We start from the raw sequence: 129,953 nt of genomic DNA on the forward strand, positions 1-129,953 counted from the left end.
TTTTTTTTTTTTTTGCCTGTTTGTTTGTCTAATTGGCATAATAGCCATATTTCCTCTGCATTATTTCTTCCAAACTCTTCTGCCTCAAGCAACATACAGGCATAGATGACAAACTTCTCTGCATTTCCCAAGGCTTCTTAGCAAAGTTTAATAATGCGATTAATAATTACAACTACAACCATTTAATCTCAGATACATAAGAATGAACTCAGTATCAATGTAATTCTGTAAATTCACTTTCTTGAAGTGGGTGCACTGGCACTTCTATTTCGATGCCAAAATTTTCGGGTACGTCAAGGCAAACTGAACACTCAAAAATGAGATGATACAGGACCTCTTAAATGTGCACTCACAGAGCTGAGCACATCTGAGCCCTACTGGCAGAAGTCTGTGTTAACCAGAGGATCTTGTAAGCAGAAGTACACTAAGCTTAGCTAAATTGCCCGAGAAAGAAAATCGACAACATAAAGATTGATCCAAGAAGAGTCTGCCAATTATTTCTAACCATCAGCTGAATGTTCTGGCCGTTCTAGATAAAAGATCATTTGGAAGGGCATATATGTTTGCACGTTTCCTGGATATTGGACATTATGCTTATAAATCTGCTATGTAAGATTGTTCTGATTATCTGGGGAGAAATAGTCAGCTCCTTCATTTGTTTATTTCTCTATAGACCTAAGTGGAAATTGCTAGCATATCCCTTTATAGAGGGGCTTCCTAGGTGATCCAAGCGGCTTGTACAGAAGGATGGTACTGGATCCCATTCCATTGGTGCTTGGCAGAACAAATAGTAAAATATGCTTTGCTTGACATGAAGTGGTTATTTCAAACAGAAGCAGCACACACTAAAACAGCAGCAATCTCTAATCAAATCGTATCCCTTTGCTGTGTATGGGACATTCCCTCTAAGCAGGGCAGGAGAGGTAACCTCATCTCAAAATTTTGGTGTGGTGCAATGGAGCTGAAGTATGAGATGCTGCAAGCTTGAATATTCACTTCGTTAGACCAAAAGCATCACTTCCATAGGACATAATGACCACTACTTTTGCAGCTTACAATACTAGGCTGTTATATGCAGAATTAGCAAATGCAGCCCAATATATTGCTGCTGAGTCAAAAAGAAAAAGTCAAACAACTCATTGTGTTTAGATTAGAAAAGGAACATTTGGTAGAGTACATAAATACCTTCATGAGGAGAAAATACCAGGTAATAAAGGGCTGCTTAATATGTCAGAGAAAGGTAGAACCAGAACTGATGGCTTGAAACTGAATTCAGGCTGACTGCAATTAGAAATAACATACAGGGATGTACGTGGAGGGGAGAGCACCGCTGCATCTGGCAGCTGAGAGAAAGGATGGAGGCTTAACTTCCCCATATCTTTGCACTGATGGGAAGCGTAAGAAAAGGTGTTAGGGGGAGTGACAGGCAAAGCTGAAGGACATAAGGTGAATCTTTGAAGTGATTGAGAAATGATCTATAAAAACAGGGAGATTTGCATGCATAATAGAGCTGTTGGCTCTATATGGGCTGCTTAGTCTCAGGTTTAATACAATGGCAGACTCAATAATGCCAAGCACTGAGCAGGGGACTAAATGGTGTCTTTTGTCCTGAAGCCATTGTGATGGTCTATCTCAGCAGTTCCAAAAATCTGTTTTTATAGTTAAGCCAAGGTACATATCTATTGTGTGCTCACTAATTACTGTGTGACTTTCCAATTCTCCAGTCTCTAACATAATAGAATAGAATTGGAAAAGATACAGAAAAAAAAAAAGGTGATGGGGATTATCACAGAAGTGGAACAATCTCCTTGCAAAGAGTCAGTAAATAAAATAGGTTTCCTTATCCCAGAAAATGTGGATGTTGTGAGCTGACAGAGGTCTGTAAAGTCTCAAGAGGTCTCAGAAAGTGAGCAAGTGTTTATTCATAATCAATTCTAAAACAAAATATTGGACATAAAAGAGTCCTGAAATGGAAATTGCAAACGGCAGGAAAAAAAAAAAAGAGCAAAAGGAAAGACTTGGCACAGCCCAAACTTAAGCTACAGGACTAGCATAGGATGCAATATCTGTTAAATACCTACGTATCTTCAGAAATTGATTGGATACATTTATGGAAAAGATTAGATCAACTGATGACTGTTAAGACTCCTTAGCAGCGTCCACTGTAGTATGACAAGGGAAAATGGTTTCAAACTAAAATGGATTGGATAATATAGATTGGATATAAGAAAAAGGTTTTTTTATGATACAGGTAGTGAAGCAATGGCACAGGTTGCACAGAGAGGTGGTGGATGTCCCATCCTTGAAGACACTTTAAGTCAGACTGGTGGGGCTCTGGGCACCCTGATCTGGCTGTAGATGTCCCTGTTTATTGCAGGGGAATTGGACTAGATGGCCTTTAAGGATTCCCTCCAACTCCAGTGATTCTGTAATTCTATAGTTCTATGAACTGCAATAACACCAGCTCCACCTCCAGCTGCAGAGGTCTCTGTTTGCTGAAGATGTTGCTGTTTGCCTCTTGCTGTCCTTATGTTCTCCTCTTGGCATCTCTATTGAACACTGTTTTCAATACATGCTAAAAAATATTTGACAATTTGCAAAGTGAAGTCAATTCATTTATTGAATCAAAGGGAAAATCTGTGCCAGAAATTGAAGATGTAAAATGGCTCACAAATTTAGTATATATTGTGGCGTTGACTGCTCATTTAAATGAGTTAAACATGTGCCTTCCAGGTGAAAATCAAGTTATCTCTCCTATTTTTCAATCTATAATGGCTTTCAAAATGAAACATAAATTATGGCAAGCTCGAGTTATGACAAATAATTTTATGCATTTTTATATACTGTCTAAATGAAATACTGTGAAAACCAAAAAATAGGTAGCCTTTCCATTTTGATAAAGAAATTTGAGATAGCTTCAAGATTTCTGAGAAAGTCTTAAAAGTCTTTTTTTTTTTTTTGCTTTGTTTCCAATTCCTTTTTCCATCAAAGTACATTACCTCTGAATTTTCAAATGGAATGTATAGAGTTGCAATCAGACATTCAAATCAAAGAAAAAATTGATCGTGTCTCTTTACTAGGCTTCTCTAACATCTATATTACTAGAGAAATATATCTCTCACTTCAGAATCACACCTTATTTGTGTTATTGCTTTTTGTGTCAGTATGTGCATTTGTGAAAAACTGTTTCCAAGGATGAAGCATGAGAAGAGTGAACTTAGATCAAATATCTCTGATGAGCATCTTGAGAACTAAGAAGTTCAACCACTTCCATCAAACCGGATATTGATGCACTAGTTACAAAACAAAACAAACAAACAAGATCAAATATCCTACTAGTTTTATGTTTTTGTTGCCCTCTTTTTTTTAAATATAATTTTTTAATAAAAGTACATTAAAAATAAGTTTAGATATACTAACTATGTTTTCTATGTGGCCCAAGGCAATTCCCATTCACTCAGGGTGGCCCAGGAAAGCCAAAAGGTTGGACAACTAGGCCTTAGGCAATGATAAATTGCACCAACTGTGCTACACGGCTATTGACAGCACTGTGGGCATTCTTGAAGTCACCACAGGGCTTCAGATACCAGCTTAGAGGGCCTTCTGGTTTTATTTAACAAGATTCCTTTAATGTTCATACTTACTGCCAAAAAATCAAATGCTTAGATTGTTCAGCACAGGAAACCTACAGGTTTAGTTGGTTCTTGTCCAAGAAAATGGTGTCATTTTGTATTAATATGAATACAAGTCATTGCAACAATAGTACAATCCAGGTTTCCTAATGTAATTCTATCTAGAAATAGCTGTACATGATGCATGGCATCCATGGTGATGCTTAGCACAGTAATTCAGTGAATTGATAAGTGGCCAGAAAATGGAGAGAGAATCACTTGAGCTGTTTTATGCATAAACAATATGACATTATAAAGCATTTATCTCTCCATATATCAGGGCAAAAAAAAAAAAAAAAGATAAAACACAAAGCAGCCTACTTTTAAAATCTCCATAAGTAAATGAAAGACACAAAGAAGTGAAAATGAGGATAACAAGTAAGGATCCATTTATAAAATAGAAGCATATTCTCATAAACAGAAGTGAATCAAAATATAAAACCTTTTCAACAAAAAGCTTCAAATTCAGAAGGCATCACCCGCCTCCAATTATAATCACATCCCTTTGTCTTGTCAAGAAAAAGTTATGACCTTCCTACTAAGCTCATGGGCTGTAGGCTGCCTCACACTGCAAAAGGATGGCAGGCTGTAACACCATTTTGAAAAAGAGTGTAGAAATTAGAATTCTTTTTTATTTAACAAATAAAACAAGACTGTGTATTGTAACATAGTAATTCTGGTATTTTCTTTCTTCTTCTTCTTCTTTTTTTTAATTAAACATAACTGCAGATGACAGCCCTTAGAAACTACTGTATTTATAAGGGTGCACTCCAAAGACCTGCAACATACACTACTACCCTCAAATACTTTTAAATCACAGCAGTTTCCTCCCCACTAATGCATTTTGCTTCTCATTATCAATGACTTATTAAAGAGATGCTTGTGTCAATTCTTTTCTCACAGAGTGTATTATAGATGATTTATTAAACACTTACGTAAGTCATCAACGTCAGGTTATGCTTATGCATTATTTTCCTTGCTCATTTCATTAGAATTAAGCAGCTTCTCATAAGGAAGCTATTTATAGTGAAAAGTGTATCCTCGAGTCTGAAAGATCTTCCCTAGCGAATGCAAAGTCAGTCTATCATGTTATATGGGTAATGCTGGCCTAAAATCAAGAAGAACCTTTGTAACAATGTAGGATGACTCCTCCTCTGCAATCTGCAATGCTCAGCCAAGCTGCAGTTAGAATCATAGAATCATTAAGGTTTGAAAAGACCTCTCTAAGATCATCTAGTCCAACCATCAACCCATCCCTACCATGTCCACTAAATCATGTCCCATGTTGTTTGTGTTATCATGATAGGAGAAGTGGAAAACATGTTCAGATCTCTAGCTGTGTCTGGCCATTTTTTTCCCCAAGGTATTTAGTTAGCCCTTGAAAATATGAAACATCTACTGGAAATGTTTTGGTGCATTGTGGTGTGGGAAGAATCCAGCCTGTTTCTGTATCTAAAGACTAACGGAAGATTAAAACAACTGGATTAAGAATATGATTTAGTGGGCAAGGTGGTGGTGAGTTGATGGTTGGACTAGGTGATCTTAGTGATCTTTTCTAACATGATGGTTCTACGATTCTATTCTATGAATGACTATTTATTTTATCATTGTAAAATGCCTTCAGGAGTTGGATCCAAACTTAAGTTCTTATCCCTGTCAGCATCAGTCCAACATGCTGACAGATCCAGGTCTCTGGTGATTATCACTATATTAGGACTCTTCTGAAGAATTGCTTTCCTCAGAAAAAAAACTAAAATCTTTTATCTCAACTTCTTACCAGAACTGGATTGTCTGCTATAGTTTCTGATTTCATGCAGCAAATAAGCAAACCCCATGGCTACCTCTGGATGTCCTGTGTCAGAGTCATTGTCGAGGTGCTGGTGGTCATGAAAAATATTCTTTCTGCAATTTCACCATGTGACACCAGCTTTTGCTCCTCCCATTTGCAAGACATGCAGAGGAAAGCCATGAGCCACACTGCAGAATCACACAATTGTAGGTGTTGGAACAGACCACCATAGATCATCGAGTCCAACTCCCTTGCTAAAGCAGGTTCCCTACAGTAAATATATGGGCAATAATAAATTATGTCACTGGTAAAGAATATATTTTCTTTTTTTCCCCATAACCTGTTTGAGAACCATAGAATCATAGAAACACTATGTTGGAAAAGACCACAAAAACCACAAATCCCCACCATTCCCACTTAACCATGTCTCTCAGTGCAACATCTCCACATTTACTGAATACCTCCAGGGGCGGTAACTCCACCACCTCCCTGGGCAGCCTATGCCAATTACCACTCTTTCTGAAAAGTAGTTTTTCCTAATATCCAACCAGAACCTCCCTTGGCACAACTTAAGGCCATTACCTCTTGTCCTGTGAGAGGTAATGTCAATTATCATCTTGTCAATTATCATTTAGTTTATTGCTTGAAAATTGTAGAGTTATTTCCTTTTCTAAATGGTGAGTCTTAATTAACCTCACTTACTTGCAGCACTGTATTAATCCTGAGGGCTCTTACACCCTGCTGTAATACATATTTAAACTACTAGGAAGAAAACTATTGTGAATTGTAGCAATGCAGCTAAATAACTCTGTTAGAGCACATCTAGATACAAATGCAAAATGCTCTGGATTCCAACTGGGGATTTTGTCAGTGGAACTGAGACCCTGGAATGCTGTCTCCCTTTCCAACTGCCCAGCAATAGATTTCCAACTGCCCAGCAGTAGATTTCTGCAGACTCTTTAAGGCCAGGCTTTTTTCCAAGAGAAGAAGCTGTGGTGAGAACTTTCTTCCATAATGAGATCTGCAGGGAGAGGGGATTTTTGCTTTTTTTTCTTTTCCTGCTGTTGAAAACTGGATTGCCCATAACCACTAACCACCAAATTAAGTGGCATCTGTGTTGAAGTCAGCAGAAAACAAACAAACAGAAACCCCACAGTTTAATGCCCTCTGTCCACTGCTTTTATGTTTCACTTCTACAGGGATTAGCAAAGTTCCCTCCTGTCACCAGGGCAGAAGAGAAAAAAAAATCCATAAATTAACTGTTCACACTCTCACTTTGGTTTGCCAGGTACAGAGCAAATGTATTGAAACAGGAATGCTGAAGCATGTGGACACCTGGAGGGCTGACTCTGCATTTTGCAAACTCTTGCAATGAAATGTGTTTCTCTGCTAGGCTGTTGCTATTCTTGCCATTCTGAAGCACAACTTGAGAGCATCACATTGTAAGGAACCACTTGAATCATCACTTCCAAGCTCCTAGGGCATCCAACACCACATCTCACAAGCCCATTTTTCTAAACTGATTATGTCTTGCCTTTCAAATATTTTTTCTCAGCGGTGATGCATTGGAAAAGGCTGCCCAGGGAGCTGTGGAGTCACCATCCCTAGAGGCATTCAAAAGCTGTGGACATGTGGCACTTGGGGACATGGTTTTTTGGTCACAGTGGGGATGGATTGATGATTGGGCTTAGTGGTAATGATCTTAGCCATCTTTTTGAAATGTTATGACTCCATGATAAGATTATTTTTCTGCTTAGAGGCTGTTCCAGCATTTCTCTCCTCTGATAGCCTTTAATTTTGGGCTAAAACTTATTTCTGAGCTGGGCAGCCCTATTATTTCTTCTACCAGTACTGATTTTTCAATTAAGTAGTTCTTCTCCGCCTTTCATGTTCTTGGTGAGCATTAACCAGAGACCTCATTTTAGTGACTAAAGCAAATGCAGCTCTTTTTCTCTTCTCCGAAAATTGATCTCTCCATGTCCTAGAAGTTCTGAATCTCATTTTGCATTTCCTCAAGATTATATTAGTTGTTCTTAGGTTTGGGTTATCAAGAGTTGGATTTGATGATCCTTATGGATTCCTTCCCACTCAGATTAATACATGATTCTATGATATGAACACAGAGAACTTCTTGTATATATTAACCACGACGATATATCACAGTTCTGGAAATTTTTTCCACTGAATAAATCCTTCTCAATACGCCCTCAGTCCTCCCTGGGCCAATGTGTTTGGGATCCTGGGTGCAATTTGCAATTTGTCACTGTACGGCTTGGCTACAAAAACCCAATTGGTAGAACTAGACTATGTTCATCTTAGCAACAATAATTAAGAATAAACACATCAACATTGGGAAAGTGGCTTGTCTCTAGTTTTTAATCAACTAATCAAAGACAAAAATCTGCATAGCTAATATTCATAAAAGCCTGGCCATAGCTGGAGAAGGGACCAGAAGCACAAAGCACAGAAACACAAAGCTAAATATCTATAGAAATCAATGGGAGCTTGCCATCTGAATACTGTTGTGACTCTGTATATAGGTAATTATGAGTTTCACTCGAAGAGATTATTAGAAAAATATATTTCCTCACATTTTGGAAAGGTCCTTCAAAAGTATGCCAGCATGGCCACAGTTTCAAAAAACATAGTTCAGATCATTAGCCCTTATTTGGAAATGTTAGTCCTTCTTGGGATGGCCGTGATACTACTGTTCACTGAGTATCTTAGTTGTGAGAGATTAAGATATTTCATTGAAGTTAGAGTAGAAGTTTAAATGAGTTTGAATTGGTATTTGAAAGTGAGTATTATTTTGATATATAAAAAAAAATAAAAATAACAGCTGTGTGCAAAGTCCATGAATTCCACAAAGAGCTCAATAATTTTGAGACTCCGTGGAATTTGGAGTTAGGATAAAAAAAACACATTAGAACTACTGCATTACAGTGCAGGATATTTGATGGCACTGGCTCAGTCTTTCACAGTTAATGAGCAATAATCAATGCCACCATTTTCAGTGGTGAGTTGATCCCTGCTTCCTCCCTACTCAACATCCGCAGTTAGACTATTTCCTCCACGCTTTATTGTTTTATATATTTACCCAAAAATTAGGCTCCATCCTGTGAGGCTGCAAAAGGCAAACAATACCCCCCAGATTGAGAGCAATAATAGGTTGTTCTCCATGCAAATTGGACAAAGCAAATGTTGGGTAATTGGCTAAAAATGAGAGTCTGATGATCTCTGTTCCAAACTGTCATTTAAGACAAACAAGTGTATTTGCATGTGTACAATACTGCCAGTGTACAGCTGGAGGAATCTTAATAGTTGGGCTATCGTGTATTGATTGGGGCTAGAATCCACCAGGCAGATATGAGGTGGCTGGCATGCTGGCAATCAAATTAGATTTGTTCCATTCTTGTAGGGTAATTAGGGAATAACAGGTTGATATGATCCCCAGAGAACCTGAAAGCTTTTGTTCTTATAAGTATTTTCTGTAGACATGATGGTTGCCTTGAGCCAGACTAAAGGTGCATCTAGCAATATAACCTATGTCTGATGACTGTCAGAGCAAATATTGGGCAATGTTATAGAGTGGAATTTCCCTACATATTTCCTCTTAGAGTCTGTGTTAGGGGCTTGTTTCACTTTTGAAGGACACATCACCACCAATCAGACTTAATAAAGTCATGTGCTGAAATCAAGTTAGTAAGCCCACTGATCAATAGAGTTCACATTTTTTGTCTTTCTTAATGTGTTCACATTTTCTTAGGTCGTGGTTACAGATCTCAGGCAAGGTGACATAGTATCTGTCCTTATTGTAGCTACACTCTGAGAGTAACATATCCTCTTTCCAGTTCCCTCCCTACTGTTTTATCAGAGATGCATGAAGTGTTCATTGCAAAGTATTTTGTACAGGCGGAGGTGTTGCTGCACAGAAACACAAAGGGAGAGCCACAGATGGAGCCCTTAGAGGTCCGACTTCAACAGAAATCATCTGAGGAAACATTAGGTGAGAAATCAGCAGAGTTAAAAGTTCCTGTCTACTGAAGCATCTATCTTCCATTGCATCCCAGATCTTCCCAGTGTCTTCCAATGAAGGCAGACATGAAAAGCCAGACATAAGAGGGCAAAGCCTAATGACAGGCAAATGGATACTACATGAAAACAAAGTCCACTCAGAAATATATATCCTGACAGGTTCTTTTTTTAGGAGATGGTGCTATAAGCATGGCAGGACATTCATCATGCCGCGGGCAGGCAGAATGACCCCAATCTTAATTGGATCTAGTCTGACTAACCCTCTGGCAGCTCAGTCGAAACAATAGTATAATAACTTGGGAACACACTCTGAATGTGCTGCTTCCTTATCAGCAGGCAGCTGCTCAGCTGTGGTTCACAAATCCTCATCAGATGAAGGGGAGCTGCAGCAGGGATCAGTTTGGTCGGTTCAGTTATAAGCCTGCTCAAGGCCAGGGGCTGGGTGAGTTGCCGTCTCAGAATGCCAGCACTGTAGATAGGATGAGTTAGATGTAAAACGAAAGCTGTGTTTCAAAGGTGCATACTTTTGTTGTGTTGTTGTTTTTTGTTTTTTTCATAGAATGATAGAATCATAGAATCATAGAATGGCCTGGGTTGAAAAGGACCACAATGCTCATCTTGTTTCAACCCCCTGCTATGTGCAGGGTCATCAACCACCAGACCAGGCTGCCCAGAGCCACATCCAGCCTGGCCTTGAATGCCTCCAGGGATGGGGCACCAACAACCTCCTTGGGCAACCTGTTTCAGTGCTTCACCACCCTGAGTGAAAAGATTATTTAATTGAAAGATTATTATTATAATTATTATAATTTAAACAGTAATAATTTAAAATTTGATTGTTTAAACAGAATTAAAGACTTCAGTTATTGTATCCTTGCATTCTTTTGCTGTTAGTGACTCAAATATTAAAAGTCTGTACAGTTTAATCCAAAGAAATAAAATACTTTGGTTTTATTTGGCATGACCAGAGCTAAAATATCCAGGGACACTACATGTCCAGAGAATCATAAGAGTTTATTCTTGGTTCCTGTGTTGTGAACTGAGTGTTTCAAACTAAGAGTGAAGTTTAAAGCAGCAGTAAAGAGACAGTTCAGTGTCTATTTTTCAAAGCGACATAGTGTAAAAGATATCAGCACATAGCACATGAAGATCATAGTGTCTTAGAACCACTAAAGTTAGAAGAAAACACTAATATCAAGTCCAGCCCCAACCCATGACCATCATGCCCAATAACTCATGTCCCCAGGTGCCACATCTCCACATCCAAACACCTTCATGGATAATGACTCCACCACCTCCCTGAGCAGTCTGTGCCAATGCCTCACCACTCTTTCTCAGAAGAAATTTTTCCTAATATCCTACCAAAAAGCTGCATTGTACAGATGGATGTAGACAGTGTATATATGCCAACACTAACAAAATTTGCCTGGCAGAATTTTTGGTTCTCTGTTCTGCTAGTAGGTAGCTTCTTTACTCATGTTCTTCCCATATGTGTCTGCAAGCTTACCCTTCTCCACCCTTTTTCTCAGTGTGGTTTACTGACAGCACTGATCTTTGTAGCAACCTAAGCACACAGGGGTGGTCCTTGCAGCATGCTGTCAGAAGCAGAGCTCCTGGTGAACATAGAAAGATATTCTTGAAATGCAGCCATGTTGATTTTGTATAATGCATGCAGTAAAAAGATAGTAATAATTTGGAGAACTAAACAAGTGATTAAGCAGATAAATAAAATGAAGCATGTCTGTGCATGTGAATAAATGAGTATACATACATAGAATTATAAAATATCCCAAGTTGGAAGGGATCCATAAGGATCACTGGGTCCATTCAGGAAATAAATAGCAAACATTCTCTGAAACAAGCATGTAATACAGTGAAGAAATAAAGGTAAGAAGCAATGTAGCAGATCTTTAGCTTTTCCTGCTGACTCTAGAGATATTTTCTAGTCTGTTTGGTAAGTTTAGTTAAGTGATTTCCTCATGGAAAATAGACTTAAAGAGTGTGAATTGCACCTCAAGTGATAGGTGCTAAGCTATGTCAGATAATGAAAGTATGGAGAATTTATCAGGTAAAACATGTCACATTAAGAAATTCCCCGGACCAGCTCCAGAATGTTGAACGTGGGCAGGAGACACAGGGATAAAGACAGAAAATTCCTGGTCTTTCAAGTTCAGAAATCATATTGTCAATTTCTGTTTCTGTGTGGTCCCCCAGATTCTAATATTCTATTCCAAAATAAGCTGTACAATTCATGTTATAGCAATATCTGAACTGTTATACATTGGTTTAAGGCACAAAAAAAGAGAATGAAACCAGTGACTAAATTAAGCATTTTCTCATCATACTTGATACAACTGATCAAATAAATGGACTATTCATATTGACTTCATTACATATCCTCAGCATCTGTGAATCCTAGAACATTTATTTTCTTTAAAAATAGTGGCAATAAAGAAAAACAGATAATATCCTGTCTCAAAATCTTGGTTAGTGCAAGGTCTTCAGGTTAATGGGTGTATCTATCAGCTTTTCGAGTATGTAGAGAATGACATTTTGGTTATAATTGATGTGTGTCAGCACCACAAGGTACAAAGAAGTGGGAAACAATAGCTATATGCATCTTGAGAGAGATGGAATAAGGGAAGTCTTGAAGACAGATGAACAAGACACTGATATCAACGTTTTGTAGTCCTGAATGGAGAACTGGGAGTCTGGAGAAAAGGTGCATATTTAAGCTTTGCCTGAGTCTACTCTCAAATGATAGAATAACAGAACCATAGTATGGCTTGGGGCTCACCAAGCTGTAGTTCACTGGGTTTTCCTTTCTTCCTTTCTTAAAAATAGGAGTGATGTTTCCCTTTTTCCAGTTACGGGGAGCTTCACTTGACAGCTAAGTCTTTTCAGATATGATGAAGAGTGGCTTGGCCACCACATCAGCCGGTTCCCTCAGAACCCTGGGATGCATGTCATCATGCCCCATAGTCTTGTATACATTCAGTCTCATGAATTAAGGCATGCCTACCATCCATACCATAATAATCTAAAGAAGTTTCTATGAGATGGAGAACTTGAATCTTTAAATTGGAGCTGCTGGACATACTGAATATGAACCCTTTCAAAACTCAAGGTCTTCTTCGTGCACCATGTACCTCTGCAGTTGATTTTATATATTAGAGCACAATTCATCAGCAGTCACTGCAGGTTTAGCTTTATGGTCATGGCACGCAGACCTAAGCTAGTTTTCAAATTCAGTCCTCAGTGTGAATAAATAATTTGTCATTTCCTATTAGTAGTGGTAAGAGAAAGAGCTAATATATCCTGGAAATGTCCCTCTTCCCCACTGAAAGCTGTTGAGTACAGCTAGCCTGGAAATTGAAATAATCTTCCTGAAGGTTTCAGACATTTCCCTGACCCAGGATTCTGCCTGCATCATCTCATTTTGCCACCAGAAAATAAGCCAGGCTTGGAGAATCGTAGAGATATCAGACAAACTCTTCTGGCTGTAGTATGCTGCCTTCTGGATATTTCCTTCTGTTGGAAATATCTGTGGGGGAGTGTGGCCATGGAGAAAAATTTGTCTTGCAGGCAATCAGATTACAGGGAAAACATCAGTATAAAGTTATTGGTCATGCCTGATTAAAATGTGAAATAAGGAACAGTGGGGCACATCATCAAAGAAGAGGCCAAAGAATAGCAGAAAAACAGTGTCACTTCTCATGCTGAGAAAGCAAGCTGAACCCAACCTCTTGGTGTGTTTAAATCACAGTGTTTTTATGCAGAGGCAAGGATTAACTATTCCCTTGGAAATGTTTAGTACATTAACCACACCATCCCTCCACCTCCTCATATTAAAGATATTTTCCACAGCTGAGGGTCAAAAGTTTAGTGAAATTAACTAGTCAGAACATTGGTATTTTATTTATGGGAGTAGCTGTAGTTCTCCAGATGTATCTACAGGAGCACATTCACATCTAATGGGGCTATAGCCTTCTTCTTCTTTGTTGTCCTGTTTACAAGGGTAGAAAGGAAATTCAGACAGGGTAAGCAGAGCCCCTGTCCTGGATCTTACAGTGTTATGGCCATAAATCAAACTTGTTCTCAAGGCTGGAATTATCTATCATCCATGTTATAAATTCTGAAGCCTATGGTATGAGAACAAAACCTGCTGAGATCATGAAGTCCTTTTTAGCAGCTCAGATTCATGCAGAACTGAGCAGATTCAGAAGCAGGAGAAATATTCCAATGATTCCAAAGACTCTATGAAATTAGTTCAATATCTGCAGAACTGAGCACTTTTAGGTACTGTGATGACCAAATCTGGCCCATCATTGATTAACATCTGTCCTGCATATGGAGCTGGAGAAGGATTTCTCAAGGAGAAAGTTATCCAGAAAGCATCTTTATATCCCAAAAATATCATAGCAGTGTCGCTTGGTTTCTTTTACCTGGTCTTCCAGTAGATCCTACACTTTCTGAGGCATCGGAAATTCTGGAGCAAGAGGAAGCATTACTATTTTTAACTCTACTTTCATGACAAATAAGTTGCAGAGTTGGGGTGCACTTTTGCAGTGTTTCTTTCATCTAACTTGCTAGTTTCTTCATGTAAACTACCACACACAAAGAAGGAACCACTTTTAAAGCTAATGAACAAAGTGCACAAGGTCTGTCTGGCTCAGGGTCAGAGAAAGAAAATGAATCATTGAAGATGCTCTAGTTATCATGAGATTTTCCAGATGCTGACAAATATATCTGCAGATACAGAGTATCTTTCATCAAGAATGATAATTAGTAGACTAACTGTATGAATATCAACTTATTGAACCAGGCTTTCTGCAAGGAGTATCTGTGAGATGTGATCTTGAGACCTATAGCAAACACATCTCAAAAAAACCAGTGTTGTAGACTATGTAGCTGTGGGGATAGCATGAGCTGTCCTTCTCTATGTGATGGATTTTAACACATTAAGAATCAGATGTGTAAAACTGCTTGTATAAAGTAAGAGGATACCTAAGACTATAGGATATTTTGTGGTACAGCTGATGGATAATCCTTCCAGAGATGAGCAATCTCCATAAAGTACATGGGAAATGCTTTGAAAAAATTATAGACCTTTTATTCAAACAGAAGTAATTGTGGAGATTTTTGTTTTCCTTCTTGAGGAATTTTCACTGCTTTCTGCTGATGGTCAGATTCTTTGTTTGTTACACCTGTATGATGCCTCTTAGGCAGGGTCATTCTGCCCTCAGCTTTCATATGTTTCAGCTTGCACTCCCTGAAGTGTGTATTCTACTCAGCACTGTCAAGGCCATACCAGGAGTCCTATGTCCGATTCTGAGCTCTCCAATAGTAGAGAAACATGAATATACTGGGAAGAGGCCAATGGAGGGCCACAGAAATGACCAAGGGATTGGAGCACATGGAGGAAAGTAAGATAAAAGAAGAAAAAAGAGACCCCACAGGTGTATACTCCAGTGGACTCTTCCTTTATTCAAATAAAGAAAGCAGAAGACTCTTCTGGGGGGAAATATGACCAACCAAGCCTATTGACGCAGAAGTTTTCCCAACAAAAGGATAAAAGAGCTTGAGCTGTTCAGCCTGAAGAAGAAGAATCTCAGAGGGATCTTATCCGTGTCCATAAATACCAGAAGGAAGAATACAAAGAGGACAGAATAGGCTTTTCTTCAGTGGTGTGACACTGGGACAAGAAGTAATGAGCACAAACAGGAACACAGAAGGTTTCATCTGAATGTCAAGGATCACTTCTGTGTCATGTGGGTGACAGAGCACTGTCACAGGTTGTCTAGAGAGACTGTGGAGTCTGCTCTTCAGAGATTTTCAATAGCTACTTGAACATGGGCTTGGGCACCCTGCTATAAGTTGTCTACTTTGATCAGGGATTGGACCAGATGGCCTCCAAAGGACCCTTCCAACCTTAACCAGTTTATAATTCTGTGATAATTTCAATGGTGAACAGGATATCGGATAAAATGCCCTCTGAATGTCCATCAGTCTTTCCAGGTGTTGTGCTTTTTACTCAGAAATGCTGTATCTTTGAGGACCACCAAATAAGAGGCCACTTGAATCCCTCAAATTCCCCTTGTTTTAACAACTACTCATTCAAATACTACAGTCCTGGTAAAAAGACAGTTGAAGTCTTTCTCTTTACACCTTTCTTTCTGCAGCCAGCCATATAAGGGAGGGATAAGAAACAGAAATCCATAAATACTAGGAGTTGAAGCCAAGTATTGTCTCATGAAAGGCCATTGCTTTCAATTCACCATTTCCCAGAGGATTATTCTGACCCCTCCTTACATGACCAAACTTCTCACTGTGCAAATGACTCAGCCCAAGAGGCCATTTCCAATGACTTTATTCACATTTTTATATCCCTTTGGTGATTTCTCTTTACACAGTGCCCCCACATTTTTCTTTTAATTTCTATCCCAATTTTCAGTGTGCTACATCATTATGGTGAGGGGCGGAGATAAGGAATATATTCAGGACCAATGTTTTGAGTGGGGGGGAGGAGAAAACAAAATAACAGAAAATAATTAGCTGTTATTACTATTCTTAACTGGATTTGTTAAAGTCTGTTCAATGCTCATCAGTGAAGAATCTTGTATTTTAATGCAGAATTCTTTATAGTAAAAATGATTTACCAGGTAACATTCATCCCTTATTTGTTTCTGATGAAATAACATTTTGCTGCACTGTATTTTCATGATAGTGAAATACCACTGTATTCCTAGCACACAGACACTTTGCCTTATTTATTGTGCATTTCACAACTCCTTTTTGCATTTCCACAGGTACAGACAACAGTGTTCAGAGACAGCTGCTGCATGTGGTAAGAGTGTGGATAATGAAATGTTGAGAGTTATCTATGAGTAAATCTCCAGTATAACTGAAAGCAAACACCATTTTTGCGATCTATGAAACAAATTATAAGATATTTTTCTATTTTCCTGTCCTTTCCAGAAGGAACTAATGTTTTTCAGTGCTCTTAAGAGAGAAAAGAGCTCCTGTTATTTGTCTGCAAAGCAGAGAACTCACTGGAGAGCTGGGAGAAGCAGCTTGAAGTCTTTGCATGCCACAGAGGAGGGATTTAATCCTAGGCAGTCTTCCCTGTGTCATTCTGAAGGACCAGGTTTCTTTCTTTCTTTACTTAATTAACATTAATTTGATACCTACAAGGTATACTTGGCCATACAAAGATGTCTCCTACATCTTCCTGCTGAAAATTTCTTAATAGTCCTGTAGGGCCGTTGCTGTGGTACCGTGACTCATACTTACAAATGTGAGTTTAACATTTGCTGTAAGTCAGCTAAGTACATGTCCTACTCTCACTCATGATTGGGGCTGTTTAACACATTCCTTATCATAGAATCATCAAATGGCTTGGGTTGGAAAGGATACCAAGGATCATCAAGTTCCAACTGCCCTGCCACATCCAGCGCCATCAACCTCCACATTTAATACTAGACCAGGGTGCCCAGTGCCACATCCAATCTGGCCTTGAACATCTCCAGACGTGGGGCATCCAAACTCTCTGGGCAGCCTGTGCCAGTACCTCACTGCTCTCTCTGTGAAGAACTTCCCCCTGACATCCAATCTAAACCTTCCTTCTTTGAGCTTAAAACTATTCCCCTTTGTCCTATCACTGTGTACTTGAGAAAAAGTTGATTCCCCTCCTGTTTATTCCTTTTAAATACTGGAAGGCTGCAATGAGGTTTCAATGCAATCTTCTCCAGGCTGAACAAGCCCAGCTCCCTTAGCCTGTCTTTGTATAGGAGGTGCTCCAGCCCTCTGACCATCTTCATGGCCCTTCTCTGCACCCTCTCCAACAGCTCCACATCTTTCCTGCATTGCATTTGTTAACAACAAATCCATGGGAAAATAGTCACTGAAGTATCTCACTCATCCAGTAGAACAGGAGATTTTATTAATACAATACAATAATATTAATACAATTTTATTAATACAATATTCCACTTCTTATGGGTAGATAGCTGAATTAATTGTTTCTTCTGCAAACATTCTCATTTTCAGAAATGCTGTATGCTTGCGTATGGTATGTAAAGACTAGAGATTTTTAATGATAATTTAGAAATCTGAATGCTGTTTGATTGAATTCGGTTTGATTTGTTCTTCCCGGTTCCAAAGAAAGGGGTAAAGAAACAGCAGGAGATTGATTTACTGAAAATAAATTTGCCATGACACCCCAGACCACCCTGGGAGGGTTTTCCAGAGCCAAGAGCAGAAATGGGAAAGTCCTAGGTCCTTGATATCAATGGTGATTGTAGTAAGGATTTTTACATAACCAAGTATGCACAGAATAATTCAGGTGGTAACCAAAACACTGTTCATCCCATTCAAATTAGTCTCCTGTCTTTGCACAAAGCTTTTCTCATCTGTGTGTCTTCACTTCCTGTGAAGATCAGAGCAGGACTGGCACAGACGCTACAGAAGTTTGTATTTGATGTCTTGGATTTGCAGTTAATAACCACTCATGTCTGAGTAATTCTCTTTTCTCACAGAGTGGGGCACATACCTGTGCTTGAAACTTCTGTGATCTGAGTAAGGGACTGATAAATTCAATTCTTCCTTAATGCATCCATGGACATTTAAATATGTAAGATATTTCAAGTTCAGCATGTTTGACATCTTATCCTAAGAAATAATTCACTCCCTGAGCCATAAATAGTGTTTGAAGATGCCTGAATGGTGAAAGAGGAATTTCTTTCACATTGAGATATACTATTTGTTGCTTGCAATGAAACAAAAATAATCATTAAATCCAAAGGTAAAGTACCAAGTCAATCAGTGCTTTGAACAGTGTGAGTATTTAACTAAGCTTTTTTTGTAAAATGAAGAAAATTTAGAAATGGGAGTCTCTTTCAAACCCTGAACAACTTTCTCTTTCACAGGAAAAATTAGAAAATTATTACCTTGCCTTCCCATTTCTCCCTGTTTCTTTCTTTCCATTGACACTTTCAACACCTTTGGGCCCTTTCTGGATCATTGGTGGTAGAGCCATCATCCCTGAAGGTGTTCAAGAAGTGTGGAGATGTGGCACTGAGGGACATGGTTTAGTAGGCATGGTGGTGATGGTTTGATATATGGGCTTAGTGATCATAGTGGTCTTTTCCAAACTTAATGGTTCATTGATTAATGATTCTATAAACTGTAGAAAACTGTCACTTGTTGAAGAATCAAGGAAATGTAATAGGAGCATTCATGTGCTTGATAGCAAAATGCCTCAGAATCATGCAAGAGACCATTTTCACCTACTAATATCGTCAGGGGATCAGCAGTCCAATACTGGACAGGTCGCTCTAATCTAGAAACTATGCAGGTTGACATGACTTGGAAACACACATCTCCTCACAATCAGTGCTCTCAGCTGCAGAATACTACTGCTGTTTTGACATTTCAACCTCTTAGGGAAGCTCTGATAAGACATTGCAATAATAGTACTTTGAAAACGGTAAGTGGCACATTAAACTGTGCTTTGATTCCTTGGCTCCCAGTGATAACAAGCATTCACCAACAAACACTGGTTATAAAGATGCAGCACAACATGCACCAGGAAATTATAGACAGAAAAATCAATCATCTCAGATTACATGAAAGCAAAGCTAACCTGTGATGTAAAAGCCAGGACTTCTGTTTTTATGTCTGAACTGTCCTGGCAGATGATAAAGATACTATCAGTTACTAAAATAAAAAAAATGCATCCTTTTAAGAAAATATATCTGAACCCACAGAAGAAATGCCAGCATTCTTTTTTTGGATGAGGGTATTCAGTATTCCCTCTTCTGCATATGAAAACATATGTAAGATATAGTTATTTTGTGTTTAAAAGTACATGCAGTAATTGATTATTTTCTGACGGATAAAATCAGAATACCCTGTTGGCAATGTCTGTAAGGCTCATAAGTAATGCAAGATGCATACAAGTATATTTTCAAACCTTTCTCGACTCTGCTGACTGGCTCAGAAATCTCAGTGTGAGTTTATAATTTGCTGTTGCTTTTCAACATGCCATACACAAGAGAGAGGAAGGAAGAGATACTCAGAGGGATAGTTAGCTGGTGAAATGGGTAAGAGGAAGAAGATTGAAGAATCTCATTCTACTGAAGTTTTACTGACATTTCTTCCGATGGATGGCAGCCTGCCACCTCAACATTCCTTCTTCTATTTTTGAAGTGTCTTATCTTCTCAGCTGTGTGTTCATATGCTTTGTTAATGAGCGTGATATATAATACATTTCACACAGAGCATTGCAAGCCTGATTTACAAAGGATGCGGTGAAAACCTGCCTCTGCAATGAGATGTGAATCCTAATGTAACAGGATTTTCTGGAAAAGTTATATAGCTGTAAATAATGGAAGAAGGATAAGAATAGACAAGTCAAGCCCATACCTGAGATGCATCTTAATTACTCCTCTTAGTACAAGTATGTAGCAGTACATGTTGCTTCTGGTCAGTTCAAACGGGCACAATTTTTCACAACCGGGTTGGTTGGAAAGGATCCCAAGGATCATGAATCTCCAAACCTCCTGTCACATGCAGGGCCACCAACCTCCCCATTTAGTACCAGACCAGGCTGCCCAGGGCCCCATCCAATCTGGCCTTGAACACCTCCAGGGACGGGGCATCCACAACCTCTCTGGGCAGCCTGTTCCAGCATCTCACCACTCTCTCTGTGAAGAATTTCCCCCTGACGTCCAACCTTAATCTTCCCTCCCTCAATTTAAAACCATTTCCCCTTCTCCTGCTGTTTTCTACCCTTTCAAAGAGTTGATTCCCCTGCTGTTTGTAGGCTACCTTTAGGTACTGAAAGGCTGCAATGAGGTCACCCCGCAGCCTTCTTTTCTCCAGGTTGAACAAGCCCAGCTCCCTCAGCCTGTCTTTGTAGGGGATGTTTTGATGTTTTGGGCTCAATTTGTGTGAGATAGACTGGCTATGGTTTATTGTCTGTTTTCATCAGTCAATCTGCCTCTTGGAATAACTGAATCATAGTATCACTAAGATCTTCTATTCCAACCATCAACTCATCACCACCACGCTCTTAAACAATGCCCCCAAGTGTCACATCTGCACATTTGAACACCTCCAGGGACAGTGACTCCACCAACTCCCTGGGCAGCCTGTTCCAATACCTTACTACTCTTTCTGAGAATAAATTTTTCCTGATACCCAACCTGAATCTCTCCTAGCAGACCTTAAGGCCATTAGAAAGTTCTGTCTTCTCTCCCTGGAATCTGTTTAGATACCTCTGAAACCTCTTCCAGATCTTCTGATCTGATTGTGCTATGAAGCCTATTGAAAACTAGGCATCCCTGAGACGATCAAAGCAGTTCTATTCTGCTGAATTCAGACCTAGTGTAGGTCTATAGATCCTGATAGAATGAACAGGCTTCCTTAATCCTGTTTCTCCATTTCACTTATGCCTTTGTTATTATTTTAGTTTAGAAGACTATTTCTAAAGCCTATTGAAATCACTGTTGGATTCACTATTTCAAATATAGGAAAATATTCACAACTAAGAACCCTAGAGGATGTGTTTCATTCTTGATTTTTAGTTGTATCTGTTTTTTTGAGAGCTCAAAATGAAATTTTATCAAGTCAGGGCAACTTGAGTCGTAGAACTACTTTTTCCTATTTGATTGCAATACATTTTGTCTACCAATGCAAACAATGTTCTTCTTTTCACTAAGAAAATGAGATATTGACTCCTGACATGAACAGATACTTTCAGCTGTTGATTTATTGATAACAATACGTGCACATTTTTAACTACAAATCAATAATTCAATTCCATTGAGTTGCAACAGCACAAAAGCTTGACAAATGTCTTCTGGGGTGACTCTGAGGGGAAAGGGCAAGAGGGGTTTCAACACCTTTTTATCTTTCTGCACCACTCATCCTGGTGTCATTTTCTTCAATTTCAAGCTTTCAGTTTTGTTAAGATTTACCTAGAAAGAGCAGAAAAATGAAAAGATAGTTATTGAAAGCTGAAATGCTCAGGCTTGCTATGATTCAGTCAAGTTTTTTTGACCAACTACTGTCTAGTACCTGGTCTACAAATAAGACTTCATTTTTCTGAAAGTTGTCTGCAGAGGCATACAAATCAACTTCTCCATCAACATAAGCCTAAGCTCTTCAAGTAAGACTCACATCTTTTGCAGGGTGGTATGACACTTCTTTTGAGGTCTTTGCAATACAAGTCCCCTATATATAGACCATGAATAGCTTCTCCTTGACAGTAATGTTTGCTAATATTCAGTGTCTCTCACTGCTAGTTTCTCCAGGAAGCAACAAAAACAAAGTCACAGTTCCATGTCAGAATCAAAAAGGGAAGTGGGTGTGATTCTGCTGGTTTGGTACAAAATCAGAAGTTCCATTGGTTATTTTAGGATTTTACTTTCACACGTTTTCATCACTTGCTATTGAATGTCTTGCTTCAGTTTAAGTTTGTTAAAAGTCTTTCAGCCTTTTTTTCAGCTGCAGGGCAGCCGAAGTCATAAGGCTCTTAAAAAGTCTGAACAGAAAAACAGATGATAAAATCAGTTTCTCCAACTTAAGACAGTCAATAGAGCTTGCTGTATTGTACTGCTTGCTGTATTCCACCCTATTCCATATGATGTTTTTAATGGAACCATTTTTTATTTACGCGTACCTTTAACTTTTCTTAGTGTTTTATGGTATCAAATGGTGTTTATTTTAATACTCTTCCTTGCCACTTCTTCTGGAGAGCTCTTCGCTGGTAAGTACTTTTTAGAGCAGTTTTCTCCCAAGTGTAACTCAGCAATAAATTGGTAGAGAATGAGATGGTAAATCTTAATGCTTTCTAAAAGCAGTGGTGCCCTTGAAGGATGAAGTGGAATTACAACAAAAACAAGAAAAGTTTTTGTCAGATTTAATTTTTAATAATAATATCTATAATGGAATTATGAATATTTGGATTTTTTCTCTGAATCTTGATGTGCTCCCATAATTTTTCTTGGGTGGTGATGGGCAGTAGGGAAAGGCAACATGGGAGACAGTGCTAAACTACAGGGATTCCATAGAAGCATTTTGCTAAAAGGCAATTGATAAGGAACAATATGATTTGATGTCTTCCCACCATTTCTGTTGACATCTGAACCTAGATCTTTCTTTCTCTGGATTAAGTCTACATGGAGCTACACAGCTACCTGGAACTACAAGTCTATACAATGTACAAGTCAATATGAAGCACAACTGAGAAAGAAATTGTATCCTTGTGGTCTGAATTGACTGAAGTGGAACATACACACACAATGAATTAATAACTTTTTCAATTTGCTTAATCTAACATTAACCCCCAGTGCTAAAATCATGTTTTTCTATACATTGGACTATTCAGGCTGGAACGAGGCTCTGTGCAACCTGAACTAGCTGTAGGTGTCCTCCTTCACTGCAGGGGAGTTGGACAAGATGGCCTTTAGTGGTCCCTTTCAACTCAAATGATCCTTTGCTTCCATGATTTCTGGACACACCATTTTGAAGTACCTACTAACTAAAAATGCAGAACATAAGACCAGTCTATGTAAACTGCAATGAGAGGTCTGTTTCTTTCCTTCTTCTGTTTTGAAGAATCCAACCTGGTGACACTGCGCTATACCTGAAGCCTTGACTGCAATCATTACTACAGTGGATTATCTTGTAAATTTTTATTAATAGGAGCTCAAATATTGACTCACTGAAGAAAAAGTCTTTGATAATTTTGAATCGGACTGTTTTTTCAAGGTCAGTTGAACATTCCAAGGCCAAATTCTATTTATTTTATTATTTTTTTTATAGCAGCTTGCCTCTTCTTCAACCTTTTGTGTTTTTCTAAACCCATACAATCAGTAAGTACATAGTTATGAAAAGAGCAAATCAAACTGATCTTGAGGCAACTAGAGAGCAGATTTGGATCAACTTCATCTGTATTTAAGGACCTGCAAGTAGTCTCCCTGCAGCCTGACATCTTTTATAGCTTACAATGAGAAGGCAATGTGTTTGCCATGTGATTCACATGGCATAATTTAAATGCCTACACTAGAATGAGACAAAACACACTCTAGACTGTTTATGATTCTGAATAGCTCTCTGTGGACTACAAGAGTTTTCAGGAGACAGGTTAGGAGTCAGTATCTGCAATGAGCCCCATTAAAAGCGATCTGTCCAAAATATTGGGGCTAACATTACTGAAACATCACAAAAGGGAAAGTTGTGCAAAATTTCTGCTCCCAGGACACCTGTGATGGCCTAGAATCCCAACCCCTTGCCTTGGCTGCACTCTTTAAATCCAAGCAAGGGGCTTTCCATTACATTGGTAAATGCCAACTGATTGTATTTGTATTTACAACTCACTTGCCTTCAAATGCTCGGAGGAAATGTTTCTGCTAGTATTTCTTTCCCATAAATATTTATTACTCTGCTGATTGGAGCTGAGGTGGTTTATTTTTGTGTGAGTAATTTTTGCAGGGACTTTGTACATGAAAAATTAATGAAAGGAGAAACATTCATTTATTTAATCTTCACATTGAAGCATAAAAATTTTTCACCTGCTATGATAAGGAAAAACTTTCTGTTTAAAGCTTGTTTTCATGACATGGGGGCAACGCCTTATTGAACAGCTGTTGTAACTCAGCATTGTACATGCAGTTTTGTTTCTTGCTTCTCTGTAGCACCTTCCATTCAACCTTCTTCTCTAATGGATCCACTAATGCCCGTCTCACATACTGAATCACTGAATCATAGAATCATAGAACGATAAAATCACAGAATCATAGAATGGCCTGGATTGAAAAGGACCACAATGATCATCTAGTTTCAACCCCCCTGCTATGGTGCAGGGTCACCAACCACCAGACCAGGCTGCCCAGAGCCATATCCAGCCTGGTCTCGAATGCCTCCAGGGATGGGGCATCCACAACCTCCTTGGGCAACCTGTTCCAGTGCTTCACCACCCTCTGAGTGAAATACTTCCTCCTAATATCTAACCTGAACTCCCCTGTCTCAATATAAAACCATTCCTCCTTGTCCTATTGCTATCCACCCTCATAATCAGACATCCCCCCTCCTGTTTATACACTCCCTTCAAGTACTGGAAGGCCACAATGAGGTCTCCCGGGAACCTTCTCTTTTCCAAGCTAAACAAGCCGAGTTCCCTCAACCTTTCTTCATAGTAGAGGTGCTCCAGCCCTCTGATCATTGTTCTCTATTGTAGGTACTTTCACAACGCATCAAAGAAAAAACACATGGGGAGATGGCAGAGAGCTTTCTTACCCCCAGTATTACTGAGCCCAGAAGCACTGATAATTTCTCTGACTCCAGCAACCAGACTGAAGTGCATTTTTTTAATAAGAAGTTATTTAATATAATTTTTTTTAATTGGTTTTCTCTGAGTTTCTCATGGACCAAATTAAACCCATAATGTGCTCTGATAAATGTACTGATATCCCAGTGCTGATATGTCACACAGTGAGATGCTCTTTATTAAACCAATTTTTCTTTTTAAATCACCTTCCTCAGAAGGGAGCTAGGAGAGAAGGAAGATACTCTCATGGCCCATGCCCCTGCCTGGGGTGATGCTCCCTGCTCTAAGCTACTGACAGAAGTGGCTAAATAGGTACATAAGTGCAAGAGGAGCTGCTTGTTTCTTCATCTGAGTTCATCCTTGATCATTGTGTATAAAAATAAAATTCTAGGAGCAAGAAACATCTTCTAAGGCAGTGTATGGAGCAAAACAGTCAAACTCCATTTGCAAAACCCAAGCATGGCTGAGGGCTTAAATGCATTAGCTGTTATACCCATGTTTTTCAAGGGACAGTCTAAATTACATCATTGTATTTGAGCATATTTTAGCCAGAACAGCAAAGTGAACAAGCCCTGGGACAGTCTAAATTACATCATTTTGTTTGAGTGTATTTTAGCCAGAACAGCAAAGTGAACAAGCCCTGGGACATTTGCATGGTCTGCACCCTAAAGCGAGCTGGAAAACTAATTGCTCTTGTAGCTTTTCAGAACTACTGCGTTATCCCTGTTAGGCTGGTTCCTGGAAAAGGTTCTGAATCATTTGCTCATAAAATCCAGAAATGTACCACTTGGGTTTGATGTCTTTCATTCAGAAAACAGGACTAGAATGGGAGGTGCGACCCATTTGACAAAGCAATTAAAAGCATCTTTGCCAATAATTTTGTCAACCTGAAAGGAAGACTTGAAATACTTCAACGGGTTGTGATAGCAGCTGTCCATTAATAGAAGTAATTGGAGATCAGACTATTAAGCACCTGGGTGATGACAGAGACTGGTCCCTAAAAGTACAAAGGCAGTTCAGAAAAGGTAACATTCCATGGCAGTGCACAAATATCTGCAAAACCAAGGAGAGCAGCCAGAGGTCTGCTGCGAGATCCCAACATTATCAGCGTCCCTACAATATCAGAACAGCTTGTTGGACTGGCTGCTGTGATGGATAACACAGACTTCCCTGGAAAGGCAGGCATGTTAGAGATCCCCAGTTGTCCCGTCCAACCTGCACGTTTACAAAGATGTTTGGTGCTGGACAGATGTGGAGTATCCTACCAGAGAGTGAGTGATAGAGAAAGGGAGACAGAAAGGGAAAAAAAGAGGGAGAAATTGAAGCAGCACCAAGTGAAAAATAATCAAAGATAAATAAAGTCGACACAAAAAATGACTTTCATTTTTTCTTGCCGGTACTCTAAAGTGAGCAGGATGAGCAGAGCTTTAATTTGCCTCCTCGCAGACTCAGCGCTGCTGATTCATTCAACTAGGCAAGGCTACTCTGTTCACTAACATATAGTACCAATTTATATGCTAATCGCCTTCGTTTGTAAATCAAGCAGTCTTCTCCACTGCCTCCCCCCACCCTAAATTCACTGGTGAGATATGCAGTCCATCTCTGTACACGGGGCTGGGAATTGCCAACTCTGAGACACACAAGATATCAAATCCTAAATAATTGGATCATTGATGGAGTTCATCCCTGTGGATTAAGTTGCTGTTTCATCTCAGCCTCTCACCTGCTCAGCAGGAGCCTTTCTAAAGAGTTCTATAATTAGCCAAGCCTGAGAAAAGTTGTAAAAAGGAGATCTCTCCTTTTTTTTTTCTATCCTCCAGATTTATTTGATTTTCTTCTTCATAAGTCAGAGATCTCTCATGGAAGGATAAGTTTGGACAAGGAAGTGACACCATTTGTTTCTAGAACTCTTTTCTACTTTTGACCAGTCTGCAAGCACCTGAATAGGACAAGTGTGGCAGCTGCCAGTCAATATTCAGGGAACAGCTGGAAATCAAATGGGACCATTTCAGGCACCTCTCTATCCGAGATGAAGGATGGGAGATATAAGTTATTTACAATCCGTGGGGGAAGGACTCCCCATGGACCAGAAATAGGCAACTTGATCTCCCAAAGGAAAGTCCAAGCTAAGTTCATAGCGACTTTAACCAAAAAAAGAGATGAAAGTTACAGAGCAATCACACACTTCCAGAGGTAAACATATCTCTTCAGAGAAGCATTTCCTTCAAGGTATTTGTTAACATTAACATGCTTTCTTGCAGGCAGTTTTCGGTTTCTTCACACCCCAAATGATCCCCAGTATGTGCTATTCATGCATGGACAGGAAAAACCTACTGCTGATGACTTTTGGTGAATTCTGACTGTTTACTTTTGAATACAGTGACTGTATGAAATTCTGCAATAAAGGGAGGTGCTTTATAAGTAACAGAAAGCTGAGTTGTGACAACTGTATTAGTGAAGCAATGGAACAAGTTGCCCAGAGATGTGATAGAGGTCCCATCCGTGGAGACATTCAAGATCAGGCTGGACAGGGCTTTAAGTAACGTGATCCAGCTGTAGCTATCCTTGTTCATTGCAGGGGAGTTTGCCTAGCTGTCCTTTAAAAGTCCCTTCCAACTCAAATGATTCTATGATTCCTTATCTCACAGGCTGAAGGTCATGGCCTGTTCTGAGAGAATCAAGTTGGTTGTGTTTATTTCTGCAGCTACAGTCCTGATCTTCTGGGAAAGAGAAACAAGGAGAATCCTCTGTTTTCTACCCTACTGGCTTCCTCTAACATCTTTCTCTCTTCCAAAACAACTTCATCTTATCACTCCCTGTTTTGCCCTTATGGCCAAGAAGATCAATGGTATCCTTGGACGCATGAGAAAGTATGTGGCCAGCAGATTGAGGGAAGTGATCCTCCCCTTCTACTCTGCTCTGGTGAGGCCATATTTAGACTACTGTGTCCAGATCTGGGCTCCACAGTTCAAAAAAGACAGGAATCTTCTAGAAGGAATCCAGTGGAGGGCCACAGAGATGATGAAGAGCCTGGAGTATCTCCCATAAGTGGAAATACTGAGTAACTTATGTCTGTTCAGTCCAGAGAAAGAAGACTGAGAGGGAATCTGATAAATGTTTATGAGTATCTAAAGGCAAGTGGGAGGCAAATGGATGAGACCAGATTCTTGTCAGTGGTGCATAGCAATAGAATAAGGAGTAATGGCCTAAAACTTGAACAAAGGAAGTTCCATACAAACATGCTGAATAACTTCTTTATGGTAAGAGTGAGAGAGCACTGGAATAGGTTGCCTGGAGAGGTTATGGAGTCTCCTGTGGAGATATTAATGACCTGTCTGAGTGCCTACCTGTGTGACTTATTGTGGTGTACCTGCTTTAGTAGCGGGTTGGAGCCGATGATCTCTTCCCAAGCCCTGCAATTCTATGAAAAACTGAGCTGTCTCTTAGCTTGACTATGTGGTCTTGGATCCTCCAAGCTTTTGAATGGTCTTTCTCAGTCTGAATCCCTATTCCTTGATCTCACCACTAGAATCATGACTTTTGCCAGCCCTAGGACCCCTCCATGACTGATCACACAAAATCTTCCAGAGGAATCTCACCAGGTTCTTGCAAAATGTTATCTCCACTTCTTTATTGTACTAGAAAGGTCTTTCCTGTTAGCCCCCAAGTATGACATTTTTGTCTAATTCATTATTAAAATACATCCAAGCCTCTTTCTTTTGTTGCTCCCATCTGCTGAACCTCCTGGGCTGCCGATTGAGCCTGCACTTAGCTTGACAGTGTGCTTTATGCTATGAAATGTTATCCAGTCCCTCTCCCTGTTCTCACCAGGCATCTAGTTCTCCTTAGATGATGTTTCAATCCTTCTCTATATTGACAGCATCCCTGAAATGTTTACCTCCAAATGTTTTCTTGGCAAACACCTATGGGTTTTTCAAAGGTGTGAAGCAAACATTCTAAGTAAGAAAAATACTGCAACTTAACAGAGGAATCTAACTATTGACTTCTATCTTGCTCTCATCATAGCCTTTTCTCTCCCTGCAGCTTCCTTAAAATCATGGAATCATAGAATCATTAAGGTTAGAAAGGACCTCTAAGATTATCTAGTCCAATCATCAACCCATCACCACTATGCTGCTTTTCTGAGCTGCTGGAAATTATACGTGTAATGAAAGAAAGCAATAAAATCTTTATTGTGAAAAAGAATGGCAGTATTTTGATCATTATTATTAAGACACCATCACTGGGAGGAAAAATCTTCTTGTGTAACTGAGCCACGTAATATCTTTATCAAGTACGACCAAGTTCTGCCAAACAATGAAGCTGATTTGTCACAATCAAACACCTAGTTATACTCCACCTATCTGGAGGCCAAGAAATGTTCTTGGTCTGCATGTGCAGTGGCTTCTAGGGAGGAATCATATGGTTGGTGCTTGGCCATTTCCTCTGCTGCTGGATTTTCTGTGCTTAAGTCAACTCTGCCTGTCCCTGTGTCCCTGCATTTCAAACAGGTTGCCGTTCCTTTGAAGACTGAAGCTGCTTATTTCCTATGTAAATTCAAAAAGCCCACAAGTAATCGAAGTCTGTGTTGACTGAGGCCTCAAAGTCCAAATTACAATATTTATAACAGGTCCAAACATGAGCTAATGCCAAGAAACTACCATTTTTTTCAGACAACAATTGATCAAAGCTGAGAAACTCCTGATACACATTAAGCAACCCTTTGATTTTCCATTCCTTGAAAATCCTCTGCCCACATAGCTCAGGAGATGATAGTTTGCTCTTTCAATCAATTATTTCCATTGAACAGAAATTCCCCTGCACTTCTCTTTCTTCCCATAGAATCTACTTGCTCCTTTCTCTCCTGCTTTCAAATCACTTCCAATATTTTCACAACTTTCTTTGGTCATTCTTCCACCTGTAGAGAGGTCACTTGACAAAGTGTTGCCACAAAATGTCATATTTTAATTTTGAATTTCCACGGCCATGATGTTGGCATCTTCTATTAGCTATGTGTCAGCTGTAACAGCAGGCCACTTCACGTGGGCTACAAAACCTGCTGGACATATGGGAAATAAGGCCATGTTAGGTGCCATCACCAGTGCTTAGCACACTGAGGAAGGTGAACTGTAGAAAAACGAGTGCATTTATACAAAATGATGTGAGAAAACTTGTGACAACACTGGAAGTGAAGCATCTGTCTCAGAGATTTCCTTTTAGTGTCTGCTCTGCAGCAAAACTCATGCTTTATCCTGAGGTGCTGCCCCAAATACGTATGTAAACTTGGTTTTTACCTCTGTAAGCTGAGCTCTTTTCTTTTCACGCTGGTCACAGTCTCTGCAGGAGGGCAGCAAATTGCAGGGTTTATAATTAAACGGCTCATTCACAGTCGCAGTCACCTGCAGGAGGCAAAAATGAGCCAGCCCTGTAGGATCAGGTAAAAAAATCACTCATGCTTTTGCTGAAGCTGAACTTGATTGAACTTGATCTTGTTGGTTGAAAAAATCAGTTTCCTCATCATAAACAGAAGAGAGGAAAAACAGATTACATCAATTAACAAAATAAATGAATAAATAAATGAATCATCATCAACAACAATAAAAAGCATTGCAAATAGACATATAAAAAATGCTCCCCTAGCTAATTGTTGTTTCCTGCTTAATTCCTGTTCTCCATCCAGAGTTCTGTCAGCACATTTTTCAAGTATGTCTTAGATGCTGAACATCTTTCTAATGTCAGTTTGGCTGCATAAATTCACTGTATTTAACCTGCCTCAATGTATTGCAACAGATGTGCATATTTACATGTATGTTTGATTATGTGTATGAAATAGAGGGACATGCATTTGTGGGTATGTATGAAATGTATGTGCAAAAATGTATCTATGGAAATTAATATATGGAAATGCATATGAACACATCTGCATGCATATGGTGTGCATTTGTAAGAGGTTTAGGGTTAGACTGTCACTTTGTACCACTTATGACATATTTCTCCTTGACCACTGTGTGGTTCATGGCAGTGACTCTCATTGCAGAGATATACTTACACACTCGGGCAGGTGCAAAGTGTTAAAGCATTCCTGGTACCAACCAGAAAAATGCCTGTCACTGCTGTCTCTGCTCAGGACACACTGAAAAAGGAATTCAGCCCCTCTTCTGCATTGACTTCGATGTTCAGGCCTGCACCTTAATTTTTTCAGAGATCTTGATTAATTAACCAAATACCTTGATGATGTCCTGCAATAAACAAGTGTTTAACACTGCCCAACTGCTGCTGCCAGTAGTTACATATTTACATAGTAGAAAACTTGTGCTTGCCATGTTATTTACTTCAAATTTCTACAAATTTGGCCTTTTACTTTAAGGGCTTTTAGAATCAGTGGGAAGTGGTGGTAGTGAGGATTCAGCCCTAATAAAGGAGATTGTACATACTCAGCAGGAGCCAAGAGATGCTGATTTTCAAATAAGAAGTGAGGGAAGGGAGCTCAGTTTGCATGGTTGACTTCTCTTGAGAGGATTAGTAAAGAGGCTGATGAGTGACTTAAGGCTGACTACTTCATTCCCCTGGGTCTCTTTCTTGGTATTACAGATGTAATAGGTACTCATCTTGCTAACGAGCCAGAGTAATGAGTGATGTTCATTACTAAAACATTACATGCATACTGTCAGCAGTGAGTTGATGCTATTTCACTGTGTCCTAAAGGAAGACCAGAAAGAATTATTTTGTCCATCCAACATGAAGTTCTTCATGGCCTCAGCTTAGGAACTGTATTTTTCTTCCATGTCATCACAGAGTCATACAATCATAGAACATCCCAAGCTGGAAGAGGCCCATAGGGATTACCAAATCCGACTCATAAGTTATCTCCAGAACTTGGTAGGAAATTGGTCTACATATGGGGCTTGCAAGCAAGATGGATTTTTGAGACTCAGATACGTAGAAGGCTTTTTGGATAACCATGAATGAAAGTAGTTCTGAGCAAGAAAGCAAACACCAGGAGAAGTCATCCATATGGATCCTATGAAGACTCCTTAGTGTGTCTTTGGTTAGTATTTCCCTAATCTGCCTGCTAACTTTATACATTGATGGTATGGGAAATGTGGGGCTAGGAACACTCCTGGCAGGAAGGATGGAGAAGACTTAGGATATGCTATCACATGCTGCTGATGAAGATGAGCTGGATCATGGCTCAGGAGATGGGGGATTAGGATAATTCCCTCAAGGCAGACCTACATCTCAGCAACATTTCAGACATTTCAGGATATCTCACAGTGGGCCTCTAAGGCTCCAATTGGAGACTTACGGTCTCCAGAGGATGAGCTCCTCCACTTGGAGAGTTAGCATGACAGATTTCCCTATAGCAGTAACAGCATCATAGAATCACAGAAATGTTTCATTTGGAAGGGACCTTTAAAGGTCATGTAGTTAAACTCCCCTACAATGAACAGGGACAGTAATAATAACAGGTTTCCCTCATGGGCTGGTATAAACTAAAAGGTTTTAGCCTATCTAGCCACAGACTCCTCTTATTTTGACTGAACACACCAATTGTTGAGATGGGTTATGCCAAGCACCATATGCTGTCATCTGCTCCTACCTGCAGGTGTCACAGCAGGGATGCATCACAGAGAATTGGTCTGAGGTCCAATTAGTTCCAGTGAGATCAAGAGTAGTCATTACTTCTGGGGACATGCTGAGCTGTGATGGCTCTGGACCAAAGTCCTGGAGAGCAGCAATGTTGGATCAAATTTGGCTGACCCCCAAGCCTCCTGCAGACCTATCCATAAAACTAAAAGGACTATTCCTATAGCCTATACCTGTAAACCTCTGGGTGAAGGAGCAGAGTCTAGCAAATATGTTTCTACTGGAGGATTTCAGCCATTCAAGGGTAAATGCTAAGGAATTTAATATCTCTAGCTCAACTCATTAATTGTTATCTTTCAGAAGTGATTTGCTCAACTACTTCATGCACTGAACCATGCTCCTGGAAGTGATGGAGGTGGAAGGGACATCGGGGTGAGACTGGGGTTTGGCTCTGCATCATGTGGGCAGGGGAGCATCAGCATCCCCCTGGCCCCAATGGAAACTGAAAGCCAGCATTGCTGCCTTCTGCCATTCATAGCCTCATAGAATTGTTTAAGTTCCAAAGGACCCTTAAAGGTCACCTAGTCCAACTCCCCTGCAATGAACAGGGACAATTACAGCTAGATCAGGTTGCTCAGAAAATAATCCTGCCTAATGTAATACATTTCAGCCCCTTTAGACATACACTGGGAAGAGGGCAGCAAGGCTTTTTTTAGAGATACTCATGGAAAATCAGACTGGGGTGCACAGAAAAGTCTTCATGCCTTGGAAATATGCATAATGATGGAAGGTGGTTTTAGAGTACCAAGAAGCTACAAGCTAAAGGCAAATAATGGATCTGAGAGGGAGAAGTTTGGTCCTAGATTATAGCTCTTCCAGTGCAGCAGCTTGCAGGTCCAGGAGAGGTGTTTCCTTGCACCTGAGTGTGATGCAAACCACATGTGGGGCACTTTTAAGAAGCAGACATTGCTAGAGTTTACACCTCTTTTATTAGAAATAAGACACAATCATTTTGTGCTCTGAAAACTGTACAGAAAAAAAAAACCTGACAAGCATAGGAGGGAAGGGAAGGCATGGAATGGGGCAGGGCAGGGCGAGGGAAAACAGAATTAACTGGAGGAATTGAGCAGAGAAAGTCGAATATCAACAGTTATTAAACAAACATTTATCTCTGTAATTACATAACACCGTTAATGTCCTGCAAATCGGCTGGAGTGAATGGGTGAGTGGGAAAGGTCTGGGGACAAAAGGGGAGGTTTGGTTGGGCATGGGAGGATAGGAAAAAAAAAAAAAAGAAAAAAAAAGGTTTAAAACACAGTATAAAGATATCTGTATGCTAAAATTCATTATGTGTAACTATAATAATTACAATATCATACAACTTGGCATCTGAGGGAGGCCTTTGTGCTTTCCTGTTTCATAGAATAATCTAAAATTGGATGATAATATCACAGTCTTTATAAGTAATAATTTTCCTTATTTTTAAAATGTTTGGATTTGTGTTTTTTTTTTTTTAGTTTTTCTTTCCATTCATCCAGTATGTTACACACTTAATGGCAAGGTAGATGCCACTGCCCTTTAAGACCAAAAACCCACATGGCCCAATGGAAAGAGGAAGCAGAGACATATGGATGTCAAGCAATGTCTCTCAATGAGAGAAGCAAGGCTGGGGTCAGTGATTGGTTCACCTCTTGTATTCATTCATTTTCCCTAAAAATGTTAAATAATAAAAAAAGGAGAAACTCAAACACACTGTAACAACACAGACCCTGATCAAGTTTTACTGCTGTCTGGAACAATACGGCTGCTCACAAGCAGAAGTTTGCCACAGCACGTCTCCAAAGCCGGGATAGTTGTTCCAAATGTCATAGAATCATAGAATATCCCAAGTTGGAAGGGAGCCATAAGGATCACACTGTTGGAAATGGTAGGAAAAAATAAAAGAAATAAAAATCCTCTTGAAATGTCAGTGGTTTGTTTTTTAAGGTTAAAAATATTGCACAACACTTCTGGGTGTGAAATGTAGAGAGCTTTTATCTCCTTTTGTAAATAACTCTGAGAAATGCCTAATGAAAAAGAAAATTGCTATTCTTTAAACATTGAAATAAAAAACATTTTATGATGAAAAATGTCCCACTCTACTGACCAGCTCCACCTTTTTGTTCTGGTAGCAGTATAAACCTGCCCGTTTGCTCTGGGCACTGGGGAAGGAGAAGAGCCAATGAAGGGAAAATAATCACAACTGAAAGTGAATAAAGCAAAGCGAAGTATTGCAAGTAAGCAGCAATGGGGCTGCGTGTTCCCACCATCCCAAACTTATCATTCAGCAACTTGCCTTCCACCTTCAGTAGGTGGCATCCTCACCCCATGCCTGTGTATTCGTACGGCACAGAAAGGCATTCAAAAGGACAAGAGCCAAAGAAAGGAAAGTTCTCGGGTTTCAAGTTCTCTTTTTATTGAAGAAAAGAAAAGAAGAAGGAAAAAAATAGATTATTTTTTTTGTTTGTTTGTTTGTTTCCAAGTGGACGTTATTCGTGTTGTCAGTTTGTCTCAATGTCCTAAGGCAACATCTCTGTATACCAAATATCTCCTGGTACATTGGTGGATCTGTCTTTCCCTCTTTCTCTCTCTGCCTTCCAGGGAGGAGCAGCTTGGAACAAATCTGAGTCCAAAAGGAAGGAAAAGTAACAGGAAAAAAAAAAAAAAAAGGATGAGGCCAAGCAGACCTTTGCAAGGCCCGTGCTGAGTTTATCTATGTAACAGTCAGTGAAATGACCTACATTCTTCTTGTTGGTCTGTTTTTCTAACACCTTCAACCTTTTCCCTGGAGACTGGGCGAGCAGATTTTGGAGGTGGTTCCTTTCTCCAGTGCTTGTCCCATCCCTTAGGGTGCACAGGAGCTCCACCATGAAGGGCTGAGAGGAGAAAGCCCCACCTTACCTCTCCCTCTAAGCCATAGGTGATGTGACTCTCGCCACCACTTCCCCCCGACCCCCTTAGGGATATGCTGCAGAGATGCCAGGACACCAGATCATGTGATAGCATGAAGAAGTGGGGACGTTTCCTCAGCCACCGCTTGACAGATCCCAGCTCCTTCCTTCTCAGATGAGATGATGAGGGAGAGGTGGGAAATGAGGACCGGCAAGGGATGCCATAGGTTGTGTCTCTTCCAGGACCTACAGCCACAACGCATCTCGGTGAGGCTCCCGCCGACATCACCTCCTGTGCTCCCCAGACAACCTCTATCTTCTTGGCTCATGGTGGTGGTTTCTGGGTGTCCTTCTGCAGCTCTCCGTGGCACAGCAGGAAGGGTCCTGGCGTATGGCAGTGGCCCCAAAGCATCTCGACAGGGCTCTTCCCCAACAGCTCCTCCCCACCCTCTGCCTCCTCCTCGCTCTCTTCCAGGCTCACTTCTTCTCCAGTCCTACCTGGCAAAGCTTGTGTTGTCCTGAACCTACATCTACTATACTCTATAAAGCAATATTTCCCCACTCTGCTGAGAACAATACAAAAGTTACTCCGTCTTACCAAAGGTTTCAAAAGAAACCAAACACTTCTCTCACTCGGTTCCGATTTAATTTAATCATTTCTTTAAAACGTGGTTTTGTTTGTTTGTTTCATTTGTTTTCTGGAAAAAAAGTCCCTTTCTTCCCCTTCCGCTCAGACCTCCGTCTGAAGGTCAATAATGTCTTGTCCCACCAGAGGGATGGTGGCCCCTGTTTTCTCCCACTCTACAGTTTTTAGTTCTAGGGGAGATTGTGCCACAGGTTCGATGTCCTTTTTAACCCATGACGGTGGGGACTGGACTTTCCTGATTCCTTCCCAGGGTCTCTTGTTTGGTGTCTGCTGTTTTTCTTGCTGCGAGAGGAGGAAAGTGTAAAAGAAAGAAAAAAAAATAAGAGAGAGATAAAGGTTAGATAAATGTTAGATGCAACAAATGCTATTTTTTCACCTTCCTTACTCTTACACCAAAGTAAATCTTTCTCATCCAAGATAATGTGGGATTTCAGTGAAAATTTCACTTGGTGTCTATTTTCAGGAAGAAAAAAGCTTTTTTCTTTTGCTGTCTCTAGCACAGTACCTAGATACTTCAGCTTTCATCCAAAGATTTTGCTATTCACAAATCCACTGGAAAACTGAAAACAATTTCAAGAATTTAACATCATTTTCTATTTCTACAGGAAATCCCTGTGTGAAAATGCAGATTATGTTTAGGTCTCTTTGAATGTACACTGACTGCCTTTTACGTACATTACGTAGCACAGCTATTTATGGGCAATGGAACTGCAGTATGCTGGCTACTTTGCCAGTGAACTCATGCTGTTAGATGGGCTGTAATGTCAGCTCTGAGGCTGAAAGCATTGCCGTCAGCTCTACACAAAGCCTTCAAGGGTTTATTGACTGTTATTAGTCCCCTCCTATGCTAGTGTCCCACCATGGATATCAGTCCTGGGAATGCCTTTCAATGTTTCTGCTGGTTTGCAACTACGTAAGACCCTGTAAAATGGGTGAACTCTTGAAGGGGAGTCCATGCAACGATTTTAAATGAGCCGTTACACTAAACTGGCACCCTCCACCAAGAGTGACGGTTTTCACTATTAATTATCCCCTCAAAACACTCCAATACTGGGTGAGAAAACGCTTCCACTACCCGTGGCAGGAGAACAGAGCTCTTTTGAGCCATCTGCCAACAAGAAAGTGGAGACTGGCAGAAGAGGTGGGAGGAAAGGCAGATGCATGGGAGTGACAAGGAGGGAAGAAGTCTGGGAACAAGATGAGGAGACATGCATGGAGATCACATGCAGTCCAGGATGATAATGTTACCAGAATATGATGAGAGGAGATAAAGCCACACATAGACTATGATTACACTGTAGGATGCTACAAAGTGATGTGAGTGATGCCCCATTTGAAACCTAAATGCCCATTTGATACACACTAATCCACCTGATTTGGATTTTGAATTTGTTCCTTCCTAAGAGCTTTTAGGTGGCCTGTGATTTGCAATGACAATGAGAAAGACACTGCATCTTCATCACAACAGGGTTGTGTTTTCGTCACCTCACTCAAGCCACAATTTCTCCTTTTCTAAACTTTCACCCATTATATAAGGTGTGTTTGGATTTGCCCCTGCATCCTGGCAGGGATCTTCTCTGAAAGTGTGGTAATGCATTGCAACAGGCTGCCCTGGGAGGTGGTGGCATCACCATTCCTGGTGAAGAAATGTGGAGATGGGGCACGTGGGGACACGGTTTAGTGGGCATGGTGGGGAGGGGTCGATGGTTGGGCTTGATGGTCTTAGTACTTTTTCCAGCCTTAAAGATTCTGTGATTCTATAAGTGATAGGCTCTGGGAGAAGTCCTTTCTCCAATGGGATGTGAAAACATTCTGAAATGATCATTGTTTTAATGCAAGGGGAGAAAATATAACTTTTTATAAGACCTTTGAAAGAGAGGGCTTCTTTTTAATCAAATTTTGGAAAATTACTGTTCAGAAGAATGCAAAACACCAGTTTTTAAATTCTGCAGCTGTGGTTTGCACTAACCCTTGTGACACACAGGTTCTCTGTGTGCCCTGTGTTATTCTTGCTTTATTCCATGACATAGTACAATTCTGATTACTAGCAATATGACAGAAAGGTGATACAACTGTAGACTAATTCCATTATTTATTTTGGAACTCATGTAAGAACTACAGTTAGTAAAACCTGAAACCTTTTCATCTCTGTGAGTGTTATAATGAGACATGTTCAAGCCTTCCTGAGGTGAAATTTTTACCTGTGGTGTTTCTGCAGACCATTAGTCTGCCATGAAAAGATGCAGTGAGGTGGTGCACGTAAAGACAAAAGCACAAATGGAGCAAAAACCGAAATGAAACTGTAAGTTTTCCAAAAGATGAGGAATAAAAACCTTCACCACAGTTGCTCTTCTCAATGAAAAAGATTTTTTCTCCCATAATGGTTTCAGTGCCTTACTGACGTCCACTGCTGTGTTATTTAAAAGAGAGCAGCACAAATGATCATATGCTAAAGTTCATAAATAATTCCATTTTTTCTTTCAAATGAAAGCCTTTCTTTGATGGCACTTTTACATCCACCTTCAGCATCAGGTCCTTCTATTCCCAACCAGACTCTGTTTTAACAGTCCCTATGCCTGCCATGCTCCTGACCTTTAGCCTCTCCTTCACAGTGTGAATCTTCACACTGCATCCAGATCTCATCATATACACTGAATGCAATTAGCAAACCACAGAGCCTTTCTAATGAATGAGCTACGGAGTCAGAGCAGCTGTAAATCCATATATGGAACTGAAATAGGAAAACAATGAATAACTCATGAGTTCAGATTGACAACGTTGACTTCTGATCGGATACGTCACTGAGGAATAAGACATATGGGTTGCAATAATGACTCAGAAGTGATTAAAAAAAAAGGCATTAAACATTGGTAATTATTAAGAAAAGATTAATGATAGAAATCATAAGGAAAGGAAAAGAGACTGAAAGAGAAAACATCATTGTGACAGTAAACAACTTCACTCAGCACTTTGATTATATCATATGCACTCCATGAACTTCCCCACAGACCTTCTTCCCCACCAAAAAAAAAGGTAAAGTGCAATCAAAGAGGGTGAAACATGAACAAAGTTGTGGAGCATGTTCTGTAGGAAGAAGAGTCATAGATACTTCAGGCTTTTCAGCCTTTAAAGATGGACCTGCTAGAGGTATGACACTTCGTGGCATTATTGATGGTAGGAGCAGACTACTGATGGTAGTGATCATCTCTTCCAACACAAGAGCTGTTGGACTTGATCTTAGAGGTCTTTCCAACCTGAATGATTTAATGAAGTGACAGCATTCTGCTTCTTGTGGTCTTTCAGCACTAATCACTGGAGGATGAGGTTGATTTCTTGAGGCTGCATTATATGACTGCCCTGTTCTTTAATTTTCCCAAGTCACTTTGACCCTGAAGGGGAGAGGAGACAGGGCCAGACTGTCCTTGGGTCTGTTGTTCCTATCTGGTTTATCAGTGTAATGGACTGATGATAAGTTTATTGATTTCAAAGCCAACTGAAGGCAAGAAAATGAAGTGGAATCTCAAGCGATCACCAAATAGAGAGGGGAGGCTTGCCTTTAGTTCTCACTTCTCATAAATGAATGAGAATTTTCTCATAATGCCATGAGTGAAGGTGGGATGCATCAGCTATCCACTACCATAGAATCATAGAATATCGCACGTTGGAAGGGATCCATAAGGATCATCAAGTCCTACCATGCACCAGAATCCCCTAGAGCAGTGTACATGACCATGTCCCTGCAGTAGTACAGAAAGGCTGCATTTGTAAGAAGTAAGATGAGTCAGGATAAGAGGAAATGGCCTCGAGATGTGCCAGGGGAGGTTCAGTTTGGATATTAGGGAAAACATCTTATCTGAAAAGATTCAGGTCAGGCACTGGAACAGGCTACCCAGTGAAGTGCTGGAGTCACTGTTCCTGGAAGAACTCAAGAAACGTGGAGATGTGCCACTGAGGGACATGGTTTAGTGGGCAATACTGGTTGGACCTGATGATCTTAGAGGTCTCTTCCAACATTAATGATTGCATGATTCTATGAACTAAGCAGGTTAAGTGCCATCAGCCAGGCTGAGCTCTGGCAAGTATGCTGGCAGACTAATGAAAGTCTTCCCCTCTTGGCATGAGAATCATTACCAGGCTCCTGGGAAAAGCTTCTTTTCTTTCTTTCCCTCCATATATAAGTGTTTTTAATTGCATCTCAGTCATATACAGAAATGCCTCTGGGATCATGCTTCAGGTGGCACTGTCCCCCAGCCACGCTGAGGGGTCTTAGCAGCCCTAGCAGACAGGGGAAAGCTGAGCTACTCACAGAAAAGAATAAAAATGAAAGAGGTTGGGTAATCTGCCTGAAAAAGGCCCTGGTGCTGGGCCAGGGCTTGGTGCCTTGGTGACAGCCAGAAATGGGCCAAGATAGGAGCTGAAAGCAGCAGAGCATGCTCTGCCAGTAACTCAGTGAGACAGAACCATTACTCTGGCTTGACATAGCCCAGGAGCTTCTGGGCACTGGGGAAGGGAAAAATGTTTATCAGTTCCTGGCTGGTGCCAGGATGGCAGAGCACAGTGCTTTGAACGAGGGGTTGGGAAGGGAGGGATGCCCAAGATAGGGTAAAATCTGACATATGGGACAAATGAGTCTTTATCACAATGAAATGTGCAAGCTTCTAAGCTGCATCTCCTTTTTTTTTTTTTTTTTTTCTTCTTTCTTTGTTTCCTTTTTCTTCGCCTGTTTATTTATTTATTTTTAATACCCAAATTTTATGGCTACCCTGAATGACCCGAGAAGGAACTCAGTGCTTTCTACAGAGCACTCTGAGATAACTCCCCTGGAACCAGCTATTTCCACGCTGTGTTCATTGCCTCTAGTGTCAACTTGAAGGATATTTCGTGACCCAAATGGTCTCTCCCCATGACACTGATGACTCCAGGACTAGAATGAAGTTATTCAGAGCATATAGCAGGGAATCTGAAAGACTAATGTGGCTCATGCTGTCTAATCCATCTCTGGATGAATGTCGATGAAAAGTGATTAGAAAATGGGAAAGCTGTCTTGTTTTTCTTACAGAATGATAAATTTTCCTTTCTTTGTTTGAAATAAGTTGTAACTGCAATTACTTCTTCTTATAATACAAACCTCCAAAGATGATAGTTTATGTTGTGGCTGATTTAACAGAAAAGCAAAATAAGAGGAACTGGCTCACTTTATTTAGAATTTCATTTGGGAAAGAAGAAGCAATAACACATGCTTTTAAGTTGAATTCATGGAAATCAATTAAAAAACTTGAAATATGTACTCACTGGGATATCAAAGTATGGATTCTGCTTCTGTATCATCTAAAGTTCAGATGGTCTAACCTACAGGGGTTGTGTTGAGCCAGTCTAGCAAGAACATGAACGGAGGCTTAAGAGCTCTATTGCAGAACCTAGAGAGCTCCTTCCATAGACTCATAAAGAAAGAACTCCCTGTTTGAAGGCTGTAGAGAAAGCCAGTAATCCCACCAAGATGGATGGGCTATTCTCCAGGCTATTCTCTCTCACTGCTAATCTACCTAGTTAACAGATCATCCTGTTTCTGCACTGAGGAAGCCATTGGTGAACATGGGCAACTGGGTGTTCCCCCAAAACACTGAAATCATTAAAAGGCTCTTTCACACCTCACAGGGGCACACAGGGATGCCATAAGGGTACCAATAGCACCTAAAGCATGATTCCTTAGAGATTCTTTTTCTTAACCAGTCCCAATAACCAGGAGCTGCAACCTGCTGGTGAGCACTGAATAGTTTTGGAGTAGCCAATACCTGGTTTGCAACGAAAGGCAAGGCAGAAATTGACTGTCAACACAAAGATACTTGGAATAAGAAATGTTGGTGCCAGATATTGGGACATCGTTTTTGGATGGAGGAGCTGAACTGCTGAATGCTGGTACATGGGACACGAGGTAGCTGACAGATGGTTTATGGCTGAATGAAAGAAAATCTGACATAACTTTCATAACAAAATTTATTGTAGTAATTATTATACTATACGTAGCATTCCTCCCTATAACTGCTAGTGTAATTCGTCTTCTAATAGTTGTCAGTTATACAAGCTTTTAAAAATGCAGGGTATTAACCACATGTCACAGGGAAGACACGCTATTCATAATCAGGGCTTCTTTTTCAGAAGGACACAGGCACTCAATTTTCAGATTCCTCAGTGAGGAACAAGCCTGTGTTTGACACAACCACCACCATCTGAACTTCAACCCATGCAAAGAGGTTCCTATAGAGAGAAGCTCTATTTTCCCATCCAGGAGCAGAGCTGCCAGCTTTTGAGCCAGCACAAAAAGAAGTGCAGGTAGCCATCAAGCAAGGGAATTAATTGTGTTAAGCAGCAGAGCATGCCAGAGAGACACACAGCTCTGAATAGCAATGAGTTACAGTGCTGATCAATAGTCCTTTTTTTCTCACTACTCTGTTAGATGCCAAAGCAAGTGCTGGTGGGATGGGCACATCCTGCAGGTGTCTGAAGGGGCAAGCTAAGAATGTGAAGAGGAAAATAAAGTAGAAATAGTAATAGAGCAGAAAATAGGGAAATGCCACAGAATGGCATAAAAAGAGTGCATATATTTTTCCACTTGGTTTTGGAGCAGTATTGGTCCAGGACCAACAGAGAGTTGAGACTGGATTTCAGAACTGAACTGAGAGCTGCATTACTGAATGAGTCCAGAGCCTTTATATGAAGTCCAGGACAGGGTTACAGACAAAGCAAAAGTCTTTTTAGCTGCCGAGAGCAGCTAATAGGAAAGAACAGGCAGGGTAGTGAAATTTGCCAAGCATTGTTCAGCATGGCTTTTGCTGACTCTGCACAAATAAAGATCTACTGTTTGAAACAAAGGCAAAGCCAGATGCTGGGAAGGAGAGAGGAATATGTATGTGATTCAAACTTCTCTAATGGAACTGGATCAAAGGGCTCCTGCCAAGGGGGAAGGCAGGAGTGACACTTCTATCATTTTCAAAGCTGGCATTAAGCACAGAAGAAACAAAGCCCTGGCTTACCGTAGAGGCTACAAAGCCTCTGCTTTCATGCCATGCAGTTGTAGAGCATGGGGACCCCTCCTGATGTCCATCCCAAGTGCTGGAATCTCTTTAGCAATTAACTCACAGGGAGAAGACACTTAACCCTGACAATACAAATCTGTGCAGGAACATCTTTCCTATTCAGTACAAAGCAGTCCGAAAGTAGCTACTGTCTTACTTTAATGTGGATGGTTCTCAGCTGAATTAATACAGACCATAGGAAACACATGCATGTATGGGAAAGAAGGAAAAAAACTGCCTGGAGGTTGCCAGGTAAAGGGTAGATTTTTAAAGTGAGAAACAAACTTGCAGCAAGATTGCCAGCAAGGGGATTTGCATTTTTAGCAATCAGGTGACTAAATCACAACTCAAAGTGATGGGAGCAAGCAGGAAGTACCAAACTAGCCCTTCAACATGCACCTATTTGGGCAGCAAAATGTGCCTTAAAGATGCTACAGAGGGATATCTATTATCCTCATGGCTTGGATGAACTCAGGATGGTTGTGTTTCAATCCTACAGGATGTGCCCATCCCAACAGCACTAATGGTAAACTCTAGTAAACAGCACTGCTGTTCAGAGCTAATTTTAAGACTCATTTCAGTGTTAAAAGTGAAGGCTTAGGGAATCCAAGATGCTGAGAGCACTTATAATTATTTAAATCACTCAGGAATATGTGTGGCATAGGAGGCTGTTTTGCTGTGATGCCAATCTTGCTTTGATTGCCTCCAAACTTTTGATCCCTCCATGCTTCCTGGCTGCAGATAAGTTGTCTAAAGGATAAATATTCAGGCCTCTTGGATGCTTCAGCAGAAATGGCTCATTGATGGTCTGCTTGGGGTCTACACAGTACTCAGCTTGGTCCAGGGTAAATTGGAAGAGCAACAGTATGCAACAGTATGTACATTAGATGGCTGCAAGTCAGCTGAGAGGAGGATGAGCAAGTAAATCCAGATGCTCCTGAGTCAAAGTCCCTTATGGGGACAGAGGTGATCTATCCCAAAGTACAGCTTAACAGAAGTAAAGGAGTCTTGTCAGCAATCCTGTAATTTCCATTTGAATAAGGGCAGATTTTAAAAAAAATGAAATCATCCTCATCTTCCTTGCCTCATCTAAACTTGAAGACTTCAGGAGAGTTGAAACTGAATACAGCCCATGATAAGGTCATATAGAGGTCTGTTAAAGAATGAAACATCTGACTTTTCAACTCGTAGTCATCAGATTTTGCTGTATGTCTGTCTGGTAATATTTTGATATTAACATTCCCTTTCACTGAAAAGTTAGCTGTGGGTAATAACATCAACATCCTTAATTAGTTAATAATGACACGAATGCATAAGATCTATTTATTCTACTGCAGCAGTATGGTGGTCTAGGCTTGAATGGGTTGATGGTTGGACTAGGTTTTCTTAGTGGTCTTTTCCAAGCATGATGATTCCATGATTCTACAAATGTAGGTAGATGAACAGTCTTGAATGCTTTGAACAGACATCCTGCTGGAAAATGTCATTTTAATTATGAATAGCTGAGCTTACTTCCAGTGGGAGCATTTTTAAAGCTGAGATTCACATATAAGAAAGTCCATGCCATATGGAAAAGATTTCATGGACTAAAATGATAATAATAAAACCCGCAGAAAACCAAGCACTTTGTCCAGAGAAGAATATTATTCTGTGTTAGTGAGGCTCAGAGTTTGTTTAACATTAGCAGCAAACTTTGGTTTGTGGAAAAACAAACTGTTACAAACACTGATGCCACAAAATTTCCTGCGAAATGCATTAAAGGTGGTCATGCAGTATTCCCATTCTCCTAATAGACTATCTCTTTCATAAGGACAAGACTTCAAATCATACCAGGAGAGATTCAGGTTGGATATTAGAAAAAAACATTACTCTCAGAAAGAGTGGTAATGCATTGGAACAGACTTTCCAGGGAGGTGTTGGAATCACTGTCCTTGGAGGTGTTCAAGAAACATGGGGCTGTGGCACTGAGGGACAGGGTTAGTGGGCATGCTGGTGATCAATATTGGTGGTGGTGGGTCAATACTTGGACTAGAAGATCTTAGTGGTCTTTTCCAACCATACTGATTCTATGACTATGATTCTAAGGAGAGCTTGTTTAGGCTTGGATTTCTTGGGATGCTCTGATGGTGTAAGGCTGTTTCTCTTTCAGCTGTACATGACACTGAGACTGTTGTCTCCCCATCCTCACCTAAAGGAGCAGAGCCTTCTGCATCCCTTTTTGCCTCCTCACTATAGAAAAGAGATCTTCCACCCCAGTGTAAGGGAGCAGAGAAGTCTGAGCAAACGCTCCTAGGCTTCTGGATGAAGGGAAAGCAGAATTCTTCCCCACACCTGCCTCCATGTCTGTAGGAAGAGAAACAAACCCAGAGACACTTGTCAAGGCTGTCTCTAATTGGGCTTGGGCCATTCTCAACGTAGTAATATCTCTCAGAAATTGATGTTGTAAAGCTGAAAAGCTGAACAGCTCAAATGCATAGGAGGCTCTGATAATGTTCTCAGGTCTGCCAGTAACTATTTTGGGAAAAGGGCAGCCTTCTTAATCTTTGAACTGTACACTGCCATGTCACTTATCCAAAGTTTAAACATGTCATTGTACTCGGAGAGGCAGAATATATGTGTTGGTACAAACCTTCAGATCTCTGCTAAAAATCTGCTAAAAATCATGTTTTACAACTGAAGTTGGAGAAACTCTTGACAATAAACACATGTGATGGTTGAATTCTCTATCTCCCTTCCTAAAGAGACAGAAGTTTTGTTGTTCTTCTTACTCCCATTCTTCTGCTGGTGCTTTCTTCCACTGTAATAATTAAACTGAAATGTGTCTAATACAATGGAACAGTCAGTTTTAGCCTATGTGCTGAAGTACTATGATTTACATCAAAAATAAAAATCAAACCAAACCCTAAATAGAGGTCAGCACCATAGGAGTTCCCAAAGGCAATTTCTCCTATGTAGACATTTAGTCCAAGTCTCAGCAACAGCTTTCTGACCTTGGAGCTGAAAGAGGAGAGATGAATTGCAAGAAGATAGGGAAAAGCTTCGTATCTTGGAAAGGACGTAGGACAGTGGGATATGCTGTCAGAAAGGCTAGAAAATTGCCAGGCTGGAGTGAGATGTGGTAGCTTGACTTTGTGGTTACTTATTCAAAAGTGAAATCAAAGATACAGCAATGCAGGCAGATAGCCTGCAAATAGTAAAGGTCCCTTCTGCTCTATGCTACTATGTGAGAAAAGATTTAAGGGTGTTCTAGGATCCTTATGACCTTGTTCATGCCAAAGGCAAGGAGTTTGCTGCTGGTGCATGTGTTTGGAGCCATGCATTATGGAAAGGCCTGGGACTAGTCCACAGTGCTTTCCAATGCAAAACAAAAGCCAGACTTATGCTAACATTACTTTCATCATTTCCACCAAAAGAAATTCTCCATCATTTTATAACCTAGACATGCATAAAACATTTCTTCTGTTGCTGGTTTAATCCTTAATATCATCAGTTTGGTTTCCTAGGGCAAGCTGAAGATGGCACATGATTTCTATTGGAGTCCCTAGCAGCAAACAGAAGAAAAAAGAGTGAAGAAAGATATTTATTTTCCTATGTATGCCTTGACTGTTACTAAACCAATAGCCACTACTGACTTACAAATACTGATCTTTGCAAGCTTCCCCTCCAAGGAATAACACCCAAGGAATAAGGCTCAGTCAATATACAAAGGTCACCTTCCCAGCTTTCTATCAGTTCAAAGCTCTTTGTTGCTGACTCTGGCAACTTAAATTCTAGATAGATTCAGTTGCATCTCTGAAATACCCAAAACATCTCAATCTATAAAACCCTCCCGCAAACATAACACGGATTAGCTTTGACATGGTATTTAGGCATTTGAGGTTTTTACAAATGAGGCATACCTAAATAGAAAAAAAGCACAGATAAAAAATTCAGTGAGATACTTAGGGATTTTAGGGCAACATATGCTTCTTTGATCTGAATCTCTCTGCTAGATTTACTATTTCTATTCTATAACACTGGACAGCCCATAATGACACCTTGCCAAGCACAGTAAAATTAGGATTTGCTGGGAACTCATCTCCAGAGCTCAGCACAACTTTGCTGTGAGATCTCAATGCAACCCAAAGGCTCTGAAATTATTTACTATCACAGACTAAATCTCTTACTCCATCATTCTGCACTCCAGTCCCATGACAGAAACCTCACCAAAATAAACCTCACCTTCCTGGCCATGCTGAAGGTCTGTGCCTCCTGTAACTGACTTTGCTTGCAAATGACCAATAATATTCTAACAACTCATCTTGCCCCTCTCTTTGAGAAAGGGCAGAACACAAATTTCATTTCTTACTGCCAGCCTGACTCTGATCCCTGTTTTCTTCCTTTTGCTGTAGCAAATATACTTCCCTGCAACTTCTGACTCCTGCCTAGCAGACCTAATGTTCTGAGACATCGGGGAGGTGACATCAGACTGTCCTTCCTTATCTTTGTTATCCACATCACTAACTTCTCAGGCTGCAGATATCTGTTCTAGTACCAATCCCTCTGAAAAGCTGCAAAATCTTTCCCTCAGCCTGCATTCTTCAAAGACTCTTCCTTCCCTGCTTCGGTTGAGGAAAGCCTCGTATAACATGATCAGCTGCCCCAGTGGCAGCTTAAATCCCATCACTAAGGCTTTTCTCAATAGCTGTGCCCACCTTGGACTCTATCTCAGACTCTGCAGGTGGAAAAGAAGATTCCTTCTATCCCTACAAAGCTCTCAGACACATGATTTGATATTTTCAGGTAGCCCTATGCGGAGCCAGGAATTGGACACAATGAACTTCTGGTCCCTTGCATATCAAGATTCCATTTGATTCTATGATTCTCATTTCTTCCTTCTCTTTGCACTCAGATTTTCCCAAGACTGTTATGGTTTCCAGTTCCTAGTTATGGATGCAGCACTCTGAGATGACCTGAACAGGAATCAAAGAATCATAGAATCACCAAGGTTAGAAAAGGCCTACAAGATCATCCAGTCAATCATTTGAATTGAAAGGGATCCTTAAAGGTCATCCAGTCCAACTCCCTTCAATGAACAGGGACAACAACAGCTAAATCAGGTTGTTCACAGCCTGGAATGACAAGGATAGAGCATCCACCACCTCTCTGGGCAACCTGTTTCAGTGCCTCACCATCTGTATTATAAACAACTTCTTTTTTATATCCAGTCTAAATCTCCCCCCCTTAAGTTTGAAACCATTTCCCCTTGTTCTTTCACAGCAGGATGAATCCTCCTCTGGATGCACTCCAAGAGGTCCACATCCTCTTGTACCAAAGACTCCATATCCAGATACAGAACTCGAGGTGAGTTCTCATTAGTGAGGAGTAGAGGAGCAGGGGCATTGCTCCCTTAGTTCCCACCTTCTGAACTTGAGGGCTGAGTGTAAAGCAGGCGCTAGTAAAGACTGAGGCAAAAAGTTGTTGAGTACCTCAGCCTTCTCCTTGTCTGTAGTTACCAGCCCGCCTGCATTTATCACTAGGGGGAGATACATTCACCTGAAATTTCCATTTCCAGCTTATGTACCTACGGAAGCCTTTCTTATCCTTCTTTGAGTCCCTTCCCAAGTTCAGTTCCAGCTGGGCCTTGGCCTTCCTTACTCCATCCCTACAAAGCCTGGCAGCAAAGAACTGACACAAACATGGGAAATAGACAAGAAAACAGATTCCATGCATAACGAACAGACATGAGGAAAGATTTTTTCCATCTGGGATGATAATCACTCTGTAGATAAACTAGTGGTACCTTTGTGACTCTCCATGTCCGATGTGGTGCATGTGTTTGTTGCAATGTATGCAAAACTCAAGGTAAGGCATTCAGGAATGGCTCCTAAATGCTCCTGCTGGCACTAGTGTGTCTCCAGGAGGTGATGGTTCATGAGGTGTATGACTAACCTTGCTGTCCGTTGTTGGAGACTCCTTCTCCTTCTCTGCATGCTGAAGTTTTCTATTCAGATCTTGGAACATGTCTTGGTGACGTTTTCTTGTGTGCATGATTTTCTGAAGAAAATGCAAGGGCCACAGATCAGCAAAGCCTATTCAGTCATACAAAACCAACATTTCCTCCTCTCAAAGCTACATACATTATTAAAACGTAGATCTATCTCACTGCAGACTAAATCCAGCTTCCCTAGAGCAGCTCCAAAATTCTCTGAGGACCCACATGCAACACTGTAATTTCAGAATAAGATGGTGGGAGAAAGTGAAGAAGTTTAGTTTTTGAACTTATGATTGTCCTGAAATTGCAAATGCCAGCTGTCTATGTTGCAAAATTTGTACACTGGTCTACCAGCTTGACTCAGGAAGCTCTGTTACCTTTCTTAACTGCTTGCTGACCCTATGCCTGCTCTGTTGCCTCCTTGGCAAACATTTTCAGAGCTTATCTGAATACATAGGATTTAGGCTAAATAAATTCTATCAGCAGTCACGTCACAGTTTCATTTTCTTTGTAATTTGGTCAGTCTGTATTTTACTTTTACTTTCTACTGACCAGGAGATGAAGGAAATATTTCTATAAAGGCTTCCCTCTGTGCGTGAGAGCATGGTGAAAATCGCTTGCTTGTGCTGTGCCAAGTGGTCAATAATTGGAGAAAGTAGCTGATATAATTTAGGATCAGCACAGAAATGAATCAGCTCACATGCACACTCTGTAACTCAATTTCAGAACAAGCTCCCAGTCTTGAGCTCTGAAGTGACTCTAGCATTAAATACAACTCCTCTTGGGCCCTCAGTCTGACTTCGTTTTGGAATAAGGCACCAGCTTTTAAGGGAAGACATGGCTCTGCCATCAAGGATGCCATGATTTGACTAAGTTCTGCACCAGCTCCCAGTAGCCCCATAGACACTCTTTCAAAGCTTTCCACTCCATCCTTTCAGTGTGAATACAGGCATTTCCCTTAGTGTAGATAGGATGTGAGGAAAACATTTTTTACAATAAGGGTAGTGAAATGCTGGAACACGTTCACCAGAGAGATGGTAGATCTCTGGAGACTGTCAAGGTCAGGCTGGACTGGCTGGACCTGCAACCTCATCTGGTTGCAGGTGTTCCTGTTCATTGGAAGAGATTTGAACTAGATGGCTTTTAAGGATCCCTTCCAACTGAACTGATTTTATGATTCTTTGATTCTTCCGGGCAAATTCTGTGAGGCTCATTAATAGGTGTGAAAACCCAGGTTTGATCATGGTTTGTGACAATGTAGACATATTACCTGCCTTTCTGTCATGCAACAGAGCTTTGGCACAAAAGTCAAGGCATTTTAGATCACTAAGCAAAGGATGTACTTGTGTTTCCTAAATAGGAATGCATCGCAGCCACCTGTAGCCCTTTTGCACTAGCTTATTTGCAAAAGAGATGCTATAAGTCTTGTGCACTCTGACATGGGATCTTCATTTACAAGAGTTTATGCAAAGGCAACGGCTTCATAAATTAAGCATGAGCCAATATAATCTACCCATTTGTTCAGCTGCACAGGGTAAGCCTTATTAAGCACAGTGCAACTCTTTCTGCCCACCATTTTCCAACTTCTTTGGCAAAGGCTGCATTCCAACAAAGGTGGTGGCAAAAAAATGAAGCTGCATTTCCCTTTCTCTCCCTACCCTTCAAGAAACACATTCAAAAATTGATATACTCACCTCAAAATCTAGTTCTGCATACCGTGATTTCCGTCTCTGGAGATTCAAAGGAAAAAGAGAGGGTGGTGAAGGTTAGTAAGGAACTGAGGGGCACAGACTGAACTGCACAGTAGATGAATCAGAGAGGCTCCTTCTCTTTTTACCTTTAAAGTGTTTCTCTGGCTAATCTTGATGGAAAGTGACAGTCTATAAGAAGGATCACTCACAAAAGCGCTGAAACCCAAGGAAGGCTGAACATGGAATTCTGGCTAATTCAGACCCCTGTCCTAGTTATGATCTTGAAGGTGGTTTTTACAGGATGGGAAGGAAATAAGAAGGCTCAGCCAAGAGATCTAGCAGAGCTTCTGACCATCAGTCAGTAAAGATTGAAATTTGGGCAGCAACGGCCAAGACTTGCTCTCTGATAATAGGCAAGAAAATGGGCAGGTGCTGAGAAATGCAAAAGCTAGGGCAGACATCAGTGTGAGATGTACAAACTAGGGAAAACTGCTAATATACGTACTGAATTGTTGCAAGTAAGAAGGAGAGGGCTGCACTTCTACCAAACCTCTGACATCCTTTTGTTGCAAAGAAAGTTGTGGGTCATATTTTAAGTATATGCCAGGCTGGATGGGGTCATGGACTACCTGATCTAATGCCTGCTTTAGTGCTTGGCAACTCTCTCCATGGCAGAGAAGTTGGATCTAGATGATCTTTGAGGTTACCTCCAACCCAAGTCATTCTGCGATGATTCTGTGATACATCTGCAATCAAGAGGATTTTCCTATCTTTGTCACTACTGAAGTCATCAAAATGGCAAACAGAAGAGGATAGATGGAGAAAAGGTAATGCATGTGCCTTGGTCATGTGCCTTGTCCTAAAATGAACAGCTCTGACATGCCAAAGTTTTGATTTTAATTTGCATTACGTTGTAAAAGACAGCCCATCACACAATGGGCTGTAGCTGTGGAAGTAATTAGGGATTTTTAAAACAAAATTATGAAATGGTATCACCTGCCAGGGTTTCCTCATAGTAATATAATTATGGCACTACACAGTGGGCTACATCTGGCCCAACAATCCACTCTGGAAAAATCTGTTGAAGCCAGTATTGAGGGCAGGGAACATCATGGGCTTGGAACAGCAATGGAATTCCCATGCTCACCTCCAAGGAGCTCATGGAGAGAGTGGAGACGGTCTCACTCTTGGACACCACACCTGAGTTCCCTGAGTCACCTGTGTCACACAGGCTGTTGGGAATCTGTGACTCGCTGGGGATATTCTGTGGAGGCAGCTGCTGCTGCTGTTGTATCATGGGAGAACCTTGCACCTCACTGCAAGTCATGGCCACAGGTTCCCGTGGAGGACTTTTGACGACAAAACCTGGGTCGGTAGCCATACTGAGGTGGATCAGCCGTGTCTGGGGCATCTGGTCTATATTGATGCTGTATTTGCTCTCATCCTTGGGTGGTTTGGCCCGTAAGGTGGATGTATTGGTAGGCAGAATGACATAGCTGGTGTCCAGTGTTTGTTCTTGTGCCCGAGAGAGTTCTGAGTCCAACTTCTTGAAGATGTCCCCGTCACAGATGTAGATAGACTTGGGTGGTTGATTCTTGTCCTTCTTGAGAGTGAGACTGTGATTGCTGAACTCATTCAGGTTGATGGCCCCCAGGTAGTGCGGGGAGCCCTGAAGATGCAACTTGGACACATTGGCTGGAAGACTGTTAAAGTTTGATGACCCCTTCTGATGATTGAGCTTCAATTTCTCTTCATCCTGTAGCGATGGGCGCTTCAGTGTTCCTGTGATGGTGGAGGTCCTGCAGGCTGTGATGTCTTTATTCAGCACTAGAGAGACAGAAAAGTATCCTCAGCACTGCATCTTAGCTTTGGTTAACACATCAATATACCCACTGCAGTCACACCATGCTGGCATGTTCCCTGGGACCTCTCAGAATGAGGCTATAGTGGCAAAATGTTTTCATATATATTTTTTTTCCTTTTAGTCCAGGATACTGAATGCAAATCTAAAGCCAAAAAAACCCTCCTCATTTTGAGAGAATCCTCTGCACTGAGAATTTCCCAACCCTATCATGGCCAAAACTCCAAGCTACATTGAAACATATTATCATACTGATAACATTATCTCAAAAAGAAATTATTTGTGTGTATTACATGTGTATATATATATAATACACAGCAAATATCACATACACGTAAGATTCTAGCCTACAGAGAAGCAGTATTTATTTTAAGTATAAGATTGATCTCATGTCAAAAAAAGATTTTGATTCAGAAATTAGCTGAAATGCAGCATTATCAGCAATTATTGTTTCTTTGTTTTAATTTGCTCAAATTCTTCAGGTTGAACTTCTTCCCAGGAACAGTTTCAGGATTAGATTTGATAGTGTACAACACATCACATTTTGTTATAAATTTCTGATTCACTCTCTGGAAAGCTTACATTCCAATCATTATGCCAAGCCTCTGTGAGACATAATTATTTGTTGTTTCTCAATGTGCCTAGAGGACAAAAAGGAGTGCCATGAATATTCCTAAGTAGGAGATGAAAATTTTTATCTGAGGATGAGGTGAACATGCCACATAGGAGGTACATACAAGACTCACAGACACTCATATCCACACAACACTGTCTTCAACAAAACATCTTATTCACTTCTAATAAGATTCTATTGCTCAGTTGATTTCAGGTGGCAACAAAGACCTTAAGAAGATTATGACACAAGCCTTGATTTCTCCAGGGGATGGAAAACACTGACTGTGGGGTAGGGGCAAAATGATGTGGCACTGAAGGATACTTACCCAATGTTTCAGCTCAGTAAAGGAGAGATAAATGAACATCTCCCTTTCTCCCATCTCAGACTAAAATGTTGAGATCTTTTTACCACTTTATTTTTCCAACATTTTTGGGGTAACCAAAAGACCTCTATTCTATTTTATGACAGAGGCAGCACATGGCCGAGGAATTCCATGGGACTGAGGGCATACCCATTTTTCTATCAACTGAAATTGGGAATGGTGGGTGCTGGGTGAGCACAGAGAATACAGGCAACACAGGGTGATAAAAAAAACAAGTGGAACACAGGGACTTTTTTAAAAAAACCTTTGAAAGCTAGGCACATAGGGCATAACTATGGCAGCCATGGTAATCTTAATGTTGCTACAGGGCACACTAAGATAAATCAGAGCATTATAATGTGTTCATACCATAAGCCGCAGTAGTATGATACTGAACTCAGACCTTAGCTCAGCGTCAGTAAAGTTTATTGATCTTGCTCACAGCACCTGCCTGAAGCAGGCTTGAAGAAGCTGGGTGATCTCCAAACATGGAGCAGTAAGCTTCCAAAACTGGGCTATGGAGTAAATCCTAACAAAGAATCCAAGTTACAAGCTTAAGAGTGGTGTCTGACCTATCTGCAATCAGTCAGTTCGAGAGCCGACGCTTCCAAGGCAAACTACAGCCAGGAACCAATTGGCTTATTTATATGTTGTATTATTTAAAGAGCAGATTGCCTAAGAATTCCAATGATGCACCATATAGAGAAGTCCCCAAAATAGTGACTGTTACAAATTAGTTAGTTCGATGCAAACTAATATTATCAGAGGATGATTATCTCTTCAGGCAGACATCAACAAAGAGACAAACAGTAGGGATGTAAGGGAGGGAGCAGAGGAAGGGAGATCTAGGTTGTTAGCGAGCTATTAATCAAGGGTCTTCTGCCTTTTGTCTAGGAAGCTCAATTTGATAGCAAAAAATTCTTCAAGAAAGGCTCTGTTGTAGGAGTATGGAGTCTGCCTTGATTTTCAGCACAAAGTGTGCTGAGCATGCATTCAAATCATATCTGGTCTCATGAGCATGCCCTTTGCACATGGCATTTTGGAACCAAAGTCTTCAGTGTCAGAAAACAGGGAGGAAGATAGATGAGATGAGAGAGTCAGCTAGAAATACAATTAGGGAGTATGAGACAGAGAAATAGAGAAAAAAAAATGGAGCGACCCTGAAAAAAAGATAAATGGACAGAAAGAGACGATGAAATAAGATATCACAATGATAAGTGAGATAAATATACTATGACTATGATAGGCACAGGGAGAGGGAGTGAGGCTGAGAGAAAAAGAGAAGAAGATAAATAAGATATAGATAGAATATTAGATAGATAAATGATACTGACAGTGATAGACAATACACAGAAACACAACGACAAGGATAAATGCTGACAGAGATAGAAATACATAAATAACAGGTACAGCAAGACAGACAGCTGAGGACAGAGATAAATAAGTGACTGCAAGATATATATGGAGAGATGCAAGATAAATACATCAGAAGCAGATATATAAATGATGGATTAGATAAAAGATATAGACATATAGGGAAGGAAGAAGGGAAGAAAGGGAAGGAAGGAGGGAAAGAACGAAAGAAGAAAAAGGAAAAAAATAAAGGAAGAAAGGGCAATAAAGAGAGTAATACAGAGAAAGAGAAAAAAGAACTGTACACACAGTATGTACTATCCTTGGCTAAGGAAGATCCTGGTTTGGAAGATGTGAATTATGTGCAAATGCCAAGCGAGCTGGTATTTCTCTTGCTTGGGAAAAGAGAAATCTGGGAAGGTAAATGAAAACCTAAATATCTACCAAAGGGAAAAATGATAATACCAATACAAAATCTCAGCCAAATGCTCAGGCATGCCAGGAGCAGGAGAGGACAAAATCTGCAAACAGACAGCAAAGGAGACTTCAGAAGATGCAGACACCCCTTTGGGATGGGTATTACTGGAGAAAGGCAAAATCTGCCCATGCAGATCTTCAGAATGTGTGTGGCTGAATACACAGGAGAAAAGTGCAGGCAAAGAAGGAGAGACCTGACCCACCTCCATATATACAGGCAGCTTACAACTGCACCAGAAATGTGCATGGGGCCAGTGGGAATGTTGGGAAGGCTCTCCAGGTTCCTGACCTCAAAAATACCTTCTGAGCACAGAGCTACCTGAGGCTGCCCCTGATCAGCAGGTGTTAAAGCAAAGAAGGATCACACTTGGAAGAGATGGAGCCCATCTCTTCTTCCTTGATTCTCTTCTCTGCCACTGTGTTACAAGGACCATGGGTAAGAAGTAGTACTTCAGAGCTAAGTTTTTATCTTAGCTAAATGGTCAAGAGATCTGTGGGGGAATGGGACAAGCAAAGTATACGGGAAAATCAGGGGAACTGCTTTCTTTCAGCCAGGGTTAAGAGTAAAGGCAGGCAGCCCACACATGCACATGCAAGCCACTATGACACACACAGATAAAGTAGAAAGGAAAAAAGATATGGCCTAGTTCAATCCCCAAACCAGGTCACTTGTTGATTCTCACCTGTGATGTGCTCACCTGATCTACAAGCCATATCCACATCCTTCTCAAAATCGGTCTGAAAGACAGAGAACACAGAAGATGTGGTCAAAAGGAGGTAGTGGGGAAAAGAAAAGCATCTTGAAAATGCAAAAAGTGCTTTAATTCAAGAATCAGACATAATCAGTGCTGGAAGAGTGGAGGAGAGACAATTTGCTTAGTCTTTGAAACAAGTCAAACAGAGTGTTATTTTTTCCAAATGTGGGTCTCAGAACTTAGACATTGGTAGAGCAGTAACACTGCTTTCAGCTGGGTTCTTCTCACCCAAAAGCTAATTCCTGGGTTGCCAAATTTTGTGCAGATTCCTCATAAAGTATGGACAAATGCTTGTCCTGATCTGTCTTGGACATTTCTCCCCACACTTAAGTGGATTCTCCTCCACCAGCAGAAAAGGTCTATAAAAACCATCCACAAGATATAAACATTTCAATATTATCAGGCTTCCAGAAGAGATGGTTATGGAATTATCTTAGCTTTCTTACTGCTTATTTATTAGTAATTTTTTTGGAACATTAAATGAATTTGATGGGAATAAAAGATAAATAACATCAGACCAATATTAAAATGGGCAAGTGGGATGACACAGAAAAATGTTATCATATGTTGATGACAAAGTTCCAGAAAAAATGTAACTGAACAACCTGCACTAGCTCAAGCCATAAGAAAATAAAGGAAAAGTGTATATTTAATACCTGCCAACAAGATTTTGTGGAAAACCATTTACTCAGCTAAGCTTTTTTTTAATACACTGAGAAGATTTTGAGATTAGCGGAAAAGGTAACACTAAAAATGCTGTCCTGCAAAGACTTGGGTTTCTTGAAGGCCAGATTCTGAGAGAAAAAGAAAGTCTACCTCTGTGAAAGAAAGGATGGGCAAATTGGGGAGAGTACAGAGAGGTTGCTAGAATATGCAGGGAGAAAATTAAAAAAGTAAAAGCCCAGCTTGAACTCAACCTGGCCACTGTTGTTGTAGTAAAAGACAATATTTTTTTAGAAACACACTAACAGTAACAGGAGGGCTAAGGGAGAATCTTCATCCTCTCCTGGATGTGGTGGAAAATGTGATCACTGAGGATAATGAAAAGGCTGATGTTCTCAATGCCTTCTTTACATCTGTCATTAATAGTCAGACCAGTTATTTTCAGGGTACTCTATCCCCTGACCTGGAAGTCTGGGATAGGGAGCAAAATAAATTCCCCATGATTCAGGTGGAGGTAGTTAGAGACCTTCTACTCCATCCAGACTGTCACAAGTCCATGGGGCCAGATGGGATTCACAAGAGTGCTGAGGGAGTTGGTGGAGATGATTGTTAAGCCACTTTCTACCATTTATCAGCAGGGAGGTGATTGTTCCCCTGTACTCAGATCTGGTAAAGCCACACCTCATGTACGATGTTCAGTTTTGGACGTCTCAGTCTAAGAAAAGCATCAAGGTTCTGGATGTTCAGAGAAGGGCAACAAAGCTGTTGAGATGACAGGAGCACAAGTCTTATGAGGTGCAGCTGAGGGAACTGGGATTATTTACCCTGGAGAAGTGGAGGCTCAGGGAAGACCTTATTGCCCTCTACAACTCCCTGAAAGGAGGTTGTGGTGAGATAGGGGTCAGTCTCTTCTCCTGGATAAAAGTGATAGAATGAGAGGGAATGGCCTCAAGGTGCATTAGTTTTGATTTTAGAAAAAAGCCTACTTCTCTGAAAGAGTGGTCAGGCACTGGAACAGACTGCCCAGGGAAGTGTTTGAGCCACTGTCCTGGAAGTGTTCAAGAAACATGGAGATGAGATACTTAGGAACCAGTATTGGAGACTGGTGGGCAGTAGGACTTCTCCAGCCGTAATAATTCTGGGATTCTATGATTCTTTGGTTACAGCACAATTCAGTCACTGTAAAATAACAGTGTACCCCTCTAAAATATCAGTAGTGAGCCATCATTCATGTCTGGATTTGGGAGTTCTTTGTGCTTGGATATGAAGAAAGTGACTGTAAGCTTGCTACTTCTCAATGAGTCAAACTATAGTACAGAAATAAAAAAGCTAAAAACTTGTAGAATTTTGCAAGGTGGCTGATAAATGAAAGCAGAGAATTGTATAAAGGGACAAAAATCTGACACTTCAGAATATAGTTCTTGGGATGGTAACAATAGAATAACAAATTCAGTGTCCACAATTTTAAATGATACTGAGTTTGAGGGGCATATAGAAAAGTATAGAAATAATTTGATGTCTTATAGAAGGAGAATAAAATAACTCAGTGTGTTAATTTATTGAAGGATATTATTGTCTGTTATTGAAGGAGAAGATGTATGAGGCAAACAAGGGACTTTCTAACTACACATTAAAAGGCATAGAAAGAAGCCTGAAAACCTGACTATGCATTTAAATAGGAAAAAATGCAGGTGTTTTAACAAACATTTATGATATGTGATAGGATACTACATGCCTTGATGTCTTGACCTAAAGATTGTGCTTTTGAAATTAGACCTCATATCCAAGCAGAAGCTACTTAGTTTAGGATAGGAGTGACTGCCAGAAATTCATGAGGTTGTGATACAGGTCTAATACTAACTGGATGTTTTCTTCACATCCTGAAAGTGATTTTCCAGATGTTGTTACTCCAATGTCAGAAATCTAATGTTTCTTGTAGAATCTACATCATAACACCAGAGCAGATGTAAGATGATTCCTCACATTTTGTTATTCTACTGTCTTATCTAGATTGTTTGTAAAGGATTTACACAAAAGGACTGAGGTTTACAGTGCTTAAGCTTTATTCTCACTGAAGCAATGTAAACAAATATGCTTGAAAAAGCATCTTTATAATAATGACTATGATCCAAAACACTGTGCTTCAATCAATTAAACTGCTGCATATCAGCTCCAGCTAGAATGAAGCAGTACGATGGAGATGAAAAGATCTGGGAGACTGAAGAGGTATATTTTCCCTTTGAGTTTTCTGGAAAAAGAATGATCTCGCCAAAATGAATGCAAAACTTCGTGTGTAAGTTCTAGCCCCTGAATGTTATGATGAAAAGAGAGAGGACTTCTATGAAAGAGTTGGTGCTATTTTTGTTCAAGTGCAGGTTTAAAGGAAAAAGGAGTGTTTACTGCAAAATGTATGGTGGACAGAGCCCTTTGTTTATCAGTTAAGTGTTAAAAATGCCCATAGGTCTCTTAATAATAGACTAGATAGTGGTTTTCCCTACCATTAGTTGAGCATGTCCGTTCTGAAATGACCCCCCAGAGTCTCCATTGCCCTCTTCCTGGCGGTCTACTACTCGGCACTTCACAGCATCCTGAACCTGCAGGAAGGAGCAAATGGATTTTCACAAGTCAGAATCAGACAGAAGTACCAAAACAAATCAAATTCTTTTGACAGCAACAACAACAAATATAGCTTTGGTAGTTCACGCTACTTTTATGATGGATGCTATTACATAAATCATTCTATTTGTGTCTACAATGTCTGATTACAATCCTATATCAGCTGAAATATACATCTGATTCAAGACTCACTGAAATGAATGAAGAAGAAAAAAATGGAAGTAACTAAAATGGGAGTAAGATACAGGCTCATAGTCATAATGCAATTAGTCTAAGCAACCTCAGCCAAGTTGGTGGTATAGTTCCATTGATTACACTGGTCTGACATAAAGAATTAATTTGTTTTACTTGATTTAAAGGAGCTGTTAAGAAGATAAAATGAATACTGAGAATAATAAAAAAAAAGGTTCCCTGTCTCTGTTATTCATAAAAAATTATTCCTTTTCTTCCCTGATATACTTTACCATTTTAAGTCTCCACAAGGAGGCTGGAGAAAATTTACTCAATTTCCTCACTTGATTATTGCTCACATTACTTTCTAGCTCGAATATCTAGGTGCTATTTGCCAACATATAAACATTCTGTTAACCTTGGTGCAAGTTGCCTTTCTCAAAATCAAATAAGAAAATTTGATTTCCTTAAGATTCCATATTTGGAGGCGTGTAAACATTCTGGAAAGATTAATGTTCAACAAGCCAAGACTGATATCTCAGTTGGATGAAATGGTAGGTTAAGAATGTCCTCCAAATTACATTCCACAGTACACTCAGCATAGCAACCACTGATTCATTCTCGCTTGCATTCCATCTTTTGACTGATAACAGCATGGTCACTTATTTGGTCACTGCCTACAGGAATGCAAAAGCTCATAGGATTAGAAAAGTTACCAGCTGATTAGCCTTTTTTCAGATATTTTCTATTGTAAGTACGTTGTTTATATAAAAGAGAAAATGTCATTGTGCTCACCTCCCTCCTAAGGATACAATGGACCATCACAATGACAAAGCCTTCCAATGAGTCGAAGACAGCAAAAAGAATCTGGAAGAGCGCTGACCGCCGATCTGTGATTGCCAGAACTGCAGACATCCAGGTGAGAGCCAGGAGTGGCAGGACCACACAGGAGCTCCAAAGGGATGCCCTGTTAAGGGAGAGGAAAAGAGAATTCAGCCCCACTTCAGCCCCACTTGATCCCATGTGGGATGCTAATTCAGCCTCCTGATCCCATGGGGCTTCAGAAGACTTCTCCAGCAAATGCATACTTGTGCTAGGTGTCTTCTGAGCCCCAGCCACAGGGAAGCAGGAAGATGCTTTGCACACTCACACTACCAAAACAGGTGACACACATTTCCATGGGAGGGACTACTAGCCAATGGTGCAGTCATGCATAAAACTTGAGGTGGGGAGGAAGGATGCAGATACCTCACTCCTCCCCTCATGCCCTTCCCACTCTATGTCACTAGACCACAATGATGACATTTCCCAAGGAGAGGAGACAAAATACAGTCACTGTAGGTTGCCAGGGGGAAGGGGAACAGTTGCAGCAGAGGCTGGTTTGTCAAGATGGCTGTCAGTACTCAGGCTACAGACACTTGGACTTCCACAGCACATGGAAGACACCAACAAGTGGGGACGTGTCACAGTTTCAAGTAACTAAAACAGACAAGCATTGAGCTGATGTGAAGAATGGCATTTTGCTGTTACTCCCTTTCTCTGTAGCTGACGGTCCCTACAATTCTACATCTGTGAACATCAGGAAATGTAACTCAGATAACTCTGAATCTTTTCGTTTTCTTGTGTGATCTCCTTATCTGAATGCAATGAGAAAAAACCTGCAGTTGCTTCTACCTTTAGCAAGGGTTGAAAATAATAGTTCTTGGGGGGAAATGCTGGGTTAAAATCCTTTGAGATTTTGCAATTGTTAATGCACAAGAGAGAAAACTTTCTGCAAGGTTAGTACTGCCATGTGAACATCCACCTTTTTTTATGACTAATGGCTTTACAAATGAGAAAGCAGCTTTGTTTCCATGGATGATTCAGCCACTCAGTTATCTCACCAAAATAACTTTAACAGCAAGTTATGGAGATTCTAGGCCACCTATTGTCGTATATGTTTGGTGCAGCAACAGTATCAGGAGAATTTCTTTGTGGTCTTATACCAAACAAACAGAAGTTGGCCTATGCACCAAGCAGATAACAAGTTGAACTTCAGGATTTCCTGAGTAGAAAACCTCAGCCTATTTACTAACAAATATATACAGGCAACACAATAAATTACAGGACGTGTATTGTGACACACAGTTTACAGTAGGTACATGGAGCTTGCTTACCATTTTCTGATATGTGATCAAGATTTTAATGCTTACTTGCTGGTTATCCAGGTATCACTCTCATGAACCTCAGTGAGAGTTCTACCTGAACAAAGTTGGAGCTTGGACATGGACATGAGCATCAGGACATAATGTCACGGCTTCAGTTACAGGGTTTTTCAAGGACTGTTACATCTGTTCTGCTGTAATGACCACATACTGGAGCAACGGGTTATTTTTGTAATCATAATGATACTTTGATTGCAAATATTTCTACAAACTGTTCAGGTGCAGATGTGCTCCTTTTAATCAATGTGATTTCCCTACAGGAGCAATTAAATGGCATAGACTGTTTTCTACTAAACTAAGCATTATGAGGCTTCCTTCTAAGATAAGGGCCACGATATAATGTAGATATAATTTTATATAGGATAAACTAAACTTTTATGTCTGATAGGAACTATAATTTTAATGCATTATTAAAAAAAAAAAAAGGAACCAGCAGCCAAAGACAAGTCTCAACCAAACAACTGCCAAGCAGATGATTTAATCCCACTTCTCTCCTAACCCACTGAAATATGTCTCATTATACTGAAGTAACTGAAATCTCTCATTGCTTTCATTTGCAACGGTGCATTAATAAAATTGGCAAAGCAGTAAGTGCAGTAAAAGTCAAAGGTGCAAAAAAGCTAAATGAAAAGATGAGGTTTGCTCCATAACAGCTGCTCTAGATGTGACTTTAGTGCACCTGCCAACCATACCTGAGAGTGCATTTGATCCCTACATATGTGCCTGAACCAGAGATCTATAATCGCATTGGGTTTCAAGATTCAAGATGCTACCAGCAACATGGATGCAATTATTCCTTAACTATGAAGGGAACCCTTCAGAGCCCCTGCTGTTTTTATACTGGACTCAATGAGTCTTTTCCAGCCCTACATTCTGGGTTCCACATTGAGGTGGACTTCATCATGGCTTCCAACATAAGCAAACTTAATACCAGCACTGCCCTCTTCACACTTCCAACTCAGTGATGGCAACAATATTATGCCAGATATTCAGTTGGTGTAAATCAGAATTTTTTCAACTGAGTCAGCTTCTGTCTTACATCACCTAAGATTACAGTCTGACTTTCTGTCTTCTCTGTGATTCATCTTGCAGATACTTTCTTAACAATATTCTTCCCTTACAAATGTTAGTGAAATGTTCCTTGACATTTAATGCATAAAACTTTATTCTCAGGCAACAGATGGCAATGGGTCATAGCACTATAACTTACTCTAATTTAACTTTCAGAGCTTGGCTTAGATTTTGAAATATTAAATTAAAAAATAATAATAATAAAAAAAGGTTCCATTAAAAATTTCATATCAGGATTGAAATTTCTAAAGAAAACTCAGGGAAAGATAAATGGGTTTCTTGTGATTTGTACTTAATTCCACTTCTGTGAGCTGAATACATAGCAGAACTCATACTTCTGCCACTTTTCTGTTTGCCTCTTTGTAGGAGGCATCCTTAGAAGGTACAATAAAAATTTACAGGACCTAAGAAGCATCATGTTATAGTGCCACATGCTGTGAGATGAAGTGATGATTTATTGTGTAACAACACTCTGATTACTTAACAGCTCTTCATTATGGGTTATCTATGATCAATTAATCCAAGATTTTTATTGCCTGAGACAAAGGGCCAGTCCTTTTAGCTGGCAGATGAAGAAGACATTTATCCTACTGATTTATCCTGATTTATTGATTGCATACATGACAGCTCTAATTGTGAGTGACAAATATCAAGGGGATATCATTACATTGCACCATGGAAGCATAATGCTTGCTTATTGCCTGATGATCACCATATGACAACATTACTCAGCAGTACTGCTGTAATATCACATTTTTCTACCCTACCACACTGTGTCACTGCTGCATTGCAGAGAAAGTGCATTATTTTGGGTTATGGTCATGTCATGGCATGTTGTAACCAAGTATATTTACAAGGCTATGTAACAACATGGCCACGCATTAAAGTTTTCCACAGCTTTATCCAGCTCAGCAAAGACTTAACCTCTAAACCCAGCTCTGGCAGAGAGCTGGTGATGGCCTCTGATCAATATAACAAAAACTAGATGTGTTTTTGTTCTTTATCTAACTGGCATCCTTAAGAGAGTTCATCTTTGCAATAAATAAATAATAAATAAATAAATAGCAGGATATACTGATGGGAGTTAGAATAGCAATGGAAAGAGCAAAAAGGGCTTTTAGAAATAAAGATCTACATGAAGATCTAAAGGCCTGTGCCCTGACAACGGTAGATGCAAGGGAGCACGATATGTGATTAACAATGATATAAAAGGCCATTATGAAAATGTAAGCGATCAATTCTTCTCATTAGTCAAGGCTGACAGCACAGCCAGTACACAAAGTTTAAGAAAGAGAAGGAGGAAAAACAACTTTGTAACTCAGAAAGCAGATCCTGGAGAAGTTGTCGAGAAACTTCTTTTAACTCAATGTGTTTAGAACTAAGACAGGAAATCTGCGACTTACAAAGTGAGTCCCCATGTTGTTACCATGCATGGCAGTACAGAAACACAAGACATTATTTCTGTTTTCTCCAGAAGATGACTCTTCTATCAGTTACTGTTATCTTCACAATATGACTAAGAATACAGAAGATCAAATGCCTCTGAAGGCAGGTAGGAAATGAAGTAGCTATGGCACACTTCTTGATTATTCATCCTTAATAAGGAAAATAGTTATTTGACAGTCCAAGAACCAATAGGGCCTGAGTATTGTCCACAGGTTAAGGATTCAATTTTGAATTCATTTAACTATGCAAACACTGCTGTTCCTGATGAACAGCCTCCTTCATAATACCAGCCACGTACAAAAATATTGATTCACATGGAAGTGATTCACCAGAATCACAATTCTGGAAAATATATATATATATGTGTGAATGTCCAAGACTTCTTGAAACAGCTTTGAGCCAAGGAAAAATGTAAATCCCTTAGATGGGAGATTTTATACAATCAAATGGTGTAAGATGGATGATGCATGAAAGTTATGAGAGCTCCATGATTTTGACAGACCCTTGCATGGATTGCCTGAAAGACCAATATGCTGTGCCAAGGCCATAGAACCAATCTCTTGCCTATATTCAAAATCTGAGTTTCTATATTTGCAATGCACTGTTTGGCAAGAATTCTATCATTCCTTCCTTCCTTCTTCCTCCTTCCTTCCTCCCTTCCTTCCAATAGTAATCCCTGGTATCTTCAGGGGCCGTCCACTTTCAGAGCAAATAGAAAGAAATCATATGTCCTTGAAGTGCTCCTGTCTGAGATCAACATTGCTCATGAGTAGCAAAGACAAATGAATTATAAGGCAGTATTTCACAGGCTGAGGCTACTGTACAGGTAACAATTAAAAGGAAAGAAAGATGGGAACAGAGGTCTTCCAGTGGCAGTGCACAGCCTGGTTATTATCCAAAGAAGTCAGTAAGGAAAGCTTTATTTTAACCCACAGATGTCAAGCCTGGCTTATGTTTAACAGGACACAGACATCCACAATTTTCCTTTTATCATTTCCCTAGTCAATAAATTGCATAATTTCCAATGGATATTTTTTTCTCTTCTGTCACGATTGCTACCAGCTCTACCACTAGGGTTTACCATGTTTTCACTTAGTTACAGATTCTTTCTCTGACCCTTCTCTCTTACACACAGATATTATCATGAAGAGCTGCTGAGAACCTCTCTGATTTTTTCAAGAAATTGGACAGAAGTTATATTCTTTCACTTCATGCTATCTCAGGGATGAGTCTATGAAACCTATGGGAGGTGAGTGGGAAAGTGCATGGGGAGCCTCAGAGGGAATGTGTCAGGAACATCCCTGATTTACTCTCTACCAATCAACTATGGCTAATTCAACATCAGAGAGGAGCTAGGAATCCTCACTGCATCTAGTTTATAGTACGAGATTTCAAAATGGAATGGGAAACTGGCCCAAGGTTTGAGTCAAGGCCAGCAGAATGGTAGCAGTGACGTGAAGTGAAGCATAGTCAAGGCTTTGCCTTATTGATAACCTTGTTTATGATAGACTTGGAGGAAGAAGAACAGTTCAACTTCAGAATGAAGGGGAGAAAAAAGGTCAGTTGAGAGATGAGTTTACTAATTAACATATAGCTCGTTTTGCAAGGATAATAGCATGGGATGTTTCAGCTGTATTGGCATTAACTCTCTAGAGGTATTCTATCTACTGCAAAAAGAAAATATATATTCTTTTACATGGGTCCTCTAACCTCTACCAAACTACCTAAATCAGAAAAGCAGGACAAGTAGGAGATCTGGATTTCATATCTCCTTTTTTTTCTAAGTTGACGATGAATCAGAATGTATGACTTACAAAAAACCAATGTCAGGCAATAGGGAAGAAGGATTTGAGACTGCTTTACTTTTTAAATTAATTTACTATGAACTGAAAGCAGTTAACTTTTTTAATAATAAGGCTTCTGCTGGTTTAGCATTCCTCTGCAGTCACAGGAAACCAAAATGCAGTGACCTGCTAATTCCAGACTCGTGGTATGCACATCTGGACAAGTGCCATCTCAGCATCTCAGCTGGGCACTGTTGCAAAAGGTAAATGAACAAGTGTGGCAGTGAAAAAATAAATAGGATTTTTTTAGGTTTTGTTTGGGAATAACAAATAAATAGGAATTTGTTTAGGTTTTGCTTCTGATAGAAATTGTTACGTCTTAAGTGAGGTGATGGCAAATTTTCTTTCTAACAACAATTTATGATTTTTCAGAAATATGTATCTATCCCTAACCTGCTTTGGATTTTCTAGAAACAGCTGTTTTCAGGAAATAATAATAATAATAATAAATAAACGGAGAGAAATCCTCACACTTTGATTTGTTTCACATTTCTGCATTTTGAGATTTGGCTCTCAACTGCCAATAATAATAGCTTAATTAAAGCCAGGATTTTTAGAAATTGAAAATGTATGAAACTGTTGCACACATTTTATAGGCATTACTGTAAACATTAAAATAAAAATATAGCATCACCTTGAAAGGATGTAAATAACACAATTTCAGAAAGGGAATGAGGAAAGACAAATCTTTCCTCATTGCTCTCCCTCCTACCTTAACCTTTGGGAGAAAAGCCAACAATATAAATAGCAACAACTTCTCCAGCAGAACAAACCCCTGACATTTTCATAATTTAATTTTTTTTTACTAACTCCAGTTGCATCTAGGAAGAGATTTAACAGCATTTGACTTTCATAACACAGAGCCATGAAACACTTTCAGATTTTGAGAACTAATTCCAAGTGCTTTTAAGGGTACAAAAGAGAGACAGTCAACAGTTATCAAATCAGAAATGCAGCCCTGTGAGGTATTAAACTTAACTCTAGCCGTTTAGAAGAGAAAAACACCAAACACCAATAGATGCTTCACCAACTCACTTAAATCATGTTCAGTGCTCTGCAGTCTCACTGGAGTAAAAAACTCAAGCATATGCTGAAGGTAAACTAGCCCCATTCTATCTATAAAATTAATAGAAATGAGAATTTTAAGTCTGTAACTTAAGGAACTAAATTGAACTGGGGCAAGAAATATCTACCCAGTCCCTTTGTCTTCCATGGGCTGCTCACATGCTTCAATCTAGGCATGTCATAGAGTGCTTTTGAGGATCCAGCCCCTCAGCTTTTGCTTCAAGGACACTGAATAAGCCCTACACTACTCATGGCCCACAGAATGAGGTCAAGGAGAGGTGGGGATATAGGGAAGTGGGCAGGGACATGGGGAGAGAAAACAAACAGGAACTGGTGAGGGAAGGGGGAAATGAATGAGGGAAATAATAATAAAAATAAAAGAAAGTGGAAAGAAAGAAAGAAAAGAAGTTGAAATTAGAGGAACTAACATGGCATTACTGGTGGCTGTGGCCGAAACTTCAGCAGAAGAAACTACTCCACACTTGGAACATTTGAGCGTCATGCCGTAAAGGGGCACTGCCATCTGACTGCAATTAAAACCAAAAGACTGAAACAAAACAAAACACTTTGCTCATGAACACAAACGTACAAAGGAAAGGGAAAGAGAAGCCAAAAGAAAGAAAGAACAAAGGAAAGAAAGAAGAAAGGGAACCAACCAACCATACCCAGTTTGAAAAGAAAAATGAAAGACAGGCAGGAATAAAATTCTCTCATCTGTACCACTCCAGATGCAGGTAATGGGAAAATGTATGACTCGGAGGCATTGTTGGTGCCGCTGGAGAGGGTGGAACTGTGTTGGTGAAAGTTTTACCAGATTCAGGGTGTCTCTCTCTGGCACCCATGGAAGAGAAACCAGTACTGCTCTCCCAATCTTCACTTCCTTCTTTTTTTTTTTTTTTTTTTTTTAGAAATTGCTCTTTTCCCTCTTGGCCTTTTTGCTCCAAAACAAAAAACGGTGGCAAGGTTGTACAGTAGAAGGCAAGAAGTAGGGCTGTGGGGACTACTTAGCTTGTTTCCCAAAAGATAACGTTTCCTCCAGTGGCCCTTGTGTGCAAGTCCTCACCTCAGTGGAGACACCCATAATATAGAATCATAGAATCACAAGAAAGATATTGAGGCCCTGGAACATGTTCAAAGGAGGGCAACAAAGCTGGTGAGGGGTCTGGAACACAGGCCATATGAGGAGAGGCTGAAGGAGCTGGGAATGTTCAGCCTGGAGAAGAGGAGGCTCAGGGGAGACCTCATCGCTCTCTATAACTTCCTGAAGGGAGGTTGTAGTGAGCTGGGGGTCGGCCTCTTCTCTCGTGTCATTAGTGATAGGACCAGGGGGAATGGTTTCAAGCTACGGCAGGGGAGATTCAGGCTGGACATTAGGAAGTATTACTTTTCAGAAAGGGTGGTCAGGCACTGGAATGGACTGCCAAGGGAGGTGGTGGAGTCACCGATCCTGGGGGTGTTCAAGGAAAGACTGGATGTTGTGTTGAGGGACATGGTTTAGTAGGAGCTATTGGGAATAGGTGAACAGTTGGACTGGGTGATCTTTTAGGTCTTTTCCAACCTTGGTGATTCTATGATTCTATGATTCTATGATTCTATGATTTGTCCATTTAAGTTGAAAAGGACCTTTGAAGGCCATCTAGTCCAACTCCCCTGCAATGAACAGGGACACCTACAGCTAGATCAGGTTGCCCAGAGCTCTGTCCAGCCTAACTCTGAATATCTCTTGGGACATGACATCCATCCCTCTGGGCAACCTGTGCCAGTGTTTCACCATCCTTTTTGTAAAAAACATTTTTCTTTTTGGCAGCTGACAACACCAGGAGATAAGGTACTCTTTGGTGGCTTCATCTATGACTAAGAGCATGCACATACAACAGCTGCATCTGTCCTTGAAATTAAGGGTGTTTTGCCAGATCATCAATTTGCTCTTGGAAAAGCCCTATGAGTTTTAAACTCAGGAAAGTGGACACACTGACTACTTCTGAGATATTCCTTCTCTCGAATCTTGTTTCGGAGCTGAAAATATCTTTGGGATGAACCTTGAGACTTGTTAGTGTAGGTTGCTCCCTCTTTCTGGAGATCAGCCATAGAGACAAGCTGTCGTGGGCTGCTGGTACATAATGTGTTGAGGACTTAGGGAAGGTTATGTCCACAGTTTTTAGATGTTTATACATATGAACAGCCAGCTGTTACTTGGGAGCTCAGAAGCCACAGAAGCTGATGACTGGCCCCTTTTCTTTCCAAAATTTACTGCTTCTCACTCGCTTCCTTGTTTGCACAGATCCATGCTACCCACATCATATCTGGCATACAAAATGGGCAGGAGACTGCAAAGCATCCTACAGACCTACACACAGTGCCTGATGTCAGAGAAGCATCAGTGATGGTAGCATGTCTATCATTCCTTAGTGATGGCAGTGAAGCTGATGATGTTTGGAAGTACAAGATCTTGGGTTTTTACAGCTGGGAGAGAGATTAGGAAACTTAGCTGATGGTTTCCTAATATTTATGGCTTTGTGTGCAGTCTCACTGCAAAAAGAAAACACCTATGAACACCAACACAGCATTATCAGTGTTCCTAGTGGTCATTGAGCTTAATTTAATGGCTATTCATTGTCTTTGAATTAGTTACAGTGACAGAAGCCATCACTGCCTTCCAAAATAAGGACTCATAACTAAGATGTCTCACAGCAACTTTCAGCCTTGAGACACAGAGAAAATTAGTTCCCGTGTCAATAAATTCCTATCTTCCAGGCAAAATGGTGTAAATCCAGTGAGGACAATGGCTGAACTAAAGATAAAGTGGGTCTTGAGAGGCATTAAGTGCATGACCCTTAAAAAAAACATGGTCCATCCCCAGACCTATAAGCCACAAAGAACAGATAAGCAGAGAGACAGAGAGAGGCAGAGATAGGCAGCAAAAAGAAAATAGATTGATTCAAGGAATTTGATGGAAAACTGTACCAGAGAAACATGAATGACACTGAATCACAAAGAACCAGCCAAAAGACCACTATAACACACAACTGTAATTGCTGTTGGGTGCATTTATGCAGAAAGTTGTAAGCAGTAAGCACAGATGTGGGTACATTTGTCTTCATATTCATTCCACTTTGGGGTTTGAGGTTGTTAATATATTGAATTTACATGCTAGGTTTATATTGGTGCATGTATGTATGATAGGGTAGCTAATGGAACAACCACAGTGAATAATGCATTCATTTAATTTAGCTTTTTCTTCCTCTTAAATATCCACAAACAACTCACGGACTTATCAGGTGTGTACTGTGGAGCCTGGACTTTGCTACTAGACACTGAACAGTGCTTTACCACCACACACAGCTCATTTTTCCAACATGAAATGCTTCCAGATGAAGGGCAATCCAAATCTGTCCCTATTTTAATATAGTGATTATCTTCCCAATTATTTGTCTTGGCACTAACCATCCAGCTCTGTCATTCCCAGCAGCACACACAGAGAATGTTTCACAAGGTGTTGGAGAAAACTTTATCAAGTCAATCAGCAGAAGGATAAAAGAAGTAAAGCTCCTCTAAGGGACAAGTTGGGAAAACTAAACAAGGCTCCTGTCTCTTTCCAATGGCTACAAAGGAAGCCTGGGGAGATTAAACTCAGCAGGCTAAAATTAGCCTTTGTGAATACACCCTATAGTCTCATTCTTCTTCCCTGACTGCATAAGCACACAAATGCTTCTGGAATAAACGTTGGCTGAATAAATTTAGAATTCATTATAAAGGTCCCTGCATCCAGCATGAAAACATTTGCTTTTAGCAGCACTCATGTCAACAAAGACTAAAAATGCTATTGGTGCTGCTGCCTGCAGAAGGAGGATGGTCAACCTCCTCCAGAAGGAGGATGGGGAAATACTGGAGCACTGCAAGCAAGCATTTGCTGAGAACCTCTTGCAGGGTTTTCTCCCCATCTCTAGCACAGGATATTTGCTTAGAAAGGATTTGTGGCATCCATGTGCAATGTGCAAGCTCTTCATGCAACATCTACCTTTCCGTAGCCTCATTTTCTGATATATGTATAAAGATATTTCTGACAAATGCCTTTAGAAAGTCAAAGTTTCATGACATCAATAATCACAATGATTTCCTCTGTTAACTATAGGGCAAAACTTATTGTGTCTCAGATATTATTTTGCAGAAGCTGTTAACACTACTTTATTAATGACAACCAATCTGTGGTATATGTGCTGGGCTCCTCATTCAACAGGTCAATTTCCCCTCCTTTTTTGGGAGGATTTCCCTTTTTTTTTCCTTTTTCTTTTTTTTTTTTTTTTCCAACACTGAACCATACTTCTTGCCTCTGCTAAAGGAAACACAACGTTTCTTTATACCATCTCCTCAGATCCAAACATGTCCGAGGCCATGACTCAGTCTGATTATCTTCAGATCTACCCTCCAACACGGTTCCCAAGCCCAGGCCAGAAGCGGCTAGCTAGAGGGAGGGAGCATCGGGGATCCCAAAAGCATCCCCCCAATCTCAGCGGGTGCACTTGGAAAGGAGAACAAAATCACTTAGCACAGAGAAGGCTTAAAAGTGCTGCACACACACACACGGACATGAAAGGGGGGAAAAAAGAGAAAAGAAAGAAAAAACAAAGAACATCAGAAAAAGGACTTTTTTTTTTTTTTTTTTTTTTTGCTTTGTTGGCTTTGTTGTCAAAGTATAACTGTGAGTATGATCAATAACCAGCTGATAGGTATTAAATAAGATCCTTCTGTGTGCAGTTTAGCTTAAAGAGGGACAGGCTGATAAGCAGCAACTCGCTGCTCTGCTAATCCAATAAATGATTTATTTCAGCATTGACTTTCCAGTGTAATTACCTTTCTGTGGACTCTCCCTGCAGTTAAGGTATTTTCTTGAGTTCTCTTTGTAAAAAAGGCATCAGCCAGAATAAAGCATTTCCTTGCTAGTGGTTGCTTAAAGCAATGCATTAAGGTCACTTACTCACATACATATTTAACCCAGCAATAACACATACCTCTGATCACCCAAAAGGACTTAATTTTCCTCTTGTAATAAATATCTTACTTGGGCATCAAGATTCCTTCCTCGTTGTACCAAGGAATCATACCATTTGGCCAGGTCAACACTGTAGATTAAATGCGAGCCTTCTCTTGTTCCTTCTTCTCTGGCTAGATAAGAGCTTGCTTCTGCTCTCAGTTTTGATGTCATCACTAAATAGCTGCACTGTCAGTAGTTTGGAGGCAAGCCAAGGGAGGGCCTTGTGTGGTTGCTGCCATACTGGCTACTGTCAAGAGCTGTGGAACAAACTCTTCTATTACACTACAGAGTAAACCACTTAGCACCAGACCTGGGCTTCAGGGATGGAGGTTTGAGTGGTGACTGTGGAAAAGATAGAGAATTTCAGGAGGTAACAGAATTTCTTCTTGCAGAAGAGAAACTTTTCTCTACTGACCACTCATATACTAATCTGTTCACTTGTACACCTTCAAAACCCTTTCCTTCAAAGCACTGTGTACCTTTGCCATCCCTCAGCCATCTGCCAGCTGCTAGATGCAACCCTGCTGTCACACAGCCCATGCCACGTGCCAAACTCAGCAATGACACATCCCTCTCTGATCCAACTAATTCTCCTGAAGTTAGTGAAAAGAATCACTGTCTTTGTCCCATATTTTGGAAGAATATGTCAGTTTAGGATGAAGCCTTTTTAACAAAGAGCTGAATTCAATCTCTCCCTTTATCAGCAAGGTACTTGTTTTGTTGTTTTGTTTTTGGACTCTGCACTGAATAACAAGGCAGAAATATTAATCCATGGATTTCTTTGTTTGTTTGTTCCATTTTGTTTAAAACTGCTTTTGCTTGTTTCCATCTCCAATCTGTCTGTATTTCTCACCTGGTTATTGACCACAACCTTGTTTTTTTGTTGTTATTGTTTTTTGTTTTTATTCTTTACTTAGATGTATTGATAAGGCATACCCTGCCCGTTCCTTCAGTTTCTTATCTGTTATTCCATCTTTGGATACAAGTTTGTTAAAAACCAGAATGCCAATAACCATGTTCACCTGTTGAAAGAAAAACAACACACAGTTTTGTTCTCAGGTGGAGCAGATCACACTCAGCAGTACAGAAGGAACAAAAGGGCAAGCTGAGCCCTTCTTTCTTCCCAAAGCTGGGTGACAGTCACATCTCTGCAGGCCACCACCCCTTTTATCCCCTTACCATCCCACCTCCCCTGGGCATCAATCTGAGTTCAGGAAAGCAGAATGAAGCTGGCAGCAGCTCAGAGAGGTCTGCAAGGGCCACGACAAGGCTGTAAAGTCCTCAAAATGCTGCAGGCCTCATAAAATTACAGAATCATTTGAGTTGGATGGGACCCTTAAAGGTCACCTTTAGTGATAGTCTAACTCCCCTGCAATTAACAGTTACATCTGCAGCTAGATCAGGTCAAATGTATGCTCAAGAGTGAGCCAAACTCAAAGCATAAAAATATTTTTTCAGGATAATACAAACTGAAAGTGGCCAATGCAGGGGAGAGAAGTGGCATGACACAATTTCAGAAGTGTTTTTTTAGAATCTGTGGTCCAAAAGCAGCAGCACTAATAGGATAGCGTGGTATGCTCCAGATGGATAGTCATCATTCCTGATCAGTGAAGCACCACTGCTGCTCTCAGAATTAAGAGGTGGAGAGCCACTTGAGTAAGCAGAAATATCAGCTGCTATGGTAGGATATCTTGAGAAAGACTGCAGATTGCACAGCTCATGGATTAGCCATCTATCCATTTCCAAGAAATTAGTAGGCAAAGCAACTTTACACAGCCCTTCGTTCTGCTTTGTTAGGGCAAGAGCACAGATGTCTGTATCAGTCAGGTATAAAATTCACAGAGAAATACAAGCTGTGCAGAGCTAAGGTCTTTCAAAGAGATGTTGAACTCCTCAGTGCTCCATTTTTATTCCATTCACCACTGCCAGCTGCATCAGTTTTACAAACCCCATGCAAACCTCAGCAACCTCTGAACATAACCACTTAAGTGATACACAAGCATCACCTCTTCCTAGGGGCACAGTGCTGATGGTGGAAAAAAGTGACATTCTCCTGGTTTTGTTGCCAGTGAAATAGCTGGTGTTGATAGGACGAGGTACTAGATGCTCTTTTGGACATTGTGCTTGCAAGGAAACAATTCAGGTCAAGTTCAGATAGATGCACCATTAGATGTTAGGTAAGAGCCTGAGTGAGTTTAGAACACCCTTGAGAAGTAGTCCTAATGAACAACTAATAGAATCATAGAATTACTGAAGTTGAAAAAGACCATTTTAGTAGATTATCTACTCCAACCATCAAACCACCAAAGAACACACAGCCCATGGGAAAGACATTTCTGCTCACACTAAGCCTTCATCTAGATGCCAGAATCATTCTCAAGACTGAACAACCCTTCTGAGTTTGCTCTGCTGATTTCATCAGGACACGACCCAGCTTTCTGATGTGGAGTCTACAGCTAGCAGCAAATAGAAGAGCTCCCAAATAGCAGTTATTTTCTTTTGTATCAGCTGTTGGGTGAGTGGAATACTTTCCACAGCTGTCAGTCCATTTCTAGAGCATATCATTGTTTTATTCTACAGACACAGTGCTGGCAAGTCACACGCAGTAACTTGGTTAAGGATCAGCAAGAAAACAAACCCCAGTTAAGTGCATACTTGTGAGCACACTTGCAATTCATGTCTTTCCTCAATGCTTGATGCTTCTGAGCATATGATGTCCTCTTCTTTAAAGTACAATATGAGGTTGAAGTATTGCAGGTTGCATACCTATTAGGGTTTGGCACAACAGTGTTCATCCTCATTCATTTATAGCAGGAGAGATGAAGAATTGTAGCTCTGTAATTGCATCTCTGCAACAGGCTTTCAACCTGTGCATCATCAGGGCGCCTCACCTGAGTTAGAAGTGTGAAACCACTTGCAGCAGCCCTGAATTTAAATGTCCTGGGATTCTTAAAGTTAAAAGCATAGACAATAAACCCAGCTGGAGCCAAGTCAGCTTTGTGTGAAGTCATTTGGGTGTCAACGTATCATATTCCTCAGAGTTTCAGGTGAGAAAGAGCTGCTTAGCTCAGGTGCAGAGCCAGGTCCCATCTTGTTCTGTGATTCCTGCACAAGAGCAGGTGCATTATCTGGAGCAGTGCTGTCCTGAGTAGTAGTACAGCTGCATATCCCTCACACAGCCTTGTGAGAGCCTCACAGTCCTCATACGGAGCCAAGGTGACCCTCCATATCTGGCATGGCCAATCTGAAATCAGGACAAAGCATGCACAAAAGAGACAACTGTCTGGTCTCATACACAGTGCATACTTGAGAACTGTGTATTCCACCTATGCTCTGCTACAAAGCCATAGTGTGAATTTTGTCAGCTCGGGTTTCCATTTACAAAAAAGTGCTCAATGCTTATTTCTCCTCCTCTTCCCCAAGTTCCTCAGGATATAGGTACATTACCTCATACCTCTCTTGGGCATCACTTGCTTCTCATTTAGCTAGCAATGAGTCAGGTAGTATAAATGAGATGTACAGTCGCCTTCTCTAGGCAATGAAAAGAGACAGACACCTCCAGAGATGATTCACCACTTCCTAAAACGTTCTATATGAACGAGCATCTGCAGGTGTTGACCTCACTGTAAGGTTATCTCCAATTCCACCTTTGATGATGAGTGAAAACAGAGATGCCAAATGGAAGCAGGGTAGGAAAAGCTGAAGGATTACTTCCCTTGTTGTTGGCACAACAAAAGCAAAACAGGCAGGAGACTGACTGCTCTTTCTCCAGGCACAATAGTTCACTCCCTCCTAATCACCGCTGTCTATTGAACACCCTAGCCACTGAGCCAGAGCTATCTGTTATTATGTTGCTGAGCAGAGGTAGTTCATCTGAAAACACTAAGCCACTTAATGCTGCTGTCAGTTATTCCAGCAATAAGGAAGACTCTAAGCCCATCAGCAACATTACTGAACAAAATCCGACTACTGCATGCCTACAGAAATCTAATGTACATCTGCATATTCCCACTCTTTGCTGATGGCTACCCAAAGGCTCAGCTATGTGTTGTATCAACGCTAAAGAAAGATTGTAAGAGAGAAAAACTTTGCTTTATTGTAGAAGAGGGGCAACCGATGACTTGTTTCTTTGACGTCATGATGACACCATGGTGGCTTGATGTGCAGTGACAGCAGTAAGAATAGAGGCAGCAAGAAGTTTTGTGTAGCTATTCTCCTGTAAGCCTGCTCCTGCTGCAAGGCAGTTATCCCCCTCAGCACTGCCTGAAACAAAAAAACAGATCCAAAAAAGAAACTGCAAATGTCGACAATTCCATTCCTATGGGATTCTCCAGGGCACGTGAGACAAGACCAAACAGCTCCTCCACTGGATAAAACATTGGGTTGAAGAGAAAAAAAACAGACTTCCACTTAGATGGGTCTACAAGTGTCATTAAATGTGTCTGCAATTGGTGAAGAAGGGATTTCCTAAAGGGACCAGCAGTTTACAAAGTCTTTGAACCCTGACAGTCAAGATTTCTCATGATCAGTGAGGCTTCAACAGCAGGGAAGCTTGATGAAAGGTCTGTCATCACTTCAGTGACACCTTCAACTCAGATAGTTGAATATAGTTGATAGTTGATATTTCTTTACAAGGAGAGTGGTTTTCTTTACAAGGAGAGTGGTTTCTTTACAAGGAGAGTGGTTAGGCCCTGGAACGGGCTGCCCAGGGAGGTTGTGGATGCCCCGTCCTTGGACGTGTTCAAGGCCAAGCTGGACGGGGTCCTGGGCAACCTGATCTGATTGTGTATGTTTGGTGGACGGCTAGGCAGGGGGGTTGGAACTACATGATCCTTGAGGTCCCTTCCAACCCGGGTGATTATGTGATTCTGTGATTCTGTGATAGTAACTGACTGAGACAGGCTTTGGTTTTGGGTTAGAGCCAAGGCATAGGGGACAGGAGGACAGTGGGACAGAGTTAATGAATGCCTACTTGAACCACACCATTTCTTTGAACAAGAAGCAAACTTGATGTTTTTGGAGCCATAAAGGATCCCCTCAGCATTGTTTTTCAAAGACTTCCATTTCACTTGAGAGCAAGGAAGCTACTCAAATTTCATGGACATCTGGGACAAATGAAGAATAAATGCTGTCAGTGGAGACCCTACTTGGTCTAAGAGCAGCCACTAACATTAGATTCTGAAGGAGACAATGTCATAATTTTCCACCACCATTCTGCACTTCCATCCAGACAGGCCGATAAAAAGCTAAAGCTTTATCCAGATATCTAGGGAACTCCAGAGAGTTCAGAGGTAAAAGTCTGGTTGCTGAGGTACACTGCATTTCAGACTTAAACCCATCCCAAATTGCTGGCTTCTAATACTCTGTGTTTTCTTCCTGAAGGATAAAGTTATTAAAAACAACAGTAGAAAGAGAGAGGAACACTCTTGGGTTGAAAGAATGAGGGAAGTCTTATAAAATAATAATAATAATAATAATAATGATAATAATAATAATAATAATACAAAGAGAAAAAAAAAAAAAAGATTTCAGACAAGCTCAAATACCAAAACAACAGCAGCAGCAGGTCCCACGAAGGCATAGAGAAGACCTCCCTCTAATGACAGCCAGCAGCTGGAAAAGTAAGAAAGAAAATTACTTGATAGCTTGCACCACCATCAAAAAGATGCATGTTTTGCTGCCTCCCTTTGCCTGTGAAGTTGATCTCAGGAGCTGATACCCCACAGTAAAAAAGTCTCAGAATTTACAGCAAGCAAGTTTTGCTTTTTGTTTCTCCTGTACTTGCACAAAGGCCCAGTTGCCTGGGGGTCTGCCTGCAGAGCCATGTTTGATAATCACTTGATTGTTGACAGAGGAATGCATGCAAAATTCATGCGATGCTCTGTTTCAGACCAGGTCCTGCTGGAAGCTACAGCATTACTTTGTGAGCAAGATAATTCTCTTGTCATGCTCGCTCAGGCAAAAGAGCAGATTTGTTCATTTGCTAACCAGTAAGCCTAGGGGGAGCTCGGATCCAGAAGCATAGTACATTTCTGCTCCTGGATCCTCCCTCTGGGCTTGCTGCCATGGGGAAATTTCACAGCTCAGCAGCAAGGTGGGAATTCACTGCTTATGTGGATGTTCTTAAGCTGAAAGTGAGGTATTGTCATGCCTCCTTTGGAAACCAACATGTTGCTCCTCCCTCACATCACACAGCTTGAGAATCATAGAATGCCTGGGGTTGGAAGGGATCTTAAAGTTCATCTAGTTCCAAACTCCCTGCTGTGGGAACTGTTGCCACACTGCAGATCAGGCTGCCCAACTTGGCCTTGAACACCTCCAGAGACTGAGAATCCACATGACTCACCACCCTCTGAATAAAGAATTTCCTCCTAATGCTTAATCAAAATCTCCCCTCTTTTCATTTCAAGCCATTCCTCCTTGTCCTATCACTATCATATTTCTCCTTTCTCCATTAACTTTCTGTGGAATTTGGGCTCCTAATCTGCCTGGTGCCTACAAAGCCCAAGGAAATCTTCTCATTAAACACTGATGTCTATCATGTCAGTGCCTATCATGGAATCCAGTAGGCCTTGATGACATTTCTCTTCAGCGGAGATCCAAAGGAGTCTTTCACTGAACTCCACTGATTGCACTGACCAGACTTTCACCACTTGAAAAATAACAGCATCATAGAATCATGCAATCAATGCACCTAGATCAGATGGAGACCTCCCATCTCTCAGGTTAACACTATAAATGTGCTACAGGAATCTCCATGGAAATTCTACTGCACTGTACATCCACATGCAGATCTCACTACGCATTGAAATCCCCTCAGAATCGTAGAATTACAAGGGCCTGGAAAGGAAAGGGCCTACAAGATCATCTAGTCCAACCATCTTGCTGTCACCATTACTACTCACTAAACTGCAAAACCTTATCTTGTAGCACCTCATCCAGATGCCTCTCGAACACCACCAGGGACAGTGACCCCACCACCTTCCTAGAAATACTGACAAACCCGCTCTAAAGAAAAACAGGTAAGAGAAATATCTGTTTCTCATCAGCTGAATGTGACAGGTTGGCCAGGTAGACAATTTTCACATTTGAACATAAAAACAGGAAGGAAAAAGGTTTTTTTTTAAGGAAACACTTTCTCATTGTGAAGGTGACCAAGGAGGTTGCCTAGAGAAGTGGTGGAGTGTCCCTCCTTAGAGATCTTCAAAATCCATTTGGACACTGTCCTGGGCAACTTCTTATAGGTGTCCCTGCTTGACCTCCAAATGTCCCTTCCAACCTCAACCATTCTGTGATTCTGTGACAGTCATGAACAGTTAAATCAGCACTGGAGCTGGATTTCCATTTCATGGGGAATGCAGGAATTTAGAGTATGGATACTTAAACTTGGTACCTTAGAGCATGAGAAGATGAGAATTTACACTGTGTCAGCAACCCCATGGAAAGTTTGCACGCTTAGACATGGCAGTACCCTGGAGTAAATGTGCAATGGAGTAATCCTGTTTCAACAGTAAAGTACCATGCATTTACCAATGGATAAGAGCAGGCAACCACAATGGAACAAGGACTTCCTCAAAGCACTTAAACCAGCTAACCCTGCAGTTATTCATTTCTGTGCTTGTACTCTCAGCAATATCATTTCATTCTGCATCAAAAGAAACACTGCCTTTCAGACCTCTCCCAGGAAACAAAGCCTTCCTGGAAACATTTCAATTTTGTTGATCGGCTTCAATTGTTTTTGTATCAGACCTGACTTCCAACTATGTTATTTTTCACCTTAAAATTCAGAACATTTGGAGAAAAAAGAAGAAAAAAAAAACACCAAACAACACAAAGCATTTCAAATTGAAAATAGAAAGCAGGATGTTCTGACTTTTTCCAAGTCCTGAATCTTGTTTATTTCTAAATTAAAGCTACCACATATTAATTTAATCAGTTCTGATTTCTTCCTGATAACAAGTTGCTCTCTGAGACACTGTCTGAGCAGGTGTAATAATAGAATGAATAATCAGGCATGGAGGGAGGAAATGGGAATGCAGTGTTGGAGGGCTGTGATGACTGAAAGTCTTCATGAACGCAAGGACAGGACAGAGGGAGAACCAGGTGGGCTCCCAAATTGCTGAGCTTGCCCCCAAATCTTTTGCTTCAATGTTTAATCCAAGCTTTAAGAATATTTTTCCTTGAAGAAGGGAGCAGACAGTCCTGCATTCCAGTTAGCAATGAGGACATGGCAAAACAAGGGCTTTTATTCCCATCAGGTCCCCAGCAGCCCCTCTCCCCCCTCCTTGAGCTTTCTGAAGTTGGGTTCACACATCACCAAGCACTGGCCCTTATCCTTTCTGACTGTCTGATCTCCCTGTCACAGCATGTAATCAAAGTGTTTCCTTCCAAAACTGTCAGAAGTGGTGGCTGACAGCGGAGAAAGGAAGAAGTGGTATTTGAGAAGGAGAACTGACAGCCAACTCCAGTAATACGCTAGTCTAGTTGAGACACTTTTATCCTTGTCCTTTCAAGGCACAAAAATATTAGCTTTTCACTAAGGGTACTTGCAAAGAGATCTCTTTGGAAATCTCTTAAACAAAATTACCATTGGAAGAAAGTGAGTAGTTTAACAATGATCAACTACCATTTCCAAGCTGTGCTTTCCAGATCAACAGTAGCTCTTGAGTCCAATACCAAAGACCACTTCACCACACATCTGGTTGTTTTGTGTATCATAATTGTTTGAGTTGGAAGGGACCTTTAAAAGTCATCTAGCTCAACTCTCCTACAAGGAACAGAGGTATTTATAGCTAGATCAGGGTGCTCAGAGCTTGGTCTGACTTTGAATATCTCCAGGGACAGGAGATATTCCAACCACCACCTCCCTGATCACCACCTCTCTGCTATGACAAAGGTGTGAGATGAAGGGTTTTTGCCCTGGTCCTGCAAAGAGCTGACTTCCCACAAGCCCTTCCTGATTATACCCTACAGCTCTGCTTGCACAATCATGCACAAAATTAAGCACCCACAGTGTGACAGCTAACATGTTTATAAAGCTAAGACTACAGATGGCATTCAGGACTATCCCACCAGTATTTCAATTTCACCAAAAAAAGTTACTGAGATATTTGTGGGTGTCCAAAGCCCTGATGCAATGGCAAAGAAGGACCCATGGAAATTTGCTGTTTCCTGCCACTGTTCTTTGACAACAACTCCTGTGAGCTGTCTTGTGGGAAAGGATACGAATTTCCAGCACAACCTCAGTTGTTCAATTCAAGCTTTAGAGATCCAGAGTCAGTCTCTGGAGTACTGGTTAAAGGGCATTTACTAGTGTCTGGTGAGTCTGAGGATACTCAAGGCTTACAGCACCACTCCTATGAAAACAAGCTGGGAAAGTTGGAGTTGCTCAGCCTGAAATAGTGAGGACTTTGAGGAGACCTCAAAGTGGCCTTCCACATCTACAGGAAAGCTGGAAAGGCTACCTATCAGAGAGTATAGCAACATAGCAGGGACTGTGGTTTTCAACTAAAAGAGGGGAGATTTAGATTAGATATTAGGAAGAAATTCTTTACTGTGAAGGTGGTAAGGCACTGGCACAGGCTGCCTGACTACACAGGGAACCTGAGCAACCTGATCTAGCAGAAGGTATCTGTACTGATGGTGTGAGGTTGCAACTAGATGATCTTTAAGGCCACTTCCAACTCAAACATTTCTATGAGACTATGACTTTACTCATTCAAGCCTGAAAATTTGAGACTTTCTTTGAGACTGGAAGAACAGTCTGTACCCTTCCTCTAGGTCCTCTCCAAACAACTACAAAATCTCCTTTCAAATACAGTTCAGCTGAGAAAAAGGAAAAATCCTCTTGTCTGCCTGCACTCACTGTAAATGGAGAGTTCAAAGCCCTCCAGAAGAAGAGTCCTGAACTATACAGGCCTCTGGCTGAATGTCATCTGAAAAACTACCACTCACCAAACACCAGGGACCTTCAGCATCCATTTGATTTTTTAATTTGAATCCCCCCCTCTACTTAAAAATTGGTGTCTGATCTGGCCAGCTGAAGTGTAGACGTTATCTCTGGTCCTCCCATGCTCAGAGCAGTCTCTGACATCCCTGCAATATAACTTGGAGGCATGATCAACCCTTCAACTACTACAATGTCTCAGTGGAGCAAGATTCCAGATTACTTCTCAGTTGTCTGACTTCATTACAGAATAGCTTCATTCATTAGCTACATCCACCCTAGAATAGCTACAATAACCAGGACAAAGCTGGATGAAGTAGAGTTGGAAGAATTTTTGAATGACAATGTAAAGCCCTTTGTGGGCCATCACGTTAGCTCTTGTCCCTTTAGTTACAGAAAGGGACATGTTAAGGCTAATGTCTTCTGTTATGTTCAGCAAAATGAAAGCTTGAAGGTCTATTACTGCCCATAACAAATGCCCCCTGCATGCCCTATACTAGTTAAAAAGTGAAAGAGCCTCTATTCTCCAGATTCAAGTTTTGCAATGATCATAAACCCTTCTGCAGTGGTCAGAAACCACAATAATCCTGGAACAAGATTCTATTCTGTATTCCGTTTGTCTTCAACATTAAACACTGTTAAATCTGACTACTCTGTCTGAACAAACTCGAGTTTTCAAGTTCAGCTCTAAAATTACTGGTGTATAATATTGATTTCCTTCTAGAAGGAAGGTAAAACCAACACATCAATATAACAGAGCTTTTATGCCTCTTGAAGAGGAAAAAAAAGGAAGTGTGCTGCAGTGTAGGATCACCCTGTGTCTCGGCCTACTGATCTTTGCTTCATGTTATAAGAATATGAAGTTCAGGTGCAAAGATGCTCATAAATCAGCCTGGAGAAGCAGCATGTGCCTGTGTGTGCCTTGTAGCATGGAGTCAGAGCAGGGATTGCTTAACAGGTGCCTGCAGCATGCTGCTTGGGACAGTGATGGGTTTGAGTTCACTCTAAGATGGCTCTTGGTAAAACCAACAGCAGGAATCACAACAAGGCGTTAGTGCTACAAATGTGTGTCTGGAGGCTGTTTCCTGTGCTCATATTCTGCACATCATGGCATTAGGGACACAGCATGTATGCGGAAGGTTTTTCCTATGGAAAAGAGCTGAGTGCACATGTGCAAATTCACTGAGCATCTCACGAAGCCCTGCAGCAGTCACGGCTGATGATCACAGGAACTTGCAGAGGAGAGGAATGGACAGGCTGGCGGGGAAAGGAGCAATGTGGGAGCACGATGCAATGCCTGAGATACCTTCCTATTTCAGTGACAAGCACCCTGACAGCAGGGCTAAGAAATTGTGTTCCTGAGTCTGTGGCTCCTGCTGGGAGCACAGGATCCCCTGCCACTCCTGGGCAGCCAGCCAGCCAGCCAGCCATAGAGGCAGAGAGGAAGGCAGCAGCCAGCCCCTGGATGCGAGGAGAAAGAGAAACTGAAGGGCTAAAAGAATTCAGAAGACTGGCAGCAAAATGAGGAGCTGCTCTAGTTAATCATAGAGTCATTAAAGTTGGGAAAGACCTGTAGGATCATCTAGTCCAACTCTACACTTACTACCAATATTGCCCACTAAACCTGTGTACCCTGGGAATGAAGGAAAGTCATTGCACAGCTTGTGGGACACCTCATTGATGTGCCAATCTGAGAGCAAAGGAGCCTGGCAGGTTTTGTTGTTTTGACACCCTTTTTGCTGCAGGCTGGGAGACTTTGTTCTGGGTCAGGAGGTGCTGGCATGCACAATTCAGGGCAGTGAGGCAGGGAATGATCATCTGCACATTTCCCCCTTCCTTTCAAGGCTCTTTTGTGTTCTCTTATGCTGACTGGTGCTGCATTCATGGGAAAAGATCTACCATGCTTTTAGCACCAGTTCACACCAGTCTATTCACAGGAAAGAAAGCAGAAATATTTGGAGCTTCCATCCATTACCTCAGTACCTCCTCTTTATAAACTGGGCTCATGAACTTGGAGGGAGGAAAATCCCAGAAGTAGAAGGTAGAATAGGAATTAGAAATGGCATTTGGGATCTGGTAGAGATTCAGAAAGAGCACAGATTCTGCATGACATTTTCTAAGTGGGCATACTGAACCCTCATCTATTGCTGACAACATCTCCAGCATTTCTTAAAGATTGTTTGTGTGTGATGCAAAGCACAGGCCAGTAAGGCTCTGGACAATGATGAACTTGGGTAGGGAAGGGGCCTGATTTAGGGGATGGGAGGGGAAGGGAGAGGAGAGGAGAGGAGAGGAGAGGAGAGGAGAGGAGAGGAGAGGAGAGGAGAGGAGAGGAGAGGAGAGATTAACCCATCTCCACCATGCCATTCGTTTAACCAGTTCCTATGAATTTGCTTATAAAAGAACACACAGTTTTCAGTCAGTACCTAGTCTCTGCTGGTATTCTATTAGAGATGATTCAGAAGCAAATGCAGATAAAATCTGAATGCTGACTGTTGGCATTCTCATCTTTATGGTGCAAACATCCCTCTTATTCAGACTGAACTAAGAGGGTTGCTTCTTGTCACACAGTAAGTCCTTCTCTGAAGACTTGCTATCCTAAGGTTTCCCCTGGACATTTGGGCAGGGATGAGACAAGTGCACAGCATTCAGATGAACTGATGAATTGAGGATGTCAGAAGGCTCCCTCAGCTCCTATCATTCCTACTTCCATGGGAAGCCAATGAGAATTTAGCTCCTACCTTTGTTCCTGCGGGCCAGTGACCGTTTTTTTGACAAAATGATGGGAGATGAGACTGGAAAAAAAGAATAGGAAGAGGAGCCCCATTACTCACTAGTTCACGGTGCCGTACCCCTTGGCTTTAGTAAATCCCACAGAAATGGCAACCACCAAGGCAGGGAGCCCTATGGAAAATGAAACAAGAGAAAATTGGTTATTTTAACATACGTGCAGCTCTGCTCCAACTCAACCACTTAATATACCCCATTTCTCCCTGTGTTATTCTAGCACCATCTGTCCAAGCCTGGGCCTTTGGCAGAGTCTGAATTCAGGACCTTCAGAGCCAGAAGCATGAACCTTTGTTACGTCTGCTAATGAAGTTAATGCTGTCAGCTGTAATCAGCTCGTATCCTGCTGTGGTCTCAGCAGTTGTGCAGGGAATGATAGTACATGCAGATGCATAAAATTCATTTATTTTATTCTTAGGGATGCAGAACAGCCAGGAATATACCAGGACATTTCTTGGGGGTGGAATATTCAGGCACCACTTAACCCAAAAGAACTAGCAAGGCAGAGATTAAAAGCTGTATTTGCTCTTAACATAATATGTGAACAACTCAGGTTGAAATCTTGCTCCAGATGAGACAGAGCAGGAAATGGGAGAACTGTTCCCCCTATCCAGCTATATCCCTGCATGCTGTGGATCCTCTATACTTGGAGATGTTCAAGACCAGATCGGATGGGGTCCTGGGCATCCTGGTCTTGTACCAGATCTGGAGGTTGGTGGCCCTACCCTATGGTGTGGGCTTGGAACTTGATCATCCTTGAGGTCCCTTCCAACTCAAGCCATTCTATGATTCTATGAGTCTACGATAATGGAGCAAGTCCCTCTGAAGCACAATGGAAAGAAGCATCTGAACATCAGTCTTTCTGCAAACCAGAGTATTTACTTTATGCCAGAGAACTGCTCCCCTTTTGCACCCAAAAGGGGAACAAACTAAGAAAAAACAGCCACCTTGGAGAGAGGGCACACTTCATTATGAGTGCTACGAAGGATGAGCAGTTTGTGCCTTGGAGGCTATTTGATGCTCATGGTATGCAATTTGTCTTCATGATGTCATGAGCTAACAATACCAGCATGGGGTCTCATTTCAGGTTCATAAGGGGGTGAGGCAATGTCCTCGATCCTAATGCTAAAATCTCAAAAAAAAAAAAAAAAGATGATAAGGAAGAAAAATAACAAAAACCTGCTGGTTATTGTGAAATGCTGGACTGAAACTTAAAACTACTGATAAGGTTGGGTTTCTGAATACCTAGGCACATTTGAACTAATAAAAGATGTTGTATCCTGCTAACAGCCTACTTATCCTTACTATTCCTGCCTGGTAAAATGCTCTAGGATCTACAGAGGAAACTGAGTACTTCTCTGATTCACTATCCCCAGCGTGATTCTTTCCTTTCCCTATAAAAATGTCTGGGTGTGGTCTGGGAACATCTGGCTCTTCAGCTACGCAGGGCTCTGTGTGGCTTTTTATAGTCCTACTACTTCTAAAACAAAGCATTAAGCTGTCTCAATGCTAAAGATGGGCAAATCCCATTAGGAATTAGCAGGCTCAGTAGCCAGCTAGGATTAGTGCTTTTTGACAAGACCCTAATTTGCGTGCTGTAGAGGTCATAGCAGGCAGCTGTAGAAGATGCTGTAGTCTGTAGGGCTGTCCAGACACAGTATCCAAACAACTCTGCTGACAGGGTGGTTACTCAGCAATATAGATCGATGCAAAATTGATTAACTGCGAGGGTCAGCAGATAGTTGGGAGGTGCTAAGGCTGAGTAGTCTGGAAAAGAAAGAATTTCATAGAATCATTAAGGTTGGAAAAGAGCACTGAGATCATCCAGTCCAACCACCAACCTATCATCACCATGCCCACTAAACCATGTCCCTAAGTGCCACATCTCCACATCATGAACAACTCCAGGGATGGGGACTTCACTGATTCCCTAAGCAGCCTGTTCCAGTTTGAGAGTTATAAAGAAAAGACTTTCTCTTCCCATATGAGACATCCAAGCAGAGCTCATGTTTGAGCAGTCCAAAGCCATTGAGCAGGGGGGGGTTCAGAATGTCTCTTTCTAAAGAAGTTCTGTAATGACTACTTTCCATCTTGCTGAGCTTTCTTCGCAACTCATCTAGATACTTTGGACATATAACCTGCATGGTATTCACTGTAATGACATCAGGGTGGCATCCCATGATATGCACACTAAGAAGTCATAAAGGATTTTTTTAAGAGTAGAACATGATGCATGAAGCTCCGGAAAGAAGAATGTCAGCTAAGACTGCCCGAAATAGCAACTTGTTCCTCACAAAGTACTTCTCTTAGATGTGATAATTATGCAGAAATGCACACTTAGGCTGTGAACTCATCAGATGTACAAGCTGCATTTATCGGAAAGGGGAGCTACACGATGGTAGTTAAGCCAACGAGCAGAGCAGTGAGGACTGCTGTATCTTTTGCCTTGGGATGTGATCAGATTAAAAATAGATACATCCAAATATTTCCAATAAACTTTTAATCTATTCTTGACTATTTGAAAGAAAGCTATTTCTAACTGGATTGTGCCATACGCTGTGTGTGCTGTGGCCAAATTTAGAAGGGTTTGTGAAGAAAGTGAGTGCTACACTCATAATTAAAAAAAAAAAAAAAAAAAAAAAAAAAAAAAAGCATAGGAAAACTGATATGAAGATTTTTTTTCTGTCAGGACAGCAGGAGAATCATGTAATGAGATCACCACGTCCCATTAGAAAAAGTTCATTTGATAATAATGACTACCAAAAGCCATAAGTGTTACAAACAAGTGAAGACCCTGTCAGAACCTCAGCCAGGGCAACATTAAAAATCCAATTGAAACAATGGCATGGTGGTAAGTAGACTAACCAAATTGTTTCTTTTTCACTGGGACTAGATGTGCCAATTGAACTGTTTCTAGGGAACAGTTTGCATGTCTAAATAACTTTATATTTTTCTAATTGCAAAAAACCTCTTCTCTGAAAAGGCAAAATCGCACACACAAGAGGAGAACAGGAAACTGGGAGTAAACCTCACTGCTGATGAAAACCACAGCAGCTTCAATGAGCTACAGCTGAGAACTTGGCAAAGTTCTCCCACAAGAGTTTGAAAAAATGTTAATAAGCAAAGGGGGGAGAAGGGGAGGATCAGCCCATTACAACGTGAATTCACAGAATCACTAAGGTTCAAAAAGACCACTGAAATCATCTAGCCCAACCATCAACTCATTGACTGAGATAATTATTTCAGATTATGCTCTTGAAAACTTATTTACCTCCTCTGCCCTCGTAGAGATGCCATTAATCCCAGCACTACAGCTGAAGTCTAGGAGGATGCTAAATACCAGAAATTCCCTTGCTGCTTTAATAGGTGAGAGTGTTCTTCACTTTGTGTCCTAACCTATTCCAAACAGTTATTATGCACCATTTATCAGCCAGCACATCCTAGCCCAGGAATAGCTACATTTTACTAACAGTGCAAATTATGCTCCTACACATGCAGGCTTTTTTTTCCCTTAAATCTGTACAAATTACAATTATGAATGTCGCTCATCCAAAATTCCCTCGGCTAACACTCTCATCTGTCCTAGCATTTATAATCAGAAAACATCCCTTTTTGTTACCTTTATTCTCTAGAGAAGCTGTCAGTCTTTTGCATTTGATATCCCTGATGTTCCTCAAGTCATACATACAGTGTTTGTATTGGAACATATGCACAAGCACAAAAAAAGCACACAGTGCCTGTGTTTTGCATGTGTGTGGTTACAGGCTTGCCATGCACAAGCACTGTATTTCAGTCCCACCATTTGTTTTGTCTCCTAAGCAAAACTTGAAGAGATGCAGGTGCTGGAAGGAGGATGGCTCTTGATGTGCAAAAATAAATCACATCAGGGCCCTTCATAACCATCGGAAATATCTTGCCTGGGGCAAAATGCTCGACTTCAGTAGTGAAATGAGCCACTAATACAGCTTAGAAGCACAGTGCTCTCTGATTCTCCCTTTCTCTTTTTTCCTCTGCTTGCTTTTGAGCAACTTTTTGTTCAGTCACTCCTTTCAAACACAAGCTTCATGTTGCTTTGAGAGCCCAGGTTACGGGTTTGCGTTTGTTTTCAACTACAGAATGCATCATTTAAAGCTAATAAATTAAACATACGGAAGAGGCAGAGGGAGGAAAATTAGTTACAAGCATCTGCACTGGTCTCATAGTTTATTTGTCTATGAAAGGTCCTGCTGCCATGGAGACAGCATTTCAGAGCTTGCTTATCCCCGGGTCGCACATGGAAGGAGACAGTGAGAGAAAAATAAAAGAGAAGCAGGGAAGAAAGCCAGAGCCAGGAGAACCCCCCCAGCCCCAGTGTGCCCCTGGAATGAACACACAGCCCCTTCCCAGCTCATCTCCTTCATACTGCTGTTGGGTGGAGATAGCAGCTTTTGGCTTTTGCCCATTTTCAACCATCTGCGCCCTTTTTGACACACCTAAGGGTGTCAAACTAAGCTTTTTGCACAGCACCAATCCAGAATACTCTTTGATCTTCACGCTAGGATGGAACAATGTTGTTTGTTTGTTTGTTTGTTTTCTCTCCCCTGGCCCAATGGAACTTCTATGCAGACCCACAATCCTCACCCCATCCAAGACACAAGAAGCGCTTGCGGATGATGCGGTTCCGTAACCGACCCGTCACGGCCATGTAGGACTGCCAGGCCTCGGTCAGCACCCAGCAGAAAGAGGAGAGGAAGAAGAAGTGCAAGAAAGCCGCCACCAGCGTGCATATCACCTGGAGAAAGGAGGAAAGGAGCACATATGAGAGGGGAGAAAGAGGAGAGAGGAGACAGGCAGGCGGAGGGAGCAGCTTCCAAATCGGGCTCTGGAAGGAAAGGAAGGTCACAGGGATCAGCAAAGGAAAAGACTTCTCAGGAAGAGGCAGCCTTCCCCTCGAGCTTTGACCTAGCATAGGATTGAAGTGTTTGTTTCAAATTTAAGCATTGCACAGAAACTGACTGTTCTTAAATGAGAGCTCCAAGCCTGTGTTTAACTATTTTCATACAACGATAGAATATCCCAAGTTGGAAGAGACCCATATGGATCACTGAGTCCAACTCCTGGCCCTACACAAGACCACCCAAAATTCAAACCCTATGTCTGAGAGCAGTATCCAAATGCTCCTTGAATTCTGGCAGCTTGGTGCCATGCCCACTGCCCTGGTGAGCCTTCCATGTCCACCACCATTTGGTGAAGAACCTTTTCCTGATCTCCCACATGACCTTCCCTGACACATCTCCATACTGAAGTTTGAATCCATGCCTTGTCCTTGTGCTGTTTGGCTTCAGCAGTATACATTTATTTTCCAGTGATCAAATCAAATCCCTGATGCTTTCAGAGAGGATGGAGCAGTTATTAAGCTGTGCACTAATCTCAGCTCAAAAGGATTGCAAAGCACCGTACCATCGGTGCTTTGCAGTAATGAAATCAGAGAAAGGCAATTCAGACTGGGAAAGATGGCTCTTTGCAAAGAAACATAGTTAAGGTGTGAGAGCTGGGGTAAAAACATGGCTGGTAGGGGCTTGGTAAGGGCTGAAAGCATGATTTGTCCAAGAGCACGTAGCTACTAGAAAAAAAGGGGGGGGGGGGGAGGGGAAGGAAAAATTAATGAAATGGCAGAATAAATTTCATAATGGTGAGCTCTATAACTTGGCAAGGAAATCTCTCAAGGGACACAGAGAGAGCTCAAGCCATTTAAAATTAAACTAGGGAAAGTACTAGCAAATGCATTATGGAGAACAATCCTGTAGCGGCGGGGAGATGGGCTGGAAAGCTGACAAGCTCATCTTTGTTTTTAACTCAGCAAACCCAACTCATTCACTGGTGCAAATTGGTGCCGCTCTGTTAACTCTGCCAGGGCTATGCTTAATTTGCACCATTGGAGAAGAAGAAACTGTGAATGAACGTGAAACAAAATGATGGAGAGAAACTCCCAAAGAGAAGGGAGAGCAAATAAACTTTAAAAGTGACTCTGGGTGAAAAAAAAAAATTGGCTTAAGGCATTGAGGACAGATGGGGGTGGGAGTGAATAGCAAAGAATTTCTGCGCTTTGAGTTATATCAGGAAACGTGGACTTTGGGTTTACGGTCACTGAACCTTCCTCTTTTTTTATCCACCAGCATCTTTCAGCAGAGAGCTCTCATGCATCGAGCATCTTTTATCATGATTTTATTGAATTGCCCTCAATTCATACACTGGCACTGACAGACATTATCAGAAGTTGGGAACAAAAGTTAGACATTGCGTTCTTTGAGACAGGAACTGCCTTTTCATTCCGTATTTGTATTTGACACAGAAACCTTTGGTATTCTGCCTGCAAGTACATGACAGTTCACTACAAATAGCCCAGCTCAATGTGATAATTTGAAGTAATTTTCATGTTTTCAAAAGAATCTTCCAAAGGTGGTTGCTATGCATCAGCTTACAGCAAACAAGTTAGTTCCAGGAATGTACTTCAAGAAATGTATATTTTACAACTGTTTTTTTTTTTTTTTTTTTTTTTTTTTAACTACTGCCAGAAATGACAGCATCAGTTTATCTGAGCTGATTTTGTTCTGCATCAGCAGAGTTTTTCTGCCCTCTTTGCCAGCAGTTTGTAAAGGGGAGAAAAGACGTCTGCTTTCCATTTTTCCACCTGAGACATTTATTTTCCAGAAATACTCACTCAACTAGGTAGTTCTGAGGGAAAGGGGAAAAGAAGAGAGAGGAGCACCACAAAAACAATGCACATTTATGACAGTGAATGGCCCTCATTTAAAATCCATTAAAAACAAGCAGATAATTTTACTCAGATTTGGGAAGAAGAGAATTTTCCCTCTTGTTTTCCCAATTTCCCCAAGGAGATATGGTTGTAAAGGCCATTAGTCCTTGTTTTTCTAAAAGAGGAGAAATTTGCTTCCATCCAGCACATAGCCCCATCTTTGAGATACACTGAATTCATTTCTTTTGTATCACATTATTGCTGACTGTAATTTTTTAGCCTTTTCCTGGGTCTTTCATCTTTAAAAAGCGTAGCAAATCCAGGTGTGGAGTCTTGCCTTTGAGGTTATGCAGACGAAAATGACGGGAGTATTTGGCATTTCCCAGGAAACTAGTACTGTAGAAATTCTCCTAGTGTAACTGCAATTATAATTCAATCACTAATATTTTAGGAAGCTCCACTATCAATGATTGAATGTGAATAGGTTCCAAATTTACAGTCTTTCATCCCTTCTTTGTTCAGTTTTCTTTCTGTGCTCTGTGATAGAGACTGTTTACTAGACAGCAGAGTGGAATCCCAAGAATAACCTTTCTATTTATGGTGTTTCATGCATATGTATGTCCAAAGAACTAATCTGCCTCACGCAATTAGAGCCGGGAGCTTTGAATCCTCACTAACAGCTCTGACACTTAACATCCAAAGCAACTATGAGAAAAAGTGTAAGAAGGAAACTGAGCTCCCAACTGTTGTTAAGGAGATGGGAGAGGGTTAACAATATCCACCTCCTATCCTGGAGTGAAGAAGGATAACCAAATAGGAGGTCCACTCATGGTCGGACATGATGAGCATCTCTCAGTCTTCGTTCTATGAAAAGTTGCTCCTCGCACACACTTGGGGTTGCAATGCACCCTTAGAATAGCAATACAGAGCTGATCACCCTCTTCTCAATTCTCGCTCCAGGCAAACCATGCTGACCATGAAAGACAGTTCTGCTTTGCAATGCTTCTGAACAGTGTTGGTTTAAGAGCAACAGGGCCACTTGTCTGCATCTCCCCAAACTTTTCTCCACAGGTATGACTCAAGTAGCTGTAAAGCTTTCTTTAAAACATCACCCTGCTCTGACCTAAAAGGCCTCGCATAGCAATGAATCTCTGTGATTCATTAAAGCCCGAGGCTTCTCTGCAGAAATGCTTCCAAAAGTGACAGCATGCTCTGGATGTCAAGGTCCAGACTCGAATAAATTGGCTGGTTACTGTTAATTAAAAGCTAAATTTTGATTTCTGATCGTGACTTCAGCAGCAGGAGGAGCTGGAAGACACTTTTGGCCTCAGTTTTCTGCTTAGAGGAGTTAATATGGCTGGAGCACTTGAAGAGCGAGGAAGATGTACAATAGGAAAATATTAAACATGAGCAGTGATTTGTTATGCTAGCTGCCAACAGAGAAAGTAATTTAGCTGGAGAAAAGTCATACAATAACATAACACCTCTCCATCTGCATCTCTAATGTGAAAAGCCATGATAGTACCCTGCAATCTATGCCCATGGCTTGAAAATCCATGCTCAGTTCTCATCTTCACTGCTCAATTGGCACTGTGACTTCCAAGTCTCTTGTGGTCTCAGCTCTGCAATGTGCATGATGTGCACAGCGACGCTTCCCACTCCAAGAAAGGTGTTCTTGGTGGCTGCTTTCCTTAACATCTGCCAAGTGCTTTAGGCTTGGAGCATAAACGTTGCTGTAGAAATAAATGTAATGCTGAGATGCTGAGTGTTATTGCTTTTTTAGCTCTTCCTCAATCTGTCTTCCTTTGTAATTTTTGGAAAATAAAACGGTTAAAGCCTCGCAAATAACCATGTTTTTTCACCGTGCCATGTGCCAGCTACTCTAGGCAGATATTCAAAAATATCACATTGGTTTTAATCAAAACCCTGAGGATGCTGACAAATTATCAAAGAGCGAGTGAGAGAAAATTGAAATCTGCCATTTAGTCATGTCTTTGACACGTCGCTAATTAACAGATGGAAGAAAAAAGAGGAAGCGCTGCTGAGCGGATTGTTTCAACGCTAAATCAGGAGCAAAGCAAACAAACAAACAAGGTCCAACGTATCTCCTACCTTATTCCGCGTCTGGGTCTGTCCGATCAGGATGAGAGCATTGGAGGAGATGATGGACAGGCAGAAGTTGATAAGAATGACCGAGCGCTCTGAGCGGATATACCTGCAGAAAGAGAAGAGGGGAAGGAGATCCACCCTGTTACACCTTGCATGAAGCCACTGGGCTTTACACAATCCCATGGTAAGAGACGGCCCACTTTCTTCAGATCTCGTGTGTTAAACAGACAAGTACAAGGCGAAAAAGGAGGAGGAGAGCTGTGGTGCACAGACCTCTCAATCCTCCCCATCAATGTTGGAGTTATGAGCATGAGCCAAAAAATCAGGGGCTAGCCTGCTCCCTACTCTAAACCTTTTCTAAAATAGTATTGAGTGCTGTAGTCCCCTTCAGCTCTGCTCACTTGGTAGGGGACTTGGAAAGGAGCTTAGAAGAAAACATACACGCAACACATGGAAAGATTCCCAAATAAGAAGAGCCACAAGCATGCTGGCGATGAAAGCAGGTTACGAACGCATGCATCTTCACAACAAAGTGCTTGTGATTCAGCATTCCCCTTTGTTTAACCTAACAACAGGTCCAGAAGTGAAAACAAATTGTGGTTGGTTCGGGTTTTTTTTTGTTTGTTTGTTTGTTTTTCCAGATGGAAAGGTTTAACGCTTCTCAAAACTAGGCCAAATATGTAGCTGTAACCGTGGGTCTGGGACATCAGGAATCCAAGTTAGGAAGTTGTTGCCTTCAGCACCTTGCAGGAGCAAGCCACTTGTCATTTCTCATTTATAATGTGCAGCACAGCACCAACTTGCTGCTGAAGTATGTGCACAGTTAATTCAAATGACTGGCTACAGAGGAAAATTTCTTTGAAGGTGCTTTTATGTATCTAATAAAATTAAAAGGGAATTGCAAAAGTGCAAGTCTTCAAGGATTGACTCAAGACCTGACCATAACCAACCCTTACACGTATGAGTAATCTCAGTGATGCAGTAAGTGCCCTGCCTGAATACCAGATGAGTAAAGAGTAGGAACGGATGTCTATAAAAATTAGAAACAGATCTATTAACCAGACAGCTCATCCCTGGAGGCTAATGCAGGATTATTTTGTATATTCCAGTACATCAACTATTTATACTAAGAATTTAATTTCATTAATTAATTTTAGCAAGAGTGTGTCAGTCACACTCTGGCTGTAGAGTCTGCATTTCTGACTGGTAGGACAAGATGAGTTTACTGCATATATGTATTGAGCCAAGAAAGAATCTGTGCTTTAGATCTATTGGAGACTGTGAAACTTGAATTTTAACTTCCCTGCTATTTTTCCTTCTAGATAAATACAAATGTTGAGAATATGTTTTTCTGGATACAAAAAAAACAGTCACTGATGAAAAGCAGACTCACTTTACATCAGCTTTGTTAGAAAACTGGTTTATAAGTAGTTCTTTCTTGAAACACACTCCAACCCCATAACGCATTTCAAAATTTAGGTTTCCAGCTCAGCTAGAAACTGGATTTGCTGCAAGTAAAACAAGCCTGGAGTTATTCCTTAGCCAGTTTGATCCCAGATTCTGCTGTTTTACTTGTTTCAAATACAATAGTAAGGGGCATCTGAATCTTACTCCATTTGTAGGATATCAAGCCATCAATCTTCGGATGTTCTGATTGTGTGAAGTAAAATATGTGTCAAATGTATAGTCAGCAGCTTCTATGGGATAGAAAGGGGGATTTGGACAATGTGCTGGTAAGAATGGGATGTGCTAAGTCTGTGTAGGAACACTATGGCATTAATGCTCATTTAGGAAATTTCCTCTGTTAAAAAAAGAAATAGTAAAAAATGAGTTGAGTGTAAATGTAGTCTGCATGTCAAAGTAAGGGGTTAATAAACAGCTGTTTTCACATTTTTTCCCCCCTGAAAAGCCTTTTCTTTCTCCATGCTTGCTGTTATCTACCAGAAGTTCCTGTTCCCCGGATCCCTGAACCTTCAAAAAATGAACTGTGAGTTGGCACCTTGTAGAATCAGAATATCAGAATAATTTAGCTTGGAAAAAAAACCCTCTGGAGTTGCCAATTCAATCCTCTGCCCAAACCAGAGCTGATTTCCAAGTCCTGTCATGTTTTTCAGGGCATTGTCCAATCAAATTTCAAAAATGTTTAAGAATGGGAAGTGCCATAACCTCTTCTGGGTGATTTGCTTCAGTTTTTAACCACTCATGGTGAAGAGCCATTTTTTCTTCAATCCAGTTGGAATTTTTCACGATGCAATTGGTGGTCTTTGCCCCTAAATCCTGCACTGTATCCATCTGTGAGTTTTATGACTCCACTTTCTCCATGTCTCCTCCTTAACAGACTTCTTCTCTTCAATCTACCCAAGCTTTCCTTGTTCCCTCTGCCTCTCCTTGAGCATTATTTTCTATTGCTCCTTAAACTGGACTCAATTAAGTTTGTTGATCTCTCTCCTGTATTGGGGGATATTGTGGGGTATTATGGAAATACTATTCCAGATGTGGCCTTAAAGAGAGTCAAGTAGAGGGGAATAACAATTTCCCTTGACCTGTTGGTTATATTACCAACAGGTTATATATATATAATTATATTATATATGAGTGCAGGCCTTCACTGTTGAACAGTTGCATTGCTGAGTTATGTATAAATTGTCACCAGCTGGATCCCCTGAGGCTTCTTTGGAGATATTACCAAGCCAGCCAGCCTCCAGCTTGTCCTGCTGCATGTAGTTGTTCAGTTCCAGGTGCAGAAGTACTCATTTGTCTTTGGTGTACAATTTCTCCAGCCTGTATCTCCAATTTGTTGAAGCTTGTCATTGCTGCTCTCCAGCGTATGAATCACTCTTTCCATATTGGTATAGACATCCAAGAACTTGCCAAGAGTGCCTTTTTCCCCATCATCCAGGCTGTTAATGAAGATATTAACCGATATTGGTCCTGGCACCAATCACTGAAAGATACTGCTAGTAACCAGCTGCTGGTTAGGCTTCAAATCTTTAACCATTACCCAGAGCCTGCATGAACTACAGCCAGCTTTTAATCTGCTTTAGCAGATTAATCCAATCCAAAATTCACTAGTTTGTTTACTAAGATGCCTGTGTCAAAGGCCTCGGTAATGACAAAATATACAATGCCCACTTCTCTTCAATATCCAAGCTACCAGCCATCCCATCACAGAAGGAAAGCAGGTCAGTCAGGTGCAATCTGTCCCTGAAAAATATGTGCTGTCTATTCCCAATCACTCTCTTGTCCATCATTTTGCTTGGAGAAAGTCTTTTTAACTATTTGCTCTTTAATCTTTCCAAAGTCTGTGAACAGACTGAACAGCAAGTAGTTCTGCAGATCCAACTCCTTGCCCTTTTTAAAGATGAGTATAACACTTCTTCAAACCACCTTGAACCTATCCAGATGATAGATACTGGCACTACTGTACAGCAAGCTCCATCTCAACACACTAATCATCCCATTTGAAGCCATGGGCATGCAAATATCTATTTTACATAGTTCTCAGTTTTCTCCTTCATGGTGATGCATAGTGACTTTTTTCCCCAGTTTCTTCTCCAAGATTCTGGGACCTGGGTCCATGGAAGCAAATGTTGGCAGTAGACCAAGATGAAGAGGGCAGTGATTAATTACCCTGATTTTCTCCATGTCCTTCTCCATCAGAACATGTTTCCTATTCAGCATTTCCTTGGATCATCCTTTAGTGCTGTCGTACCTACAGAAACCCTTCTTCATGCCTATCACGTCTTTTATCAGTTGCAAATAGAGCTGAGAACCAGCTTTCCTAATGCTTCCATACTGCTCTTTGTCAGCCTGACCTCACTACTGAACACTTACAAGCTATGATTCTTGCTTTTTTTTCCTGCATCACCTCTAGCTCAGAGATATTCCACAGAAGGAAATCAGGATTCCTATCCAGGACATTTGGCAAAAGAAGGCAGGAACTCATGGCAGAGATGGAAAACACGGAGGCCTTGATGCTTAGCCAGATGAGAGGTCTGCAGAGTGCTTTCTCACTATCCCTTATCTGCAACATGGACTGCCTTATTTATCAAAGCACACTGCGCACAGACACCAAAGCTTGGAAAACCTCTCACTGCAAATGCAGGGAGCTTCTGCTCTGGCCTGGGTCTTGTGGGATGTGGGGAAGCCCAAGACAGATGGAGAACATAGGAAAACCCTGCAGTTTGTCTCTCTGTATCCATTCTGCTCCCCTCTTCTCTGCAAACACTGAGCCAACTTTGCTTTCTTGTGGTGCTCCTACACATCCTTCTCCGCACAAACTTACTCATTCCTGCTGCCTTCCACTAGGACCACAGAGTGCCTTAGCCTCCCCAGCAAAATGCAGAGCTCTTGGGTTTAAAGCAAGCATTAAAAGCCACTTGAGAGCTTGCTGACAACCACTAAATCAATCTTCAGCCTCTATGGACAGGGAATGAAAAAAGCTTACACCGATATCTCTCAGCGATACAGCATTCATTCAGCTGCTGCCGTGCCCTACATGCTGACAGGCTGGTGGAAGAGCTATTTGATAGCAAGCATTGATCTCCATGCTATGGAAAGGTCACTCTGATTCCGGAGGCTGTTGAACTGCAGTTGGGTTCAGGGATGGAAAATGCATCAGGCTGCTTCTGAAACACCATCCTGTCAAGGAGTGGCACAGACCAAAGTGAAAAGAAGTACAGCTCTAAGTCATTCAATCTGTTCTGACCCATGAGCAATTCTGTTTCTCCCCACTTTTCATTTTTCAAGTCAGCTTTCAAGCGAGAAGATCTTTTTCTTATTATTATTTATTTTCTGAATGCCTCTGTTTTCCATACAGCTGGTGGAAAACATGGCCAACACACATGGTTTCCAGTTGTGACCTAGGACAACCATAACCAGAGGTAACAAGGGCACTTCACTTCTAAGGCCCAATGTGTCAACTGACCTCTCTGCCAAGGCTGCTAATAAGGCCAGAGATGGACCATCTGTAGCAGAGTTTTTGCAGCCATCTGTCTACTGGGAACTGGAGCGAGTCCACCAACAGGCCACCAACAGCCGCCAAACGGAAACAATGTCCAGCATGAAGTGAGACTGTGCCAAGTTGGCTGCCTCTGAAGCGATCACTTTCATCAAGAAACTCATGCTGGTCATGCTGATGGCTGAGTAGGTGCCACTAAGAAACAACCATTATTGGAGGTTTTGAATGGAACAAAACCATTTCCTCTTTGATATGCAGCCCAAAGTTGGGATCACCTCCTTTTTACTCTGCCTCTTGTTCTTCACCGTGTTCCTTTCCCCTTTTTATTTTGTCTTTCTATCTTTCTGCTTCCCATGTATAAACAAATCCTAGTTGGGTAAAATTCTGGGAAGGTTTCCAGATTGTCAGCCTCAGTGAGCCTATTCATCAGAAGAGGATCATACTCAAGCTGAGTCTATGTGTACATGCTCCAGATGCCTTTGTCCAGAGGTCTGAATGAGAAATTTCACAGCCAAAGCTCCCCAAAACAGCTGAGCTCTGGTGGGTGTGCTCCACAGAAGACTAAGCAGATAGGTAGTTTACTTTGATATGGCTCCTGTATTTTAGCAACAACAGCTGGAATAATACTGCTGATCCCCTTGTGAACATTCCTCCAGCTGCTGTCTGATAAACTGTATAACATCTAGGGACAAAACGAAGTGAAAGCCAGGAGATAATGTTGAATATGATGTTCCTGAGACCATTATTAGAAAAGCACATTCATGTCCAGCAGCTATGCCTAAAATAAAAAGGACACACAGAGTGCTCAGGGCTCAGCCACGGGAATGCTGTGAAATTCAGAAAACATGAAAACATGATCTACAGATAAGAAATGAAACAAACTCAGCGCACCAAAGAGAAATTCTAGAGATCACTTGATCATGCTTTACAAATATTTACACAGAGAGACTTAGGATAGAGAGCCCTTTAATCAAGATATATCTGGTCTCAGGATCACTTGGAAATGCATGTCCATCCCTTGCTAAATCAGAAATGCCCATTCAAGCCTTCCATAGACATGTCCCCCCATTCATACTGAACTTGATCATTTTGGGCGTAGGCATAGTAACACAAAGGCTGCAATTGGAAATTAAAAAGGGTATATTTTAAACAGGGCAGACAATTAACTTTACTGTCCTCAATGACAGTAAATATTGAGGGGCATGCTCCTGGAAGAAGACATATTGCATTACTCCAAATGACTCCGCCATGCTCCAAACTGATTCAACCTCATGTCTGAACTTAAGTTTCAGATCCTGAACTTATTTCTGATAGGAAAGAGAGGGTGAGACTCCAACACTTGCTCTTCACTCCTCTCTCCTAACTTTCCACTTGATCCTGACACCAGTGACACCAGTAAGTCACCTACCAGCGCTGCCCAGTGCTGCCCAGCCTGAGGAAAAGCAGGAGAGGACAAGGACTTGAGCAGATCCAATGATACCCCAGGCACGGAAAAACCTGAGTTCTAGATAAATGTTATTATGATCAGTCTTCAACTCAGAGCACTCACCATAATTAACTAGCCACTATCTGTCACAGTATCAATAATAGGTGCATTTTCTTTTTGCTCATTTTTAACTCTCTTGTCTCTTTCCTCTAATAAAGGGTAGAAAACATTATCTCAATTCACAAATCTAAAATGAATTTACCTTTTCCTTCCTACTAAGAAGAGTGATTTGAAAAGTGAGAGTCCTGCACTGATCTCTTCTCACAAAGGGTCATGAACAGTACATTCTTTGTAGCCATTCCTTTTTAATTTCATGGTCATTCACCTGGTTCTGATTTTCCTCTTTTGTTTATCTAGAGTAATGAAGCTCTCAGCATGTCTGCCACAAGTTTAGGAAAGGCATGGGTCTACATAGTGTAAACTCAGTTCTTGTGGAATGCTGTGAATCCCATGCATATCTTGGGTTCTCAGACTTGAAATAGTCCACCAACATGTATTTTACAGGGATGTGGGCCAATGTGGACCTTTGTTTAATACAACTCTCCTATAAAATCACTCTCACCCCTACGAAGGGGCACTTTAAGGTTGCATCTGATCTCCACATAGGTGTACAGGAGCTCTTTGAAATGCGATGTATCAAGGAATCTCATATACATCTGAAGCCAAAGGCAGAACAAAGCTAAGGGATTAGAGAATTGTTTAGCCCACAAGATGTAACACTTCTTCACAGTCCACACTTAAGCTCCTGAAAAGTACTGTTAGTACTTCGGGCCAGGTGTTTTCATAATGGATCAAGGATGTTTTGATGTTATCAAAGACCCAGCCCAAAATACCTTGAAGCAACTTGCCTGCCAGGAGGCAGTGCACGTCCACCTCTCTGCAAACAAGGTTTCCTGGGCTATATAAAGGCATAGAAAACAGCACACACAGCTTTTGAAAACAGAACAATGAAACTACATGAGGTCATAATACTCATTTCACTGTACTAATTTCTCTGGCACTAAAAGGAAAGAGTAATGCCAACTAAGCCACCATGATGACTTTTTACAAGACCCACTCATTACAAAGTAGTTCTTCCTCAGGCAACAGACACCCAAAATGGGACAGCAAAACCTCCAGAATCCATGCAGATCAAGAGACAGTTACTTTCCCCAGTAAGAAGAGAAAAGAATGAAAGCCATACCTCCAAACAGAGACATAAATGATAATCAACAGCAAAAGTGTCAGCGAAGATACTCCACAGCCTACAATTAACGTGACAGAAGGGACCAGCACCTTTTCCATGTTCTGAAAGAGAGAAAGTAACACATTAAAAAAACAAAACAAAACAAAAAGATGATGAAGATGCTCAGCAAACGCTACCAGCTCAATTTCGTGGCAAGAACTTTTCTCCTAATTGTCTGATTATACATCAACTCAATCAACATTCACATCACACTACACATACATTTGTAGAGGAGAGAGGCCCATGAGTTACTTCAGGTTGACCCTGTCTTTCTTTGGACTTCACTCTGCTCCCACACACACCAGTGTTAAATTTGGGTTTAAAAATCTGATATTCGTAGTGAGGTGTGTAAAAGTCACAGGTTTGCAAGAGGAGATCAGACCTTTCACATCCAGTGCGGAACTTCAAAGATAATTAATGAGGAAACAGCAGAAAGCTCTGCCTACACTAGAACGATTACAAATGAGTTCTTCTGGGAATGGCTGTTGCTGAAGCTTGGAGGATGAAAAGAAGGTGAAAATCTTCCACCGACTACAAACATCCATCTGGCAAGGGAGGAGCTGAAGCAAGCAAAGGAAAAATAAGATGTATATCCTCCCCAGGGAGCAGCATCTAGTCATACCATACATCACTTCACTGCTCTTATGCTACTTGACAAGGCATTTCTTCATATGCAGGGATTTTTACGGAAAATGCTGGCATGCAATGGTTCTCCTTTGTTGTCAACACGAGAGATCTGCCACTGACCACACCTTGCAATACCAAGAACAAACACGTGTTGTAACTACTCCTAATCTAGTTCTCTGCATTCCCTGGGACTAAGTCCATAACCAGCTACTATATGCCAGAGACTAACATCACTAAACTCCCCTTGTTCTTAGGATCTCTTTCCCACTTGGTTTCCTCAGCTGCAGGCTTTTTATTCAGCACGTTTCACATTTCCACATCAGTGATCTCTGCTGGAGAGAGGACAGAGAAGCAGGGACCCCACCATGCAGCAGATGTACCAGAGACCCTCCATTTAAAGTGATTAAGCAGTACACAAAGGTGTGGGAGCACACAGTCAAGGTTGTCATTAGATTGGCGCAGTACCAATACCTATTGCCGCAGCTATGGAAGTGAGATGGTTTCTGACATAGCAAGAGCTCAAGGTAGAAAAAAAAAAAAATTAAAAAAAGAAAAATCAATTACGCATGAATTTGGGAATGGAACAGGCAGTCCTCTGAGGACTTGTCCAGACTATTTTGTTGGCAGGCATGAGGCTGCTCAACCTGAACCTCCAATCAGCAGGACATCATGAAGCAGAGGTTACTGCAGCTCTGTTCCAGGCTACTGAGCCTTCTGCAAAGCAAAATATATTAGGCAAGGTTCGGTGCTGTGCTTATATGGAGTCTGGCCAACTCAACACATGGGCAAAGCAAATATGTCTGTTGACTGAAGGCCTACAGTTAGATTTACTCCACAGAGCCCACTATGAAGAAGGGATGAACCTCCCCAGTATATTTTTTTCTGAGTTGAACTATCCTGACAGTTTGAAGGGCTTGGTAAGATCTTCCTTGCCTGCATATTTCAACCAAAAGCACTTCTCGCATTTTGAATAATCTCAAGGGGGCAATTAACGAGGAACAAAACTTTCACCACAGAGCTGCCATGAACCCCTCAGGGGCTATTGGGAAGGCTGGCACAAGACCTTAAGGGATCTAAGACAAAACGTAGCGATGAATTCAAAGGCTTGAATACCCAACTGGGTTTATACATCCAAAGGAGTAAAGGCAGCTTGTGGGATTTTTACTCAAAGCTGACTGGATACAGATCAGTTGCAGACTGGAAGCCACACTGAATTGCAGTGTGGTGCTAACTCTGCAACATTTCCTTCCTGCTCATCTTATTAACTCTGACATGTCAGTAACTTAACATGACTGTATGGCTTCACTGAGTTTCCTTCATGAAACAGGAGGCTTGGGATTCTCGGAATCTAACACCATACATCTTATGCAAATCCATACATACCAATGTTCTGGATGCTGAACCTAATTCAGATTGCAGAAACAGTGGGACTAGATTTCAGGCAATGACTCAGTCCTTTGAATTATGAGCAATTGTGTATAAACATGGAACAACATGGCAATGAGCCTCGTCAGTCCTCATCAATCCTTGTCTACCTGGACTTGAGCGAGGCCTTTCACGTGGTCCCCCACTACATCCTTACCTCCAAATTGGAGGGATGTGGATTTGATGGGTGGACCACTCAATGGATAAGAAACTGGTTGAAAGGCCGCAGAGAGATTGGTCATCAATGGCTCTATGTCCAGGTGGAGGCCGGTAATGAGTGGCGTCCCCCAGGGGTCTGTCTTGGGACCAGTGCTCTTTAACATCTTTATCAATGATATCGATGACAGAATCGAGTGCACCCTCAGCAAGTTTGCTGACAACACCAAGCTGAGTGGTGTGGTTGACACAGTAGAAGGAAGGGATGCCATTCAGAGGGACCTGAGTTTTGCACTTGGGTCGGAGGAATCCCAGGCAGCCATACAGACTGGTGGGAGCGGTCCTAGAGAGCAGCCCTGTGGAGATGGGTCTTGATAGATGAGAAACTTAACATGAGCCATCAATATGCCCTTGCAGCTTGCAAGGCAAATGGTATCCTGGGCTCCATCAAAAGAGGGGTGGCCAGCACAGACAGGGAGGTGATTGTCCCTCTCTACTCTGCTCTTGTGAGGCCCCATCTGGAGTGCTGTGTCCAGGTGTGAAGCCTCCAATACATAAAACACAGGGAGCTGTTGGAGAGGGTTCATAGGAGAGCCACGAAGATGATCAGGGGACTGGAGCACCTCCCCTAGGAAGACAGGCTGAGGGAGCTGGGCTTGTTCAGCCTGGAGAAAAGAAGGCTGTGGGGTGACCTCATTGCAGCCTTTCAGTACCTAAAGGGAGCCTACAAACAGGAGGGGAATCAACTCTTTGAAAGGGTTGATAACTGCAGGACAAGGGGAAATGGTTTTAAGTTGAGGGAGGGGAGATTTGGGTTGGATGTTAGGGGGAAATTTTTTATAGAGAGTGCTGGAACAGGCTGCCCAGAGAGGTTGTGGATGCCCCTACTCTGGAGATGTTCAAGGCCAGATTGGATGAGGCCCTGCATGTGGCAGGGGGGCTGGAGATTCATGATCCTTGAGGTCCCTTCCAACCCTGGCCATTCTGTGATTCTGTGAATCCATCCAGCAAGGTTCTGCATCTTCCCTCACCTAGAGCTTCCTGAAATACTTCCAAAAAAGGCTTCAGTTCACACATTGATTCTTCCTCTTAACCTCTATGAAGACTTGTATCACTGAGATTTTTAACTCATGTGACTCTATTCACACTAAGAGAATTTACTCCTGCCAAATATTTGTTGAAGGCTAGAAGCTGTTTTCAGGGGGAAGTAGGTAAACACAAAGCAAGAAATTTCAGGGAAAATATTAACCTTTCAAATTGTCTCTCATTTAAAAAAGTTGAAACTGGACACGTTCTGTGTGCTGTGAGTGCTGAAATATTGTATCCTGCTCGTTATAAATTGATATGTGGAGGGGAATCTTCTGTGAACAGAAGTTTCTGATTTAGTCAGGATGTGGAAAAGAGATGCAATCTCTGGCACAAAATCACAGCTTCTCCCTTCGCCATCTCTGTTTTGCTTGCTTCCTGCAGAACCCAAGTTACCCCACCTCAGAGATGGTTGTGATAAACTGGGGAACACAAGCTTCTCAGACGTGGCCTGGTTTGTGTTCTCTCATTCCAGTCTCAACCCTCTTTTCTCTCCCTGCTCCTCGCTTTCGGCAATATGAGTTCACATCACACAAACGATGGCCCGGGATGATCATCGATTGTGACATTTGATTTAAGTAGGTCTTGTCTCACTGACTTTTCATGGGTAACTGGATAAAAGTCAGGGAGGAGCTCCATTAAAGCAAAAAAAAAAAAACAAAAAACAAATAAATCAAGACATGCAACTCACGCCATCTGAGAGCAACATGAGAAATTGAGTTTGGATTTTAATGGATGAGTAGAGTTTATCCCAGCACTCAAAACACAATAACCTTAATTCCCCTCACTTCCACATCCTCTCTGACCCCTTCATCCAGCCAGCTCTGTTGGTATTGTGAGAGTGGATAACTATAAAAAAACACTGCCTGTAGTAAGAGATACTTCTTTGGGAATAAAACATCCTAAAGGCTTAGGCTTTATATCTTAGAATTCTGCTTTCTTTTTACATTTTTAAGATTTCTCTGTCCTCTTCGTCTTCCTTCCCACCTCCTACACTTCTTCCCTTTGGCAAATGAAGCATCATTTGTTTTATTTCTTCTGATTAATTAAACCCCCTGACAGAAGGTGGTTGGATGCTGTGGGATCTGAGGCTGGCAAGGAAAATTTCCTTGGAGGAAGAAGAGGGGAAAAAGAAAGACTGATTTAAAAAGAAATAGTAATACCAACAGAATGACATCAAGGGGGTCTTAAAGTGAGAAAGAAAGTCTTACAGGAGTTTCCCAACATCACAGCTGAGGAATAAAGTCATTGCTTGCAAAGGACAGACTCAGGGGGTCCACGTGCTTGGACAGAAGATGGTCCCAAATGGCCCAGCCCTGCCTCTTTCACCTCCCCATGTCTCCTGATGCATGGCATTTGGAAGCATCTCAAAATGCAGATGAGACTGTTCTCCTATGGAACTGGAAAAGAAACCTTTGCCTGGGCTGGGTAGGAACAGAGTCTCAAGTCCCACGACTCTGTCAGCAAGCATGACAAAGGAGGAGAAAAGCAATCAGTGACATCAGCTAGGATGGAAATAACGAGTGCTACTGCCTGGGGCTCTTTGCTGTCCTGCCGCTGCATCGCTCTGCCTAACAGGGCAGAAGGACACTCCTTCACAATTTTGCTTTGCTTCCTTCTTCTTTTCTATTTCGTCCTCTTCCTTTCTCAGTCCTTTTTTTTCCCCTACTTTTTCTTCCTTTCTCCCTTAATTTGACCATTTTTCCATGACTGCTTTCCTGCCTTTTCTTTTCACTCTTAACACTCCTCTCTGGCTCTCCTCCCTCTGCATTCTCATGAAAGACATGTATGTCTTTCTTTCCTCCCCTTAGTTTCTGCACAGCACTGAAAAGTGACTGCATTTGAGCTGTGCTTGTTCCATTACTCTGCTCTGGCTCCAGGGTCAAACAGGCTCCCATTAGAACAAAGTCAAAAATGGTATTTCTTAATGCCATGCAGTTTGCCTGAGACCTCACAAGCAAGCTGTTCTTTTTGCTTTCCCCATCTTTGATACTGAGAAAGGCTGAACAAACTCTCTATAGGTATGACAGCCTACTAATAAAGTCACTGATTAAATTATTTATTTTTCTCCCAGTTTAAATGCAGACATCGGGAACTTAAGGTGCTACGCTTTGTTTTTATGAATATGTTTGCAATTCAGAATCATTGCCTTGAGCCTGACTTCTAGCATATTTGAAATTAAAGATTCATGAAAATAGAGAACTGCAGAAGTATGGGTTGCAAGGGACATCTGGAGGCTTCTAACACAACTTGTGGCTTGGAGCAAGACTATCACCAGCCTTAGGTGAGGTGAGTCATGGCAATGTCCATACTGAAAGACCATACTATTCTGCCTGTGAAAATATTTTCCTACTATCCAAATCTTCCAAGCTATGGCTTGTGATTCTTGCCCTGTTATATCATCACACACAAGTGAGGAGTTTGATTTTATCATTTTGCAGCTGTCAATCTTAATGCCTGTGGGCTGTGGTTATCTTCCTCTCTGTAAGACCAAGTCCAGCACCCTCTACCTTTTCTCACAAGTCATAAGCAGTGAGGCTCATTCTACTCTTCTAAAAAAGAAATAGACCTAATGCATATGCTTTACTCCAAGAATTGTTCAGAAAACATTTTTGTGCCACTAGACTAAAGGGTTTTCACAATTCTTGAGCAGTTTTTAAAGCCACATTCTGTTGATTTTGTTGCTGGTTGGACAACTTTCAAAGCAGAGAGCTATCAAAGAGTTGTTAAAATTGCTGGAGAATAATGCTTTTACCAGTACTCATGAAAGTGATAGTTTTCTGAACAAAGTGGTTTATGTCATTGCTGTAAGAAAACAACCTAAGACGAATGAATGAATGGTGGATGTCCTTGACATCCATGAAAAAATCTTGAAAATACTTTTATCCCTTTTTGGTTAGATTCTAGGTTTCTCATTCAGGGTCAGGCTTTTTCTGTTACCTTGGTGGCACAGAGGTAACAAAGACAGGTGTAAATCTATGAGCAAGATTTGAATGTGATGGATCTCCAGTGTCATCTCCAGCTACCACCCATCAGCTGCTGTTCATAGCCCAGCTCCCTGGCCCCAGGCTATTCTTCCAGCGTAATATGCAGTATCTTCATCTTCAGCCTTCATCTGAGTAAGAACAAGACTCTGGATACAATTCAGCTCATGGTGCTGTTGCTGATGCATGTATCCACCTCTGAGGATTCTGCAGAGCCCAAAGGAGTAAAGCCTTGACCCTTCCTGTTCATATCCCATCCCCTAGCACAGGAAGGTGCTGTTCATATGCCATTGCTCACGCTGTGCTCAATGAAAGTAGCATGGACACCCAGCTATCCAGTTGCAGGGGTCCATGCCAGCTGGTGAGGCCCATGGTGAAATTACAGGTATAGAAGGCTCTGTTTTCATCTCCTGGGAAGACGTGCTTCTTACACTGGTTATTGTTGGTCTGCTCTGTCCCACAGAGCAGACATTGAAGCTTGTGTTACCAGAGGAGAAATTTCAGCTTGTGTCATACACACTAATAAAAATTCTGCTAGGGATGGGAGAGAGGAAAAGCAGGGCCCCAAAATACAAGCAGTATCAAGGATTTAGTGAAGACAAGACTGGGATCACACTGAAAGGAGATGTTTTGGTGAGTCAGAATTAGCAGTAGCCCTACAGGGTTCATTTAATTCAGAGCAGAGGAGCACTGAGAAGGCACCAAAGTATCTTCCAACCTCTGAGGAAGGCTTTGAGATCCCTGCAGAAAAATCTCTCAGTGGTGTCATTAACAAATAATTTCCTTGCAACTTCTTTTCCAACATCTTCCCCAGCTCAGCCCATGTCATTGTGAGAGAGATTGAGGGGATTAGTACCTCATTTTGCTACCTTCATATCATAACTACCATCTTCTCATGTCAAAACTAATAAGTGCCCATTATTGGGAATGTATCTGTGGAACGGAGGGCTACTTTTATGTAATTTGGCCAGTCTAAGAGGCAATTTTGTGTAATTGCAGTACACAAAAATCACCCAGAGAGATACCTTAACGTGTTACTATTTATTAACTGCTAGCTCTTCACTTGGTATTGAGTCTGCTCTCAAGATACAACATGGCAATCTGCATTTAGTAAACAGCCTTGACGAAGCTCTCAGGGCAGAGGAGTGGTCACATAACCGCTCGTTAATAGGAACTGTCAGGATAATTTCCTTCAGCCTGGTGGAGAATTACGGGAGTTAACAGCGCGCATTATCTACCTGCCAGTCATCAGCAGAGCAATCAGCTTGCTGCTGCTGTTTCGACTACCAGAATGCATTCCCAAGCCCAGAATGTGAAGTCCTGATAACAAGGAGGGCTGGATCATGACTGTATTAATACTAGGGAGTATTCTCCTGCCCAGCCAGATGTTCTTAAACATTCCTCATTTCTGGAGGTGTTCAAGGTCAGGTTGAATGCAGACCTGGGCATCCTGCTCTGGTGGTTGGCAATCATGCCTATGGCATGGGAGCTGAAATTATTTTATCTTTGAGGTCCCTTCCAACCCAAACCCTTCAGTGATTCTGATTCTTAGACACAGGGAATAAGCTCTTTGACATGAGGGTGGTGAGGTGGTGAGGCACTGGAACAGGTGGCCTAGAGATATTGTGGATGCCCCATCCTTGAAGTGTTCAAGGCCAAGTTGGATGGAGTTTCAGCAGCCAAAACTAGTAAGATGCCCTTGTCCATGGCAGGGGAGGTACAATCTTGTAATCTTTAAAGGTCCTTTCCTACCCAAACCATTTTACAATTCTATGATTTTCACTAAATAGCCCATTACTATTATTTTAAAATACACAATTTTATTCCTTCACCATCCTTTTCCCACTGCAAAACTAGTGAAACCACTGCTTAATGAGTCTCTGCTGAATATCAACATCCCTCTGCAAGCCACAGACTGGGAACCAGCATGCTGAGCTTGGGGATGACCAGCAAAGAGCATGGGGTCTATTCCCAACTTGCCTGCAGGTCAACTGTATATGCACAGGTCCATTATATAGGCCAATCTTTTCAACGTCCACTCAAACGATCTGCTTCAAACTGAAAACACAGCCCTTAACTTCTCAGGGGCTTATTTTAAACCCTGTAAATGGAAGAGAATAATAGCACATTCCCTCTCTCTTCCAGAGCTTAATTCAGCTTGGATTTTTGATATGTGTAAATGCCTTCGGGGGTTCCTGGAGCTACATCAGGACAAGCAAATACAAGCATCTCTCTCTCTGCTGTGCAATATTAACACGGGGAGGTATGAAGAAGAGAGAGGAGAGAGTTTTTTGTTTAACTGTTTGTTAACTAGCCAGTCAGAGTTCCTGTTTTTTAAAATCCTTGCTTTTGTGCACCCAGTAAGGCTCATCCTGCTTCAGCCTTTCCCTTTAAAGCACATTTTACATTTCAGAAGAGAAAACAGAACCACTTTTCACAAACACATATACATGAAAAAGGCTGATAATAACCAAATACCTCTATGGGTACACTCTCCTTTCTTCTGAGAGAAGGCAGAGGCAGATAGAACCTCATTCAGAGTATGCAATAGTATCATCAAATGCACTGCAGTAAGCAGTAAAACGTTATCTTGTTATGTCTGTAATTGAAAATACGATGGTCCAGGATGCATCTGGCCCATGTCACCTTGGAACAAAGTGATGTGGCTTAGTTAATGTTCATACAAGCTCAAGGTTCTAAGCAGAAGGGTCTTATCTGTACTGCCTTGTGGAATGTCCGTGGACCACTGCATTCCTGGGCCATCCCTGGGCATTGCTGGAACAAGCCAAGAAACAGTAATAACAATTATGCAGTGGGAGCAATTAAAGGGCAGTGATAGAGCCTTTGTTCTGTACTTTGATACTATTAATACAACTATGATTACTAGTATTATTTTAGAGTATGGACATATGATCAGTGTCTAAAGATATTAAAAATGAGCCTCCTTCATTGCTTCTCTATAGTCTGGATTGTTCCTTCTCTGTACTACACAGAGGACAGTCAGTTCAAAGTCGATAAATGATTTACAATGCCTATCCACGCATTGCTCATCATGTTCTGCTTCCACTACTGTGTCCTCAGCTCGACTAACTTCCTAGCAGTAGCATGCAGCCCCTTGCAGGGAAATGTGTAAGATTTACACACATTTAAAAAAAAAAAAAAAAAAAAAAAAAAAGAGAGGGAAAAAAATAATACTGTGGCAGACTGGGAATTGAAAGTGAGGGGGGAATCCAGACTGTGTTTATCCTGTTTTAAGCCATATTTTGGTTCCATGCCAGATGACAGCATTTCACCAAATTATTCCAAAACAACCCGCTGTTTGTTTTACTCCATCGGTGTCGTGCTGGTGAGTAATGCCAGACCGGCAGTTTTCCCTACAGAACAGGCAATACTTATCCTCCCTGACTTGGCCCTGGAGAGAAAACCATCAGGGGAATATCTGGCAGCAGGCAGAAACGAGGTATCTAGAAGATCTAAGGGAATGGCATGGATCTGCATCAGGGGAGGTCAGGTTGGGTGTTAGCAAAAGATTCTTCATGGGGAGGGTGGTGGGCATGGAACAGGTTCCCCAGGTGGTGATCACAGCCTCAAGATGCCAGAGCTCAGGTAGCATTTCAACAATGTGCCTGAACATAGAGTTTGCATTTTGGGTGTTCCTGTGTGGAGCCAGGAGTTGGACTCAGTGATCCCTGTGGGTCCTTTCCAACATGGTATTCTATGTTTCTATGATAAGACTTCTGCTAGACATGCTCATATGGAGAACAAATTCCTGCCTTCCTCTTCCTCTTTTATCACTATTGCCCATTAAAGGCTAATTTTTAAGGAAAAGCTTCATCCAAAACATGAGCCATAAGCACTTCTGCAAATATTGGACAAGACATCCCTAAACAATTTAATTAATTCCTTTTAATTATTGCTTGTAGCTGTGATTCCTTTCCTGTAAGGACCAGGAAGAAGCTTCCCATCTTTCACTGCTCAATCACTGAAAATGTCTGCACTGGCAATGGTTCCTGATTCAGACTAAGGTTGAACCAGAAATCTTGAATTTAAAGATTTGCCTGGAGACATTCAAGGTCAGGCTGGATGGGGCACTGGGTAACTTGATCTAGCTGTTGGTGTCTCTGTTCTTTGCAGGGGAGTTGGATGAGGTAGACTTCAAAGGTCCCTTCCAACTCAAATGACTCTATGATTTCACATTTCCAAGCCATTATTAGTCTTCCGAGTCTTTTGGGAGCATGTTGGCTGGAATTTGCCTCTGAATACAATATGAAGGGATTTCAGCTGTTTAGCAGATGATGTGATTTGTGTGCATCACACAGATGCCGCATGCTGTTATGATGACAGTGACAGCTTTCTCCCTGTTGCAATCTGAAGAGCCTGTGGGATCAAGCTTGTTTTCACCTACTCAGCATAAACACACTGCTGGTTACTGGGGAGCTACTGGTACTTGGGACAATGATGTCAAAGCAGCACACTAGGAGTCAACTTTCATCCTGATGCTCATCTCATTCACAACTAAGTGACTGGGGAGTAAAACTGTAACTTCCCCTGGATTTACAACCGTGCCCATTGGGTATAAGCATGACCAAAATTGCCCCAGTAGTAAGATATTCCCTGTCCAGAGAAGGGCTGACACTACTTCCAGACTGAAAAAAGCAAAAAGAACAATTTGTCTTGAAAAATGAAAGCATTGTCTTGCTTATGGGAAATGAATAGTGTCATTTTGCTCTCACAGATTTACTGCATGTATTCTGTACATCCTTCTGGTTGGTAGGGCAGGTAGATAGAGAGTATTCAACCTACAGACTTAGTTTCAAAGGACCATTATGACACACAATATCATGCGGACTTTCTGTTTAGACTGTCCTAACTTTCAGGAGTTTTCCAGCTCCTGCTCTCATAATTAAGAATCTGACAGTGGTTTTTCATGCATATTGACCATTTTCACTTATAGACTGCCTTTATATCAAAACATTGCCAATAAATTTGTCCATGCGGCTATCCATAGAGAGAAACAGCATTAAGGCACAAACGTTTTGGAAACAGATTCAATTCTGGTTTAAATGAGTAGCCATCTGTTGCAAAAAAATAATAATAATGACTTAACATCCACATCTCATTGCATGGCAGTTCAAGGGCAACCTAAGCCTTTAGGCAGAGCACAGCAGGAATCAGTGGTGAAGGAGCTTGTCAGAACTACCTAAAAAGGCTTTTCCGGGCAAAAGCACTATGGAGCATAATAGAGACAGGTACAGAATGCTTGACAGTTCAACTATCTCCCACTTCAAACACAACCTGCTTAGTCCTTACAGGGCTTTGAAAAGGAAGATAATTCCATTTAGCACTAATGCGCTGACTCCCACCCCTAATGAGCCAATGAAACCAGCCTCCATCACCCACTCCTTACCATTTTCTAACAAGCACCTTTGTGCTGTCTCCCACGTTGCACTCTGCAGTGGGAGAAGCTCTCCCCCCTCAACTACCGCTGCGGGCCCGTCCCCCAAAAAAAAAACCCACCTAGAAAGCTATCCAGTGTTCTTTCTTTAAACCTCCTCTATATAAGCCAAATTGGTGCAATGCATAACGATGGCAGATGTGCCATGACTTGCTGCTATGACTAAAGTCCTCGCACTGTTTACATGTGCCCCCACTCCCGCCTGTATCCATGTGTTGCTTTTTCTCCTGCATTTCAGCTGGAAGCTATTTTGGACCAGGTTGGCTCTTCTGGCCCATTCAGCACTGAGCAGATTGCTCAGTCTTGCAAATCACACTCTGTAACTAAGCCTCCTAAGCAACTTGGTGGTCCAAATTACATGTGATAAATGTAAAATAACTGTGGAGCAAGAGTTACAGGTGGATATGGTCAGCAAGCAAGATGCTTTGTGCAATTCTGGATGCACTCTGTGATTTTCCCAAATACATGCCCTTACCCACCATCCCAAATGAATGCTCTAACTCACCCAACCCACTTCTCCACCCTCCAGCAATGAGTCACACCTCAGCCACACCTTCTCCCTTCTACACAGCAAACAACAGACACAGAGACCTGGTTTACAGGCAAAAGGGCAGGGAAAAGACCTGCCAAGCTCATCTCAGCCATTCACTTGCCCCAAAGCCATACAAACCATCCCCAGCTCATCTCTGCTGATGGAGACTTGCCTATTCCCCACACCCAGGAGATTTTCCCTTGCACCTAAATTAAACTTTTCTCACTGCAGTTCAAGCCCAATCCTCAGCAGACAAAGAAAGCAGATTACTCCCTTTCCTCAACTCCTTTCTATCCACTTAAAGGCTATTATCCTCTTTCCCCTCAGCATTTTCACCTTGAGAAACAATACAAACCCTCTCAAAGAACTCACCCTTGCTCACTGCCATCAGTGTGGAGGGTACTGTGCCAGGTGTGGATGACACACTGTCCCTTCCCACCTACACAGACACATATACAATCACTCCCACACTCATATATTGTACAAGTCCTGAGCACAGAGACACAAAGAGACACTGCTTACCCCACTTTGCCCACATTTCTGGCCCTAGATGGCTCAAATCATTGCAGGCTGAGACTGAGAGCTGCTTTTTGGACCCCTAGCAAAGGGGAAAGTGGGAATGGGGAAAACCCGGGTGTCCTGGCTTAAATCCACATCTCTTTTAATGCAGCAGTAAGCCATGGCTGGGTAATAGGGCAGCTGTCACTAAGCTGCCTTCGTGGCAACAAGCCATTAACCACTGCAGGTTCAAAATGAGCACCAAACCCCTCGGGAGCACCTGGACAAGCAGCACCCCAGATGCAGACAGGGAGATTTTAATTTCAGCTGAAGCCAAGGGACTAACCTCAGCCACACTCTGCTCCTGGGGTCACCTGGTTAATGCCAGAGCTCTTCTCTGAAGATCTGAACACTGAAGGGTGAATTAGGCTCGGTATTACTCACGCTGAAGCAGTGAATCCCACAGTTTTTTAAGCTCACAGCCACTTGATCATGCTCCTCTCTCCCACGTCCCCTTCAGATGAAGAGACAGAGGGTGATGCAGCATTTGCCTGCAGAAGAGTCGCTGCCAGGGCTGTGCGGAGCTCTCTGGCTTCGGAGAGCTGCAGCAATCCCACCTCCTGGAATTTCCAGCGAAAGCCCCGAGCGAATCCACAAGCGTGGAGTAAAAAACTCAGCAGTCAAAAGCTGTCAGATGTTAATATCGACTGAACTGCTCGCTGGATCGACAGACAGCTGAATCCGCAGACAGCTGAAGGAGGTGGGATGTGGGGATGACTGCTTAATATGCTGAGCCAAATCCTCCTATTATTACTTTGTGTGCTACCTGCCTTCTTTTAATATATTCTGCTGTTGTCTCTCCTCGAAGCTCAGCACTGAGAGGGATTTCCTATAACCCTTGTCTCTGTCGTTTTACTTGCATTTGTTCACGCACTGGCCACTTATTTGTGGATTCTTCAGTTATATGTGTACAGTATTCTTCATCCACATCTCACACCAAAAGAGCACACCAAGCATTGCTCTGCATCCTGGCACCTGCAGCAGCGTACAGACTATCAGTATTCCTCTTTCTCTCAGAGCCCATCAAAAATCATTGACTCCATGATCTCTCCAAACTCAATGAGGGTTAGCCCAAATTCTTCCTGCAGTGCATGCTGATGGACTTCAAGTCAGCAGTGACAAAGCAAACACAGCAGGTGACTTCCAGAAAAATGATGTTGTGAGATCACAAATCAGCTCCTCTCTTAGGAGGCCACACTTAAAAAATAATTCAATTCTTGTTTGTTATAATGCTGGGTTGGCCATTGGGCCACCAACAGGCATCATACATCCTCTCTGTTTTCCTAATTGTATTATGAGAGAGTGGGAGGTGAAAACCCAGCTGGTTCATGCTCCATCCACTCCATGCTAACAGCGCTTGGACAAACTCAGGGGGATTGTACCATATTTAGTAAATAGAGCATCCTTGACGAGCAAGAGAAATAGCAGCATGGAGTTTATGATTTGCAGAATCACAGATTGCTCCCAGTGGCTGCCACAGACCTGGGGAAGGACCTGCCCTGAGTAGACATAGCAGCACTTGCACCATAAGCTTCCCCAGTGTCAGCACAAAGCTCTCCTGGGAGGGGTGGTAGTCCCAGCTGGATCTCCCCTCTTCATGTTAGCCTCTCAACATTTCAGTATCAGGAAATTTCAGGAAATATTTCCAGTTCAAGGGCTCTGTAAGAAGAGGCACAATCAGCTGAGACACACTCCATCCACATGCAGCAGGACAGGGTGACAAGGTGCCAATGGTACAAACGTGTGATTTGGACCTCAGAAATCCAGATGCTCACAGCTCTGCCCTGGCACGGCTCTTGCTAACCGAGCAAGCGGAGGTTCCTAATGCTCTGCTGGGGAAATGACAACACTTGGACTTTTCTGTAGCACCCTTCAGGCTCAGGGCACCGTACAAATGAGGATGCATGCAGGCTTGGATGTCACCTGCAAGGGTGCTGCAGCTGGGGAAAGGGAAGCAGAAAGCAATGAAGTGATTAGCCCAAGGTCACGATTTCATCTGCAAGCACAGGGAAAGCTCTAAGCCCTGTGGCTTAACCAATACACACAGATACAGCAACCCTAATGAGCTCTTCATTAGACCCACATTGCATGACTGGAATGGTTTGACACTGTAGGAACTCCAGCCAAGCAATAGTGAGAACTTTTCTTTCAAATTTTCAAAGAGTTAACACTGCAAGAGAAGCAGCATTATTCTTAAGGAAACCTGTGAATAACTGAATTTGAGAGCTGGTTATTCTGAAGGCAAGCAAAAGGCTTTGTTCTTATCCAGACCCCAAATCTCAGGTGATAAACAATGGTAGAATATAAATGCTAAAATACTCATCTCCAAATAAAGTGTTCTGGTCTTATCAAAGTGAAACACTGCCATAATTTTCCATCAAAAGTATCGTCAGCCCATTCCGAGCAGCAATTCTGACCCAGCCAAGATGCACACTGTGAGTCTATTCTCTATGCTTCATTATTTCCCCAGGGTAAAAAGGATTTTTTTCTCCTCTGCTGCACAGACATCATTGGGATGTTTTCAGTTAAAAAAAAAAAAAAAAAAAGTAAATGTTGTGAGTCGAGAGAGCAGCTCTGAACTCATTGTCCCCTTAGGTAGGAAGCATACCACAAAATGTTCCTTGCCTTTGTGCAAAGTGAAGCTAACAGCATAAAATCCCCCCTTTTTTTTTTTTTTTTTGGCTTTGCATTGCATTGCATTGCATTGCATTGCATTGCATTGCATTGCATTGCATCAACCTGGGACGTTACATCTCACTCCTACACTTACCATCTCACCAACACATTTCCAAGTGAACTTGAATTTGTATGCTACCAGTGCTCTAAGAGCTCAACTTTAAAGCTTGGTTGACTTCATAAAGAACCAACCATGGCAGGCAGAAGAGATGACGCAAGCCAACTCAGACAAGACAACCAAAGACTGAAAGGCTGCACTGCAAATCCTCAGCCTCCTGCTCTCCTTCCTTCTGTTGATGGATTGATGGTTGTACTAGATAATCTCAGTGGTCTTTTCCAACCTTAAGGATTTTATGATTCTCCCTGTCTCCACCAAATTGCCAAGAAACATTGTAAAACACCATCACAAGACCCTTAATCAAACTGATCACATCTTGCAAAGGTATAGTTTGAACATATGGCTGTGTAATTTCCTTTTGCCCTTATCATCCCCTCTTCCCTCATCATTAGCACTGCTATTATGCGGGTGTAGCATCAGAGTGCGTCACTACCATTCTTCTACCAAGCTGGGTGTGAGGTAAAACCAGAATGAAAAGACAGAAGCAAAACCTTGTCTGTGTTCTTTAATTTAAGAGCTTTTAGTGTCCAGTGACAGTCAGACAGTAATCCAGCCAAACTAACAAGAAAAAATGCCTCTGTCTAATTGAAATAGTGGGATCCAAGGGAAATCAGATCCAGAGAAAGAGTTGAGCTCAAAGTCCAGTTTTGGGCTGGGTCCAAACAGTCCCGTCATAGTTTAGGGGTGTCTCTTTCCAACACTGCTTTCAGAACAAGCTCATAACTCTATCAAAATCAAGGAAAACTGCTTCCTTTCCCTGCTACAAAAGCAACATGAAGAAAAACCTCATCCTTGGCAGCTCTGAATCAGACGCCTGGGCAGCAACACTCATCCACCACAAACCTTTTCAGGTCCCTTTTCACTGCAAAGAAGCAGTGCCCATAGCAGGGTTACAAATATTTCAAACTGCCAGGGCCAAAGATTCCAGAAGGGAGATTTATAGCAATAAATAATATTAATGACACAGGCGGACAGAGCTTCTTGTCTGGAGAGCTCCAAAGGCACATGAAAAACTGCACTATAAATGTCACCACTGCAGACACCGACACTGACGAGATGCCACCTCTGGGGAAGGCAGGCAGCTCGGAATGACACTCGGACAAGAAACCAGGAGGACCTGAGTGAGCAGTGCTCCGTAGCACTGACAAATGCTGGGCTTTACTTAGGGGGAATTCAGGTCTCAGCTTTCCTCCAAGCACAGCCAAAGAACTCACGAACTCATGAGCTGACTCCAGTCTGGGAATAACAAATTGTGAAACTACATCCCAATCAACAGCCAGAAGAGTTGGAAAGAGGAGGGAGGAAGCAATTTCAGACCCAAACCCCAAAAGACTAGCAGAGAGGTAAGTTGCAGATACAATAAAACATGTGTGGGGGAAGGAAGCTGCATCCTCCTGCAACCAAATGCAATCTCAGATGCGAAAATGCCTGCACTGATGATAAAGGGCTTACACCAATTTGTGGTAACCAGATAACTCCCAAACACCAAGATCTGAGGCAGCAGTAGTATGTGACCATGTCAAATTGGCGTTTTTTTTCCCTATCTGTTTAGTTAAGAAACCCCAGTCCCTCTATGAACATAAAGTTAGCCCTGCATTAGAGAAAGTTCTGCTTTAGCCAAGCCACAGACTTCTTTCTCTGTGCCTCCCAGCCCACTTCCATAAGATAGATGAGTGGAGGACCTTCCCTGGTTGCTCAGCTGCACAGCTGGGCTCAACTTATATCAAGCCTTGCCTTAAAACTATTCCTGAAGCAGAAATCTTGATTTATTGCTTCTGATCATGCAACCCTTCTAGACTTCAGCGGGACTGGGTTGTTCGCAATGACAGCACGATGGCTCACCCATCCGTCATCACAATGTCCAGAGTCAAAAGTTTAAGCAGCTGTAAGCTCAGGATGAAGTTTGGAGTATTGCAGCTGCTGGATGCAGTGCTGCAGGGGCATGTACAAATAACAGAATCACAGAATCATAGAATAGCTTAGATTGGATGGGACACTGAAGATCACTGAGCTCCAACCCCCTTGCCATGAAGAGTTGTCACCCACTAGATCAGGCTGCCCAGGGCCTTATCCTGCCTGGCCTGGAATGCCACCAGGGATGGGGCACCCACAGCTTCTCTGGGCAGACTGCTCCAGTGCCTCACCATCCTCTGTGTAAAGAATTTCTTCCTAATATCCAACCTAAATTTCCACTCTTTTAGTTTAAATCCATTTCCCCTTGTTCTCTACCTACCTGTGTAAATGTTCTGTCTCCATCCTGCTTATAAGCTCATTTCAAATACTGGAAGACCACAATGAGGTCTCCCTGGAGCTTTCTCTTCACAAGCTGAAGTATGGCGCAGAGATCTGTAGGATATGGGTCCCAGCTGGTTCAGTAGAGCACAGCAGGACACCTTGAGTGCCACCTGGGTACAATTTGGGTGCCACTGCTGTACCAGCACGGTTCCCTCCCTTCTGCACTTTGTTTCAGACAGCAAAACAACTTCCCATGGAAGAAGATTGTTGCAGGGACATCAGATGCAACCAACTCGGGTTGGATATTAGAAAAAATTTCTTCTCAGGAAGAGAGGCAAGATTTTGGAACAGGCTGCTCAGGGAGGTGGTGGACTCACCATCCCTGGAAGTTTCCAAGAAATGTACAGATGTGGCACTGAGGAGCATGATTTAGTGGACATGGTGGGGACGGGCTGATGGTTGGATTAGATGACCTTAATGATCTTTTCCAATCTTCACAATTCTATGATTCTGTGAACTCTTTCTAGGTCCCTTCCAAGCAGGAACATGCTCCTACCTTCAAACCTTCTTCAACCAGAGTGCTGCTTTGGAAATAAGAAGCTCAGTGCTTCACTCCAGAGGACCCAAAGAGCAACTCTATGCAGGGCTCAAGAGCCCACTTGGAGTGGCTGGACCTGCATGGGGTCCAGGCAAACACAACCAACACTGTGTCTTTAAAACCACTTCAGTGCAGATGTTGTTTCCATGGTAACTAGTGGACCAAATACATTAGTGTTTCTAATAATAAACCGAACCTTCATCTTGGAAAATGTGATCGCCCCCCTCCCCTTTACCAACACCACCCTTCCTTTCTTTCTTTCCCCTCCCCTTTTGCTGAATTAAGCCAGCATTTAACAAGCAAGGCATAATTAGTAAATAATTGCCCGGGCCCAGTAACTCCCAATGCCCAGCAGATGGAGGAGTGTGGAAGGAGAGGAGGGGGAGCTCCTCTCCATCAACTTGGGACAGCATCCAAAAAAGGAGAAATTACACACACACACGCACACACCAAAAAAAAAAAAAGAAAAAAAGAAAAAAAAAAAAGAAAAAAAAGAAGTGCAAGGTGGAGGAGAGCAATCCCTTCGGGCCACCCTGGCAGTGCCCTGGGTGCCCTGGCAGCCGCCCTGATGCTCTGATTCAGGGTGCAGCATTTCGAGGAATCTCCGTCCGAGCAGCGGCGGCGGAGGCGGCATCGCTGCGCCGACAGCGGATGAAACTTCGCGCACACCCCCCTCCGCAACTCCCCCGTTTTTGTTCTGGCGCAGGGATCACCCCCCTCCTCTTCCCCCCTCCTCCCCCCCCCCAAAAAAAAGCCCTAAACAGGTGATAAGGAAACGTGACGGGGATGCAGAGGGGTGAACAAGCCTGAATGTGGGATGGGGATGGGATGGGGATGATGCTCGAAATGAAGACACGTGTGACGATGGAGTGGGGGGAACCCCCCTCCCAGGCATACACTTTAGCAGCGTTCCAAAATCACAGCGCAGGAGGAATGAGGAATAAGGAGGAAGGGGACATCAATGCAGCAGCATCCCCGGTCTGTCCTCCCCTCCCCAAGCTACGGCCGAGGAATAAAGGCAACGGGGGTGGGGGGAAGGATGTAAAGCCCCCAGGGATGAGGGTGCTCGCTACCAGCACCACTTGGGCTCGGGTTTGTGCCTTCCCATCTCTTTTATTTTATCGTCCCCCTGCTCTTTTCCTTCCCGCCCCGCAACCCCTCCCTTTCTCATCGTCCCCTTTCCGCGGGTGACCGGAGGGACTCACCATGTCGGGGCTGAGCTGGGCTAAGATGGCGAAGGCGGAGAGCTTGTCACAGAGGCATTTAGTCCGGGAGGCGTCGAGCGGGACCGTTCGGCAACCGCGCCAGGACCAGGCGCCGGGCAGGGAGGCGGAGGCTCTGCTGGAGGGAGGCAGGGAGGGAGGGAGGGAGGGAATGGGGCGGCGGAGCGGGGAGAGAAGGAGAGCGGCCGTCAGGGAGGGTGGTGAGCGGGCATGATGCCGCGGGGGGGGGGGGGGGGGGGCCCACCCGGCCCCCGCTACCTCCCTCCCTATAGGATTGAGTATAGCAGTGGTCCCACCCCCAGCTCATCTCGGGTCCTGGCCCTATCCTGGTCCTGACCTTTTTTCTGGACTTGGTCCTGGACCTAGACCCGGTCCTGACTTTGTTGCTGGACCTGGTTCTGGTTCTGATCCTGTTCCTGATGCTGATCCTGACCCTGATCTTTATCCCTATCTTTAGCCTTACCCTGGTCCAGATCCTGTCCCTCATCCTTATCCTGATCTTAATCCTGATCCTGATCCTTATATTGGTTTTGATCCTGATCCTCACCCTGGTCCCAGACTTACTTTTAATTGTGGTCCTAACCCTTGTCATGATCTTGGTCCTGACCCTGACCTGGACCTGACCCTGACATGGTCTTGACCCTGGTTGTGACCCAACCCTGGTCCCCTCCCACTCCACTCTGACCCCTCCATCACCCCCTCACACACACACACTGTAAATGCCCCTTTTCACACCCATGCACTTACCTACCCCTATAGCCGTGTTCCCTCTATCTCATATACACCTCACTAACTGTCATGGTTCTATGACACTAACCCTACAGCTCTGACCCGAAAATCCCATATATGTATGCATAACCTTATAACCTTTTCCACGCACTACAAATTGAGATCACAGAGTCATAAAACTATCCCACATATTCCACACATGGATAAATAACCCTACAGCTCAGTTCTATGCAGACCACATATACCTCTCAAAGCTTATAGCTGCATCCTACACAATCCATACACAGCTCCCTAATCATATAGCCTTGTACCACATACCCCATACCCACCTCTCTAACCCTATAGCCCTATACAATGTCTTATATACACCTACGTAACCCTACAGCCCTGTACTATATTGCTCACAGACACCTCCCTGCCCCTATAGCCTTGTAGTACACAACCCACACACTTATCCCTGACCCTACAGCCCTGTACTACAAAACCCATACACATTTCCCTGACTCTATAGCCTTGACCCCATATGCATCCCATATATATTTGCCTAACGGTAAACCCCTATACAACATCCTATATACACTTTCCTAACCCAACAGCCCTGTACTACACATCCCATGCATACCTCATTAACCTTATGTCCATATCCTACACAACTCATATATACATCTCTAACCCTATGGCTGTGCCCCATATATCCTGTACCCATACATTCCTATCCCCTATTATTCCCATAGAGTTGCAGAATCCTATAGCCCCATCCCGCACCCCATATATATCTCACTGCCCCCATAATTCCATCCCATCCCCTGTAGGCATTCCCCTCACCCCAAGTCCTTCACAGCCCCATGCATCCTGGGGGAACTCAAAAGCCTTCCTCCCTGGTTTTGGGAAAGGGATTTGGGACATCTTCACAGGGTTTTCAGCAGACGAGGGGTGAGGAGAGCTGGAGAGACATTGAAGGGATACAATACCCCCGCTTTGTAACAGCACCCTCCAACAAGGAGGCAAGAGCAAAAGGGCTGTATGCCTTCACTGGAAGAGCATGGGTGTAAGATGTCCTCCCTCCACATCTGACCATCCTCAGAGGAGGGGACCTCAGCAAGAACGCTAGCAGCAAGCCGAAGGCAGCTCCAGATGGAGCCAAGCTGCTCAGCTGCCTTAGGTGTATCACAGATGGCCTGAACTTCGTGATGCTGACTCCAGCAGACCTGGCGTGAGTTGCTGAGTTGATTTGGTTTTTTTTTTCTTTTTTTCCCAGAACTCATCTCCATGCACACACTGAGACATTCCTCTCTCAACGAGAGGAAATATCCATCCACTCACATCAAGAAGAGAGCTGAAAGCAAAGAGAGGCTGGGTACTAGCAGGGTAACAGAGCATCAGTGCACAGTAATGATTCTGTTGTGAGTATCTACTTGGATCCAATTTAACACCTAACACCAAGCATTCCTGAATTACCATTCTTTTGAACTAAAGTAAAAACAAAAAAAAACAAAAACAAACAAACAAAAAAAGCCAAACTAATTTTGCTTTTAGGAGTTATCCTTGATAAGACAAGAGGTAATGGCATTAAGTTGCACCAAGAGAGGTTCAGGTTGGATATTAAGAAAAATTTCTTTTCAGCGAGAGTGTCCAGGCATTGGAACAGGCTCCCAGGGAGGTGGTGGAGTCACCATCCCTGAAGGTGTTTAAAAAGATGGACATTTGATACCAAGGGACATGGTTTAGTGGGCATGGTGGTGAAGGGTTGATGGTTGGACTAGCTGATCTCAGTAGTCTTTCCAACTTTAATGATTCTATGATTCTATCAGTTACACACAATCAAAACAGTTTTTCTTCCACCTGTGCAATCGTTCCTAAATAGCTGAATTCTACTGCTTGTCCATCCAGCTGATGGCATCTGTCTTTCCTAGATAAGTCAGCTCCACACTTCACTAATTCACAATGTGTCTTGAGGTTTTTCAGGATCAGGCATCAATCTTTGATTTCTTCCACGCATCTTCTGAAGTTCATGGAATCATATAATCATATAACAGCTTAGGTTGGAGGGGATCCTAAAAATCATCGAGTTCCAATCCCCCCCAAGCTCTCTCCCCGTGGGTATGGTGCTGGCTTACCCAAGGCTCCATCCAACCTGGCCTTGAACACCTCCAGACATGGAGAATCCACAGCTTCTCTTGGCAACCTTTGCCAGTGACTCACCACTCTCTGAGTAAAGAATTTCCACCTCATATCTAATCTAAATGTCCCCTCTTTTAGTTTCAAGCCGTTCCCCCTCATCCTATCACTATCAGACCAGGTAAAAATTAATTCCCTTTCCTTATTGTAAGCTCCCTTGAAATACTGGAAGGCCTCAGTGCCTTATCCCTGGAGCCTTCCAGGCTGAACAAGCCCAACTCCCTCAACTTGTCTTCATTGGAGTGGTGCTCCAGTCCTCTGAGCATCTTTGTGGATTTCCTCTGGACCCTCTCCAACAGCTCTGCATCACTTCACCTACTCCCTTAGAAGGGACTGGCTGATCTAAGACTAATCTCAGAGGGAATATAACTTCTGCATTCTCCTCCATATGCATCACTTTTATTTCCAAGAACTGTGCTAACCAGTTGTTCTGTTTATCCACTGTCATCAAGAAAAATGCCTTATTTATGATGCGTAAAATTAATGACAAATGCTGAGACTTTATCAAGCAGTTATGTATTCTCATACAAAGCACTAATTTAGCTTGACAAAATGTATTTTCCATAAGTTGATTTCCATTAATGCTTCTGTTTTAAGGAGTATGATATTATTCAATTATAATCACGGTGTTACCCACAATCCCCTCATTTCTGGATCCTCAATCAGATGCTGAGTTATGGTGCCTAAGACAGATGTGAGGCTGATGGCTTTGGAACGAGGACACATGGTTCTCAGCATACTTAGGGAACTTCCACTCTTCTCTTAGTGAAGAACAATGATCTCCAATTAGCCTTACCCTGCTCTTTTAAAAACTCTTGCATGCAAAATTGCTCAGACTTGTATCTCTTAAAAATGTCTTACTTTATTAGATGATGTATGGCATTGTTTCTAGCAGCTGGTGTAATGAAAAGTATTTCATTAGCTTGGGTTGTGGATTAAGTAACTAGGCTCTCTTCCAATTATAGAATATAGACAGTTATTGAAATTTCTGCATTATTATAAATAAATCTGTCATTCTGAACTAGTAGCAGACCATTACCATTAGAATTTATTTTGGTTTAGCATACACTAAATTTTCCTTTTTTACTCACTTTAACAATCCTGAACTATAAAATTCCTACTTTTTTTTCTTCTCTTATCTCTCTCAAGCTTTTAATTTGTACTGCTTGCTATCAATTTGTCCTTTCTCCCTATCCTTACAACAGTTTTTACTTTTCCTCTAAAACAGACTACTGTTTATGTAGTTATTGGCTTGTTTCTCTTTGCTCTCTTTTTTTACTATTTTGTTTGCTTTGTTTATGTGTGTTTCTTAATGCTGAGGCAATTTTCTTTTCACTTATGGTTCTTCAAAGGGCTCCTAATTATCTGCAAATTTTTCCATTTAAACAGTCCTCCACAACAGATATGTGCATTTAAAGCTATCATTCTCAAAGCACTGAGTATGTGTACATTGACACATACATAACGCCCCATGCCCCAAGCTACTTGAGACTCTAAAAAGTGTGGATACAATTGCCTTTACATCACTTTCAATCCTCAAACCCAGATTTGCTCATTTACCAGCTTTCAGAGTAGAGTAGGACAGATCTGGGCCACACATCAACCAAAGTAACCTCATCCAAAAAGGCAAAGAAAACAAAGAAAAAGTAATCAGAAAGCCTACTAAAATGGGAAACCCCAGGGAAGGTATCAGAAAACAAATAACTCTCCCTAGATGCTGTGCCCAGTCTCACATTCTTGTGGCAGTAAAGCTGACAGCTCAGCAATGAGTGCAATATTGAAATAAAGTCTGTCCAAAGCCAAAGCCACATTTGGCATGGTCTGATCTTCATTTCTTGATGCTCAGAGAGAGCACAGAGTGACATCCAGGCCAAGAAAAATATTAAAAAACAGCATAACAAAAAAAAACCAACAACAAACAAATGAAAAAATCAACACTATCAGCCCCTTGTTCTTGTAAGATTTGTTCTGATGCCTGCTTATTTATCCCATTGCATTCAAAGAAATCAATTGGATCAAAGCCATGTAGTTTTTCTCACTTTACAATAAATCACATAAATGATGGGTGCTGCGGGACATGCTGAGTCAGAGACTTGGTGTAAATCATCTCAAAATAAATCCAACTATGCCATTTAATAGAAAATGAATACGGACATCATTACTACCTGTGATTATTAATTGATTATTACAAAAAACCAAGTGCTGGGTGATCCAAAGAGGATATTGTATCCATCCCTCTGATTTTAAATTTCTCGGAAGAAGAACTCGTATTTTTCTTTTTCTCTTTGTGAATCTGCTTTATTACCTATTTCCTTAGACTTGCAGTCTTTTTTTGGTATGAATATCTTCATGCCCATTAGGGCTATAGCTCATAGGTGGGCTAGGGAAACTTATTTGCTGTTAGCAGAACATGCTAGGACTATCACCACCCTACTTTCACTGTGTACGTGCTATGACATGGCAAGAGGAATGTCTTCAGAATGCTGAGCAATGAGCTTCTTGGACATTGTACCATTTCAAGAGCAAAAGGTTACCTAATCTAAAGACCTATTCAACACTTCACTTATGGCATCCATGCAAGGTGCCACTATTACCGTAATCCTAGTGTGAGCATGACATTATGAACCTTCATTAGCCTAGCTTCTTTATTTTGAAAGAAATTTCCAGTCCATATGGGACTCAAAATACAGGAAAAATCCCATGTGGGAAAATACTTGTCTCAGAAAGGGTGATAATGCATTGGAACAGTCTGCCCAGGGAAGAGGTGACTCACCATCACAGGAGGTGTTCAAGACATGCGTAAATGTGGCACTGAGAGATAAGGTTTAGTGAGCATGGTGGTGATGGGTTGATGGCTGGAGAGAAGATCTTAATGGTCTTTTCCAACTTCGATGACTGTAAGGTACTTGGTTACCAACCAAGTCCTAAAAATACATTATTCAGTTGCAACTGGAAGGCTTCAAAATCACATCTGTACTAAAATCACATGCATAATGACTGTGTGATTTTGAAGTGTTCCAATCATAGAATCACAGGAACATTAAGGTTAGAAATGACCACCAGGATCATCTAGTCCAGTAATAACTACCAAATGATTAAGCCTGTTCATCAAGATTTGCTGTGGTTGGTGTATCATGTGCCACTGAGAGATACTAATGGGATCTCTCCACTGCCCAGGAAATAATGCCTGAAGGAGTTTTGGGATTTTGGGGACTTTTAGGATTCAGGCAGAGTTCTGTGCAAACAAGGGTGTGTAGGATCAGCTGACAAATAGTAGTGAAAGCCTCATAGTTCAAGGCAGATTTCAAATCTTAAGAGGTTTGATCACTGAATTTTGTGATACAAAGATTGTTTCACTGGGATCTGTTCGAGGAGATACTATAGCTGCATGCAAAACACCTTCATTATGATCCTGATTAAAAGCAGGAGGAGAAAACGGGATTGCAATGAACAGGTCCTTAAAGGGAGTTCATGTGTGTGTTTGCAATTGAGAGCCTGTGTGTACAGATTTCATCTATAGCTCAGCACCGAGCCTTTATTTTCTCAGCAATACCTTTTATTCTGCAGAAAAGTACACAGGGCTTGTAATGGAAAACCCCTACTCACAGCTCAGTGGTAAAGAAAAGGAGCAGGATTTGAGTTATTCACAAATATTGAATCCAGGTACACTAATAAGGAAGCAGAATTATTTCCAGGCAGTCTCAAGAGGAGAGGAGAGAAAGAGGAATTGTACTAAAGGGAAAATGTGGGCAGAATATTAGAGTATGGTATAGTCAGACTGATTATGAGCCAGCCAAAGAGGGATTGTAGAAATCCCCAAACCAGACTGGCATGAAAAAAAAAACATTCTACTGGAAAGGTTAGCAGGAAACCTGACAAGTTTGTTCTGTCTCTCATGTCAATGGTCAGATTTATCTCCTGTATAATTCCAGTGAAGTTCCACAAGAAATGTTTTACCATATGTTACAACATGGCTATGAATGTTATTTGAGCACTCGATGGGAAAAAGCAATTAAGCCCCATCTTGTAGATTTAAACAGCAGCTAAGCACGTGCTTAAGGACTTTCTTAAATAGAATCACTTTTCTGAATAGGAATTTGCACAAATGAAGAGCCTTTGTTAGGGGAAGAGGAATGGAACAGAAAGAAGCTTCAAAAATGGGGGATGCATTTTAGACATAAATAATATAAAGGATCTCCACAGGTTTTTTCCAACCTCGGTGGTGCTGTGATCCTCCATTACTTCCTGCCTCGCATGGCCCATTTCCCCCCTTGATAACCAAGCAGGTCATGCAAGTGCTTGGCATGGATCCAGCTGGCAGATTATTAATTTGGAGAACCAGAGATGAAGTCAAAGTTAATCCGTTTTGTGGGATTCCCAAAAGCAATTTTCATTTCCAGCCAAAAGCTGCCCCAGAGCGCATTTCAAGCACTTTGGCTCTGTACAATAGCTTGGGACAAGAATGTACAATCATTTTGCTGCGGCAACTGTATCTTAGTCATAGTTTCTGCAGGACCTCAGGGCTGGATTACAAAGTGGATGGATTCCAGGAAGAAGGGACATGAAAAGCTTTGTACCTTTTTTTTTTTTTTTTTTATATAAGATATATATATATATATATATCTGTATCTTTGATTGCTAAAAGAGTTGTAAAAGGTTCTCACGCCCCCTAGGAAAAAGCAGAAATAAATTAAACTTCAAGCAAAACATGGGCTACAACGTACAAGTCAGTCCAGTTTTGCTGGAGTAGAACCTATCCTCCTAGAAAAAACATGTTTCTGAAATTAGAGTGCTTTACCTCTTTGGCAGTGTCTGTGTAACCCTCCTGAGGACAACACAGAAATCTGTCTGAAAACTGAAGCTCCAACACAATACCTGCTTATCCAGCATTTTCCTGCACTCGTTTCAAAGAAATCAAGGGTCACATCAGAATCATATAATGGCTTGGGATAGAAGGGACCTCAAAGAGCACATAGTTCCACCACTGCTGCCATGGGCATGGTTTCCACTACTAAATGGGGCACAAGATCAGTCTGCCCAGGGCCCAGTACAACCTGGCCTTGTATACCTCCAGGGATGGGGCATCAGCCTCATATCACCTGTAAGTAAATTGAGGCCTACAAAGGATAGAGTCAAGTGGGTATTTTGAATAAGCAGTCACTCCTCAAACCACCAAGCAATGTTGACTCCCAGTCAACAGACACATCCATACACCTTCTGTCTGTTTGCTTCACTGAAAGCTAGAAAAAGCAACTTTCCAAAGTCACTGTTACACTAAAGTGGAAGAAGTTCTTTCTCCATCTACGTTTACATGTAGAAATACCTAGCAGAGAAAACCAAGATGTACATATATTTATGCATACATATTTTTTTTTCACTTATCATTCCTCCACTTAACCACCATGATAGATCTGTTTTCCCTCTAAAACCCATGTCAGCTGAGTGCCTCCTGCCAGAATGTTGTCCACTGAAGGAAGTGAAGATGCTGCATTTATAGGGCAACCCCCTAAGTTGCACCTGGTAGCTGTATCAAATATGGCCCCAAATGAAATGCTTTTGTTGAACCCAGGGGCTCTTCGTCTTCTTGGAAACAAGCCCCAGGAGATGGGGATGGTATTAACTCATGCTCAGCTGCTGAGATCTCTCTGCCTTCAAATCCTTATGAGTTTTGCTTGGCACTTCTTGCCACCTCAATAGCACAGACCTGGCACTGCACAAAACAACTCTCTGCCAGTAAGAAACAATCGATAATCAGATTATCAACTATTTTAAAATAAATTCCAAAAAAAAAAAAAAAAAAAGGAAAGAAAATGGGAAGGGAAGGGAAGGGAAGGGAAGGGAAGGGAAGGGAAGGGAAGG

At 41.7% G+C, this 129,953-nt stretch overlaps 1 protein-coding gene across 1 annotated transcript; it reads right to left on the reverse strand.

Annotated features, from left to right (window-relative positions):
• Window positions 1-34,931: 34,931 nt before the first annotated feature.
• Window positions 34,932-121,242, reverse strand: ADGRB1 (adhesion G protein-coupled receptor B1). Its single transcript, XM_042839713.1, has 14 exons — window positions 121,170-121,242; window positions 101,473-101,576; window positions 93,847-93,949; window positions 89,619-89,769; window positions 85,046-85,115; window positions 77,812-77,878; window positions 73,202-73,287; window positions 60,399-60,570; window positions 59,315-59,410; window positions 56,082-56,136; window positions 51,878-52,557; window positions 50,734-50,769; window positions 48,997-49,101; window positions 34,932-36,274 (listed from the first exon to the last, which is right to left on the reverse strand). Exons 1-14 carry the CDS (start codon window positions 121,170-121,172, stop codon window positions 36,077-36,079), a joined length of 1,926 nt encoding a protein of 641 aa, XP_042695647.1. The 5' UTR covers window positions 121,173-121,242; the 3' UTR covers window positions 34,932-36,076.
• Window positions 121,243-129,953: the final 8,711 nt, after the last annotated feature.

The sequence above is a fragment of the Centrocercus urophasianus genome, unplaced genomic scaffold (genome assembly GCF_019232065.1).
Source record: "Centrocercus urophasianus isolate 14NV4802_14NV808 unplaced genomic scaffold, USGS_Curo_1.0 seq_11, whole genome shotgun sequence".
Classification (NCBI taxonomy): domain Eukaryota; kingdom Metazoa; phylum Chordata; class Aves; order Galliformes; family Phasianidae; genus Centrocercus; species Centrocercus urophasianus.

Excerpts from the sequence above, each read along its gene's own strand:
- ADGRB1 (XM_042839713.1), bottom strand. Across the intron at positions 59,411-60,398 it reads ATTGTATCCTTAGGAGGGAG|GTTCAGGATGCTGTGAAGTG; the intron begins GTGAGCACAATG and ends TCCTTCCTGCAG. Across the intron at positions 49,102-50,733 it reads ATGCAGAACTAGATTTTGAG|AAAATCATGCACACAAGAAA; the intron begins GTGAGTATATCA and ends CATTTTCTTCAG.